General features: G+C 54.1%; 1 protein-coding gene across 1 annotated transcript; it reads left to right on the top strand.

Moving 5' to 3' along the window:
• Nucleotides 1–29,598: 29,598 nt before the first annotated feature.
• KHDRBS3 (KH RNA binding domain containing, signal transduction associated 3) lies at nucleotides 29,599–132,338 on the top strand. Its single transcript, XM_075550570.1, has 9 exons — nucleotides 29,599–29,686; nucleotides 73,163–73,281; nucleotides 85,252–85,368; nucleotides 89,824–89,970; nucleotides 91,384–91,523; nucleotides 97,295–97,493; nucleotides 115,563–115,645; nucleotides 130,599–130,657; nucleotides 132,247–132,338. Exons 1-9 carry the CDS (start codon nucleotides 29,599–29,601, stop codon nucleotides 132,336–132,338), a joined length of 1,044 nt encoding a protein of 347 aa, XP_075406685.1.
• The last annotated feature ends 8,969 nt before the right edge of the window (nucleotides 132,339–141,307 follow it).

The following is a 141,307-nucleotide window of genomic DNA, read 5'->3' as shown; positions in this document are numbered from 1 at the left end:
CCCTGAGCCTCCTTGAGGTCCCCAACCTTCCATGAGCAAGCAGGCGTTGTTGTTGGGTGCCATCGAGCCGGTTCCAGGCCCTAGTGATCCTATGCACAACGGAAACACTGCCCAGTCCTGTGCCATCCCCACAGTCATTCCCAGGCCTGGCACAGTTGTTGGAGCCACTGTGTCAATCCATCTCTTCCAGGGTCTTCCCCTTTTTGCTGCCCTTCCACGTCACCAAATACGACGTCCTTCTCCAGGGGCTGGTCTCTCCCGACAACACGGCCAAAGTATGTGAGAATGAAGTCTCCCCATCCTGGCCTCTAAGGAGCACTCTGGCCGTACTTCCTCTAAGACAGATCGGTTTGTCTCTTCGCCAGTCCGTGGTACTTTCCATGTTCTTTCTCAGCATCACAGTTCAACGCATTCATTCTTCCGTGGTCTGCCTGATTCAATGTCCGACTTTCACATGCATGTGGGGCCATGGAAAATGCCCTGGCTCGGGTCAGGCATATCTTAGTTCTCAAAGTAACAGCCTTGCTTTTCAATACTCCAAAAAGGCATTGTGCAGGTTTACCTGATGCCACACTTTTGATGCACATCTTCCTGAGCATTGATTGAGTGTCAAACAGTAGACGCCAAGAAGCATTCATTGGGGGCCTTCCATGAAATACTTGTTTTAGATGTGGCCCTGGAAGACAACAAACAAGGCAAAATCTCCCAGAGCATAAAACCGAGACCATTGAGGAAAATGCACAAGGTAACTCCTGCCAGACAACAAAATAAATCAAAGTTATATGAAGCACCAAGTTATAGGAACCTCTCTCTGCCAGGGCAAGGGTGCTTGGGTCTGGGCCCCCAGTGAGCATATGGAGCAAAGTCCTGTGCTCACCTGCACCAGTTTTAACCCTAGGATGTCCTTGAAGAGCCTCCTCTGAGGATGGTGTTGTCCTTCCATTAGCCTGGATCCCTGCATGACTATGTGGAGCAGAGTCCTCCGTTGACCTGTGCTGCACGGGTGAGAAACCAAGGTGCCTTGTGGGAGATTACCAAGATTATGGCTTCCTTGCCACAGCCTCCGGAGTGAACGACCCTTAGACTCTCAGAGTGATTCAAGTTACCCAGCAGCTCAGAAGGGATCGGGTCCCTGAACTCTGGTCCATGACATTTCCCCCTCTGGGGGGAAGTCATGTTCTGAATGTCCAGTGCCAGGACAGTCCCCGAGGGCCCACCTTCCTTCATCAGCATGATGGAATGTGCTGTTACCCAGTTAGACAGGCGGTCTTGTCTGGGATAGCCAGCCTGACGGACACTGCTGGGCCTCGCCGGCTGACCCAGTTTCCCTCCCGCTCCTGTGCCGAAGGGTTTTATGAGGGACTGTAACCACACAATCACCCGCCTCCTTTATGAGCCCGGACAGCTTCCCCCACCTTTTATGACAGCGACTGTCCTTGCTCGCCAAGGTTCTTTAACGACTGTGCGAGCCATTGCCTCGCTCTTGAGAAACTCGGGGATATCCCTCGGTGCTTCACATAACTTGTCACAATATTTTTAACAGCAATTCTTCTTGTGTTTTTCCGTGAGAGCCTCTCGCCAGCATCTCCTCTGACAATACTGTGAGGGGACGGAGTGCTGTGGCCGCGGGAAGCCGCCTGCCCGCAGCTTCTTCCCCAGGGTCACATCCACCACCAGCTTTCCCCTTTCCCTCCGACCGACGCCTGTCCTCAGTCTCTGACTTTAAAAACTGGAGGTTCAAATTTCAAAGTTGGGGCTTGTTTTTGTTTTTTTGGGGAGTGGGGAGTAGGATAAAGCAAGGATGGATCCAGACTGGGACTGCCTCTGAGGTTCGGAGCAGCCACGGTGAATGTCCCACCAAAGGCAGAGGTGGGTGCTCAAGTTCAGTTCCCACTCAGGTACTTCATACACACCCACCCCCTGTCGGTCGGTCGGCGGAAACTCCTGCTGCAAGGACCCCACCGTGTCACTTTTCAGGAGCCTCCCGATGAAGCCAGCTGGGCTGGTGGTCAGAAGCAGAGCCCCAGGTCGCTCTGAGTCTACGACCAACCCACGGGGTCCCCATGGGTCGCAGCAGTCCTAGTCACCACGGGCCGCAGGTGTGGTGCAGGACAGAGCAACTCTGTTCGGCCATGCGGGGATCACTGCGCCTGGGAGGCGGTGAACAGCGGCCCCTTGCATGGGCTTGTCTGCACAGCCCTCTGCGGAGAACATCACGTTTTGCTGACCTCCAATTCACATACCGTACAATTCAATTCAATAGTGCAGCCAGACTTCACCGCATCAACTTGAGAACATTTACTTCTTTCTTGTACTCATTGTTCTTAGCTGCCCACTCCCACACCCCCAACCTGCCCTGCTGTATCCCCAAGAAATCATCAGTCCAATTACTGTCTGTAGAGAGTCATCCATCTGGATTTCATATGCAGGAAAACATACCAAAGGAAAAAGTGGGGATAAAACCTAACGACAATAACAAAGTAAAACAGAAAAACCGCAACCGAAGCAAAGACAGAACAAATGAAAAACTAGAGTATATACCGTATATACTCGAGTATAAGCCAAGGCACCTGATTTTACCACAAAAACAAAACAAAACTGGGGGGGGCTTTTACAGCATAAAAAATGTGTTTAAAAATACTCTGCTTATACTCGAGTATATATGGTACTTTGAAATGGGTCAAAAGGGAGATCAAGCGATCAGGTGTTACGTTTTAACCTAATGGCATCTGCAGTAATCCACTTTCTAATGCATTCTGCATGATAACAAAGCTGTTCACATCCCTGGCCTCTGGTCAGAGGGAATTCACCTGAAGCTCAATCCACATGCTGTCTCCCCTTCACGTTGCATAGGATCCATTGTGATGTGGAGCCATCCTTGAGCAGAGTGGGTGGACACTATACTCTGTCAAGACAGCCTTTTAGATTCAGGACTGGCCCCACTGGGTGCCCTCCCCACTCCCACGTGCACCCCCATTTAATTCAGATGTCTTTGTCTTTTCTTTCTCCCTAAGACCCCAGGTTGAACTCTCTGGCAAGAGTTCCGTGTTTGTGTCTGAATCCAGGACAGCCTGCTCAGTGCCCAGCCCAGTGTGAGCAGTCAGTAATGGCTAAGGGCGGGTCAGCCTCCAGGGAGACGAGAGACCTCCTTTCCACCTCAGTGTGGAAGAGAGAGAAGAAACCAGAGTGCAGAGATGAGGGAGGCTGGGTAGGGGTGCCCACTGGCACAAAGAGAATGAAGTAGTGGGCTCAGCAGGTGACCGGGTAGGAGAATAGCATTGGCCCTCTGGTCCAAAGTGAGTGAAGAGCAAGAGGGAGTCTGGAAAGTTCTGCAGGGAGAAAGGTCCAAGCAGACAGACCACCAAGGCTGCAGGAGGAGCTCATGTGCTGGAGTAGGGTTTCCCAAAGCAGGTGGCACCACCCCTGGGGGGAGGGGGTTGCTGGGAGGACTGGTGTGTGTGTGTGTGTGTGTGTGTGTGTGTGTGTGTGCAGAAGCGGAGACATACACTTCCTCCTGGATGACGGGCTAGAGGACCAACATTATTCATTGCTGGGGGAGCTCCAAGACACGTTGTATGTTTCTGAAAAGGGAACGAGTCCTGTAGGTCGGATCTGTTTGGAACCCACATGCTCAGCACAGCAAGAAGGACAGTGCCGCCCGATTAGGTCGGCCCAGGGAACGGGAGCACAGGAGACAAGGCATGGGAGCTGGCCAGGAGGCCAGCATGAAACACCAGGGCTTCCAGTTCACCCCTTTGAGTCATGTTGGCCTCCTGTCCCTTGGTGCAGAATGGCACCCCACAGGGTTGACAGGGGCCGTTTCTTCACCAGATGTGTGTGTGTGTGTGTGTGTGTGTGTGTGTGTGTGTGTGTGTGTGTGATTGTCCTCCTCCTTCTTCACCGGACCAGCATCCCCTTCATCTGTCTTGCACTGTAATCAGACGCAACCTTGGTGGGATGAAAACGGAGGTCACACAGAGCAAACTGTCACTTTGCGTGCTCAGAAAGTGGCTCCTTTGTAACCGGGAAATGACAGCGCTTCTGTCCAGGGACTTTTCTGGAAAGGACAGGCTGCTTTGTCGGAATGGTGCTGATCTCAGCATTCTGGGGAGATGGCCCTGGCAGACTGCAGGCTGGCAGAAACTTGTGAGGGCCCTTGTGTTGGTAAAGGAGCCCTGCAGACCTAGTGGGCATTGAGACACTTTGGGCTGCAGTTGGCACTGCAAGATCAGCAGTTCAAAAGCACCCGCGGCTGTGGGGGAGAAAGGTGAGGCTTCTTGCACCGGTAAAGCGTGACGGTCTCAGGAACCCACAGGGGCAGTTCACCCTGTCCTAGAGGGTCGCGATGAGTCAGAGTTGACTGGATGGTAGGAGTTTGATTGAGTTTTCTCTTTGTAGGAACCTGCATTGATAATAGATGTCCACCATTCCTAGGCAGTGCTTTGTTCAGGCACCACCATCAGCCACCCTCAAAGTCAGAATGGTGTCCACTCTGCCTGATGGGATCAGATGTCTGGATTCTGGACTGAGGTGGTCTCACAGAGCCAAGTGGCGCTGGGACAGTCCTTCAGCCCAAGCCCTGTTGATTCTCTTGGGAAGTGAGCTGATGGTTTTAAGCAACTTGGTAGCCTTGCATGTAGAAGAGGGAGAGGCAGAGGAAGGCGCTTGGGCTTTGGGAATGCCCTAGTAGTAAGGAAGCAGAAATGAGGGCTCCAACGTTCAGCAGTGGTCCCCTGGCTCTGGGCCCGCAGAGGAAGCGCTGTGTTGCTGAGCAGAGTGTGAATGCTGGCGACGTGTGTGAGCTCAGAAACAAGGTTACGTGTCAATCGAAACGCCACGTGTGTCGTGTCTCAACATGTCATGTTATCAAAAAGCAAGCGCAGTGTTTCATTTTCTCGGTGTCGGCTTTAGCAGCTAACCATCTTCTTTGGCGTGGTGATTTCTGTTTTCACCCTCTTAGGTCTTCTGCGAGTAGGAAGGTTTTGTCTACAATCCTCATCATCACAGATACACGTTTGTTTGTTTTTTCTCTTACGAGCAGATGTATCGCTTCATTACATCTGATTGTTTATCATGAATAACAAGTCTTATCAAGCCTACTGACCCGAATTTGTGTCTCTATAGTGTTTACTTCTCACGCCCCTTAATAGGTGATGACTGAGCCCAGCATGGCCATTGTCACTGTCTGCAGACGAGTCTGTTTGGGATGAGTGAAAGGGAGGCTGCGGACTAGACTCTCCCATGGATGGGCGGGAAGGAATGTCAGTGGAGTGTTCTTTCACAGGGAGCCCTGGTGATGCTCTTGGGAATTGTTGGACTGCTAAGAGCAAGGTCAGTGGTTCAAGCCCACCAGAGGCCCAGCAGGAGAAAAACGAGGCTGTCTGCTCCCATGAAGATTTACAGTCTCAGAAACCCGATGAAACTAAACCCCAGACTGACTGACATGACTCAATGCTGACTCACGGCAACCCTAGTGGTCAGGGAAGAACTGGCCCTGTGGGTTTCTGAGGTTATCACTTTGTACAGGAATAGAAAGCCTCGTCTTCCCCCCAGAAACCTCATAAAACCTTCTAAACCTCTGGTTTAGAATCGACTCCATGGCAGAGGGTTTGTTGGGTTGCTGGTTTTGAACAACGCTGTCATTGTGCCTGCAGAGTAGAGAGAGTATTTTGTGGTCTAGCCTTGGGCAAGAGGGAAATTCTGCCTTCCCCTGGGCATATCATGGGTCCGATTTTACTTCTCCACAGACAGAGTAAAAGAAGGGTGAGCGAGATGAAAGTGAATGTGTGATGCTGACCGGACCATGAGGCTTAGTCTTGGGAGTAGCAAGGTGGGTTGGAAGAACCCTGGTGGTGTAGTGAGTTACACATTGGGCTGCTAACCACAAGGTCAGTAGCTCGAAACCACCTGCCACTCTGCCAGAGAACTAAGAGGCATTCTACTCTGATAAAGAGTTGCCTCTCAGAAACCCACAGGGACAGTTCTACCCACCTAACAGAGTTGCTGCGAGCCAGAACTGACTCATTTGTTTTAGTGGAGTCCCTGATGGCACAGCGTTTTAACCATTGGACTGCTAACCACAAGGTTAGTACTTCAAATCCACTAGCCACTCCATTGGGGAAAAGCTGAGGCTGTCTGCAGAAGCCTGTGTGGGTAAGGCCAGTCCCCACCACTAGTTACGGGTTCAGTAAGCGCAATTGTATGGTTAAGATATATAAAGATTATAATAAAGTCAGAGAGAGAATAACAGGAGAGTAACATAAAGAAGCCAGACACATTTCATAGTAGCATGCTCACCACAGCTCCTCTTAGTGGTACCGGGCAGGAGAGAAATGGAGAGAGAGAGATGTTTATTGGTAACCAAGGCTTATATCTATCTACTTAGGGGGCAAGATTACAGGTAACCACACATCACAGGAAGAGGCTGTACAGTAGTCATACAAGCAATAGGAGGGGGATATACGATGGGCATATGGGTAACAGGAAGGGGAGGAGCTGGGGGTATACATGTGACAAGAAGGGCGGACTCATGATGGCGGCCTAACCTTGGTCACCCTTAGGTGGGCTTGACCTCTCTGGGCTCTCCTTCAGGGAAACACTTTACTGCTATCCTTATCAGAAGGGAGAGGGCCCTACTTATTGTGGGATGAACAGTGGTTTCTGCTTGCTCTGGATGGCTGATAGCCCTTAGGGAGAATAACCCCTGACCTACTTCTGTTGATCTCCAAGTGAATAGTCATCTGCCACGTGTAGCGAGCAGCTAAGTTTGGCATCTACTGGGGGAGCCAACTTGAGAGAAATCGTTCTGTTTCCCACCGAAGCCCTGACCAGGGAGTTTCACTGTGTCCTGTAAGGTTGCTGTGAGTCAGACTTGCCTGGACACCCAGGGGGTTTGTGGGCTTAGGGCAGACCTAGCTTTCTCCTAGAGAAGCAGCCCTTCATCCCACTCTCTTTTTATCACCTGAACAAGAATCGGGCGTTCCAGTTCCTTAGGGTCCTCAGTCCTGTCTCACAGCTAAATGCTTATGATATCATGTTTCCGTATATCTGGGATAAAAGAACGAATGGGATATAGAAGAGACAGGAGGCCTCTCTTTGTAGGTCAACTCCTCCGAGGCTCAAATTCTAGCTTTTATCAGTTACAGTGTGACCTTGAAGGAGCCTCTAGGGCCTCTAGATTTCAGTTCCCTAGTGTCTACCTGGGCACCGGAGCTGCCTGCTGTCTTGTTGGATGGCCCTGGCTGGAGTCGCTGTGATGCTGGAAGCCCTCCCATGCGTGTTTCCAATCCCAGTAGGGTCCCCCTAATGGACAGTTTTCAGTGGCGCTTCCCCACTAAGACAGACTAGACGGCAAAGCCTGGCCACGGACCTGCTTTCAAAGGTTAGCTAAGGAAAACGCAGTGGAGCAGAACAGGCTCCTGTCAGACGGGGTGCTGAGAGGTGAACCCCATCCTCCCTGCTCTTTGCCCCCCCCCGGGGGGGGTCAGAAGGCATTCGGAATACAGGATGGTGATGACAGTGGTCCCCGTAAACCAGCATTCACGACGGCAGCACTGGGCTGGGAAACGGTTCACCTTGTTGTGTATGGGGTCGGTCTGCAGGAGTGGGGACCGTCTCCATGGCACCTAGCAACCACATCACCTCATCTCCCTTCCTGGACACTTTGCCCTCTTGCACTGGGATCAGTGTGTCCCTACACCTCACCAACGCTTAGTGAGTTGAAGTACCTTCGTGTCATGCCGAAGCCAAGGTGGCTGGCTGCATGGTGGCATGCCTTCCTCAATCTCCTTCTCTCCCCGTGGCCAGTGGTGTCAGGGCCGCTTTGATGTCTTCAGCTGACGCATGAGAGACCAGAAGCAGGCCAGCTCCCCACATGGAGGCCTTGGAGAGCCTTTCTAAACGGGCCCCTCCCTGCCAGGACGGGCAAGTACCACAGAGCGCGATGAGGCTGACCCCCGAGATGGCAGGGTGGGCCACGACTGCAGCGGAGCCCTCTCTGTGCAAAGAGACCCATCCTTACTTTCCGGGCTTGTCCTGAAGAATGGCTGGGCTGCGGCTCCCTCAGGCCAAGGGGGTGCCCAGTGTCTCACCTGTACTCAGTATTTGTCAGCCCCTGACCTGCGCCCACATCAAAGTTAAGTCCTGAGGACTGATGACCCAGTGGTCTGCCGGCCTCCCCTCTCAATTTCTGCCAGTCAGGATAGTCTAGAAAAGACTATTGCCAGAAAACAGAGACCAGGTTGGTGGAAAATATTGGTTTGTTCTGAAAGGAGCCATGGTGGCCTAGGGTCGACACTTTGGATTGCTAACCTCAAGGTCAGCAGTTCAGGACCACCAGCCTCTCTTTGGTAGGCTTTCTACTCCCTTGGAGAGTCACCGTCTCAGAAACCCACAGCAGCATTTCTGCCCTGTCCTATAGGGTTGCAATGAATCAGAATCCACTCAATGGGAGTGAGTTTTTTTAGATTTATTAAATGAAGGGGGAATCAAACTTGTTATAGAGCCAATAGGGGCGCATGCCAATGAGGGGGGCTGCAGCTTCATGGGAGGTCGATAGTCAGTGTCTTGGTTTCCCACAGGCAGTTTGGGAGTAAAAGGTTGGAGGCCTCCTTCGGATCTACATATAACCTCCTCCCTGGGGGACGGACAACAGAGAAGTGGGTGAAGGGAGACATCGGACAGTGTGAGATATGACAAAATAATAATAATTTATAAATTATCAAGGGTTTATGAGGGATGGAGGAGTGGGGAGGGAGGAGGGAAATGAGAAGCTGTTACTAGGGGCTCTAGCAGAGGGCAAATGTTTTGAGAATGATGATGGCAACAAATGTACAAATGTGCTTGACACAATAGATGTATGTATGGATTGTGATAAGAGTTGTACGAGCCCCCAGTAAAATGATTAAAAAAGAAAAAGGGGTTGGAGGCTATGTGGATGCCAAGACACAAAGCTGTGGTCCTTCCCACATCAGAGCTGTCCAGAGCTGAGCTCATACTCACGGAGGCCAGGTGGCAGGCCCGCCTGACAGTGGCTGTGAGCAGGGACAGCAAGGGCTCCCACTGGTCACTTGCTCTGACTCAGCAAAGGCCTCTGCTGCCACAGAGGGAGGCGGAGCTTTGCTGCAAGGGACGAACTCACCCTTTCTTCTCCTCTGGCCACTCAGGGCTGGACACTGAGTTCATTGCTCTCTTATCGCGAGCCTGCTGGCAGGTTGAGAGTGAGTTGATTCTGACTCAGGGGACCCTGTGTGTCAGAGTAGAATGGCATTCCAAAGGACTGTCAATGGACTTCCAATAGACCAGCAATGGACTATCAATGGAATACCAATGACTATTAATGGACTGTCAATGGACCATCAATAGATGATCAATAGATTATACATGGACTATCAATAGATTGTCAATGGGCTATCAATAGACTTTCAAAGCACTATCAATGGGCTAACAATGGCAGCTCTGTTGGAAGTTGATCACCAGACCTTTCTTTTGAGGACCTCTGGGTGGATTTTAACCTCTGATACTCAGTCAGCAGCCAAAATTGTTAACTGTAGAACCACTCAGGGACGCATTTAGGATGAAACAGCAGGGTAACTGAGGCCCATCCTGAGGCATGCGTTGTGATGTTGATGAAGTAGGAAATGTAGTATTTCCCCATGGAACACACACGCATTAACCACGTGCACATGCACATAGCACTCATAGCTCCCATAGGAAAGGAATGTGTGTGTGTGTGTGTGTGTGTGTGTGTGTGTCGGGGGCGGTGTTAGTTAATGTGCATGTCATTTGCATAAAACATGGCAACTGTCTGGTAAGCCTCTTCCAAAAAGCATGGTCCTCAGAAAAATGGAAGCGTTATCCCCCAAATAAATTAAACAGAGAAAGCCCCAAGGCCAGGCGCTTTCTCTCCCTCTCACAAGCAAGCAGGAAGTGCAGGCTAATAATGTTTTGTTTTGTTTTAACTTGAAACATCTGGAAATGAATCCGTTTCTTCTTTTTTTTTTATTTAACTCTCCAACCAGATCCACCTCTGCCCTGTTGGGACGTTTCCCCACTTCATGTCACAGTTGATAAACATGAAAAGATCGTTTCTCTCTTTCTCAGAGGCATTGCTTAGGAGCAAGGGGAGGCAAGGGCCTTACTGTGTGCCTCTGTGTCTGCAGGCTTCTCTCCCAGGCACAGAGGGGCTCACAGGGCAGGCAAGCCCCAGAGTGGAACAGGGATCAGACCCACCAGTCCAAGCTGGATGCCAGACCTCCTTCTCAGGTGGGGCCTGGGAGGAGGGTGGAGGTCAAAGGGACTGTTTGTGCCTGTGGAAATGTGTCCCAGTCTCTGGGGAGCCCCACGCTGCACCTTGTCCCACTGGCAGCCCATGGCAACCTCCTAAAAAACAAGATCACAGAGCCTGGATGGCTGCCCGCCGGATGGGGGCACATGGGCTCCGTGTGGCTGCAGGGGGGATCTAATTGCCGAGGCCTGCGAAGCTCTCCAGGCATCAGCAGCAGCGAGGTGTCAGGGCTGCAGGGAGCCCTGGTCTGATGCTTACCAGGCCCGTCTGGCCTCTGCAGAAGCCCGGCTTTCTTCCCCAGTATGAGAGTCCCAGAGAAGACCACATGAGGCCTGGGCAGGCTAGCTCTCAAAAAGGATGGCTTGCAAATGAGGTCAGCCCTGCTGTGGGTCTTTCCACCCAGCTGTGAAGGGCTCAGGGGCCTTTGAAGCCTGACACCTCTGTCTCCCAGAGGCCTGGAGGGGAGGCAACAGAGGTAGAAAGGTTGCAGAGGCAAAGTTGGACACTGAAACTCATTTGGTTAGTTTGGAAAAAGGGAAGGCGTGGAGGCTGAAGGAAAGTGGCCCTCTAGTTATTTAAAGAAGCCTTCTGGGAGGGTGAGCTTTTCCCATCTCAGGATTTCAGGGAGGTGGGGGGAAAGGACCTTGAAGTCAGCTGGTGAATCTCTCCAGAGGCCACCCACGTACATCACATTGCCCCAGCTCTCTCGGGACTCACCTGAACACAGATGAGACCACCCAAACACTGGAGGTCAAGATGGTGCTGATCACAGAGACCCCACGCATTTCAGAGTACAACTGAAGTCAATTGCTAGGTCTTTCCTGGGAGAGGCCTCTGGATGGTCTTGCCCTTCTCACCTTGGGGTGAGTAACCCAACACCAACAGCACCCAGCAGTGTCTCCACTGGGAGGAAGAGGCCTGCTAACACACTTACTGAATGGACTGAAATGTATGAGAAGGCGCACAATTACTAGTGATGGTACGTTTGGTTAATGTGTATGAACCCCCAAAGACCCACTGCCATCGAGTTGATTTCAACTCATAGTACCCCTATTGAACAGGGTAGAATGGCCCTTTTGGGTTTCCCAGACTGTAACTTTTTATAGAAGCCAACTGTGTTAGGCAGGGTTCTCTAGAGAAACAAACCAGGACACTTAGGATTTTATATACATATATATATATAGGTTTATACAGTGAGAAGGAATATAGCAGCAAACTAGTCCTCATAGCCCTACACAGAGCTCAATTTAACTCACTTTCATGGAACGGTTTATATACTGGAAGTCCTTCAACTCAAATGGGTACAACGTCAAGGAAGCAGACAGCAGACTCTTCCCTCAGGCAAGACAGGCAGAGCCTGCCCACAGGCAGCAGACAGCAGGTTCGGGTCCGCAACAGTCAGTAGCAGGAGAGCTTAGCAAAGCAGGCCCAGATGGGATATCCAACACAAGGGATGCACAGGAACAGGCTCACCAGCCTCAAGCTCAAGTGATGTACGCCCCAGCAGCGTGGGGAAGCACGTCTCAAAGAAGCCTCAAGCATTAGCGACATGATCCATGGGGTGGCTTGGCCCACAGGTAGTGTAGCTCACAGGTTGAGGCAGAGAATTAGCTGAAGCAGCTGCATACTGGTCTGATCACCAGGGAGCAAGAGAGATAAGAGATGCCGGCTCTCTTTATTTATCTCAGTTGCCTTCCAATCAAGATGCTGAGACCTGATCAAACTCCTCCCACATGTTCCTATTGACCCAGTTGGCACAATAATATTATCACACCAACCCAAAACAAATTCACTACCATCAAGTCCATTCGGGCTCATAGAACTGCCCTTTGGGGTTTCTGAGGCTGTAACTCTTAACAGAAGTAGGAATCTCTGTCTCTCTCCCAAGAAGTGGCTTGTGGTTTTGAACTGCCGACCTTGCAGGTGCAAGTCCAACACATAAGCCACTATGCAACGGTTCTTGTGACAAAAGACAGAATCCAGTGTCCTGCTTGCTTCAGATTGTCCCTGGGCCCAGGCTGCTGCTTGCTATGGCTGTGTGGAGCGGGTGACAGGAAGCTGCTGGAAATTACATTTTTCTTTCATTCTCTACCAGGGTATGAAAGTCAACGATCCCATAATCCAATTGCTGGGGACAATTCTGTTTGAAATAATTACTGATAAAATCAGAGGGAAAACCTCAGCAAATCTGAAAACAGGTTATGCAAGACCTGGTGCTCCAGCGGGCTGATACCCAATATCGCCTCGGTGCTGCAGAGAAGGCTGCGTGTTGAATCTGCATGCACAGTGGGTTGCAGGATTTGGATTAAAGCCAGAGCAAGTCAGGCCACCATCATTCATTGTACTTGCACCCAAACTTAGGATCTGACGCCTAAAGCATCTCACCTGCCTCCACATATAACCTCTTAGCATTTACCTATGTGGAACCGAGGCTGAAAAATCAATGTCAAACTCAATGGCCGTCGAGTTGAGTGTGACTCATACTTACCCTCTAAGACAGGGGAAAACATCCCCTGTGTGTTTCTGAAACTGTAACTCTTTTTCGGGAGTAGAAAGCCCCTTCTTTCTCCGAGGGGCTACTGGTGGTTTTGAACTGCTCACTTTGCGTTTAGTCCAACTTGTAACCACTGTGCCACCAGAATGACCGGGACATGTGTGTTATCTTTTGAACATCGCTCGCTGCCACTGTGTCGATTCTGATGCACAGACGCACAGTGACAGCCTACAGGACGGTACAATGGCGCTTGTGGGGTTCCAGAAGCAGAAAGCCTCATCTTTCTTGCAAAGAGCTGCTGGTGGTTTTGAACTTCTAGCTAGCAGCCTGATGTGTAGTCCACCATGCTACCAGGGCCCCTTCCTTCTACATGGAGTGGGTGAGAGTTTGGCTCCTGCCCAAGTTCACACGGTTAGGAAGGAGTCTAACCAAGGTAGTTTGCTTCCAAGCAGGCGTCCTCCCATCTGATTGAACGGCCTCTTGAGACGTAGCAAATGGTGACCCTCCTATACGGAGGGCCACACAACCCTTGCTTAGGTCAGTTTCTTTAGCTTTCTTCAGCGATGTGGGTGGGGAAAGGCATTACTGCCACAGTCCCCTTCATAGAGTAGTTAAAATAACTGACCATTCAGACAGGCGTGCATCTGCGAAGCTGTGCACCAAGAGAATGTTTAAGCCACACACAGCATGTTGTACAGGCAGCGACATCTCCACCCATGTGTGCATCCCACCAGCATATGCTGGGGCTGGGTTGCCTGTGGCCCAGTGTCTGCCAGGGGATTTGGAGACCTGTTGTGGGGTCCAGGCTAGGGGAGCCAGGGACATGACACCCCTCACTTCACACTTGCACTTCTGTGCTTCCCTCCCTGTGTCCCTCCGGCCAGCTGTGCCTTGGCTCTGGCAGACCCACTGTGGTTATTGTGGAATTCCAGGTCAACTTGATAAATAAGTGTGGGGGTGGAGTCTGGCTTGTCCAGTCATTTCGCCTTCTGGGGCTCAGTGTGTGTCCGTCTGTAGACTGGGAGGAACAGCAGTTTCCTTACAGGCTGGAGGACAGTTTGCCTAGCCGGGTGCCTGGCACTCGATGGTGGTGGTGGCGTCAGTTGTGATTGCGTTGTCTTCGGCTTACGATGGCCTCATGTGCGAAAGGACAGTGCCTGGTCCTGTGCCACCGCCTCAGTGGCTGGTATGGCTGCGTCCAGTGTCGTGATTATGGTAACCCAGCCCCCTGGGGGTCTCCCTTCTCTTCAGACACCCCTTCTTCTTCCCCAACGGTGCAGTCTTTCCCTCGCCATCCGTCTTTTCTGGTGACATGAACAAAGCAAGCTGACTGATGTCTCTCCTCTCTTTCCTCTAAGGGACGCTGTGCTTGCATCTCTTTGAAGGATCCTTTCGGTGGTCCCTGGTGTATTTGACGGTCTCTTCCAAGTCCAAAGGCATCGATTCTCCTCCTGCTTTCCTTTCTCATTATCCAACTTCCACACACACGTCAGGTGATTTAAAAGAACGCACTTTGGGCAAACACAGCTTAGTCGGCAGTCCATCCACCCGTCTGTCAGTTTGGCACACTGTGATGGCTTTTGTGTGGCGGTGATGCTGGAGGCTGTGTCACCGGTTCTTCAAATACCTGCAGGATCGCCTGTGGTGCACAGGTCTCAAAGGAGCTTCCGGAGAATGAAGAATGAGTAGGGAAGGTGGGCAACGCACTCCGGGACATCAGCCATGGAATGCCCCATGCACGGCACCAGGACACTCTCAGACAGACAGACGTTTCTGAATGAACGTGAGTTGCATCTGACGCATGAATGAAAGAACAGACAAATCCGGGCGTGAGCGACCTGTCTGTGAGCTGAGCATGCTGATTTAGTAGGAAAGGCCAGATCATGGGTCCTGCGTGCTTCTTCTTGGCACTTGGAGGCATCTGGAACACATGGGGAGCGGTGATGCCTCGTTTGGTCTGCAGCCCTCCCAGAGCTAGGATGCTGCTGCAGGACAGGGCACACACTCGTAAGAGGGTGGGCAGGGGTAGAGAGCGAGCTCCTGTCCTTCCTTGCTTGGTGACGAGCCAGGAAAACAAGGCAACAGTTGCTTCCTCTCTTAGTGACAGTAGCGGCCCACGAAGGTAGGATGCTGGAGAAAACAGTTTCAATCCCGCTCCGCATTTGTATCCAGGGGAGGCTGCAGCTGGACCAGTTTGTTACCAAGTAATGAGATGGATTAAATGATCTATTCAGGGATAACTGGTACTTCCTTGAGGGCTGGTGCGTGTGTGTGTGTGTGTGTGTGTGTGTGTGTGTGTGTGTCCTCTACAGCAGAAAACAGGGCTGGTAGAGTAGGTGCTAGACAGGACTAATGGAATCGATTCTTTTTGTATTTGTTCAGTTCACAACATGTGTCAGAGAACAATGCCTGGTCTTCAAAGTTGCAAACGAGATCTCAGCACCACCCGCCATGTGGCCCTGGTGTCAATACCATCCTTGGGGGCATTTATCAAGTGTCCAGAAGGCCTAGGACTTAGTGGTAACTCATTGGGTTGCTAACAGCAAGGTCAGCAGTTCAAAACCACCAGCCACTCTGAGCAGAACAATGACGTTTTCTACTCCTATAAGGAGTTACAGTCCTGGCAACTGACATGGGCAGCTCTAGCCTGTCCATCCTGTAGGATAGCTGTGAGTTCGAATTGCCCTGCTAACAGTGAGTTATCATGGGTCAGGGCCTGCAGGGAGTCTAGTTACAATCTTCCAAAACTCTGTGACGTGTTTGTACCCCCACTAGAGAGCGATGACAGTCTGATATCATATTCAGGGTGTCACAGCTACTCTCAGACAAACTTGGGACGTGAACCCCTGCCCGACTGGCTCTGGGCTCTTACCTTCAGCTGGAAAGAACCCACCCCTTCCGCTTGGATAAATATTTCCCCGCCAGCCAGCTGAGCACAACAGAACCAGGCAAGAGTCCCTCGACTCCCTGGACACCAGCCTGGGTAGAAGCCCCTTCAAGGAGCTCCTGGGTGGGACCATTTGGGAGAACCTGGGCTCATCTTTGTGCTGTCTAGAGGTGAGGAAGAGGAGGAGATCCTTTCTGTCTGCTTTTGGGGGGGGGCACGCCCCGGTATCATCCTGAGTCCTACAGGTGCTTGACTGGCTCCCAGTAGGATAAGGGAAGGGCAGAGGGCTTGAGTGGGAGTCTATGCGCATTTTAACCAGAAGCACTGAGCTGTATTGAGATATATTTTGTGTGGGAGGGGGAGAGGGAGGGAGAGAGTGAGACAGGAAGGAAGGGAAGGAGGTAAGAGAGAGGGAGGAAGGAGCAAGGAGGGAGATAGGAAAGAAGGCGTGGAAATAAGAATGTGACCCTCTTCCAGGTTCCAACTAAGACAAAACCTCAGACACAAAGCCGAAGAGCACCATGGGGAGAGCTCAGAAGAGACAGCGTTTGGGAGCCGGAGACCCAGTCCACGGAAACGAAAACTGTATTGTGAGCACTCTGGCTATTTGAAAAATTTCTTTGCTGAAAGTACCGTGGATGGGGGAAATGAGGTGCCGGGTGAATCATGGGAAAGCACTTTGAATTAGGAAAAAATAATAATAGTGCGTATCTCCTTTTAACAGATCTTTAAATATGATTTGTCCCTTTGCTTAATTAATTTAAGACTGGAGAGACCTTATCCTGTAAGGAGATTTTTTTCTTCATTGACACTACCACCAGATGAAATATAGATTCTTTTAGACTTTCAGAAAAGTGCATCCTGCATATAGATACTAATCATAAAGGTATTAAAATAAGCATGGATTGGCTTGGTTGGCTTTTTCCTTCCCCAAAATTCCACCCTCAAAGTGAAGTCCATTGTTTTGTGCCTTTATCTGTTAATAGGCAACTTCATTTCAGAGTGATATCATATGGGGGAAAAGAAAAGTTTTCAGATACTAAAAAAAAAAGAAAAATATGAACACTACTCTTTCAACACAATCTCCGTGGTCGGTTTTAATGAGTGGCGAGGTGATGGGATGAGAGAAAGGGAAACAATCCCGAGTACATCTATTGGCATGGCGTCAGCCCAGTGGGACCCTGGTGTCACAGGCAGAAGGGAGGTCTTTGGAAACAGCCTGCTCTTAAACCCGCTGTGCAAAGATGAGCCAGCGAAGCAGCAACACCGTGTGTCTTGGCCACAGGGATTGACAGAGAGTGGATGTGCTGGGAAGACAAGGCCAGGATTTAAACTCACTCCACCCTTTCCCTTTGGTCAGTTCTAGGCCTCTGTCACCCCGCCTGGACAGGACTCAGGACAACATGATAGCCGGGCACTCTCCTGACCGCTGGATTTAAGTGGTCTTAAGTCCACTCTTCTGTCCCTCCACAGTGCCGTGCCCATGGTCCTGGTGGTTGCTGTGGGTAAGCACTGGCTCTAACCCATCTGCTCTTCTGTGGGATTAAGATGAGGCTTCCTGCTCCCGTGGAGTGAAGTACATGTCGGGCTGTGAACCACAAGGCTTTCTGCCTGGGAAGCCCAGAGGGGCCGTTTGATGCTGCCCCGTGGGCTCTCTGTGGGTTTGAATCCACTCAAGGGCCGTGGGTTTCTTTCTTGTTTTTTCCATTTCCCCCACTGATGGGCAAATTCATTTGTTGATGATTTGTGTTTTCAGAAGAGAGGAAGGGGAGGAGGGCAGGGGACAAGAGAAGCCTCCGTCATCTCCCTTCTCTCCAGTGCTTGGAACATGTTCTCAGGGATTTGTCTGCAGAGTGGAAAAAATAATAACTTTATATTCTGATTGAAGTGGAACGAGACGCGGTATCCTGAGTTTCCGCAACACTGGTAAAAAGTCGCAACAAAACACAGGCACAACTTTTTTGGCTCATGTACATTTCAACTTTCTTTAAAAAGAATGTGGATTTAAAGCAAAAGTCATTGACTTTCTAGGCCTGATACATTACAAACTATTAAGTAATTGAGCACGCCTTTCTCACACACTTAGCTGCTGAAACCCTGGCACTTAAGCTAGCAGCTTAGGCACTCCCCCGCCGCCCCCCCGCCCCATGCTGAAACTGGTCACCCTTCCATACCCATTGACTTGTTTTCCTCTTTTATCCTTAAGACTGCCACTGCACAGATCAGCCCAGGGCACACTTGTTGGCTCTGAAACGGAGGCAGATGGCTTAACAAAGTCACATTAAGACCTGTGTTTTAATGTAGGAAGTGGGGAAAACTAGTCATGTGCTGGTGGCCACAACAGTGACTAGTGATTTCTTTGTCCAGCCCTGCCATCTGTACCGACCACCTGTGGCCTTGGAAGATGCCCTGGTGGCACTGTGGGTAATGTGTTGGGTGATGAATCTGCAAGATCAGAAGTTCAAATCCACCAGCCTTTCTGAGAGAGACTTTCCGCTCCTCTAAGGATGTACAGCCTTGGGCACACACGCGGGCGGTTCTCACCGGCCTAGAGCTCCGTAACTCCTGACCGACTCAGTGGCTGTGAGAGTGAGTACGGCCTTTAGCGTCCAGTTGAGGAGCTGTGTGAGGGAGGGAGAACTCCCCACGCTAAAAGGAAGCCCAGGTTTCCGGGGACCCTGTGGAGGGGCATGACATCATACTGGAGTTCCCAGGTGTGTATGTAAGAAAGCCAGGTGGATGAACGTGTGCTGGAGTGATGCGGGAAACAGAGAACGTGACCCTTGAGAATATAGGACAAATATAGAATATAGAAATATGGCTGGAGAGAGAGGGGGCAGGTAGGTAGATAGGCAGGTAGGTAGCTCTATCTATCTATCAAGATGAATAGTTATACAGGTGTCTTTGAGTCGACTCTGATAGCACTTCACTCCTAAGGAAATGCTGCCCCCCTGCCTCCGCCTCCTGATGACCAGTATGCCCGAGTCCACCATTGTGGCCACTATGTCCATATCTTTGACTTCATCAAACACGGAGTCTTCTTCTAGCGGTGGATCCCTCCTGGTGGTGTGTCCACAGCTGACAAGTTGGATGAGATTCCATTTCGATCCACTGGACTCTCATTGGCTGGTTTCCAGAAGCCGATCACGGGCCTTTCTTCCAAGTCCGTCTTCACCTGGACGCTCCCCTGAAGTCCGTGCGCCATCGGAGGCAGGATTGTGAAATGCCAGTGGCCCAAAGCTTCCGGCATCATAGCGGCACACGAGCTACCACCGGAAATACCTGGCACGTGGGTGGTAGCACGGAGGGTAAGGACCTGGGTGTGACAGGTCTTGTGAGTGGCAGGGGCCTAGACCCTGGTGCTGTTCCCACAGCCATCCAACTGCTCAGTTCTCACACCCGAGTGCCTGGCGTGTGCCAGATGCTGCCTGAGACCCTGCAGCAGAAACATGGGCCCTGCAAGTCTTCCTGCAGCTCAGAGTCTGGGGGCCTGGGACAAGCAGGTGGTCAATTTCAATAAGAGGGGCTGAGTGCTTTGACTTGGGAGAACTGGGATATCAGCCTGGGACTAGGAGGCTCTGAAATATGACGTGGAGAGGTCAGGGCCATAGACTGACACAGCTCCACTGATGATCAGTCATGCCGCCAGCTATGTCTTACCAAGCAACGCCAAGCTGAGTGTGAATACATACTGAAACAGGCTCCAGGAGCTCCTCTGAGACGGTGGAATCTTGATGGTGCAGGAGTAAAGCCTCAGCTGCTAACTGAGCGTTTGACAGTTCGAACCCACCAGCCGCTCCACAAGAGAAGGATGCAAGTCCATGCTTCCTTAAAGAGTAACCTGGGAGCCCCACGAAGTAGTTCCACCTGGCTTCAAACCGGTTCATTCAAGCTTGATCCTCTGCTGGTAATTTGCTTTTGTATCCCAGAGCTCCTGGCTTAAAATCTACACTTTCACAAGATGCCTAGATGATTCCAGTCTAAGTGCAAAGACACTGCTTCCAATCACAGAAGTCTTTATTTATTTTATTTTATTTTACAGTGTGACATTTTTATTTTTATTACATTTTATTAGGGGCTCATACAACTCTTATCACAATCTATACATATACATACATCAATTGTATAAAGTACATCCGTATATTCTTTGCCCTAATCATTTTCAAAGCATTTGCTCTCCACTTAAGCCCTTTGCATCAGGTCCTCTTTTTTTCCCCCTCCCTCCCCACTCCCCTCTCCCTCATGGGCCCTTGATAATTTATAGATTGTTATTTTGTTATATCTTGCCCTATTCGGAGTCTCCCTTCCCCCCCTTCTCTGCCGTCCATCTCCCAGGGAGAAGGTCACATGTGGATCCTTGTAATCAGTTCCCCCTTTCCAACCCACTCACCCTCCACTCTCCCAGCATCACCCCTCACACCCTTGGTCTTGAAGGTATCATCCATCCTGGGTTCCCTGTGCCTCCAGCTCCCATATGCACCAGTGTACAACCTCTGCCCTATCCAGTCCTGCAAAGTAGAATTCGGATCATGGTAGTTGGGGTGAGGAAGCATCCAGGATCTGGGGGAAAGCTGTGTTCTTCATCGGTACTACATCGCACACTGACTGACCCATCTCCTCTCCTAAACCCCTCTATGAGGGGATCTCCAGTGGCCGACAAATGTGCCTTGGGTCTCCACTCTGCACTCCCCCCTTCATTCACTATGATATATATATATGTGTGTGTGTGTATATATACTTTTTTTTGCATGATGCCTTATACCTGGTCCCTTTGGCACCTCCTGATCGCACAGGCTGGTGTGCTTCTTCCATGTGGGCTTTATTGCTTCTGAGCTAGATGGCTGGTTGTTCACCTTCAAGCCTTTAAGACCCCAGATGCTATCTCTTTTGATAGCTGGGCACCATCAGCTTTCTTCGCCACATTTGCTTATGCACCCGTTTGTCTTCGGCGATTGTATCATGGAGATGTGCAGCCAATGTTATGATTTTTTGTTCTTTGATGCCTGATAACTGATCCCTTCGGGACCACACGATCACCCAGGCTGGTGTGTTCTTCCATGTGGGCTTTGTTGCTTCTGAGCTAGATGGCTGCTTGTTTATCTTCAAGCCTTTAAGACCCCAGACACTATCTCTTTTGATAGCTGGGCACCATCAGCTTTCTTCACCACATTTACTTGTTCACCTGCTTTGGTCATAGAAGTCTTTATTATGAAACAAAAAGCATCCCCATGTGTGACTTTTGTTTCTTGACAGAGCCGACCTCTAGGCCTGTACCTGTCTGAAGAAACCATCTCCGTCTTCCTGGCCCCTTTCTTAAGAATTCCCCATGGATAACACCAAGTCAAAATGACAGTTTGGTATCCTAAAGGCCTGGCATCTGTTTGCTACCTAAAGACACCCTGGAGAAAGTGCATCTTTCCCAAGTGAAAACGAGATCTAGCACAAATGGTTTCCGGGATGCTGAGTTCTTCAAGATATGAGGGGACTTCAAAAGGCTCATCAGTAGATGGAATGAAAAGACAAAGGCATTTTTCTGGGAACCTGGTGGAGCCGCTGGTATGTTCCGAGAGATCACTGTGGGATGGCCACTCCAGGATCCCCAGAAAGAGGTGAGCACTAATTAGGAGTTGGAGCCTCTTATTTGGGCGTGGTGGGGGGATCGATAACAACCCCAGCCCGAGAGGAGGAAGTCCAGGCAGATAGGATGAGCTCGTTACCCTCAAGTCACATCTGACTCACGAGAGAAAGAACCAGCCCCCAAATCTGCAAACCAAGCCCCCGCTCACGGCCATCAAGTCGATTTTGACTCATAGCAATCCCAGAGTTTCCAAGACTCCACATCTGCATGGGAGCAGATTCCTTCATATCTCTCCACTGGAGGGGTTGGTGGGTTTGAACTGTGGACCCTGCGGTCAGCAGCCAGTGCTCAGTCAGCAGCATCACAGAGTTCTAAAAGCAAGACAGGACAGAGTTCTTTCTGAGCACATTCACACGCCGAGGGCTTGTTTAGCTCCCAGGCAGTGAACTAAGTTCTGCTGTCCCTCTGGCTACTGCTTGGGCGGAAACAAAGAGACCATCCTGGTAGGCATGCGATTGGAAGCTTCCTGAGACTCTTATGAATTGAATTGTGTGTCCCCACTCCCACAAATAGCACTGTGGGTTAGGCATTGGCCTACTAACTACAAGGTTACAATACAGCCTCCTGTGATTCTGCTTTCAATGGGTACCGGTGTACCCCTGTACCTAGACAAAACCCAGACATGTCTTGGACGGAAACGAGGGGCTCAGGTTTCTGTGCAGACTTGCCCTTTGCCCCAGGTAGGGAGCCACCACTCCTGGTTCCTCCCATTCACCCCATTTCCTGCTCAGGTGCCAAGATCCCCACAAGAGTCAGGGGAGAATTGCTTTCTCTGGACTCTGAGTGAGCCTGAGGAAGGGCGCTGTCCATGCTGCTGGTGCTGACTCAGAGCTCGCAGCGGGTCATTTCCACCTCGGTTATGGCTGAGGAAATGAAAACAGACCAGACCCGAATTTGTAAATCATAGATGTATTGGAGAGACAACTCACGATGTAATCTCCCTCCTAGAAAACAAAGGCTGTGTGGCCGCTGCTCGGCAACTCTTGTTCAGCAGAGTAAGAAACAACCGTGCCCGGCTCAGAGGCAGCCTCCAGCTACCAGCTGTGTTGCTCGCCACAGTCCTGGAAGGAATCCAGTGTCTCACAGCAGTCTTCCATGCCGGGGTTCCAACCTCTCCTTACCCAATTCCGTCGGTCATCCTGGAACACCCATCAGTTGGAAACTTGGGTCTCTTCCAGTGTCACTGTGTTGGCCGCCATTGGACCTGTTTGAAGCCCCTGTACCGATATCTGCCTGCATTTTCCCTCCAGTTTCTAGTTGCTGCCAAGCCTGGCTCATGGTGGCCACTTGTCTGTCAGAGGAGAACTGCGCTCCCTAGGGATTTCAAAAGCTGACACCCCACCCCACATCATCCCACCCCACTCCAACACACACAAGTATCACCAGGACTTCCTTCAAAGGAGCCTCTGGGTGGACTCCAACCTCCAACCTTCCCTTAAGCAGCTGTGGCCTCCAAGCAGTTCATTAGTGTGTTAGTCTGGGTACTTTAGAGTAACAAATAGTGTGTTAGTCTGGGTACTTTAGAGAAAGAGAAACTCATGTATAAGAGAGTTTTATATAAAGTTTAAGTGTGCATTAAGAAAACATCCCAACCCAGTGCTGCCCAAGCACACAAGTCCAACATTAACCCATATGTCCAACACCAATCCACAAAGTCCTCCTCCGTCTCACAAAACACACACTATGACACTGACTGCAGGAGGAAAGCTGAGCCAGTGAATGTGTAAGCATCTCAGTGCTAGAAGGGGTCTCCACATGGCTGCTCCAGCACCCAGGGCTGCATCGGGGTAGGTCCATGTGGCTTCTCCTTAGGGATGTCTTGCAGGAAGTGAACCTTGCCAGCTAAAGCAGGGAACTGGCTAATGCAGCTGCACCCTGGTCTGATCATCACAAAGCAAGAGACCCGAGAACTAGAAAGGTGAGGCTCGCTGAGCCATTTATCTCTCTGCCCTTCAATTAACCCCACATGTGTTTATCGGCCAGATTGGCACCATAAACTACTTACCTCAAATAGAGAGATACCCAGAGAGACATTGGTGGTTCATGAATGGAGTTCTCACAACAGGCACCCCGGAGTCCTTGGTTCAAACCCTGACCAACATACTTCTCACCGAGCTACTGCCATCTGTCAGTGGAGTTTGCTTGTCACAGAGATACTGTTTCAGCAGAACTTCCAATCTACAACAGAGTAGGAAGAAAGGCCTGAGCATCGACATCTGAAAACCAGCCAATGAAACCCTATGGTCTTGTCTAAAACCAATCAAGGAGATGGCCCAGAAGCCGGCAGCATTTTTTCCCCTATGCCCATTAGATTGTCACGTGTCCCGAGCTGACTTGACAGCAGCCAACAATAACAACAACAACAAAAAAAAACAACATCCATCCCTGTGCTGTCCCCCTGGAGCTGCTGCTTTGTAATGATGGTGCTGGGGAAGGGTGTGGAACAGACCATGCACTGCCAGGAGAATGAGCACACCTGTGTTGAAGGACAGAGACGCCTCTTATTTACATTGGACATGTTACCCTGAGAGGCCTGTCCCTGGAGGAGGACAGCATGCTTGGTGAAGTGCAGGGGCAGCGGAAAAGTGGAGGACCTTGACAAGATGGACACCCACATTGCCTGCCACATGGGGCTTCTGCAGGAGAACAATGCGAGGAAGGCACAGGACTGGGCAGTGCTGCCTTCTGCTGTCCACAAGGCTCACTATGAGTCAGGATCAGCCCAATGACACCACCAAACCCAGATGGGGCGAGATTGAGGAAGGCTGGTTACAGGAGCCCTGGACTCATAGTGGTTAAGCACAAGTTAGTTCAAACCACAAGGCAAAACTACCAGCCGCCGCACAGAGGAGCGACGAGGCTTTTGACACCCATGAAGTGAAGAATTCCTGCCCTGGAAACCTACCGGGCAGTTCTACTCAGTGCTGTAGGGCCATCATACATTGGCATTGACTCGGCGGTGGTGAGTTCTGGGTTTTGATTCCTTTCAGTGCTGTGTTGCCAAGAACCCAAAGCATGAAATCTGTAGAAATGCTGAGCAAAGTACACCTGGCTCTCCTTTGGGTTTTCGCTGGTAATTTGCCAACCGACTGCGCACAAACCTCAGACTTGACGTCCTCTTCCACCTGTGTTTACTCTGCTTATCTTTTCATGTGCTCACTGAAAACAAGCCGAGACCTCATGTGAGGCCCAGGCATGTTTGAGGGGACTTGGTAGCACCGTGGTTAAAGGCTTGCTGCTGACTGAGAGGTTGGCAGTTCAAATCCACAAGCCGCTCCGTAGGACAAAGATGAGGCTCCCTGTGGCTGTGAAGATGGCAGCCTGGGCCCTTCTCTCTTGTCCTAAGGGGTGGCTGTGGGTTGGAATGGATCACTGTGGGTTGGGTTAGGGTGGGTTTACTTTTGCAAACACTTCATGGCCTCCTCAGTAGCTGCTCTGACACTCAGGACATCTGTAGCCCCCCAAGTGCTTAGTTTCTCATCATTTCCCCCACCTCAGATGGGCACATTTTTATTGCAGGTGGTTGTGCAAATGGGAGTGGAATTGTTTTATCTGTGTCTCTGTGCACACCGACAAGAAACGCTGGGCTCTGAGGGGGCTCCGCTCGCTTTACTACCGTGGCAATAATGTTTTACATTTCAACGGTGCCTTTCAAATCAGAGCATCTTACAAAGCGCAGGACTTGGCGCATTGTTGCAATACAGGGAGTTCTCTGGTGGCCCGCCACGGGCTACCTGTGACTCCATAGCCTGAGAATCTGTTGGGGGGGCAGGGGGGGCATGGGGGTGCAAAACAACAAGGGAAGCCATAAAACACATTGTTGGCATGGTTCTGAAAGCCCAGAGCACTTTTCAGGACTTTTCCTGCAAATCTGTGTCGAAATCAGATCGCAGACAAAGAGGAGGCGGACAACCATGTGTGAAAGCCCTTTATTCCCCCGGGATAGAAACAGAGAAAGCCTGTGGGAGATGACCACGTCAGCAGGTGAGGGGAACCGGCCTGGGGTCTCCTCTCCCTCTCGGCGCCGAGTCCTCCATGCCCCCATGAATGTGTGTGTGTGTGGGGGGGGCACCCAGGCCCCTGGACATGCAAGCCCTCGCTCTTCTCCAAGGCTCTTTCTTAAAGGTTCATTTTGACGAAGAGGAGACACACTTACAGAAGAGAGCTGCCTCCCCTCCTCCGTTTCTTCCGTCCTCTTGGTTTCCCTTCCTCTAAGGTCCTGCTCCTTCTTCTTCCTCTCATCCATTCTCCTTCGCGGTCCTCATTACCACTGTCCTCTCCCTTTTTACTCTCTTACATCTCAGATGGGACTATCCCCCCTCATCTGCACTGGCAGCTCTTTGGGACAAAGACTGGGCTTTCTGCTCCAGTGAGCAGGTACAGTCTCAGAAACCCACAGGGGCTCGCTCTGAGTCAGCATTGACTCCATAGCAGTGAGCTTGTGTTTGTTTTTGTTTTTGGGGAAATAGGCGAACACCCAAATTGGTCCACCCCGTCCACATTTGGGGGATGCGCTTCCACATGCAACCACCAGGGGGCGGGCGCGCAATACAGCCTCTGGTTTTCTTCACTGTGGGAAGATCAGGAGTGGCTTCCCCTTGGGGACTTTTTGTATTTTTTAAAATAAAAAAAATATGTATCTGGTTGTTGTTGTGAGGGCGAATATATGCATCAAAACAGAAGCCAACTCTACAGTGCCTACAGGCACTGCTCAGTGACACAGACTGAGATTTTTTGTTTTTTTTTTTTTTTTAGCTCTAGGGCGTTCAGCTGCTAACCAACGCGGAGGTTTGGAAAGGAAGGTTGCTCCCTGGGAGAAGGGTGTGGCCGTGGGGAGCCCGGGAGGCAGTTCCACTAGGTGCTGGGGCGGGGGAGAGGGGCGGTCTGCGTTGCAATCAGCTTGATGGTGGTGGTGGGTTTGGTTTTAAGAAAATTTCAGGGGAGAGATTGGGTCTGGTTTCCTTTGCTGTTTTGTCTGAGGGCCTTCAGGGGATCGCTTGGGTCTGAGGATCTAATGGTGATCCTTGGGCAATTGTCCCTGGGGTTTATCCAGCCTCTGTGACTCCAGAAGTTCTGGATTCTATGAGAAGGGCGTTGGCTTTTTCTAACAGCCGAGTAGCAAGGAGAGAGCATGGACTTGCAGGCCAGATGGGAAGTCGGGAAGGACAGGCGTTTTTAGGTATGTGGGGGTAACCGCAGCCACACTGAGACAGGAGATGGTGCGTGTGGGGGTGTAAGTGTTTATTCCAGTCCTCCAGTCACCATCCCAGTGCGCGGGGACACTATTTCCAACCCTGGTCACCTACAGACGAGTGTCTGCGAATTGGCAGGTCTCAGAGGCTGAGTGTCTGTGAGATACACATTGGAGGTTGAGTGGCGTCTGTGCAGATCCAGGATCACAGGTGTTGCTGATCTTCGCGGGGCTCTGAGGGCGTGCAGACTCCAGTTCAGCCTGCTCTGAGTCGGTCCCAAGTCTGCCAGCAGCCCTCGCTGCTGCACCTACCAGATCTGGGGCCCTGTCTTCCGTGACTGACAGGACTGATTCCCAGGGAAGCTTGTGCCATCTTTTGGTGCTTGACTTACATGACAAATTCTTTGGAGCCAGGAGATGAGGAGAGATGGTTCCGGATGCATCCTGCGTCCGCGTCATGGGCTGATCCTGCTCCGAGTATAGAGAGGGTCCCCAGGTGGCTAAATCCGATGGGTGACCTGTGACCAGAAACCATGATAGTGCTGGCAGAGTGGTGAGGGGTTAGGACAGGCAGCTAGCTCCAGTGCGCTCGGCCCTGCGACATCCACGCAGGTCCCACAAAGTCCAGGTGGCCTCGCCCTGCACTCAGTCATGTCCAGCAGCCATCTCAAGGTCACAGAGCAGGTCAGCAGGATACCAGAGCTTGAAGGTGCCCCTGTAGCCTTTGGGCCAATTGATTCCAACGGCACTGCCCTTACCTTGTGAACAAAGGGATTCTTGGAATGTGAGCAGTAACCCCGGGCAGAGGGGACAGTTAAAACACACACACACACACACACACACACACTGCAGGCATCCTGCTCCTCTCCAGGGCAGGGGCACCGGTGACCTGCTGGTCTGGCAGGACCTGCACATGCCAAGGCTGCCCCATGGGTGCCTGGGTCTGGGGCTACTCTCTCCACTCCTGGACCGACCAGAGGGTCTCAGGAGAAAGGGGAGCCCGTACACAGGTGCAAACGACCCAGGCTGAAGCTGGTCCAATAAGGGGTCAGTGGGAAGTTGGCTTTAATCCAGGGTCCGGTCCCTTGGCCCCAAAGTGGTCTCTAGTCTAGCCTAGGGCTAGCAGGAGCTCTGGTGAGCTGCCGGTGGACAACTCACTCCCCCTGTCCTCCCTCCCCTTTCTCCTCTTTAAAGGCTCTGAGCTGGCTGGGAGGGAGCTGAGCTGGCTGGGAGGGAGGGCCCTCCGGAGGGCCCTCCCAGTGCTCTGCCAGGTGGCTGGGTGGGGACAATTTCCTAAGCAGCTCATGGGGACATTTGTCTCTGTCCTCCCCGGAGGACCCCGTGTAGGCACTCACTGAGCTGGGCACCTGACCCCTGGAAGACTCGGTGAGGAGGAGGATTCCAGGCGGAAAGATTCATACCTCTGCTGAGGGCTGCAGGCAGTCCAGCCCTCCTCCCCAGCTGCTGGGGGACAGCCCTGCCAACTGCTAGGATGGGGTGGGGTGGGGGTGAGGATGGCAGAGCAGTCACCAGTGTCACAGACTGCTACCTGGGAAGGTGGCGGGTGGGTGAGACATGCATACTGACTGTTCTGGGACCCCCCCACACTGCTCAGGACCTGGTGGTGAGAGAAGCAAAGATACTTAGCTAGCAGTTCATGAAGTGTGGATGTTCCTAAAGCCAGGAGCCTGCCACCACTGCTCATGGGCACCCAGCGGCTCTGGGCAGGACGGTCCTGGTGATCTGCCCCAGTGGGGCAGTGTGACTCTGTCACATGAGTGGCCAGGAGTCCAGGATCCATTGGTTTCTGTGTGGGTAGAGTCGCCCAATTCTACTGTAAGGAGCGGGTGTGGGTGTGTGCTCCTGGGGGCGGTGGAGCAGGGCCTGTCAGGAGGGCCAGTGAGCAGACAGAGCTGTGGCTGGTCATCTGGCTAACCCTCAACACATTTCTCATGTCCTCATTCAGCACCATGCCCGGGGGCAGTGGGACCCCCATCACAGCCCACCCCCACCACCTGCCCTGCCTGTGAGCAAGCTGCTCATGGTCCGATGGGGTGGGGAGGGTGTGCTGCTGATATCAGATTGTTGCATGGGCTATTGAAGGCCACCTTGCTAGGGGGTGCCAGGGCAAATGACCAGCTCCGTTTAAGTCCCAGAAGGCTGTGCTGGGAAGGTGGCATTGAGCAGGGACTCGGGTAAGAGTTGGAAGGCAGAACAAAGATGATAGTGGGATGGGGGTGGGGCGTGGAGAGAGGACTTGCCGTGGAAGGAGCAGACTCATCCACATCCAGGCATGAAGCTTCACAGGTGAACGGGACAAAACCTTGCTGCACAGGGAGGGGAGTGGGGACACAGGCGACTTGAAGGGCACCCTTTTAGGTCCCTGGCCTGGGAGCCCGGGGTTGACAGGTGATCTGAACCCATGAAGGCAGGGGGTGAAGAGGAGAGAGAGCAGGAGCCCCATCCCAAGGCGCACCCTGATCCAACCTGGGAACCAGGTGCAGCCCTGTGCTCCTAGACAGCCCACTGGATGACCTTGTCAGGCCACTTGAGCCCCTAGGCCCCAGTTTCCCGGTTGGTGCGACTTGATTGGAGAGGGGGCAGGGGCTGTGCATCTGGACACAGGCACAGAGAGGCGCTCTGGGCCCACACTCATGACCGGCCTTGGCTCTGCGTCCCCTGCCATCCAGCCTTGTCCCGTCCCACGGACGGACAGCCTCGCCCCGCGTTTAGGCGCCCCAGCGGCCTCGTCGTGTCCAGGCGCCCCCTCCTCCGCGTGCCCCGTCCTACCCGCGGCCGGGCCCCGCCCCCGCCCCCCTCCCGACCCCCTCCCAGGAGGCGGGGCCCGGCGCGGGCACTGCGCGCAGGCGCGAGCGGCGGGCGGCGCGGGCTGGAGCGCGGGCGGCACGGGCTGCTGTGCTCGGCGTGGCGCGGCTGCAGGTCGCCGGGCTCCTGTGGGTCGCCGCTGTCGCCCGCCCTCGGGAAGCCCGGGCCGTGTCCGGAGCGGGGCCGCTCAGGGAGCCTCCCGGCCCCGGAGCCGCCGCGCCGCCGGGTCCTCCGGGGGCGCGGGCCGGGCGGGGGCTGCGGGGCGGCGGCGGCGAGCATGGAGGAGAAGTACCTGCCGGAGCTGATGGCCGAGAAGGACTCGCTGGACCCCTCCTTCACGCACGCGCTGCGGCTGGTCAACCAGGGTGAGCGCGGCTGTTAACTGCCGCTCGCGGCCGTTGGGGCTCTGGGGGTCGAGGGTCGGGGCCAGGCAGGTGACCCGGGGCTTGGGAGCGAGACAGTGGCCCGGGCGGCTTCCAGACCCCGACCCCGACCCGGACCCCGACCCTGGAGCGAGCGCTTGGGTAGTGACCTCGGGGGGAACGTGCGACACTCTGGGGACCTCCAGGTGCGAGTTTGGGGGCCTGGGGCGGGGGCCCCCAGTCGTGGGGTTGCAGTCTCTGGAAGGAAATCTTCGGGGATGTGCGTGTGTGCGTGTGTGTGTGTGTGTGTGTGTGGAGGGGCGTGCTCTAGAGAAATTTCTGGGTGGGGGCAGCGGTACCAGGGGTTTCCTAGGGGAAGCGGGGGACTTGTCTCAGCTGGAGGGGAGAATGGGGGTTCAGAACTGGGTTGGGTAGAAGGGATTGCAAGAAGAGCTGGTGGAAGATCGGAGGTTAGCAGGGGACCAGATGAGGAAGACTTAGGAGGAAGCCAGCACCTGCCTGGGTCAGTTGGTGAAGTTTGGGGACCTTGGAGGAGGTTTGGGGTTAGACTCCAAGCACCCTTGGAGGACTGGGATCCAGCATGTGCACAGGGCAAGCACCAGGTTCATCTCCCAGCCCCCTCCCCAGTTCAGGCTGCAGTCTCTGCCCTGGCAGGGTGGTCTGCCCTCTGGAAAGTGGCAGCTTCTGCCACGCCCAAACTGGCTCTAGGAGGGCTCATGAAGGGGAAAGAGACTGGGACAGGAGCCCCCTTCTTGGCTTGTCTTGTCTTTGGGAAGCACAGGCTGGGTGGGTGGGTGACCCTCATTGACGCTGGCTTGGGGTTGGGAACGTCATTTCACCATCACTCCTGCTCAGGGCAGGGGAGCAGAGCTGGGACACAGGGACTGCTGGGTGGATGGAGACGCACTTACCCCGGGACTGTGTTGCCGGGGCTTGGTGTTGCTGGGCTTTCTGAGCGATCAGCCAGGATGGATGGTAAATGATGCTTCCTGGGAAGCTGGAGTTCGTCTGTATCTGGGAGCCCAGTCCAGACAAAGCTGGGCCAGCAGTCTGCATTTGCTCCAGTAGCTAGCTGGAACAGGATCCTGCCCCATCTGCCTGCCCCTGTGCTGTGACAGCCTGCGGTTCCCAGTGGAATCTGCCGGGCTGGTCCTAGGCTGGCGGGGCCTTTTATTGTTGGGAGTCAGCGTTGAGGCAGGCTTGTCCCGCATTTTGTTATCCGTGTTTCAAGACAGCACACACAGCCGTTTGCCTAGTGCAAGCAGCCCTTCTTGGGCAGCATGTGTGCTGAACACCTGGGGCAGCGGCTGCCAAGGCTCTGGACACCTCCAGGAACCGAAGCCTGGCGTTTCAGCTGTGCTTCTCTGGGCGTTATGCACAGTTTCCTCCTGTGCCAGTCTCAGGCGTCCTGTCCTGTTATTGTTTCGAGCCAAAGCACTGGGTGTGTGTCCGTGAGTTGGGGTGTGTGTGTGTGTGTGTGAGACGGGGACCGTTGCCCTGTGCTCTCCTGGCTTCTCTGTGTTGCATGTGTCTTTTGTTGCCTCCGGGCTGCTGCCACCCCTGGGGGAAACCCTCCTCCACACACTGGGCGTGACCCCTGGCTTTGGAGACGTGTGCGGACCCCAGCCCACTGTTGTTTACACAGCCGGGGGGAAGTTGTGTGGGACTCCATTGAGAACATAGTTTATAATGAGAGCGTTGCCACTTCTCTTATATCTGAAGTTGGGTCTTCCCCCACCCCACCCCCCCTTTCCCCTTTTTCTTTTCTGTGCCAGGTTGCTATAGTGTTGTGTTGCTAAGACATTCAGGAGTCTTTTGGCCTCTCAATTGATGCTGGTGCTCATGGCGTCCAGATATTTGAAATGGATCTTGGAGAAATGTTGCAACTCAGTTTTGTGTGTGTGTGTGTGTGTGTGTGTGTTGTGTTGTGTTCATGATCAACTTGATGACCTTGCTGTTCCGTCAACAGTGTGGGTCTAGTCAGAATGATGGCTTCTCAATGTGAGCAGGTTTGTGGAGGGCTAAAGAGGGCTACCGAGCTCTCTCTGGGATCCTGCTCCTTCACTGTACTTCAGATGGAACCCCCTCCCCCGTGGCTCACAGCAGAGAGGCAGATAGATAGGTAGGTAGATAGATATCTAGAAGGCATGCACAGCCCCATCACTTGAAATATTAATGCTGCTCTATCAGGTAGCTGTGACACAGGGTCTGAGTTAGAGCAACCAGGAGGGCGCTGAGGTTTGTGTCTGCTTCCCCTGGTCGTGGACTGAGGTTTGTGTCTGCTTCCCCTGGTCGTGGACTGAGGTTTGTGTCTGATTCCCCTGGTCGTGGACTGAGGTTTGTGTCTGCTTCCCCTGGTCGTGGACTGAGGTTTGTGTCTGCTTCACCTGGTCGTGGACTGAGGTTTGTGTCGGCTTCCCCTGGTCGTGGACCCCACGTAAACATCGCTGTTCGCATCTTGGCGCTCTGCTGCTAAGTGTGACTACTCCCCCCACGCCCCTTTTTGTCCCTTCCACATTGGAGGCTGCACTGGCCACAGCATTTTCCAGCACAGAGGGGTCAGCCTGGCCCCCTGGGCTGGAGTGCTGAGTGACAGGTGACAGAGCCACTTTGTGGTTGTCGTGTCCTGAGCCCAAGGATGCCTTCCTTCTGTTGACATGGCGTTTCCACGTTTACAGGGCACTTTCCGCCCGGGCCGGCTCCTTCATCCTCACACTTGCTTCCTTGCGCAGAGGAGGCAGGGATCTATGTCTCGGGGTGGTGGGGGGCTCTAGGGGAGGGGACAGAGACCTTGGTGTTACTAGCTTGTGTAAGATGGACACTTCATCACAGCCCCTCGACTGTTATTCTCTCTTCGTGCGTCTTCGGGAAGAGAAGGGGGGCTAGCGGAAAGCCCTGCAGAAATGAAGGCAACTGCTAGGGTTATTTGGGGTTGACATAACTGTTGGAGGGTGCACAGGGGGCTTCAGGGTGTCAGTGCTGGGGCCACCTGTCCCTTCGGAATCCAGTGTCCCTGTGATCAGGGCGTCCGACAGTTTTATAATCAGCAGTCACTTCTCCAACCACCCAGGCTGAGGGACTTGTGCCCCCAGTCATCTGTTGCTAAGGGCTTGTACTGGGATGCCAAGAAAGGGGGGGGGTCCCATGCTCCTCTGAGGAGGGACTGGAGCAAGTCCCCAGAATCATTCCAAGAGAATTCCAAGTTTCCATGAACTTCTGGAAACCTCACCGATGTTGACTCTTAGGCTTCCGAAGGCTCCTGTTTCACACAGTTGCTGACTTTGATTTTTATTTTTAAATGCTTTCAGGACTGCTGCTCCCACCCCATCCCATCCCACTCCAGCTCAGAGCAGCCCTGCCCACAGGCTAGAGCTGTTGTCCCCCATCCCCACTCCCCTGCTGTCCTGTGTCATCTTTCTCCTGCAGAGGCTACTCCCGAAGTGCTTTAACCTCTGCATGACCAGAGCCCTGTCTCCAATCCCCAGCGGCCCCTGATATCAAAATGTTTGTTTCTTTACTAAAAGTAAATTTGCCACACCTGGGCGGGCTTAAACCCCAAACCCAACCCACTGCCCAGTCCACCCTGACTCACAGGGACCCTCCCTGCAGGGCAGGGCGGAGTTGCTGCCCAGGGAAAGTTTCCCCGGCCATCTGTCAGTCTTTCGGGGACTGTACAGCCTCGTCCCTCTTCCATAGAGAGCCGGGTGGGTTTGTCTACAGCCCACCCTCTAGCCCACTGCCCCAGCGAGGAGCTTGGTGCTTTGGGTGGGCACCGTGTATGTGGTGTCAAAGGGCATTGCCTGCTCTCTCCGGCCGCCTCCAGCCTCTGTGGGGTTAACTGACCGGGCAGGGCCTTGCCCAGGGGCTTAGTTGGAGGAGGGAGTCCTCCAGTGGCCGGCTTTCTGACTTGCTAGGTGGGGACATGCTGACTCCTAAGAAAACCACCTCCCGAAACGTCGTTGTTGGCGTTGCCGTTTAATCCACTCTCGCAGGCCTCTGCTCTGGCTGGCTTTCCATCTAAGCCCCGTCACCATTGAACAAGGCTGCATAACCCTGCAGTTTTAATCACCTTCTAGAGTGTATGGTTGGCGGCCCAGGGCACTGCCATGTGGCATCAAGTTTCTATCGGTTACGGGAGGACACGGAGCACAGATGCCAGACTGAAGTGGTCTAGCTTGGCGAAGCTTTCTGTCGGCCTTTGCTCTTTCCCGTAGCCCTTTCTCAAGCATCAGGCCCTGGGGGTGGGGGTGGGGGTGGGGGCAGGGGTAGCTGGGGACCACCACTGGGCTTCCCAGTTGTCCACAAAACCTACCGGCTTAGCGTTCATGGGGGTGGGGGTGGCAAAGAGGTTTGGGGAGATACTCCTGACTTGCTGGAAGCTTCTCAGATCTGTCAGGTGAAGGTGAGAGAGGGAGAGGGAGGGGCTGGGAAGACCCCTGGGGGCCGAGGTCTGCTGGTGGACGCCTGCATGTGCTTCGCTCTGAATGGTCAGCCTGGGGTTTCCTCGTTTCGCTGCCTGTCCTGCTTGTTTGGCTCACGGTGTTCCATGGACCGTCTCTGCCGTTTCTGTCCCTCCCGGGGGGTGTGGGTGCCCCCCAGTTGCGAGGTTGTGCCTGGCTGTGTGTGTTACTCTTGGACATCAGTAGCGAGCTTGCTGGGACCCTCTTGTGCCAAGCGCGTGTGACCCCAGAGGTGGGGAGGGCATGTGCGGGCCAGCTCCTGAGACGTGCTGGTGGTCCTGGGAGGACGTGGGTAGCGGTTTCTGGGTGCCTTGCCCACGAGACTCTTAGGGATCATTATCCTTCTGGAATGCTCGGTGGCCAGGTAGGCAATATTCCCCAGAGTCAGCCTGTGAGCCTGTGTGAGACACTTCTGGGTGCCGAAAGCCCCGGGGCTGCAGTGGTTAAGTGTTGGTGTCTGCCATCCCGGAGGTCTCCAGTTGGAACCCAAGCTGCTCTGGGTGAGAAGCCTGAGGCTGTGCCCTGCTGTCCAGATGGAGCTCTCTAGCCCACAGAGGCAGTTCCGTGCTGCCCTCAGGCTCGCCCTGAGTGGGAATTGGCCCGTGGGCAGTGGGCTGGGGCCTCTGGGCCAGGTCAGGCCTGTGAGTCCTCCCTGGGGCATCTCAGGGACACAGAGGCACAGAGGGTGATCATAGCCAGGCCACTGCGGTGACTGGTGCCCACAGTGACAGGCAGGACTGGAGCTGGCTCTGGTCCAGCCTGCCTGGCTGCACTGGACCTCGGGTGGAGGCTGAGCGGCAGCTAATGGCAGGAGGGGGTGACACCGCCAGCCACCCTGTGCCCGCTGGGCTGTTCTGCCTTTCCCCTGAGCTGGGATGGAGAGATGAGGTCTGAGTAGTACCTTTTGAAGGAGCCCTGGTGGTGTAGTGGTTACCCATTGGGCTGGAATCCTCAAGGTTGGCAGTTCGAAACCGTGAGAAGGTCTGAGGGGGAAGGACAGGGCTTTCTACTCCCATCAACAGTCAAGGTCTCAGGAACCCACAGGGGGTCTCTGTGAGTCAGCACTGGCTCAGTGGGTGTGAGTTTGCTTTGTTGATGAACCCTTCTAATGTCTGCCTCTCCCCTGTGTCCCCCACATCCTCCGAGTGGGTGCTGGTCACTGTTGGCGGCTGGGCAGTGGGTGATTTCCGACACCATGTCCGATGGATCAGTGTTGCCTGGCCCTGTGCCAGCTGCATGGTGGGTTAGGGTCCCTGCTGTCAGGTCTCCCCCGCAGCACTTAGCTGCCTGATGGTGTACACTGGGTGTTTGTGGGTGGCTACCAAGGCTGTGAGGTATCTAGGAGCAGCGATTGCCGCCTGTGCATCTCTCACTGGGAGCTGCGGGTGGGAAGGACCGACTGCCCCGTGCTCCTTCGGGGTGGATGAGCAGCAGGAGGGGGTGGTGGTTCTGTCGATCAGCTGCCATTGGATCTGTTGGAATCCCGTGTATGTTTACGTCCCTTCTGTGAGGATGTGCTCAGCTAATGCTGCCTCCTGCCACCAGCCTTGCTGCCGGAGACAACTCTGGAGGCTTCCTGGCACTAAGGGGGCGGGGGTTCCCCATGCTGCGCCACAGTGCCAGGGGCTTGAAGGAAACCCGAAACCCAAGCAGTGAGTCCCCACAAGACACTGCATGCCTAGGGCAGACCCTCTGCCACAGGGTCAAGTCCCACCTGCAGAGTTTCCAAGGCTATGAATCTTTAGGGAAGCAGAGGCCTCCTCTCTCACACTGGGAGTGGCTGGTGGGTTGGAACCACTGGCCTTTGAGTTTTTGAGTTAGCTTTCCCCCCCTGCCCCCCCCCCCGTGCTTTAACCACCCGGTGCCACTAGGGCCCCTCTGTCCCCTCTGTCAGAGGGGATGCCTGCTGCTTTCATTTGGCGGAAGTCTTCCCTGACAGGCTTTTGGGGGAGGCTGGGCGCCAAGGCCGCAGAGGGCAGAAGGTGCAGTCTCCTGGCCGTGGGGGTGCAGACAGGAGTTGCTGGTGGGGTGGTGGTGATGGTGGTGGTGGGGAGGCCGTCTTTCCTGTCTCCTTAATGGTGCCCTCCCATGGTCCCAGAGAGGACAGGCCACTTCAGGAGAAAGTCAGGGAGTTCGGTCCTCTGTCCTCGCAGAAGCTCTGCCTGAAGGACACCCATGAGGGGCCCAGTGGGAGGCTGAAGGGTGGTTTAACCCTCTGTACAGGGACAGGGGGTGGCGGGTGAAGCCAAGCATCTGATGGGTGTTTCTAAGTTCTCTCTCCTCTGGGGACCAGCTCCCATCTCCACCAGTGGGGGGGAGGGGATCTAAGATGGTGTTTCCCAGACCCTGTGGTGGAGTTCGGCCTTGTGCAGGGGTGTGTGTTTGGGGACACAGTGGCCCTGTCTGGGTGCCTTGCCCGGGCTGCAGGCTCAGGGGCAGCCCTTCTTGTCCTTCGTCCCTCAACATGTGGGGTGGGGGCTGGGAGCGCCCTGCTGCTGCCCCTCCCTGCCCAGCTCCAGGGTGCCCCAGCACACTTGTAGTAGCCCCAGCTGGGGACCAGTCTCTGCACACAGCTCTGCAGTCTGGGAGGCCAGGTGTGGGGTGGGGTCCTTCTGAGGTGGGTGCGAGCCATTGATCTAACCATGACCAGCGTCCGCATGGATAACACCGTGAATGGCGTGCTAGTGTGGAAGCTTGTGTGACTTGTTGGGGGAGGAGCTTATGTGACCTGCTGGGGAAGGGGCTGGCGTGGGAGGAGAAACCCTCTTACTCAGAACCAGTCCAGGTGACCTGTTTGGTTTCTTGGTGCCTCAGTTTCACCATCTGTGAAAATGGGCCTCCTACCCCCTGCAGGTATGCTCCAGGTGCAGATGGGCTGAGACAGCAGTGTGTGGGCCTGGCCTGGCCTGACTCTGTGGACACAGACTCTGAGATAAGGATCTGAGGTGCCCATGGACCCCTGCGGGTGGGCCTCCTCCATCAGGAGCAGGCTTGGTGGGAGCAGTGCCTGGGGGCACTCAGGACAGGGCACCTGGTGCTGACATGGACAGATGGCGGTCCACAATCAGATACCTCCCTCCACCACCCAACGTCAGCCGGGCCGGGGGATGCGAGTGCAGCGTCTCCCAACCACAAGCCTGGAAGCTCCGATTTCCATCATCCTTATTTCCATAATTTTTCACCAATCAGCCCCTGCTGCTATTTTAAGGACTATGAAAGGTGTTGCTAACATGTTATCGGTATTCTCCTTGGCCTGATAAAGGACACGATTGTGTGAGAGCGCGCGCACTCTTCCTGGTCTCTGCACAGACATGTAGCTAGATGCACCGGTCTTAGCCTTCAGGTCCCTGGTTCCCTCCCTGGGACTCTCCTGCAGAAATGACCAGGGAGCCTGGAGCAGCAGAGAGGGGCAGCTGTCAGCCGCCTGCACTCTGATGCTTGGCCGCTAGATGGCGCGTGGTGTAGCTCCCTGGTCTGCTTCCACCACTGGCCACTGCTTTGCACCTCCACCTTCACCTCCATGGTCCACCTCCAGGTCCTGTATTCCTCCTGGTAAAGAAGCTCTGGTTTGGGTTTCCCTGCATTGGTGTGATTGCTTCCCATTTCTGCGGACTGAAGAGGCAGCCTCTCCCACTAGTCCATTTCTGCAGGAAAGCACCCTTCGGTCTTGTAGCCCCTGTTCCCTTCTGGAAGTCGGGTGGAGAAAGGGGGGCAGGCACTGCTGGGGCCAGCCAGGGGCTCTTTTGACAAGCCATCCTCACACCTCCTCCGTGGGAGAATCCCGGCCTGGCTTGAGGGCTGGAGATGATGCTTGCTCAAGGTCCTGCAGCCGCCCTCAGCATAGGGAGTGAAGATTCCCGAGCTGGAAACGTTTTTGGAGGAAGGTGTTCAGAGGGAGCTGACTTTTGGCTCCAGGGCACTGTAATGGGCTGGACTCCTGGGGGAGAATAAGTTGTTTGCTTGGTGTTTGTAGGAAAGATCTTTTGTTTTGTACAAGGCTGAGTGGGGATAGGGACAGCAGCCTGGCTGGTCCAGGGGCGTGTTTTCCTACCGTCTCTTGTCCTGGGAGTGGATAGAGGTCCTTGAAGGGCACTTGGTACAAGACCTGCAGAGTTTTGGCCGCATCCATGACTGCATACCCAAACCCAGGCACACACACACCAGGAAAACCTGGAACCCACTGCCATCGAGTGAGCGGATGCTGAGTCATAGCTGTAGCATGCTCCCTTGCGGAGCCCTGGGACCATGCAGAGTGGTGACACGCTCTGCTGCTAAGCCCATAGGGCGGCAGTTCGAATCCACCTGTGGCGCCTTGGGGCAAGAGGCTGGTGATCTGCTTTGTGTGACGATGTCCACCCTGCAGAAACCGCGGGGCAGCTGTCCTCTGTCCCGAGTCGCCTGCTGTGAGTGGGAATGGGCTGAGGACACAGAGCAGATACACTCATGTGGACGGACGCTCTGCGGGCAGCGGCGCCACGTTGGTGACCGAGCGCCTTGGCCTTGTTCCAACCGTCCGTCTGATCATGTCAGTGCCGCTTGGTCCGTTTGGAGATGATGAGGTTGAGGAGGATACGATCACCACTGAACTGCCAACTTACCGTTTTCTCTTGTCATTAATCCGCACCTCTGTGAGGAGATAGTTTGAACCTTTTCTGACTCCCAGGCAAACAAATCAATCCCCAACCTGCTACCGTCTGCCCAGTGGACCTTTAGTCCCAGTGACCCTCCCTGCAGGGGGTTCCCTAGGCGACAATTCTTTGCGGGAGCAGACGGCCTCAACGTTCTCATGAGGAGGGCCTTGTGGAGTTGAACCACCAACCTTGCTGTTAGCAGACCAGGGCTAAATGGTGTCAGGATTCCCCCCTAAATGCTTGCTTTGCTATCTCTTCCCTGCGTGTATTTCAAGGGAAACCCCAGCAGGAGTGGCCGCCAGGTGACCGGGAAAGCTGAGCTGCAGGTATTCCACTGTCCTCGGACAGAGCTCCTGACCTCGTCAATACAGTGACGCCCTGAAAGCTCCTCTCAGATTCCAGTGCCTGCTAATCCTTCTGCCTGAAGCACTCATGACTATGATGGCTGTCAGGGGCCCTGGTGGCACTCTGGGTTAAGCACTGGGCTGCTAACTAACCACAAGGCCGACGGTTGGAAACCAGGAGCAGCTCTTCAGGAGAAGGATGAGGCTTTTTACTCCCATGAGCTACAGACTCAGAAACCCACAGGGGCAGTTCTTTCCTGTGCTATGGGCTCTCTGACTTGATGGCAGTGAGTGTTGGTTGTCCAGGGCCTTGGTGGCACTGAGGGTTAGGCATTGGGCTTCAAACCACTAAGTCAGAAGTCAGGGGAAAGAGGAAGCTGTCTGTGCCCGTAAACACCCACAGTCCGAGAAACCCACAGGAGCAGATCCACCCTGTCCTGCAGGGTCCCTGTGAGTCGGGATGGTGTCGTTGATTGTGGGATTCGGTTTGTGGTTTGGACTGATGGTTTTGGCGTGAGATTTTCTGTCTGGGTCATTCCATCTCTGTCCGGAGTGCTACTGAGCGGATAGTTTCCGTCCTTCTTTGCCTCCTTCCTGTCCTGTCTGCCTAGATACATTCATGGAGCCCGGTGGCTTAGTAGTTAAGTGTCGGGCTGCGATCCACATGGTCGGCAGTTTGAAACCACCACCACTCCTCGGGAGAGAGGGCTTTCTACTCCCTTCAACAGTAACAGTCTTGGAAACTCACTGAGGCGGTTCTACCCTGTCCTAAAGAGTTGCTAGGGGCTAGCATCAACTCGATGGCAGTGGACTTGGATTGTTGGTTAATTCAGTTCAGGGGCCCCATCATTCTTTGCTGTCATCATGCGGCTTGATTCGGAATTGGCCGTACTTTGCTTGAGTGCTCCTCCCAGCAACCATGGGGTGACTGTGCCAAGAGTCAAAGCAGCCCCACATCCAGCAGCTCTGCCCTTGGACTTTCCATTGTGAACTTAGTGAAGGTTTACCGATAACATCAGCAGGTCCACCTTCAACAATTCCCGCACACTCTGTGTCCTCTCCTTCCCTGCTCCCTGCACCCCCCAGGGCACGGTCCCACAGTCCGCCTACCCCTGAACCTTGGGACGTGCTGCTGTCCTGACCTCAGATGGAGCGTGGCCTGAAGGTGGGCACAATCCACTGGTGTGATTGTTCCCGCGGCCAGTTCTGGCCCCTCTGTTGTTGGGCTGAAAATTGAGCCGGGGTAGGGGTGGGGTGGGGTTGGGGGACTGAGTCCAGTTCTAGGCCTGAGGGGGACCGAGGGCCATAGTCTGGGGTATCAGCCTGTATGAAGAGTTGAGCCCAATCTCTTGGAGCCATTGCTTTGGACAGTCTGCTCACTCTGTCTCCGTGACGGTGCGGTCATTCGCAGGACCTTCCAGGCACTGCCCACGATGCTGTGGCATGTCAACACCACCTTTATGTGTGTCTGGAGGGATGCTATAACCTTCCCGTGCCACAGGCTCGCTGCTGCTGGTCTGCTGGACTCTGGCCGTCCAGAGGGGTCTTGCTGGGCTGCAGCCATGGGGTCTGCAGGTATTCCTTCCTGAGACTGCTGCGCCCCACTTCTAGCGACTTCTAGAGGATGCCTGCGCTCCCTGCCTCGGGCTCCTTTCTTCCATCTTCAAACAATTGATCCTTCTCTTGGGGCAGCACTGTGACCCCCATCTCCGCTCGCTCACTCCCACATCCATATTTCAAGGACTCCGTGAGCCAATTAGGGTGGGTCTGGTGATACTCTGGGTTAAGCAGGCATCAGGAGGCTAAGCTCTAGGCGAGCCTGCTTCTGCAAGCCTTTGTGAGACAGCGGGCACATGCGGGTATGAGCTCTAGGCTACCAGATCAGGGCCTCGAAGGAACCTTGTGCCCTTGGCCCAAGGCCCTTCTGTCAGTTGGATGTGCCCTTTTCTACTATGCGGGGCTTTTCCTGTGGGTGTGCGTGTGGGGCAGGGAGAGCACATTGGTATGGGTGCGTAGGAAGTGCTTGGGAGTTTGGGGAGGTTTGCTATGAAGTGAACTCATGATCTCATTGTGTGGCCAAGTCTTGGTGATAGCAAACACCAGATGGGTCCTGGGACGGGCTGTTGACTGTGGGGTCTTGGCCATATGACACCAGCCCAATGCACTTAACCCCCAGGTTCCCACACTTGGCTGATCATGGGGATCACCAGGGGATCTGGGGAAAGAGCAGCCCCTTGGGCTTTCTCCATGGAGAGTGATCCATTAAGTTACAGATGGAGACCTGGGGATCACTGGAGCCTATAGGGGTGATCCCAAGGATCAACCTCTTTGGGAACCTAGGGCTTAGCTGATCTGTAAGTGTGGTAACACCACCTGGTCCACAGAGCGACCCCCAGGTTTTTATGTTGTGAGCGTTGGGGTAGGGAATGAGATGCATTTGAAAGGTTTCAGTAGTGCCTGGCACCATGGCATGCTCCCAAACCAAAACTGAAACCCCTTGCCCACGGATCGATTCTGACCCATAGAGACCCTGCAGGGCAGGACAGAGCCGCTCACCCTTGTGGTTCCTGAGGCTGGAGCCCACCCACCCCTCCACCTGCTGCTGGCCTTTTGTTTAGCCCATGGTGCTAATAGGGCTCCTTTTGGGTGGCCAGCCAGCATGGATGTTGTTGTCCCTCCTCCCAGGAGTGCCTGGAAGTGGGCTCTGTGTGCTAACTAGAGCCTCGGCCCAGATGGCTGAGTGGGTGAACATACTCTGGGCCTGAGGTCCTAGCTTTTGCTTTGTTTTGCATCTTCCCACCCAGAGCCTTTTGACGCACTCCTTCCCCTTCTGGGGTTTCCCCTTAGCAGGACTTGTGGACAGGCCTGGTCTGCGGGCTTCTTTTTACTGCAGGATGGTATCCTCTTCCCATGGTGGCAAAGGGGTGGGGGTGGGGTGAGCTGCTTGCATCCTTGGTGCTGGTTTCCTTTCCTGTGACTCCTGAGGCTCCGTGTTCGGACCTGTCGGAAACCGCCTCCCATCACACTAGGGATGGCAGGGCTGCAGCGGGCCCAGAGCCTCAGGCGCGCGGCCGTCTGTGCTCCTGCTGTGGTTGCAGCTGCCCACACTGGCTGCCTGGCCAGCGTTGTCATGGCAGTGGGGGTACACGGGTGGGTGAGCACTTCCTGGACTGCAGCCTCTTTGAAGCTAGTGTGGGTCTGTGGGGCGAGGTGGTAGAGAGCAGAGGAAAGCAGTTCAGACCGAAGCCGCACGATTCTCTCCCTCTCCCAGCACCTCCTGTGCAGGTGTCCTGTCTTGGGGCCTCCCTTACCCCTTCTTGCTGAGCCCTCTCCAGCAGAGCCTGAGACATACCTGTTCCTGGGCCAGCCTGGCTGCTGGGACCTACACTCCATTCCTGGGCCAAGACAGGCCAGTCCTGCATGTGTGTGGCTGTTCGTGCCATTGAGCCAGTCCTTACGCATCAAGACCAGGCACACCCTACTGGACCATGCTGCTGGACATTCCTGCGCCGTGCCCACCATCTTGCTGCGCTTGATTGAGCCCACTCCTGCAGCTGCCCACACACTCCGGACATGGTCCTCAGGGGGACCAAGCTCCTTGAGAAGGACATGCTGCTGGTCTCTCCTCATGACCATAGCCAAAGGACGTGGGACACAGCCTCTTCCTCCTCCTTGCAGTTCTGGGAAGCAGCCTGTCTGCACTTCTTCCCTCACAGAGGAGTGTGTGCTTCTGGCCGCTCCTGGCACACTCATATTCCTCACCAGCACCGGCCGCAGCCCGGCTATTCCTCCGGGATCTCTAGTTGAAGGTTGGGTTATGAGGGGAAAAGTGGAATGACCACTATTTGGGGGGCAGTGCTGCTGGTGATCCCGGGTTTGGACCACTGTCCCCTCACCCCTTCCACTTCCTAGCTGTCTGATCCTCAGGGAAAGCAAGGGCCAAGGACCCCTCAAGCTTCGCTGGCTGTGGACACTAAATACGCTGACACATGTAAATAGTCACTATCTCGGTGGCATAGGGGTTACATGTTAGGCTGCTAGCCACAAGGTCAGCAGTTCAAAACCACAAGCCACTCTGAGAGAGAAAGATGAGGCTTTCCGCTGCCTAAAGAGTTACAGTCTCAGAAATACGCAGGAGCAGTTCGATCCTGTCCTTTAGGGTTGCTGAGTGTTGGAATCCTGAACTGCCACAGTGAACGTCTTGGGTGGACAATTGCTGGCGGAGTGATGTCTTCGGGAGGAAGCACTTATGTGGAAAGCTGTGTTTTCCTCCAGGGTGGTGGCTAGAGGATTTGGGGGAAATCCCAAGAGACACGGAAACTGGTGACAATCGCTTTTACGCACACCGTGCACTGGGTGGCTGTGCAGTACAAGCTCTCTTTAAAGTGTTGAAAAGCAAGGGTCTTCTGTGGAGCACTGCCGTGCACCTGACCCAAGCGCTGTAACCTTCCTGTGCCACAGGCTCGCTGCTGCTGGTCTGCTGGACTCTGGCCATCCAGAGGGGTCTTGCTGGGCTGCAGCCATGGGGTCTGGAGGGCTGAGTACCTTCCTGAGACTGCTGCACCCCACTTCTAGCGACTTCTAGAGGATGCCTGCGCTCCCTGCCTCGGGCTCCTTTCTTCCATCTTCAAACAATTGATCCTTCTCTTGGGGCAGCACTGTGACCCCCATCTCCGCTCGCTCACTCCCACATCCATATTTCAAGGACTCCGTGAGCCAATTAGAGTGGGCTCTGGTGATACTCTGGGTTAAGCAGGCATCAGGAGGCTAAGCTCTAGGCGAGTCTGCTTCTGCAAGCCTTTGTGTGACACCGGGCACATGCAGGCATGAGCTCTAGGCTACCAGATCAGGGCCTCGAAGGGACCTGGTGCCGTTGGCCCAAGGCCCTTCTGTCAGTTGGTTGTGCCCTTTTCTACTATGCGGGAGTGGAGATGGGGGTCACACTACTGTCCCAAGAGAAGGATCAATTGTTTGAAGATGGAAGAAAGGAGCCCGAGGCAGGGGCAAGGTGGGCATGGATCAGGAAGACCGAAGAGGAAACTGCTCATTTGAACTGTGAGATTGGCGATGGCCATTGAAAGTACTGTGGGCGCCAAGAAGAAACAAACCCATCTTGGAAGTACAGCCAGGATTATTCCCACGTCCTGTGGACACGTTGTCAGAGAGACCAGTTCCTGGAGAAGGACATCCTGTGTGGTGAAGTGGAGGGGTGGCAAAAGAGAAGAGGCCCCTCGCCGAGGTGGCCCGACAGAGTGGCTGCGACAGCGGGCTCCACCGTGAGGGCAGTTGTGAGGGTGGCCCAGGACCGGGCAGCGTTTCCTTTAGGTTTGCCATGAGTGGGAGCTGAGTGGGCAGCGTCTCACAGCCACAACGTGCTGTGTTCGAGCTTTGGGGCCCCTGTGGGGGCAGAGTAGCAGTTCCCTGGAGGGGTGTCGGGTCTGTGACCTTTACAGGATCCAGTCTCTGGTGTTTTCTCCCCAGGGAGCTGCTGCTGGGTGGCTCTGAGCCATCAACTTTCTGCTTAAGTGCTGTGCCACCAGGACTTCCGTGCACTAGGTCGGGGTGCCCGGCACTTTCCGTGGCAGAGGTACCGTTCAAGCCAGCCTGCTTTCCTTCTGAAGAGGGATCGGGCACTGCCTGCACAGAATGTGCCCCTGCAAGTGGACCAGGTGGATGGTCTCAGGGTGGGACTGGAGACAGCAGAGGGCCACCTGCACCTTCATGGACATGGACACAGTATGGGCCCAGAGTGGGAAGGGGAAGCACCACTTGAAATAGGGCTGTCCAGGAAGAAATTATAATTCAAGAAGATAGAAGACTGGAGAGCTCAGGATTCTTGTCAGAAGCCTCTCAAAAGGGGGCAGCTTGTTTGAAACACAAGTTTGGCCCGCAGTGCTGGGGAAAGGGGAGGTCAAGGTGAGGCAGGTGGCCAGTGGCTTGGGTATACTCTCCCTTCACCTTGTACTGTAGGCTCACTACCGACTCCCATGTAAGGAACCACCTTGAATTTCTAGTCGTTTAGAGCAAAGTGCTGCTAATTCCCGGTCTGGTGGGCCACCTGGACCCAGCGGGTTTCTTGCTTGAGGCCTCTCCTGTGGTGGTCATCCGGTAGTGGATGGCACTGCAGCCCTCTGAAACCTGGCGGGGCTGAGCACCCAGAGTGGCTCTTGGGCAAGGCTGGTGTGGAGGCTGCTGTCTGGATGGAGCTCAGCCGCAGGATCTGTCAATCAAGGGCCAATCCAACCCATAGCCTTGTGGCAGGGAGAAGGCCAAGGGCAGGCTTCCCAAGGGAGCATTCCAGCAGGCTTGCTGGGAAGCTGATGGTGCTGTGACCTCGGTGTGGGTGTTCTGGAGTGCCTCCTTGCCACATTCCAGTGGTTGAAACCTTCCCCCGAAGGAGCCCAGCTTCTGAGATGTGAGCTCACCTTGGGAGGTGCAGCCAGGGAGTCAAGCATCCTCTGGGAGCTGGGGTGCTTCGGGAGGGAGGGAGAGGGCCGATGGCCTGTGACCCTGGCAGCCACTTGGTCTTCAGGGGCTTCTGGCTCCCAGGAGAGGGCTCTGCCAAGGGCAGGGCTGGGGGCCTGGCATTGGCAGCTGGGCTTGGTGCTGTGAGGGGTATCTCACTTCTCGGCCTTGGGCTTACCACGTGCCTGCTGTTCTAATCCAGGCGTGACCTTAGACACTTCCATAAGCTCCCCTCATCTTCTAGGAGGGGAGCATGGGGCCAGGCAGTGCAGGGGGAGGGTCCTTTTCCTGGTGAAACAGCTGTAAGGAAGCAGTGAGACCGCTCCATGGAGAGGCAGGGGTGGGGGGATGGGGAGCGTGTTTGCTGCTGCCAACTGGCTAGTCCAGGGGTGGGGGGTGGGGAGCAGGGCTTTAGTGACTGGGCAGGGTCCTGGATGGAGACAGATGAGAGGGAATCCTGCAGCGAGGCTGAGTGAAGACAGTTTGGGTTCCTGGTGGTGACTCTTGCAGGCAGCTCTGTAAGTCCCACCAGGTCTGGACCTGTTGCTTTGAGCTGATGGGTGGTGGGGTGGGCAGGAGGGTGCTGTCTGCAACAGGGCTGGGCTCCAGGACCCTCTCTTCCTGCCTGTTGGGTGTGGTTAGGGGGTGGGGGAAGGGCGAGTGGTGTTCTGGACCCCGGAAGCTCCCCTCTGCCTGTGTGGATCTGTGGGGTAGCGTGCTCCAAGGCGCTAGAAGCAGGATAGTGCAGAGCCAGGCACAAGTCCCCTCTTATTGGCATCCTCAGCCTACTCCTCAGGACACGGCAATGCTCTTGAGACACGGAGCCCTCCCTGCTGCCCAGGATGGGCCTCTGGAAGAGACCTTTAGTGCCCTCCCCAACATGACCGGGTTGGAGGAGCCCTGGGACACAGTGGTTATGTCTTGGAGTGCTGACCACACAGCCTGCAGTTCAGAACCACCAGCCGCTTTCTCGTCCGGTGAAGACTGAGTCGCTAGGATTCAGCTTTGGCTGGATGGCAGGGAGGGGCATGGTAGCCGCTTGCTCAGTGGGTCGGGCAGCTGGGATGCACACCGGGCTTGAGCGCACACAGGCACGGGGAGGTGGGCGGAGGCGAGTTTCTCTGCCTGACCTGGAGGCTGGCCATTGTTCTTGCTATAGCCAGATGCCTCTAGCCCCTGACCCCCTTCCCCCTCTGTTCTGACCTGGGAGGAGGTTCAGGTGGGTAGAGAGCCAAGGAAAGGTGACAGGACTGAGGCTGGGTGCTGATGATTTCGGCCCTTTGGAGTAGAATGGAGCGCCCTCAAACGCCCTTCCATCCGCCGCCCTTTCCGAGTGCCTGCCTTCCACAAAGCTAGCTTGAGTGGTGCTGGCCTCATGGGGCATGCTGGTCTCCGACCGCTCTGCCCCGGATCCACCTCTCGCCCAGGCTTAGCTGTGAGGGCCTTCGGAGACTGTTGGGAATGGCCACATCAGAAATGGCCCATCAGCCAGCTTAGGCGAGATTTTCTGAAAAGCAGGCTCCCATCAATCACCATGTGACCCCGGCAAACCCCCTGCTGCCGGTCGGCCTTGCCTTTTCAGTGCTGCTAAGAATGGCTGTGTGAAGGCTTTCGGGCTCATAAATATTTACTTTGTACATGAATTCTACCTTATTATTACCTACCCCCCTTCATTTCCTAGGGCTGTCAGCAAATGGGTAAATGATCATAATTTTCAAGTAGTGTTTGCAGGCTAGTTGTTTGTTTCCTGTTATTTATTTTCTGGAATATAATAACCACACATGCCACAGAGTGGGTGGTCGTGAGTAACAGAAACTCACTGTCTCCACAGAGCTAGAGGCTGGAGTGTGGATTCTGGGCTGGATGCGCTTTCCCGGGAGCTTGGTGGTGTAGTGCATTTGCTCTTGGGGCTGCTAACCTAGCAGTTCGAACCCAGCGGTGTCTCCATCAGAGAGAGTGGAGACTGTCCACTCCTTAGAGCTTGGCAGCCTCGGAACCCCTGTGGGGCCGTGCTGGCCTGCCCTGCAGGGTCAAAGGTGAACACTGCTGGAGTTGGGGTGGGGCGGGGGGCAGGTCCATCCGCAGCGATATGAGCACTCAGAGGACACCCCACACCTGAAAGCCTGGGCTGTGGGGGCCCAGGAGGGGCTGCCAGAGACACAGCTGGGATGATAGCAGGTGATGTCTGCGCAAATGGGACAGTGGGTGACGAGGTGGTCAGGACCAACCAAAGCAGCACGATTCACCCTGAGCGTGTGCGGGACTGACACTCACTTCCTTCCCAATGTTTGCCCTGAGCCCACCACTGAACATAGTAGGCCATCTTTATGCTCTGAACTCAATTAACCCAGAGTCCATGGTAACACCCCCTTCCCCCCGCCCCTCACCGGCCAAAAGAAAATTCACAGGCATAGAGTCAATTCTGACTCATGGTGACCCTATAGAACGGGAGAACTGCCCCTGTGGGTTTCTGAGACTACGTTTTTATGGGAGCCGCTCCCACAGAGTGGCTTGTGCTTTTGAACTTCTGACCACTCAGTTAGCAGACTGGCATGCAAGCACGGCGGGGCCAGGGCTCCCTAGTCCATGGGAAGGAGATGGCGTGTTCGCCATGGTTACCAAGAGGGGAGTCTAGCCAGTGACCCTCGGCCATGGCCGAGCGGTCGGTGCTGGGCATTCGGTTTGTACCGTTCCGTCCCACTTCTCAGCCACTTCTCAGGGTTCTTGGGTCACTCGAGTTGTTTGGGGTGATGATGGCACGGGGACAGCCCTGTCCTTTCACGCATGGCACACGCGTAAATGCTATTCCTCTGTAAAAGCCACTGTTACGGCTGGAGTCTTCATGTGCTGGCTAATGTGAGGCTTGTGAGTGGCTCTCCATATGGGAAGTGCATGGCTTTGTGCTGCTCACAATGTCAAGGTTCTATTTGTGTCTGCCTTCCATCCCTGTCCCTGCGGGATCAAAGAGGAAGGTCTGGTGGTCCAGCCAGGACTGCTAACTGCCAGGTCGGAGGGTCACGCCTTCTGGCTGGCCTCTGCATGGAGGATGAGGCCCTCTGGCTCCCATGAGGGCGTGCGCCAGTGAAACCCTATCTAGGCAAGGTTGAGGTGAGTCCGAAACCCTCCACAGAATCCACTCTGTGGCGGGGGTGTTGTCAGTAAGCACTGGTTCCCAACTAATCTTAATCCAACATGTTTCCCCCAGGCCGTCCCTGAAGCAGCTTTTCTCCTCTCAGCGGTAGCAAATCACTCCTTACAACCAGTTAACCAAGATGACCATTAAACAGTGTGGCCCAACCCACACCCTCCGCTAAGGTCATCCTCCTGTAGGACTCGCTCCATCAGCTAGTGTGTCACGCCCTCCAAAATGACTGTGGCCACAGGCATATGAAAGCCAGAATTATACTATATCCCATCAGGGATGATGGCTGGGAGGGTCTGCACACCACCACCTGCTCACGGAGCTGGGTGCGGGTGGGGGGTGCCCACAGCATGGGTCTGAAGGGCAGGTTGAGGTTGACTGACATCAGCTGTTTTGTACATCTGCAGTCTCAGGATGCTCAGGGTGTTTTGGACGTGCATATGTGTACTTCCTGTGTGAAACCAAGATAATAATAATAATAAAATAAACAGTAAAGAGTAAAATCTAGCCTTAAGCCGTGGCTTGAAAATTACTATCATTCTTCTTTACCTCGGCCGTTCACAAGCCAAGAACTCCACTGGCTCTGCGGAGCTGGGCCAGACACAGGCGGGAGCCCACAGAACTGGGCAGGGAGACTGGCGCCTGGAGGGTGATGTGATGGCCACAGGGCCGGCCGACGGGTGGCCAACAGCAGGGCAGTTCCGTCTGGACCCCAGGAGGTCGAAGAAGGGGTAAGGGCGACCCACTGGAGCGGCATCCTCTAGGATGTGCGCAAGTGTCCGCTTGGGACCCCTTCTGCTGTCCTGGGGAGGAGGGGCTGCTTGTTGGGGCCCGTGGGTGGGAGGGTGAGCGATGAAGAGGACTGTCGAGGACACACCCACTGTGTCAAGCACATTTATACATACGTTGCCATCATCTTTTTCAAAACATTGTCTTTCTACTTGAGCCCTGGGTATCAGTTCATTTTTTCCCTCCTTCCCCGCACCACGTCATACCTGGAGCCCAGGGGGCGGGGGGAGGCGGGGAGAGCAGATGAGCATATCTGGGGGAAGCCTTATGTGTGGACGCAATGCACCTTCCACCAAATGGCCTTTTCTCTCCGTGGGACTGTTAAGAAGGTCCTCGGACACTGATCAGATTCCCCCGTGAGTAACTGTGGGCAGGATTCCCTGCCATGCCAGCCTGCTGCTCGTCAAGTGTGCCCCTGAGAAGGAGGGGGTAGGACCCAGGAGTGGAGCAGGTCCTCTGGTCCGGGCATCTGGCTCACCCCTGCCACCGTGCAAGTCGTACACTGTAAGACAGTCTCACACTTAGGTGAGTTTCGGTGGGCTGCTGCAGCCTTTCCGAGATCCCAGCTGTGTGCTGGAATGTGCTCAGGGGAGGAGCCGGGGGCATAGAGCGGACTAGCATTTTGGAAGAGCGGGACATTAGGGACTCTCTGTCTCCTGGGGACTACTTGGGCATGAAGGCTTACAGAAGAGCTGAGTACCCCACTGTTGGTGTCACCTCGCTGTGGTGACTTTGGATGAGGTCTGCATCCGGCAGGGCAGTTCTCACCCTTGTTGAACCCTTGCTGGGTGGAGGAGACTGCTTCTCAGATCTGGCCACTTACAAGGGTGTGCTCCCAAAGGGCAGAAGTAATTGTAACAAGTCTGTAACTGGAGCACAAAGAACGTAACAGACAAACAGGTGTTCATCAGAACGATACAAAGAGACAAAGAAGGCAGATGTTTGGTGGCGGCTTCTGCTGCAGGGCTGGTTTTTGAGGGAGCGCCAGGCAGCGGCCTCTTCCCAGAGGCAGTTAGTTTGTTTCCTGCCAGAGTGCTCGGCATGGTAGGGAAGGGGAGGGGTTCTCAGTGCACCCCTGTTCCCAGAAGAGGTTGCTTGATCTCAGTCGTGGAACTAACTCCTGGAAAAAGCTGAACAGGGACTTGGCTTCAGTGGTGGCTTCGCACTCTTGGATACCGTCCCGAGTGCTGGGCTATCGCTGTGCGTACGACAGGGCCTTGTCCCGGAGACACTGGTTCAGTGGCCACTAAGCACCGGCCTTTGCCACAGGAGACAGGCATATCCTCGGGAACCGCTTGGACAGTTCTGCCTGTCGAACTCTAGGGTCACCGTGAGTGGGTCGGCTCAGCTGCAGTGTCTGTGGTTCCAGACGGTCGTGGTGAGGCTACGTGTCCTGTTGTACGCGAGGACGTTAGGAAGCTGAGGGAAATAACCGACCCAGGATTGGTTATCCTGGTTGACCCTTGGACTACGCATGTCTCAGCAAAGAACCCGGTGTCATGCCAAGGCCCGAAGCATGGGCCTTCATGGGCCTTCTGGCTAGTCTGGGATAGGTACCTGCTTCTTCCACCTGGCAGGCCCAAGAGGGGAGGCACGCAGGCCCACTAGGATCTCCTCACATCCGTCTGCTCCCCTCAGAGTTCTAGCCAAACACCAGTCCGCACTGAAAGGTGCTTAGGAACCGTTTGTCTGGTCTCCAGTTAGTCAGGGATGCTTCCCATCTCCTTCCTCCTTAAAGGACAGCCGCTGCGGCTGATGGCTGAGCGCACACACCGCCCTGGCTGCATCCCAAGGCTCCTTGCCCTCACCCCGCAAGCTTTCCTGACTTCACTTTGGGCCTCTGGACAGGTCTGGGTGTGACCCACGGGCAGGCGGAGAGGTTGGCGACTTGGCTCTCAGACGGTTAAAATCTGTACACAGTTTTCATGTGGCCTTTATCTAAAAGTTTTACCTCAGCATGTTCTGTGATTTATGAAAATCACTCACCGACTAATCAAATGTACCTATTGAATGAGAAACTTAAGAGATACCAAAGCATGCCTAAGACATCTAAAAGCATCCAAAGGAAATACAAATGAATTCAACGGATTTGAGCTCGCGTGAGATGAGAGGAAATGGAGCATGCAATCTTCAGTTCCAACCCGTCTGCCGTAAAGGGTTTAACTATTTCCACTTCTCCAAGAGAGCAGCTCGTTTATGCTGTTTCTCTCTGTCGTGTTAAATAACAGTAATAACTGGAGCTTAAGAGAGTTTTGGTTTCCGTTTTCATGGCATGGCTATCCTATGTCAAATTTCTCTTTCCCAAGTGCCCGATTCTCAGCCTCTGAGCACGTTCTCTGGGCACAGTGATCTGCCACCCCAAGGAGATGCTCTGAGGTCCCTTTGTTTTGGTTTTTAACTTTTTTATTCGGGGCTTGCACAATTCCCATCACTAGCCATCCATCCATCCATTGTGTCAAGCGCGTATGTACACCATTGCCATCATCACTCCCAAAACATTTGCCCTCCACCTGAGCCCTTGATATTGGCTGCTCGTTTTCCCCCTCCCTCCCCACTCCCCCCTACCTCATGAACCCTTCATCATTCATAAATTGTTATTATTTTGTCATATGTTACACTGTCCGACGTCTCCCCCCGCCCTCTTCTCTGCTGTCCATCCCCAGGGGGGAGGCTATACGTAGATTCTTTTAATCAGTTCCCCCTTTCTACCCCACATTCCCTCCACCCTCCAGACATTGCCACTCTCACCACGGGTCCTGAAGAGATCATCTGTCCTGGGTTCCCTGTGTTTCCAGTTGCTCTCTGTACCAATGCACATCCTCTGGTCTAGCCAGATTTGTAAGATAGAATTGGGATCATGATATTGGGGAGGCGGGGGGAGGAAGCATTTAAGAACTAGAAAAAAGTTATATGTTTCATCATTGCTACCCTGCACCCTGACTGGCTCATCTCAACCCTTCAGTAAGGGGGTATCCGGTTGGCTACCGATGGGCTTTGAGTCTCCACTCTGCACTCAACTACATTTACAGTGATATGATTTTTTGTTCCTTGATGCTTGATACCTGATCCCTTCGACAGCTTGTGGTCACGCAGGCTGGTGTGTTTCTTCCATGTGGGCTTTGTTACTTCTGAACTAGATGGCCACTTGTTTATCTTTGAGCCTCCAAGACCCCAGACGCTATATCTTTAGATAGCTGGGCACCATCAGCTTTCCCTTAGTTTTGCGGGCTGCGGCTGTGGCCTTGGGCTCAGCCTGTTGTTGTTAGCTGACATCCTTTCTGTTTCAGACAACAGAAGGAACACCGCCCGCCCACCTGCCCGGCGCCATCCTCACCATTGTTACGTGAGAGCCAGTTGTAGCCATGGCATCCAACCGTCTCATCAAGGGCTGCCTTCTTTTTTGCCAGCCAAATAATATGCCCTCCTCCAGGGACTCGTCTCCCGATCCCTTGTGCAGAGCTCGTGCGATGAAGACCCCGCCCCAAGCTTGATTTGAAGGAGCTGCCTGACCCCCAGAGACGGACATGCTGTGCTGGCGGCAGCCCGTGCTGCTGCCCGTCGCCCTAGGTCACAGGCTTCAGTTTGTCTGCAGTGGTCCTCACCCGGAGTCCAACGATCACACGCGTACGAGCTGATTGAAAAGGCGCACCTTAGTTCTCAGGCAACACCCCTGCACCTGCCCTTCAGCACCCCAACAAGAAAAGGTCTTGTGCAGCAGGCTCACCCAGTGCAGTGCTCTGCTTTCCTGACCGCCCGCCATTTCTGTGACCCGTGCAGTGGGGACAAGTCGGGTGCATCCTTGATGCCTGGCTCTTTTCTCTCTTGCGTGGAGGTTTTGGGACTCCCACAGGTGTTTCAAGGCCTCTGGCTGTCCTGTCTCGCTCGCACGTTCTTCTTCTGCTGGCTCAGCGGCACTCATTATTTGCTCCACATAACCGAATAAATGAATACAGAAAAGGTATCCAGCCCCGGCACACACCTTTCCTGATTTTAAACCACACACAATTTCCTTTCCAAGCCAGACTCCCTGCCATTGAGTCAATGCTGACCCAAAGGGACCCTGTGGGACAGGGCAGAACTGCCCCTATGCCTTTCTAGACCGTAAGTCTTCTTTTTTTAAATCATTTTTGGGGGCTCTTACACAATGTATGTATCACAATGCATACATGTATCCATTGTGTCAAGTTCATTTGTACGTTTGTTGCTGTCATCCTCCTCAAAACATTTGCTTTCTACTTGAGCCCTTGGTATCAGCTCCTCATTTCCCCCCTCCCTCCCCACTCCTTCCTCCCTTCTCCCTCCTCCCTCATGAACCCTTGATAATTTACAGATTTTTATTTTGTCGTATCTCACACCGTCTGATGTTTCCCCTTACCTACTTTTCTGTTATCCGTCCCCCAGGGAGGAGGTCACATGTAGTTCCTTGTAATCGGTTCCTCCTTTCCACCCCAGCCTCCCTACACCCTCCCAATATTGCCACTCTCACCACTGGTCCCGAAGGAATCATCCGCCCTGGATTCCCTGTGTTTGCAGTTCCTATCTGTACCAGTGTACAATCCTCTGGTCTAGCCAGATTTGTAAGGTAGAATTGGGATCATGATAGCGGGTGGTGGAGGAAGCATTTAGGAACTAGAGGAAAGTTGTATGTTTCATCGGTGCTACATTGTACCCTGTCTGGCTCCTCTCCTCCCCACGACCCTTCTGTAAGGGGCTGCTTAGACTTTATTTCTTTACCGGAGTGGAATGACTCGTTTTGTTCCCTCTGCTAGGCTAGTGCTGTCAAACTTGTGGCCGTGGGGTCTTCAGTCTAACAAGGTCACCAGGGCTTCTGCGGGGATGTGACTCTGAGGGCTTAGGTGTGCCTGACCCAGCCATGATGCTGCCGATTGCCTCATGCATGGGACATGTGGACATTGAATCCGGAAGACCAAAGATGCACCTATGCCTTTGGATTGTGGTGCTGGCGAAGGAGGCTGGCAGTGCCCTGGGCGGCCAGAAGAACCCACAAGTGCAGCCAGACTGCTCCTTCCAGGCCAGGATGGTGAGACTTCATCTCTAGTGATTTGGACACTCTGTTGGGAGTCACCAGTCCCTGGAGAAGGACACCGTGCTTGGTAAAGTGGAGGGTCAGCGAATTGGAGGAAGGCTCCAGACGAGATGGATCGACCCGGGACTGCCACAGTGGGCTCTCACAGGGGGCCAATGGCAAGGACGGCCCAGGGCCGGGCAGTGTGTGGTTGTGCTGTTGGGCATGGAAACGGTGGCAGAGAGCCGCAGCCTCCTCTTGTTTTGATGTCGCTCTTGCCTCTTGGTCTGTGTTCAGGTTCCGCACGAGCACAAGAAGTTGCCTGGAATTCCCTCTCTTCTCCGCGTGGCCCGTAGCATGTTCTGCTGTACACAGTCGAATGCCTTTGCGTAGTCAGAGACATACAGCTGAACACTTACCTGGCAGTATTCTTTGCTCTCAGCCAAGACCCTCTACATCAGCAGTGAATCCCTCATGCCATGCCCTCTTGCTAATTCTGGGGCACTCTACCTACCTGTTGACATGTCCTGCAGTAGCTATATTTGAATTAACGTGAACGGTATCTCCCTTGCATGGGCTTTCCGTGGTATAGTTGAATAGTTTCCACTTTCTCTTGGGTCAGTGATTTGATCTCACAAGCTCCACCAGGGCAGAAACCTGTGGTCGTCTGATGGCAGACACCTTACAGCCGTCGATTCAGACAGCCCAAGAGTCTGCCCTGGTGGGCTGCCTCCAGTTGGAATGGACTCCACAGCAGCGGATCGGACCGTAGTACATGCATAATACGTTCATGGCCAGGAAGCTCAGCTGCGCCTCCATGAGCAAGGCTCCTGCTGCCCTCCCTATGTGGACAGGATGGATGGATGGATGACTTTCTGCCTCCTGAGGCTGATTGCCATGTGTCCCCGTCCCCCCTCCCACCACGGGCCCCTCTTGGCTCTTGGTCTGGCCAGCCTGTACTCAGTAACTTCATATGTGGTCCTACCCTCTGGAGGGACCACCCCCATAAAGGCCAAAGTACTTTCTGTACCTCATGCTGTTTCTCCTTTAAGTTTCATCCTTCATCTGCACTTTTCTCCTGGACCGTGAAATGTGTATTTTTGATTGTGAGTACCCACGTTTCATCTTTACTGAAGTACGTGCTTCAAGTTGGCTAGCCTTCAGTCACATAACCACCATTATTGGAGCAGCGCCCGGCTCCCCCTCGCAGCCTGCCACGGGCTTCCTTTACCCCTGGGGTGTGTGGCCCTGCCTCGGGTCTGCCCTGTGTTGGCCGCTCGCCCGGGAGTGTAAATCTGTCTGAGTCTCGAGGACCCAAAAGGAAGCAGTGGGACCTTGGCTCACAGAGCTGCACTTCCAAGTGCTGAGAAGCCGCCCTCGGCGGTTGGCCACTGCAGACCTGGCCCTTTCCGCTCCTCACAGCGCTTTCTGTCTGGCAGCTCCTGGCTAGGTGGTTTGGGCTGCCTTATAGGCCACCCTTGCCGTAGGTGTAGGAGCCCTGGTCCAGTAGCGGCTAGGGTGTGCTCCATGACCCTCGTGGTCGGCAGTTTGAAACCACGAGCAGTTCCTTGGGAGAAAGACTGTGCTTTCTACTCCCGCAAAGAGTTAGAGTTTTGGAAAACCACAAGGGTCCCTAGGAGTCAGCACTGACTCAGTGGCAGGGAGAGAAGAGAGAGGCTTGCCTGGCTCTCAGGGCTGCAGGATCTGAGCTGACCGGCGGGCTAGGTGGCAGGTGCTGTTGATTGTGATGTTCCATGAATCCAACTGGGGTCAGCAGGTAAGACTGAATGCTGCTGACTCAGGCCAGAGATACAGGCAATACAGTGGCAGCAGGCCTCTGGCCAAGGGGAGATGGCGATGAGCTCGAAGCAGGATCCAGAGCCAGAAAAAAGGCAAAGTATCTTTGCCAGAGCAGCCCATATATCATGGAGGCAGACCACACCCCCGCCCCCGAGCAAACTCCCTCTCAGCTGATTGGAGAGCTCATTGTGGAGGTGTGACATTATGTCAGTTGTCACCAGAGGATGACGGTGAAACCAGAGACTCATGGGCACCCAGCCTTGGCTCACCAGCACGCTGGTCAAGGGGACTTTGAGAACTCGGACTGGGTTTTCTTTGTTTGCTCTCCAGTGTCCCATGGCAAGGAAGCGCCCCTCTGTTCTTTAAACCCACGTTTTTAATCCTCCAGGGCTCGCTGAGTTCCAGCCCCTCCTTCGCATTCCATGGTGTCACCGTGTGGACTCTTCCTGAATGTAGCTGGGACGCAGACCGCCGTGCTGGTCTGAAGGCCGTAGGTTGCTGTGTTCTGACGAGTCAGAAGCAGACGCGGGTGGCAAAATAGCCCCGCCACACATTCACGTACCATTTCCCTCTAGCCACTTAACTGTAGCTGCCTCGTATGCCCAGAGTCGGCCTTCCTTTGCTCCCAGGCCCGAGACCCTGGCGCTTCAGGGACTTGGCTGGTGGCAGCGAGCGTCCGTGTGTCACACCTCCAAGGCCGTTTCTTTGTCAGCGGTATAATTACCAGTATGATGTGTACATCTCCTGCCTTCTGGTATTCACAACCCAGTTTGTAAACTTAATTAGTTCTTGGAATAGCAAATGTTCTGACGATGACAAACACTTTCCCTCTGAATGAGGCGTGTTGAGTGGTTATGTATTCATAGAAATCTACTCGATGAAACTCAGAGTGGAGTGCTGAGAGGGTCTTCTCAAGGCAGCCCTCACCTGCCGTCAGTCGCGTATTCCCAGACCGCGCTGTCTTTCTGTGCTTTCCACGGGGGAAATCAGAAATCTCGCTCAGATAATTCAGCCTCCAGGAACGTTCATTATGATCTCGCCGTACAGCGAGGAGCTATGCTAACAGCGTTACATAGATTCCAGTTTGCCAAGATGATGTCTGTCATTAAAATTCAAGCCCGGGCCGAGGTGGCGGGGTGGGTGGGGGCTGGACATACAGGCCCTGAAGTAATCCTCCAGTGACCCCCGCTCTCGGTTCTTGAAGACGTGCTCAGAGTCAAGGAAGCACGGAAGAGGCACCCTTTGGCCCCTCCACAGTTTGGTATCCCAGCCTGGTGCCCTCCCAGGAAAGCCGGCCTGGTCCTCTCTGTAGACAGGTGTTTCCCAAAGTAGCGGGAGAGACTGCCTCCTAGGGGCACTGGAACGATCTGGGGTGGGGGTGGGACATCAAAGCAGGTCCTTACACTTTGTCCTGGATGATGGGCTAGATGTTTCTTGGGCACCGAGTCACTTTTTTAAAATGTTTTTGAGAGGAGGGAAATAGGTCAAATAAGTTTAGTTGTTTTAGAGCTAACTACCATTCACCACCCACATTTAGATTATTTCACTTTCTAGACAGTGCTGAGCCAGAAGGGCCAAATTAGAACTGATAGGATCCGATGAGTCTAGTGACTCCTAATTTTCAGAACCAGAGCTGGGTGTTTGGGCCTGGATTTCTCTCCGTCTTTACAGGCAAAGGAAGGAGTCTAGTGAGGGTGAGTGACAGCCCAAGGCTTTGTTTTTTTCTTTTAGTGTTTTGAATTTGGTCTTGGCTTTGGCTTTCTGGTGTGCCGTGTGCTTCCTACCATCGACTGTATTGACTGTGGTCAGTCAGGACACTCAAACTTCCCACCCCCACCCCCTACCCCCAGACTGTGTTGCCCCTCTGGGCCCAGCAGGCTACCTGACACAGTAGATGAACCGTCCACACAGCCTGGAGGTCCCCACCTGCTTTCATGTCTACCTCCAGGCCTTTACCACGGCGGCACCTCAGTCAAGGGTCTTTGAACAGTGAAGACTTAATGTAAGGGAGTATTGGTTAGGACGGTGCTGGTGACACGGGGGACATGGTGACACAGAAAAAGTAACTGTACTACAACTTGATGCTCCATTTGGGACTTGAAGAACAAAACGAGAGCACTGGTGGGAACAGTCTCTATGATGTTCCTCTAGAGTGTGGAAGAGCATCTCCCCCCACCACACACACACACACACACACACACACACACACACCACCCCCCTCCCCCCCTGAAGAACAAAACGAGAGCACTGGTGGGAGCGGTCTCTATGATGCTCCTCTAGAGTGTGGAAGGGCATCTCCCCTGTTGGGGAGCCCTGGCCGAGTGGAGGAAACTGATCCAGGAGCATTGTGGGGGAAGAAAAAGCAAAGCCCACGCCTCAGGGTGCAGAGGAGTGGGCCTGGTCCAGTGCCGCCAGCAGCAGGAAGCAAGGTGGGATGTGGCAGGGCCCCTAACTCTCCTAGCTCCCCCTGCTGTGAGGGAGAGCTGGCACTGCCTGGCGTGGGCAGGTTCGGAGCTGAGGGACGTCGTTGGAGGGCTGGCATCGGTGGTCTGTTTGAGGAAATGGAAGATGAGTGACGTGCCTTTGGTTCATTCAAACTCTGGGTTTTAAAGTTCATCAAGCCCTCCTGTGCCTTTAGCCTGAAGAACAGCCTCTCCATTTCCTCAACAAATGACCACGTGGTACATTCGCATCTCAGGACCAGATCCTGGAGATAGGACGCCCCGAACAGCCCAGCTGAATGCGCCTGAGGGCCAGTCAGAGACTAGTAGATGGTAAAGAGGGGTGTGGATCTCAGAGGAGGGAGGAACCCCTGAGCCCAGTCTGAGGATTGGGTGTTTGTTCTCTCCAACACCCCCGGCAGCTGGCGCGGGGCGGGCGTGGCAGGCGCTCCCTGGCAATGAGGTGCCCAGGCCTTCCTAAGGAAGCTCCCTTGGTGCTGGAGCTGGCTGTGCGGCCTCTTCACTGTTCTCCCGCCCCCCTGCTCCCCTCCAGCCGGAGCCACCCACTGCCTTTCTCCAGGATCAAGCCAACCCACATTGCCTATGACAAGTGCTAACCTCTTGGTCTGCCCGTGGCTCGCCCACCTGCACTGGTCACGCTTCATTGAGGGTAAGCATTCTTGGCTCTTTCAGTTGGTACTTTCCCAGGCAGGGTTGTTTGGTTTCCTTTTGATTTGGGAGACATTTTTCTTTCTTCTCATAATTGTGTCAGCCCCCCCCCCCCCACCGCCAAGCAGCCTTTTAAAAAGCCCCCCCCCCAAATACCTGACACACCCTGCCCTCTAGGAAACCATTCTCCAACTGTCTATCTGATTATGGATCGGGGGCTCTCATGACAGCTCTGGAGGGCACCTTGGTGGCACAGTGGGTTAAGCATTGGGCTGGCTTCAAGGTCCACCGCTCTAATGCACAACTGCTCCCCGAGAGCAAGACGAGGCTTTCTGCCCTTGTGAAGAGCTACTGTCTCAGCCCACCTGGGCAGCTCCGCTCTGCCCCTCAGCATAGGTGATTATGAATCTGAGTAGGCTCGCCAGCAGTGAGGTTGGGTGTGTGTGTGATTCTTTAAATTTTATTTTATTGGGAGCTCTTACAGCTCTTATCACAATCCATAAATATATCCATTGTGTCAAACACATCTGTACATACGTTGTCATCATCTTTTCGAAAACATTTTCTTTCTACTTGAGTTCCTGGCATCAGTTCCTCATTTCCTCCCTCTCCCTTCCCCATGTCCCCTTCATAATTCATAAATTATGCTTTTTGATTTTTTTTTCACATCTTACACCGACCCTGTTTTTTGAAGGATCCCTAGGGATGCCCAGGCTGAGTGCTCAGCTGCTCACTGCAGCATGGTCTGCAGTTCAGATCCACCAGCTTCCCCTGAGAGAAAGATGTGGTCACCTGCCTTCCTACAGACCCCCACCCTGGGAGCCTCCAGGCAACCAGCCCTGCCTGCTATGTCCTGGCGTGGGTGGAGGGGAGGTAGTTAGGGGCGCACCTGTGAGGCCGATTCCAGGGAGCACAGCCTTGGATTCCTGGAGGGGTCTCCCTGCCCTCACCTTCGTTTTGCACTCACCTCTACTGTGCCTCCCACAGGATGGCACCTGGCATATTCAGGAAGGCAGAGGTCGGCTTACAGTGGGTCAAGCGTTGAGCTGCTCACCGCAAGGTCAGCAGTTTGAATCCACCACCTGCTTCATGGGAGAAAGTGGGGGCTTTCTAGTCCTGTGAAAGTTTAAAGCCTCGTAAACTCCCAGGGAGGCAGTTATACTCTGTCCTTATAAGTTATAGGGTCACCCTGGGTTGAAATCGACTTGTTAGCACGGGGGCTTTTTCTTCTTTTTAGTCAAAGGAGAGCTAACTGCGTTTTCACCCTCTGATTCTGCACCAAACATTTACGTGTGCAGCCGGATCCACGCGATAGGGTGCTGTAAGTCACAGCAAGTCTGTGCAGGTCGTGCTAAGGTTCGCCAGTCAGTCAGCTGCCAGCAGTCGGTAAGGGACCCTGCTGGGGCGCATACCAGCTTGGCTCGCTTCCGCTTGCTGGGCTGATGTACCGGTGAGAAGAAATCTGGGCTGCCCTCTGGCCCGAGTCTGGCAATGTGTGTTGATTGTTTTTATAGGTCCCGGATGAGGGCAACGTGCACTTTGGTGTAAAAACCAGTGATCGAGGCTATAGGGATCCATTGTATTTATCTCACTTGACGGCCTCCCTTCCCGAGAGGCCCCCCGCCCCACCTGGGGGGTTGGAGGGCGGGGACCCCCTCTGGAGAGGGAGCATCTGCCTCATGAGCAGTGGGGGCAGTGTGACCAGAGAGTCCGCCTCGGCGCCACCCTGGCCTTGCGGGGACAGCAGTGGTCCTGACTTGGAGTCACTGAGTCTGTGTGCTGCCCTGCCCTGGTCCCCACCCTTAGAGCCCGTGAAGATGGATGGACAGAGGCACATTGACTTCTTCACCTGCCCCTTACCTTTGGATGGGCAGGGAATCTGAGAAGTCGAACACAGGCTTCCTTGGCACCTGCGTCTCACTGCGTCGCTAGGCATGGCTCGTACCTGTTGGCGGTTCCCAGCTGCCTGGGGGAGCCTGGTGAATGAGCACAGGATGGCGTGCCTGTGTGAGCATCCTGCGCGTTCTGCACAGACCGAGCTGCCTTTCACGTGTCTTTGCTTGTCCTGTTGGTCTTGTGCTTTGCTGTGGTACATCTCCCGTGGTCTGGGGGTGGCCTTCAGCAGCAGCAGGGAGATGCGTCCGCATCAGGGACCTGGGTGCTCTCCTTGATCAGGGCGCTCATTTATCCCGGGAACCCTTTTAACACAGAGGGACCCTGAGTCCGCATCACCATCCGAGTATCGGCCTTACTATAGCTGGAGCCTTTCTCCCCACCCCCACCTCCACCCCACTCTTCTTGCCTTGCTTCTAGCTCAGGGGCTGTCTGAAACTGACCTACAAATGTGTGGACCTCACATGGCCATGTCCTGCTTGGTGACCAGCCTGTCACATCCATGAAGCCTGTATTATTGTACACCCAGCCAAGAGAAAATACTAATTTGAAGCCTGATTAGATAGGAAAGTGACGGAGAGCAAAACGCTGGTATTCTGAGGTAGTTATGGAATATCATTAGCCCAGTCATATTTCTATCTCAAAGTGTGATCGTGCCAGCGGGATAAATGAGAAAGACTTTGGATCTTCACACAAAGGAAATGGGTTTTATAATGAGCACGGCCTGCACAGAACTAATCTCTCGCTTGGATCATTACTTCACCTAATCATAACGCCTTCTTTAATTCAAATCCTTGCAGGGTTCTAATTGGTGACCTCCGGAGCCTGATAATTGTTTAAGATAGCTGGTCTTTCGCAGTACACCTAATGGTGTTTGCAATTAAAAGTGAGGCGTGGGGTTAACCCCTGGGTGTTGCTCTCACGGCAATGTAACTTTCCTTTCCCTTTTCCATCTATAAGAGTTAGGCCCACCCTTCCCTTCCAGCACCGTGCACTGGCACCAGGATCGAAGTGACTTAACCCAGTGCCCTGGTTTCTTCACTCAGTCTGTGTGTGGCTGCTTGTCTATGGGCAGACCAAGGAGGTGCTGTGATTCAGCTCCAGGTCATCGCAGTAGACAGACAGACAGACAGACAGACACACACACACACACACACGCAGTTATACTTTGAGCTGCTAGCCACAGGCAGTGGTTCAACCCACCGGCTGCTGTGTGGTGGGCGGATGAGGCTGTGTCTGCCCCAGTAAGGATGCACAGTCCCAGAGACCGGAAGGGGCTGTTGTCCTCAGTCAGAATTGGCTGGGCAGCCGCTGGTTTGCTGACGCTAAACTGTCCTCCCTTACATGCGCGGTCAGTGGCATGATGGTAACGTTTGAAACGTGACTCGAGGGACCAACATGGGACATGGGGACACTCCGTGAGCACAATGGCCCCATAGACTTGCCTGACACTGGGCTGTCATCAGCCTTCAATCTAAAGAAGATGCAGTTTCTTCAACTTGCAGTGAAGCCACACACTCTAAAAATAGCTATGCCTGCATTTAAATGGAGAGATACACCCTGGGTTGTAGTAAAAATGCAGGCATTTGGACCATCCAAGTGCTTGGCATTTCACGGGTGTGTGTGTGTGTGTGTGTGTGTGTGTGTGTGAGAGAGAGAGAGAGAGAGCAAGAGAGAGAGAGACATATCGCCTCATCTCCTTTCCTGTTGTCCAAGCCCATCTTCCTGGTGATGAGATGAGGTAGAATGTGAGTTTGAGTTGTGTTTTGCAACCAGGTGCAGGAGATACTTACTTCAGCACTGTGCCCGACTTCTAAATGAAGTCGGGGCAGCACAGGCGATGCTTAGCCTGGATGATTTGCCAATGTGCGCTCGGGGGACGAGGGCCCCAGACCCTGAGCCCCAGCCCTGGGTTGTCTTCACCAGGGCGCATCCAGACCCTTTGCTACTCCTTCATGCGCTCCTGCGTGTTCACAGCAATGGCCTCAACCCTGGGCGATGGGTGACTGCAGCCTGCTCCCTCTCCCCCTACCATCCCCTTAGGTCCTGGGAGCTAGGATTGATTTTGTTTGTCTGCTGCTCTGCAGGCTTTGGTTGGTCTTGAAGTCATTACTGGTACCTGGAGGGGTGGAACCAAACCTTCTGAAGGTCAAAAGGTTCTGGGGTCAAAGCTTAGCCCTAGTTCCCACCCAACACGGAGAAGTTCTGAGGAATGCCCCCTCCCCAGCATATAATGCATCCATACAGGCAGTGTTGGGAACACAGACAGAGTGAACACCACCCTTAGGGCACTAACATGGGGGGAGAGGGGGGCTGGGTGGTTTGCCATAACCCTTTGGCTGGTTACTTTATTTGCCTAAAAATACAAGATCCAGAGTCTAATTACTGTTAGCCACATCTGTATTGTTTAGAAAGTGCCTGGTGTCTTTGGCAGTTAATCTGTGGAAACTGAGAATGGGTAGAATAAGTGCCCAGATCCAGGACCTGACCCTTTGGGAAGGCCTGCTCCATCTTTCTCCCTGTGTGGTGGGTCCATTTCCACTTGGATGAGGCATTCCATTGCCAGGTCTTATCTTTCTCCTCCTTTCCTGCCAGGATGCTTTATAGTATATGAGACTACACACATTTAAGGCAAAATTAAAATTGCTAGGGTGCTGGAAGCATTTTTTAATGGTATTAATAGTAATCCTGAAGAGCCCTGGTGCCACAATGGGGTACTTTTCAGACTACTAACCTCAAGGTTAGTAGTTCAACTCCCCCAGCCCCTGAGACATAGACAGAAGAGACACACAGGCAGTTGTGCCCTGTCCTTCACGTTACCAGGAGTCGGAACCCACTCAATGGCTGTGGGAATTGTAATTCTGAGCAGCATTTGGGATTTTTTTTCCTTTCAATACTTGGATTTTGGTCTCTAGAATACTTTTGCACCTAAAGTCTCCTTGAAATCCTCCCTGCAGTCCATGGCAGGTACCAAGGTTTGGGTTTAACTGGGGCCAGGATATCCTGAATCTTAATGACCTGTGAGACCAGGGGTAGACCTCTGAGCATCTCTGAGGAGTAGATTCCTGGAAGAGAGTCATTCAGTAAATCCAGGCTGCTGCTATGATTGTTACACCTTTTTATTGTCCATGGAGAGTAGAATTAATCAATCCCTCTCTGTCTCTGTCTTTCCCTCCCTCCATCCCTCTTTCCCTCCCTCTCCCATCTTTCCTCACTCCCTTGCTGCTTAGAGGTCAGGATGTCCTTTCCTTGTACCTATGGTTTCATCACAAGTATTGTATGTTTATTTAAGTCTAATTTGTGTACAAATAAAGAGCCCTGCTGGCACCCTGGTTTAAGTGCAGAGCTGTAAACAGAAGGGCAGCAGGTTCAAACCCACCAGCCACTCTGCAGGAGAAAGCTGAGGCAGTCGGCTTGTATCAAGATGACTGCCCTGGAAGCCCTGGGGGCCCTTCTGCACATCCTGGGGGGTCTCTATGAGACCAGATTCCACAGCAGAAGGGTGTGTGTGTATGTGTGTGTATTGAACATTGTTTCTAAGAACAGTCTGCACTCAGGCAAAGCTAGGAACCATGATCAGGAATATCGAGAGTATTCACCATTGCCTAGCCCTGCCCTCCCTGGGCGGCGTGTTCATGTGCAAGTGTGAGGGGCTCGCCTGGCCTCCCTGGACGGTGTGTTCATGTGCACATGTGAGGGGCTGGCCTTCCTTGTCGGCATGTTCATGTGCACGTGTGAGGGGCTGGTCTGCCCTCCCTGGGCGGCGTGTTCATGTGCACGTGTGAGGGGCTGGCCTGCCCTCCCTGGGCGGCGTGTTCATGTGCAAGTGTGAGGGGCTGGCCTGCCCTCCCTGGATGGCGTGTTCATGTGCACGTGTGAGGGGCTGGCCTGCCCTCCCTGGACGGCGTGTTCATGTGCACGTGTGAGGGGCTGACCTGCCCTCCATGGACGGCGTGTTCATGTGCACGTGTGAGGGGCTGGCCTGCCCTCCCTGTCCAAGGATGTCCTTGCTGTGCTGAGTCCTCTCTTCCTGTTTACGGAACGTTATTTGCCAGATCACGGGCTGCATGGGTCCATCTCGTTTAGATCGGCTGCATTGTGTGCGACTCTGGCTTCCATGTAATAGGCATTCCGTTAGGTGTGATTGTGCAAATAAAGTAATTCCTTCGTGAAAACATTGGTTATGTTGGAGCTGAAAAAAAGAATTGAGACCGGCAGGCACTGTAACGTGTCAATAATTTGTCAGGCAGAATTTGCAATGACTTCAGACAGCATTTATGTATATACCTTTTGAGGTCCATTTGAATCCTCTAACGGGGCTGCTGCCTTATTTTCAAATAGCCTTTGAAGGTGGAGCCACCTGGGCATTATCACTCGCTACCGGGGAGCTGCTCATGTGAGCCCAGAGGCAGGCACAAGTCTCCTTTTCCTAAGTTTGCACCCAAGTTCCGGGCCCGGGAAGGGCCTCAGCTGTCTGCCTGCATAGGTAGTCAGGCTGGGGCTTCCCCCCGCCCTCCCCCTGCCCTTACTCTAGTTGCAGTTTTCTGTGTTTGGATTAAAACTCCAAAAAAAAAAAAATAGAACTCTCATTGTCTCTGACTCCGTGCTGACTCATAGCGACCCCCTGCGGATTTCCAAGGCTGTAGTTCCCTGTTTATGAGAGCAGAAAGCCCAGTCTGTGTCCGGGGAGCAGCTGGGGTCTCAGACTGCAGCCCCTGGGTAGCCACTGTGCCGGTGGGGCCCTCGTTAAAGAAGGAGTAGGCCAGCTTCTCGGGGAGCACCTTTTGGCAAGAACTAGTGGCGCTCCAAAACTCAGCCGATTGTCCCGGCGGATGGCGCGAGGGCATTCCTTTGTCCCCTCCTCAATTTGTTTCATGCAAGTGATGGGACGCTGCGTCAGTCAGTCCGCCACAGGCAGCCCTGGGAGCTGCTGATCCCCTGAGGGCTGTGGTTTGAACCCACTGGCCGCTCCGAGGGAGAAAGACCGGCGGTCTGCTTCCGTGGCGGGCTGTGTCTGTTGGGTGACTGGGCCCGTGTCCACGCTGCATGCCACGGTGGCAGCGCTGCCCGCTCCTGCACCAGCCTCCAGGGTGAGTGCGTCTCGCGGAGGGGCTTGCGCGCGCTGTGGGCCCTGCGCTTTGCCGAGCACAAAGGCCCTCCTCCAGGGCCTGGTCCCTCCTGAGAACGTGTTCAGAGTTGGTGAGCGAACGTTGAACCCCCTGCCTTCTAAGGAGAGCACCCTGCCTGCCCTCTGTCCAAGCCAGATCTGTCCGTTCGTCTGGCAGAACTGTCAGTGTTCTCTCTGCAACACCGTGACTCAATGCATCGGTTCTTCCGCTGCCTCTCTGAGTCCATGTCTGGCTTTGGCCAACTGATGAGGCAGCGAAGATGCCCGGGCTCCGGTCTGGTGCACCTTAGTTTTCAAAGGGACCGCTTTGCTTTGTAACACTTTTAAGAGGTCTGTTGCAGCAGGGCTGTACACTTAGATACAATGTTTACTTTCCTGGCTGCTGCTTCCACGGCCCTCCATTGTAGATGTAAGTGAAAGGATGGAAACCCGGATGTCTTTTATTGTGATGATGCTGCGTCTTAGCGGTCCAGCTGCAGGGGAGCAGGGGTGTTTCTTTGGTGTGTGTGTGTGGGGTGTATGCAAACGGTACTGTAGCTTAAGTTGCCGAATCTTCCCTTTTCCCCTAGCTATCTCTGGTCACCTCAGGGGGCCTGTTTCTGTGTATGGGATTGGGTTTGCAAGGAAAGAGAATTTTGCTCCTTGTTAGCCAACTCAGACACCTGCAATTCCCCTTCTTGCTCTCTAGCTCTGGCGGAGGCTTCCACACAGGCTTGAAGGAGGGTGATGAGAGCACTCTTGTCTGCTTCCCCGTTGGCAAGGGGGTGCTTTCCGTTTCCCTCCGGCTGGAGGACTGGTGGCCCTTCCTTTGGTAGAGATGCCTTTCCTCTGTTGGGGAATTTCCCTTTTACTCCTGTTTTGTGAGTGTTTGTAATTAGGAATGGGTGTTGGATTATCCCACATGCCTTTGTGTGTCTGTGTGTGGCAAGAACAGGTAAGATCGTGCTATTGTTTTGCTGTTTTCTGTTTATGTGAGGGGTTACACGATTGTTTTCCTAACGGGAAGGAAGCCTACTTTTATTTTCTAGTGCTGCCCGGCTTGTTCCTGGCTTAGGAGTCCAGGTGTGCACATTTCATGAAGAGAATGGAAGAGTTGGCCTTTTCTTTCCCGTGCTCTTCAACAGTTAGAGTAGAATTGGCGTGGGCTTTTCGCTGGCTCTTTGGTGGGATTCACTAGTGAAGCCAAATGGGCGTGGTCAATTGTGGATTGGGTGTTATTAATGACCGAATTGATGTCCTGTTTTATTGTGGGTCTACTTTAGTGTGTGCTAGTATGTGTGGGTTGTTTTATGTCTATTGATGTTTTTGTTTGTAAGGCGTGTCTCCTGGAGACAGCTTGTTAACAGACCCTTTTTCATTTTCCGTCAGTTCCTACCTAGACTGGTGGGTGCAGTTAGCACGTTAGGTTCGGTGTAGTTACTGCTAAGTAGGACAGTGTTGCTTTCATTTCGCTGCATGCGTGCGTGTGTGCGTGCGTGCGTGTGTGTGCGCGTGTGCGTGCGTGCGCGTGTGTGCGTGCGTGTGTGCGTGTGCGTGCGTGAGTGTGTGCGTGTGTGTGTGCGCGCGTGTGTGTGCGTGCGTGTGTGCGTGTGTGTTGCGGCACTGGTTTCTGTAGTCGCATCGTTCGTGCCGAGCTCACCATGTTGTTTGCTGGCTTCCCTCTCATTTTTATCATCGCCGTTACTATAGGGTTTACTGACTCTTTCCCGAACTCTTCCCTTTCAATTCCACGACGTTTGTGCACGTTGATTGAGATTGCCCATCGTGTGTGACTTTTTCCTGACATTCAAACAGATGGTTCCGTCTTGACATCTACGTGGTATCTTCTGTATTTGAACGTTCTCTAACGACACTGTTTCTCCTGTTTACTTGTTAACGTTTCTACCTCTGGCTCCCTGCTTTCAGCAAGGAAGGTCTGTTTCACTTTTATATCCCGATGGGCTTCTGGGCTGTGGTGTCGTGTGGGTTAATTTCAGGTTGTTGTTGCCTGTTGTTGGTTCTCTGTCGAAAGAAGTGCCCTCACTATGTTTTATATTGTTGGTCTGGCTTATGCAATTTCCTCACTCGCTCTCTGCCTGGAAATGACTTAATTCCCCCCACAGTTGAGGACAGTCTTGCTGGGAAAGTGGCTGTTGGTGGTGGTGTTTGTTTGTTGTCCCATTGCTTTCTAACCTGCGTGGCTTCTGCTGAGAAATTAGAACGGAATTCCTGCATTTTCTTCAGTGCTGCCCTCAGGATTCCTTCCTTGCCTGTTTTTGAAACGTTTTTATTAGGATATGTCTTGGGGTCTTTCAGGTGTGTGTCATCTGGGATTCATTCAGCTTCTTGAAGGCAGACCTCCTTGTTTTTCATGACGTTAGGGGAGTTTTTTCCAATGACTCTTGGCAATTTCTCTGTTTTTTCATGTTTCTTCCTGTTTTGAAATTCCGGTCACATGTAAGTTACTCTTCATGGGAGTGCCCGCATCGATCTTAGGTTTTCCTGAGGTGTTGAAAGATTGTTTTCCCGACAGATGAGGATTGGGCGATTGGTCTCCGGACTCACTATTTGGTCTTCCACAGACTTGTGCTGCTTCTTGGCTGTCTCAGTGCATTATCTACTTTTGAAATTTTATTATTAACCTTGTGAATTTGTGTGCTGCTTTTATGTCGTGTCTGATTTTTTCATTTATTTTGTCAGCCTGTTCTTGTAGTGATGTCCTGCACTCACTTAGCGCCTTTCCCTGTGCTCCGTTTGCTTTTGTTGCTCTTCCTCACTTCAGTGAAGGGATCCAAGTTCTGTCTTTTCAGGCAGGTCCAATGCCTCTTCTTCTGGAGAAGGGTCGTCTAGGTCTGTACGTTGGCATCTAGGGTGAGCCACCCTGCCCTGTCTGAAGTGATCAGATGCATTGTGGTGGGGCTGTATTTGTATTTTAGTTGCTGACCGCATGTTGATCAGACCTCAGCCTGGCACTGCCGACCTGTCCCCTGGTGGGTGTGCTAGACAAGGGGAGCGTGCACAGAGCTCTGCCTGCTGTTTTGTGGCTCAGGTGAGGGCAGGTTTGCAGCTGTCTGTTGCTGAACAGCTACAGTGGCTATGGCTGCCGGAGGCACAGCTGTACCTGGGCTGTGTGGGCAAGCTCGTTGTCTTCCATTGCGTATGACAAGAAAAACAATAACGGAGAATGAAAACAAACATCAGCCCAAATCAGAAAATTAAAAAAAAATAATAATAAAACACCCACTGGGAAAAGCTGACAAACAGCATCAAGAAAAAAGAAAAATAATTTATTAACTGAAAAGGAAAACACAACCCAACGTAGAAAGGAGTAGAGAGGGGAAAGCCAGTAGCAAAGATCGAGGCCGGGAAGGGGGATAAAATAGTAGTCAAGGGGGGATGCTAGGAGGAAGGAAAAGGGGGAGCGTTGGAGGGAAGAGGGGGACAAAGGGAAGCAGAGAAGAGCAGGATAAGAGGGCTGGAAAGGACAGTACAGCAAGGTACGGGGAAATGTGGGTAGGTCGGGTGACTTGGTCTCCCAGAAGCCCCTTTGCCTGGCCATTCCCCATTCCTGCCCTTTGAGGACACCGGGGAATGTTCATTTCTGGCGTCGACTTAGCAGATTAGAAAATCCTCTCCCACATCTCAGGGCACCAGCCCCTCTCCTGCAGCAGTCTGTGTGTTGTCGCTGGGCATGTCAGACCCTCTGGTTCCTAAATCCAGCACATCGAGTGCCTTGGGTCTGGGTGGATGCCATTCTCCGTCCCCTCTACCCCAGCAGCCGCCACAGTCAGTGCACCACTGACTGAACATGTTACTGGACAAAAAATATTAAAATAAAGTATTGTGCGTGTCTGTGGCGTCGAGCGAAACAGATCATCCAGGTGGAGCCCCTCTTCACACTGTCATTAAAAGATCAGAGCCCCTGAAAGCCCAACGCAGTGCCTCCCAGTCGGTGCCGCCTTCCAGCGCCCTGTAGGACAGAGGAGACTGTGTGAGTCCACGCCGGGAAAAGATGCCTCGTCGTTCTGCCTCAGAGCGGCTGGGGGCTTCCAGCGCTGGCCTGGCGAACTCACGGTGCCTCTTCTGCTGACACGTCAGATACAAGCATGCCCATCTCCGTCTAGGTTTCTCTTTTGCCGTGTCTCGCTTTTTACAAAAGAAATCCCATAAAACTGAAATTCAAACGTGACTTGATTTTTAAACAGGCAACCCTGCCCATGACTCAGAACTGGACAATGAAACCCCCGCTGCTGCCCCTCCAGCCCCCCCGGGCCAGATGCAGACCTGCTGCTGCCCCTCCAGCCCCCCCCCCCCGGGCCAGATGCAGACCCGCTGCTGCCCCTCCAGCCCCCCCCCCCCCCGGGCCAGATGCAGACCCGCACCAGGGAGGGCTCCGGTGCCCTGGGACACCTTGTTCCCCTCTCCCTCTGTCTCTGGGTGTGCATGCTATTGGTTTTTGCTGTTTGTTTTTACTTGTTGGGTGACGTCTCACAGAGCCGATTTGTTCTCCAGTCTACAGGCTGTACTCACTGTGTTTCATGACATCAGTTGCTTCCATTCACTGGCTTAACCTTCTTCCCATTCCCTCCTTTGGGCCCCCCTTTGCAATCACCCATCTTTCCTGCCCCTACTTGCCTCCTGGGCACTGTTGTCGGGGACACTGCCCTCGCGGTCTCTCCTTGCTGGCGGTACCCGGCAGTCAGTGCCTTTCCTCACGAGTGCTGATCACTCACTTGGCACATCTGCCTCTGGTTGGGCTACAAGGTCAGCCCGGGAGGGACCTGCGGTTCAGTTCCGGGATGGAATGGGCTCTAAAGACCACCGTCTTGGACTTTGCTTCTTCGGCTCCCTCAGTTTCCACACTGTGTGCAGGCGTCCTAAAGAGTGGGTCTGGTGATGAGCCTTCCAGAATTCCCCATGCTGTTCGCTGCCAGAGCAGAGTGTGCGCCCACGTTTTCAAAAGTGTGGCATGGCATTCCATTTTAGGGTGCATGCTGACTTGCTCTGCCGGTCTCCTCTGAGGAGCGCCTAGGGGTTCCCGGTGCCGCGTCGTCAAAGATGGTGGGCAGCACGATTGTTAATGATACTTTGCATCCGTCTGTGCATATTGGTAGAATAAATCTCAAAATGAAATCCCTGGGATAAAGGAAAAGTATACCAATTAAGGATATTTGCTTCTGTGAGATCATTTCAGTAGTTTCAATGAAAATTGACACCATGGAAGTTGTCATGTGGCAAATGTCATTCATACAGCTTCAAAGGTGTCGTGGCTCTTTGATCACAGGTCTCAGTGTATGGAGCAGGTGGGTACAGGTAGATGGCCTTGGTTTACCAAGGTCTTCCTTGGCCCAGGGCAAACAATGAACCAGATGACCAGATGGATCCCACAGCAGACAATGATTGCTGAATCCAGGATTCTGGGCTGGCAGCATTTTGGTGCCCATGGTTTGAGGACATGGGAGTTCAGTCTTCTATTTGATTTTAAGCCTTAACCATACATCTGCCTGTTACTGCTGAGCTGGGAGGATAACATTGGTGCACTAAGCACTGTGTACTAAATGTAATCTAGGGATTAGTGAAAATCAACACACCCCTCCGCCCCCTGGGTATTTGACCTTGAAAATGGGGCTCGATATCCTCTAGTGAGCCAAGCGGGTTTGTCCATCCTGCTGATAGCAAATGCACCCTCCCACCACCAGAGAAGACCCAAGGCAGCAGCACGGGGTTGGAATCCAAACCTCCAGCTTAGGGCCCGGCGTAGTGAGTGTCAGATGCTGGCGCCTTGGTTGCGCAGGGCATCTTGTTCCATCCCCCGCTGTACTGCCCTGCCATGCATATTTTGTTGCCACATTTCTTAGAGACCTCTTTACTCTCCACGTTCTTCTGTTGATTCATCGCGCCCTCCTCAGCTGTTGCTACTTTTGCCGCCTTCTGCAAGCTCGCGTCTCTGTCACCCAGCGGATGCATCCTTGAGGACTCCTGCTGGCTGGGCAGGTTTCATGTTGGGCTGCAGGCCACTAGCCAGCCCTTGGAACCCACTGGGCACCCCCACACATGGGCGAAAGATGAGGCTCTGCACTCTCGTCAAGAGTTAAGAGTCTCAGGAACCCACCGGGACAGTTTCTCGCTGTGAGTCGGAATCGACTGGAGGGCAGTGCATGTTTGCTGCTGCTGCGGCTAGTTTTATTGGAGGCATCTGTGGCTTTCTGTTGACTCTCGTATTGGACAGTCACTCGTGGGCTCTGTGTACACCTGCACAGCCGACGCCCAGTGCGGTGTGTGCAAGACCCGGAGCATGCCCGTACAGCACCCTCGCTTGGGTAGATGTTCACTGAATGGAAGGAGGCACAGATTTTACCAAAGATCAATTCCTGTTCTGGTGGAGGACACACTGCCTTCTTTTGCTCCCCACCTAAGGGCCTCAGGAGCCCTGGTGGTGGCCCTGCCACCTGTGGTCTTCTGTTAGGCATTGACTTGCTACACACAAGGTCTGAGGTTCAAACCCATCAGCCGCTCCATGGAAGGAAGTCGAGGCTGCCCGCTCTGTAAGGCTGGCTGCTTTGGAAACCCAATGGAGGGTGCGATCACAGCCATAGCCGGTGTCTGGGTTTGATGTCACTCATTCTACAGCCCCTGCCCCTGCCGGCAGCACTGGTCACCCACTTCACGTCTCTCTTTTTTCCCTCCACAGAAATAGAAAAATTTCAGAAAGGAGAAAGCAAGGAAGACGAAAAGTATATTGACGTGGTGATTAATAAGAACATGAAGCTGGGACAGAAAGTGTTAATCCCTGTCAAGCAGTTCCCCAAGGTAAGCCGAGAGGACTGTCCTTGCTGCGGGTGCCTCAGACCGCATCACCAGGGGACGCATGTGTCATTTATATTGTTGGATGTTTTCCGGAGCGGTTTTCCCTGAGCACCAACCGCCCCCTCCCTCCCTCAGAGTTAATTACAAACGAGTGTGTTTCATTTTTACGCAGAGAGCAGGGTACATGTGTTAAGACCTTTTTTTGGCCAGTCTTAGAGCCTGCCCCTCCCCCTTGCCCCCTCCCCACTACTGTTCTGAGTGCACTGTGCTAAACGTGATTGGTGGGGGCAAGCAATTTGGGGGGCGCGTTGCGGGATGGAGAACACAGGAGCGGTGTTTTGATCATCGCCTTAAATCTGAGCAGAGGAGCCCGGCCTTCTGCCTCCAGTCCTCCTCTGTAAAAGGAAGCGGGGTGGTTAAAAGGATTAAGGAAGGGTATGGATCTCCACACTCTGCACCAGGTGTGAAGCCACAGGACTACTAGAGTACCTCCTCTCGTTTGAACGCCAGTCTCACCCCCAACCTCCTTCTCCTCCCTCTCTTGCCAATGTCCATATGCATCGTTCAGGTGTACGTTGCACGCACACACTGTCTGTGTACGGTTAGCTTTTTAAGATCTGTTCTGTACATGTCCATGATGCTAACATACACGGTTGGCTTATCCACCCTCTGGGGCTGATTCCAGTTTGGCTTTTGTGGTTTTATTTTAATTAAACTGCTGTGACTTTGCCCCAGTCTGCTAGTGGCCCTGTGTGCTTCCTTGCTGGGGGATACAAGCCTAGGATTACGTTGGCGGCAGCTTTCCTGGTGGGAGACGTTGCTTGGCCCTCTGCTACGTCTCCACGGGCCGGGCGTGCAGGAGTGGCTTCTGTCTGTCTCCAGCAATTCCTGGGGCTGTCTGTCTCTCTAACTGTGGCCATGCTAATGAGGTTCCGGGTCTTGCTGTCAGGATCAGCGTTTCCCTGATGGCTCATCATTCCGTGTACTCTCTCCTGTACTTATTGCCCGTTGGTGTTATCTTCTCTTCCGAAGCGCCTGCTGAGAGCTCCTGCCCATTTCTAAACAGACCGGGTGCCTTCTCCACGTTGAGCTGTAGGAAGGAGCTGCTCAGATTTCCTGGGTGTCTTGTTAGCGCTTCTGTGGGCGTGAGGCCCACCCTCCCCCAAGCTCTGAGCATGCCCATTGTCACAAAATCTCATCGATCAAGTGCTGTTGCTTTCTGTGAACTGAGTCGAACTCTGCCGGTCTCGGGGAACGTGGAGCCTTTCATGTTGCTACAGTCAGGTGCCGTCGCATCTGCCCTGACTGGGGGGGGTGGTGTGTGTGTGTGTGTGTGTGTGTGTGTGTGTGTGTGTTGCGGGAGTGGGGGTCGCCCTGTGCAGAACAGAGCTCAACAATTGCCAGACCTGCACCACTCTCCAGACCCCAGCGTGAGCCCATCTTGTTGAGGACTGGCCTTCAGCTTTCCTTAGCAAGCATGACTAGTGTCCGTCGCCAGGACCTGGTCCTTGTGGGCGACTGGTGTGCCGAGACGAGCAGCATTTGGGCTGTCCTGCCTCCTGGACAAATCTGCTTATTCTTCTGGCCACAGGTGATACTCTCTTCCAGCACCGTAACCCAAAGGCACCAGGGGATTCCCGGGCTTTCGTGCCCATTGCCCAGCTCTAAGAGGCATGAAAATCTGGTGGCCTGCGTCCAGGTACCGCAGATCTCAAAGCGGCATCTCTGCTCTTCCGCATCTGTGCAGCAGGCCGCCCTGTGAGCCGTACTGTCCTGGATTCTGCTACCGCAGTCTCCACGAGCATTGTTTGTGGAGCCAAGCAAAGTGAAATTCCAGGCAACTTCCCTTTTTTTTCTCCAAGGTGATGGGATTTTTAATCCTGATTTCTAATCCACGCTGAAGGTGGTATCCTTTGACCTTCATCAGTGAGAGGGTTAAGCCCTCTTTGCTCTGAGCGTGCCAGGTAAGGAAGGTCACGTGCATTTCCCTGGTTGTTAGGCAGTCTCCCTCCAGCCCTGATGCTGTGGTCTTTGCCTCTCAGACTATGTTCCCGTCATACAGATTGGATAGACGTTTTCTTAAAGATGCAACTCTGACACATAGCTTTCCTGACTGTACGCCGGGCGGAGTCCCCTTGTTCTGTTCAGACCAATAGTCTGTAGGAGATGTGGTCCAACCACACCAAACTCATTGTCATGGAGTCGATGCTGACTCATCCCCTGTGGGTCTCTGAGACTGTAACTGTTGACAGGAGTAGAAAGACAGTTTTTCTGCCTCGGGACTGCTGGTGGTTTTGAACTGCCAACCATGCAGATTTCAGCCCAATGAGTAACCATTCCACTACCGTCTCCTTCCCATCAGGGCTCCTTTCAAGAGGGTTTAGTGGTTAGATGATTTTATGTCAACTAGACACTTGTGGCTAGGGCTGGAGCCAAGCCTCTCAATCAGTTCACAGCCTGATGCTGTGCCCTTGGCAGTGCGGTCTTCTCGTAAAGAGGAACCTGGGGACCTCCCTTTCTCTCCCCCTCCAATTTCCAGTTTGCGGGTCACCCTGAGAATGGCCAGAGCCTTGCCATGTTCCCACTGACCGTGGATCCACAGGATTCTGTGCCCACCAGCGTGCCGTCTTCCTACGTTCATCATCACAGCTTGTGGCTGCGTGAATCTGAAGAGGGTCCTTGGGACTAGTATTGGACTTAGGGACTCGAGTTGGATTAGGCTGGGATGCTTTTCTTGGTGTAAAGCTCTTTCTTATAGTTAGATGAGTGTGGCTGGATTATCTATTTTGCTTTGTCATTCCTGTTAGTTTGCTTTCGAGTGTTTTCCTATGCATGGAATCCAGGGTAGGTAAGTCTGTAGAGACAGCACCGATTAATGGTCCCTTGCGGGTGTGACGGGAGGTTGGGGGAAAATTGGGAGCTAACAACAATGAGTACAAGAATGATGAAAATGTTCTAAAACTGATTGTGGTGGTAATTGTACAATTCTTCTTGATGTGAGGAACTATTGATAGGTAATTTACATGCCAATAAAATAGTTGGGGAAAAACCCAAAAGTTGGTGAAATAAATTGAATGAAAAAATGATGGAATTTTTTTCATAAACTTTTGGGCTCCCCCCTCCCTATATATTCCTGAGCACATTGATAGCAAAGACCCCAGAGCCCCTCTCAGCGTTTGGTGGGATTGTGGGCTTCTCGGGTTTGGCCTGCATTGATGATGGTCACGCGAGCCGAGCTCTTTGCCTGTGGAATCACCTGGGCTTGTCTCCTGGACATTGTCACTGTTAGGTCATAGAAGCGCTGCATCCTGGTACTGTCTTCTGCAGAATGCTGGTGTTATCGTTTCCACAGCCGCATGACTTGTTTGGACTTACACTGTGAACTTGGTCGGCGGGACAGGCGTCCAGACTGCAGCTCAAGTGCATTTCCCTGGTTGTTAGGCAGTCTCCCTCCAGCCCTGATGCTGTGGTCTTTTGCCTCTCAGACTATGTTCCCGTCACTCGGCAGGAAGGTTGGCGGATTTCACAGGGAGCAGTTGGGGCCCCTCTCCCGCGAGCTCTGGTTCACTCTTTTCTGGGGCTCTCACTCGCCCTTCAGCATTTTCTTTGTTGGCCACCAAAACTTGGCCCCTCCAGATGAAATGAGAAAAAGTCATAAGTTCACCCCAGGCCAATCCCTTCTTCCCTGTCTTGCTGCCTCACTTTGCATCCACCTGCTTGTACTTCCTCTCCAGTGACAGCCCCTCAAGGTTGATAGGTTTTGTGCAGCCTTTATAAGAGTTGTCTATTGTGTTAGGCAGGGTTCTCTAGAGAAATGGGACCAGGACACTTAGGATTATATATCTAGAGAGGTTTATATCATGAGAAGGAGTGTAACAGCTAATTAGTCCACACAGCAGTATACAAGGTTCAGTTCAACTCACTTCTGTGGAACAGTTAACTTACATGGGCTGCCGGGTCCAAGGTCAAGGAAGCAGACAACAGAGTCCTCCCTGGGGCAAGGCAAGCAGTCTGTCCACAGACAGCAAGCAGCAGGGTGGGTCACCAATAGTCACTAGCTCAGGAGCTTAGCGAAGCAGCCCCTGATAGGGGAGGGGGTGTGGAACGCATGCCGTGCGGGGCGACAGGGTCCACCAGCCTCGAGCTCAGGCGATGTGCGCACAAGCAGCGTGGCGAAGCAGGTCTGAAGGAGCCTCGCGCTCTAGTGGCACGGTCCACAGGCTGGCCTGGCCCACAGGTGGTGTAGTCCACAGGTGGAGGCAGAGGAGGAGCTACAGCAGCAGTATGCTCCAATCACCAGAGAGCAAGAGACGTGGCCAGGCCTTGCAGAGACATTTATCTCTTTGCCCTCCTATCAAATTTCGACCTGATTAAGCCCACATGTTCCTATTGGCCAAGATGGCACAATCAACCTAATGTTCACGTCTATGGATGGCCTCTCTGTCAGGCCCACATGTACTCAGCCAGGCCTGCTGAATGGGGGATCCTATCCGTGTCTCCCCCACCCCTACCCCTGCCCCTACCCAGAACTGGACCGAGGCAGGAGAGGGTTCTTTGTTAGGAGTTATATAGCGAGGTTAGCTAGGAGGGTCACATTGAGTAACCCACTGTCCCTGCAGGGGTCTTTTCCATCGTGCAGAACAGTTGCACGAGCATTTACATGAACATCAGGTAGATTTTAAAATCCCATCGCAAACTACTGTGTTAGAAGTTATATTGTGCTACATCTGCTGTACAGTAGACGGTACAGTAGGTGTGTAAAGAATAGAGAAAGGGTATTGAGGTGAGATCAAAGAAGACTTCAGAATTGAGCAGAAACACCCCCACACCCACACCCACACCCACCCCCACACCCACACCCACCCCCACACCCACACCCACCCCCACACCCACACCCACACCCACCCCCACCCCCACACCCACACCCACACCCACACCCACACACTCTTCACACACTTCTCAAGATTATTATCCAGCACACAATGAAATGTCTTAAAATGTGGCGGGACCGGGTACTGCGTGACATGCAGCAGGAAGAGAAGGTGACTGCGTGCGGGTCCACAGTGCCCAGGGAGTGGCCGGAGGGCGGCGAGCGGGCACTGAGCTGGAGGGATAGGCTGTGCCATCGCTCTCCTTCTCTGTAAAGCAGGCTCGCTGACACTGGAAGTGCACTCATATTGTGAGAATGCGTGCCGTGAGCAAACAGAGAACGCTCAGTCCTCGGCACGTTGCGCTCTAAATTAAAGCCCACTGCCTGGCCCGGGTGCCTGGCGCCCAGCTGGAGCTATCTGTCTGCTTCTCCTACCCTGGCCCTGGTCCTCCGTCCCTTCTCCGCTCCCTCCACACTTCCTCGGGGAGGCGAAGGCCTCTTCAGACGAGGCGGAGGGTGATGGACCTTGGCCGATTTGGGCGGTGATACTCCCCGTCTGCTCCAGCCCCGCAGGCGATGTGGTCTCCAGCTTCCCCCACTCTCCACTGGGAGAACTCGGGTGGGTGGGACCACTGTGTCTGCAGAGAACACGTGTCACACCTGTGAGGACCCTCCTGAACACGGCCCCTGGGGACTTGCCACACAGATGCTGGCCCACCCAGGTCAGCAGATGCACAGGCCCTGCTCCTCCCTGTGGGTGCCTGCCTCTCACAGGTGTTGGGGGATCCTCGAGAGGCCAGTGTCCCCCCTCGTCTGCCATGTGGGTGTGATGTCTTCCCAGCTCTCCAAGTCTGAGGGGAAACCAGCACTCCTCACTTCTCGTGCGAGGTATTTGGGAGAAATGTACAGAGGCCTGTGACCAAACCCAATCTCCCAAACTCACTGCCCTTGGGTGGACTCCAAACACGAAGCTGCCCAGCATAGGGTTTCGGGAAGGCTGGGAATCTTTATAGAAGCAGACAGCCTCATCTTTCTTCTGCAAAGTGGCTGGCGGGTTTGAACATCTGGCCGTGTGATTGGCAGTCCAGTGCACAACGCACAGCACCATCAGGGGAAGCCCAGAGGGCTAAACTCTAAAGCCAGGAGAGCAGCAAAGGCTTGAGGGCTGTGTTGAGTTAGAAGTCAATCAGACGTCCCTGTGTTAGACTAATCAACTCTTTGATGAGCTCCCAATTAGGGGAAGCCTTTTAATGGAGACAGTGACATGATCTTCAGGTGTAGTTGTTTATGAAATGACAGTGTCACTGTAATTGGTCCCCAAGGAATAGTGCCATGTCACAAATAGAGTCCCGATCAATTAAGGGTAGTTCAGAAAGGCGCTGGGCTTACCGGGGCAGAGTGCAGTTGCTGCAGCTGAGACGTTAGGGGCTGGACCTCCGGTGTACTTATTGCAGGATGGCTTCCCAGTTTTGTACTCAGTCGGGGCTTTCCAGTGTCCGACGCTGACTTTTGCCATCATGTCTGCAGTGCCGGAATTGCTATGTGATGCTGCTGGGCTGGGGAAAACCCTCTTCCATGTGTTCTATGGTCAGATTAAGTTACTAATAAAAACAAAAGGGAAAGTGTGACACGATGCTGCTCTCCTGCAGATACAGTTATTTTTTTTAATCTTTTTATTGGGGCTCATAAGGCTCTTATCACAATCTGTGCATACATCAATTGAGCAAAGCACCCTTATACATTCGTTGCACTCGTCACTCTCATAATTCACCTTCCACTTGGGTTCCTGGAATCAGCTCAGTTTCCCTTTTTTCCCCCCATCCCTCTCCCTCCCCGATCCCACCCCTGGTCCCTTGATAGTTTATAAATAATTATTATATCTTATCTTACACTCCCCGGCGTCTCCCTTCCCCCGCCTCCCCCTTGACCATCTCTCAGAGAGGAGGTTAGACATAGATCTGCGAGATCGGTTCTCCCTTTCTACATGCCCTTCCCTCCTGGTGTCGCCATTCCCACCGCTGGTGTTGAGGGGTTCCTCTGTCCTAGATTCCCTGTGCCTCCAGATCCCCACTGCACCGCTGTACATCCTCTGGTATAACCAGGTCCGCAAGGCAAGGTAGAATTGGGGTCATGATGATTGGGAGGGGAGGAAGCGTTCAGGAACTAGAGGAAGGTTTTGAGTTTCATTGTTGCTACACTGAACCCTGAGTGGCCCATCTCCTCACTACCCCTCTGGAAGGGGTGTCTAGCTGTCTACAGGTGAGCATTGGGTCCCCATCATGCACTCCCCCTCTTTCACGGTGATGTGATTCTCACCACCACCCCACCTTTGTTGTTGGAGACCTGGTCTCCTCTGTCCTTCATGGTCACCTATGTTGGTGTGCTGCTTCCGTGTGGGCTCGGTTGCTTCTGGGCTAGATGGCCGCTTGTTTGCTTTCAAGCCTTTAAGTCCCCAGACGCTATATCTCTCAGTAGCTGGGCACCATCAGCCTTCTTCACCACACTTGCTTATGCACACTTTCGTCTTCAGCAATTATGTGAGGAAGGTGATCACACAATGATTGTTTTTGTTCCTTTGTATCTGCTACATGGTCCATTCAACACCTTGTATTCGCTTAGGCCGTGTGCTTCTTCTCTGTGGGCTTTGTTGCTTCTGAGCTAGATGGCCGCTTATTTGCCTTCAAGCCTTTAAGACCCCAGACGCTATATCTTTTTTTGATAGCCGGGCACCATCAGCTTTCTTCACCACATTTGCTTACACACACGGCTGTCTTCAGTGATCATGTCGGGAAGATTGGTATCCTGCAATGGCTGTTTAGCAGGTCGAGGTGCTATTGGGGGATTATGCATGAGGAGGCCCAATGTCCATCTGTTACCCTACTACTGAACCTATAAAACTACGAAGGTTTGTATTCTAATGAATTCAGAAACCTGGAAGACATGGATAAATATTTAGAAAAACAATCTATCCCTAGATTATCTGAGGCAGAGATCAAGAACCTCAACAAACCCATAGCGAAGGAAGAAATAGAGAGTGTCATCAAAAACCTACCAAGGAAAAAGGCCCCAGGGCCAGATGGCTACACAGCAGAATTTTACCAAACATTCAGGGAAGAGCTGACACCGATCCTCCACAAAGTATTCCATAACATAGAAAAGAACGGCAAGCTTCCAAACTCATTTTACGAAGCCAGCATTACTTTGATACCCAAACAGGGAAAAGACCCCACAGGTGTGGAGAATTATAGACCAATATCTCTAATGAACATAGATGCAAAAATCCTTAACAAAATATTGGCCAATAGAATACAAAGGAACATCAAACATATCATTCACCACGACCAAGTAGGATTCATCCCAGCGATGCAGGGATGGTTTAACATCCGAAAATCCATCAATATCATACACCACATCGAGAAGAAAAAGGATAAAAACCATATGATAATATCCATAGATGCAGAAAAAGCATTTGACAACATCCAGCATCCATTCCTAATCAAAACACTCATGAAGATAGGATTGGAAGGTAAGTTCCTCAAGCTCATACAAGCTATCTATGAAAGACCAACAGCCAACATCATAGTCAATGGAGAAAAGACAAGAACAATACCACTGAAAAAGGGTACAAGACAAGGATGCCCCCTGTCCCCTCTTCTATTCAATATCGTTTTGGAGGTTCTGGCTAACAACATAAGACAGCGGAAGGACATCAAAGGGATCCAGTTGGGAGAGGAGGAGGTGAAACTATCGTTATTTGCAGATGACATGATCCTATACATTGAAGACCCCCAAAACTCCACAGTTGGAGTTTTAGCAATAGAGGAATACGGAAGAGTAGCAGGATACAAGATCAATAAACAGAAGTCGGTAGGGTTTCTAAACATATCGGACAGGGCCATGGAAGAGGTGATTAAGAGGGATGTACCCTTCACAGTAGCCAAGTACAGTTATTAAATGCACAAGCAAGTCCCCGTCTAGGCAAGGAAAGACTTGGTTCCAAAGGATTGCGGCAGGGCGGTGTGATGGGAGGAGAGGAGAGGTTGGCAAGGGCTCTCAGGGGGGCCGCTGTCAAGGCAAATAGAATCCAGTGTGGGGCAGTGAGAGGAACAACGCCGGGTGGGAGGGGGGGGGAGAGGCGGCTGGTGGGGCCCTAGCCAGAGGGGGATGTTTCCGCAGAGGCAGCCTGTTCTGACTCACTGTGACCGTGTAGGACAAGCAGGGTTGCCCTGAGGGTCTCTGAGCCTATCAACCTTTACTGGAGCTGCAAATAAATGGGGGGCGGTAACCCTTCAGGAGGTCAGGGAAAACAGGATCTATCCTGAGCTTCTCTGGCCAGCAGCAGCTTCCGGAAAAGGACACTGAGTACTCAGTAGTGTCTTTATTGGGTGGAAGTGATGAGGAGGAGGCCGGGTTGGATCTTGAATGAGAAACAGCCAAGACCCTCAGCGTGTCCCTCCCTCTGGTCTGCTCCCGGGTGCTGGTGGGCTCAGATCTAGGCCTGGTGTCTCATTTCTCAACATCTCTCCCCCTCTCCCCTCTGAGGGTACGTGTGCTCCAAAGAGGGGCTCTCCATGCTCCCGCAGCCAGATGGGAATTCCTCTCCAGGGAGATTCCGGCTCCAGAGACGTGGATGGCAGACCCCAATTTAGGAGGAGATCCTGACGGAAAAAGTGTGGGTCACCATATTTTTTAGAGTGGAGCTCATCAATGGCTGAACTCAGGTGGGAGCGAGGCGTCTGCTGAGAATTATCAGTCACCCGAGGCAAGTCCACGGTGTCGAGAGCGCCCCACTCACCCGACATCCAGGGAGAAGGGACGGCATCTGGGAGAAGCAGATCTGACCAGCTGCAAGGCCAAGGGTGGCCACTGCGGCCATTCAAGCAAACAGAAAACCTGAGAAAGGCGATTTCTGTAAAGCGTGAGAAAGTGCGCCTAGGAACGATAGTTGGATCGCGGGAAAGAAAGGAAGAAGAGCTGCCTAGGGGTTGTACTTCAAGCGGGAGGCAACGAGCACTGGTTCAGAGTCGCTCACCTCCCACCCCACCCCCTTTCCTAGTGGGCGCATTTGTTCCAAAGAAAACCTGCTGAAATGTTCTGGGGCGAGCGGATGGCTGCAGGCAAGTTGCCCCAGCCACACAGCAGTCATGGTCTCCTCCAGAGAAAGAAGGTTCAGTCAGACTGTGTCCAGGGGCTCCGTCTGCTGGGTCCTTTCATTTCCAGGCAGAGCGGTCCTGCGGTAGGTGGTAGGTTATGCAGGTGGTTTTCAGCGAGGCTAAGGGGTCATCTTGATGTTTTCTCCAGGAATGCGATCATGGAGGCTTCTATGACAGGAGGATTTTCTTGGTTTCAGTTTTATAATTGAATCTCTGCTGGGAACGTTGCACTGAGGGATTTTTTTTTCTCTCTCTTGCTCTGTCTTTGGGAATATTCTCCCCTTCGTCTTTGTTGTTCTTTGAGGGTATCAAGGGCTGTCGTGTGCCTGAGAATTTCCCGGGGAAACCTCACCCCATTCGCACTCCAGACCTGGCCTTGCCCTGCAGGCGCCTTTGTGTCCCCAGACTCTAGGAACATCTCAAGGTGGCATAACGTGGGCCTCCAGGGGAAGCCAAAACCGCCAGCCTGACATGATATACATGGGATTGCACAGAATGCAGGGGGGGATGCGGGGGCTAGAGAGATGGAGACACCACCTTCAGAAGTATCGAGTTCTATTGAAAAGCAATAGCTTCCCGTTTTGATATTTTGTTTACCGGAGGTTTTTAGGATCGTTCAGCCATGCCCTTTGACCATCCCTCACATAAACGTGGCCAGCAGTTCAAACCAAGCAGAGCAGCAGTCTGCGGGCGAGTGGGTCTCTCCGCGCCCACGCTTGCTGTGCCAGGGCCAGCAGACTTTGGGGTGGGTTTTAACTGTGAGGGAGGTCAGCCCTGCTCCCTAACCCCTGCGCCGTTCCACAGCCAGCAGCATTCGAGTTTTGGTGGAAAAACCAGCCACTCCTGTGACCCAAGTGGGCAGGGATATATATATATAATGTCAAGCATCTTGATTCCTGAACTTACTGCCTGCATATATTGCAGGGAATGTTGAGTGTCATGGGCGTGGTTAAAGAAAGACAGGGACACTTTTCTCGTAAAGATGCCGAAACCACGTCCGTGGTGCCGGTCAGGGAAGAGAGCTGGTCGTCACAGGCAATGGAAGACACTTGCCTCAGAGAACCAGCCCTGGTAACTGATGGTTGGTGTCTTTGGGATCAAGGATTGTTTATGATTTACCTTTATTGTCATAAGGTGCTGAAAAGTTGTGCAGAATTCCGAATAATTCTCTTTGAAGACGTGGTTACCAAGTGCCCCTTTTTTAAAAAAAATTTGAGAATGTGGTTACTGACAGGTCATGTGTTTTCTTGACTGCTGGCTCCTTGAGCAATGATTGTGGATCGAAGCAAGACACAATCCCTGACAGGGGGCCTTGGCTCCTCCCCTGGTCAAGATGTTGCCCGTGGGTCCAGTTGTGAAGGCCTGGGCTTTCTTTACCACTAGCTCTGTGCGGACTGACCATTTAGTCCCCAGAACAGCCCGATGCAGACCAGTCCCAGAATCGGCCCCACTTTTTAGGTGAGTACAGGAGGCAGTTGCCCTGGGCCACACACTTGAGACGGGCAGATCCAGCTTGTCAACCTCGGCTGGCTCGGTGGTCGGCTGCACCCTCCAGCCATTGCCACTCGGCTTGTTTACAGGCAACGCCTGCTATCTGAGTTGAATAGGTGACCCCCGTTCCCATAGTTCATAACCTGGGGGAGATGGATGGGTTTTGTCATTCAGACCTGCAAGGCAGGTTCCCTCATGGGCCGAAGACCTGGGGTGAGCACCGGCCAGGGAGTCAAAGTCGGGAACTTGGAAGCTAGTGCCAGGGCACGTCAGGGATTCTGCCTAGGAACCCCCCTGCATTCACGGTCCTAGAGTGAAATAGGTCACCCTGCTTGGAAGTGGCTGTTCCGCTTGTGTGAGACGGCACAGTGCGCCGGCCGCCCCGGCTCGGGCGGCGTTTGCTGACATGAATGCTAACAAGTGTGGTGTCTCTGTCTTCTCGTGTGTTTTTTTTCCCAGTTTAACTTTGTGGGGAAACTCTTGGGGCCACGCGGCAATTCCCTGAAGCGCTTACAGGAAGAAACGTTGACAAAAATGTCTATCCTTGGAAAAGGTTCCATGCGGGACAAGGCGAAGGTAAGACTCTCCCACGTGGTGTGAGTGGTGCGTGAACGTGAAGAGTTTGTGAAACTGAGCAGTGAGCAGCCAGTTTCTGAGCAGCAGCGCTATTAGCTTAAGCCTGCTTCTGTCACCGGGCCGCAGTCACTGGGAAACCAAACCTGCGAGCTTCTCCTTCTGAGTCTTGAACATTTGGGGTAGCAGTCAAGGGGCCATGTAGAGAAGCAAAGATTGCCCACAGCACCCCCCCACCCCCCAAAAAAAATCACTGTTAGCCCTTAGAGTAGTTTTTTGTGGTCTTTTCTGACCAAAAGCATTTATTTCGTAGCATTGGAGTTGTAATGTTACCAAATAGATGCTTTTATCACCCCCCTTCATTTGATTTTACACGCCTTTTATCAGAGTGCTAAGATGGGCTCAGGGGGGTTGCTTGGTTGCTATTCCACTGGCTGCCTGGGCTTTGACAAGGCCCTAACTTGTAAGCCGCTTCCTTGATCACTGGCTCAAGTCGGCACCTTTTGAAAGGAACCCCCGCGGACTTGTTCTATCTATAAAGCTGCAAAGCAGTAGGTCTCTTGCTGCCAAGACACACCTCACCTCCTCGTCCTGGGGGTCACTTACTTGAAAGTACTGCATCACTGCCCCTGCCTGAAAGTCCTGAGACAGAGTCCAGCCCGCCCACAAAGAAGGCCACGTACGGCCCGGCTGTCAAGATAGACATAGTCCCCAACTGTCCACTGAGCAGCGAGGGAGGCAGACGCCCCCGCGCGAGGCATCCGACCTGCACTGCGTCACGGGACTGTGAGAAATGAGGGAAAACGCAGAACATTTCCTCGCTTTACACGTGGGAAAGCCAGCCCTATTCAGGAACCTGAGTATGTACCCCAGGTGAGCGCACAGGGAGACCAGGCTATGGTGTGAAGGAGACCTGCACATGCACGCACCCACCCCTACCACGGGGACAGCCCTGGTGGTGATGTGGTTACGCATTTGGACTGCGATCCCCGTGGTCGGCAGTTTGAAGCCACCAGCAGCTCCTTGGGATAAAGACTGGGCTTCCTACTCCTACGAATGGTTACAGTCTCAGAAACCTATGGGGGTCGCTTGTGAGTCAGTGTGGACCCACAGTGAAGGGAGGCTGCTTAAGGAAAATACAGAATCTCGGGCCGCCCATGTGCCGCCCAGCATTGCACTGCACAGCTGGGTCAGTGGATCCTGTGTGTGTGTGCGCGTGTGCGTGTGCATGCAACATGCTTGTGCCCTGGCCTCCTGTGTCCTAAAGGTCGGAGAGCGGGACCCACAGGAGGAAGGCAAGGTGAGAAGCCTCGCTGCTTAGGGCTGCGACTCATGGGCACGTGGGTTGGTTCCAAACAGAACTGAAGTTGGTGGAGGGCTGGTGACACATCTTCCCAGTCGTGCCCTCCTTCAGAAGCTGCCAGGAAAAGGTCTCATCCAAATGGGGACCTCCCAGGATTCCATCCCGTGGGCCAGTTCACTGCAAAGCAGGGAGGTCTGCCCAGAAGATTAAGCAAACTGGGGAGTGGTATTTTAGGGGGGGCGGGAGGGGACTCCAAAAGAACTTGCCTTGACAGGTTTTTCCAACAGGGACAGGATGATCACAGGCTTGGAGCGGGAGGCTTAGCATGTGCGGAAGTTTTCAAGAAAATCGAAAAGTGCCTTGGTGACAAATGGACCAGGAATGTTTCCCCGATACTGTTGTCCCCTGCTTGTTCCCCTGGGGAAGCAGGGCCATCCTACAAGACTTTTCTTGGGAAAAGAACACCACCGTTTGATTCCCCGGAGGGGTGCCCAGATGGGGACTGGGGCACCGTGTACTCTGAAGGGGCCAGAATTCTCAGAGGGGGTGGAGAGACGAGGAGACGGAAACGCCTCCTTCAGGGGGGCTGTAGGTCTAGATGGGGGCGGGCCTGTCAAGAAACAGCAGCTTGGCATTTGAATATGTTTTCATAACGGTTTCTATGACCCTGTAGCCAAGTGAGAGGGCCTCCAAAAGTGTGGGAAAAGGGAATTCAGAGGTAACGGGATTTTTCCATGGACTCTCTGAAGACACCCCCCACCATGCTTTTCAGCTGAGAAAGGATGCTATTGTCCTGTAGGATACCCCTCCCCCGCCCCTGCATCTGATCAAGGCCTTCATGAAGTTTTCAGGAAGCCCCTGTAGCCTCCTGGGAGAGCAAGGCTAGCACTGGGGCTCCCGTGGAGCAGTGGGAACCGCAGGTGGCCTCCATTGCCCTGCAAAGTCCCCTGCCTCTCAGTGGCCCCCCCAGTGAGAGCGTTCCCAGACAGCCGTGCAGCAGAAGATCCTCAGAGCAAGCGACCCCTCAGCCAGGTATCGGCAGGGCCTTACTCCCCACGGCGTCAGGGGACCCCACCTGTCAGCTTATCATCAGGGCTAGGAGGAGGGTCTTCCCCATGACGTCATGTCAGGGTCCTGGTGCCTGCCGTGAAGTGGAGTGTAACCGCTGCCCCGTGGCAAGGATCACGTTCTTGAGGTCACATGACACCCTGTGGTATGAGTCCTCAGCCACCAGATCCGATTGTCTGAGGGGCATTAGCTTGGGGCCCATCATTCTTACGGGTGGGCCATGCCTCGCCCATTTTCTGGTGCGCTTGATTCTTCATCCTTGACCACACAGGCCATTCCTAGCAGGTTTATTATGGGCCCACAGGTCAGCGAGTCAGTGTGGGCCTGCTGTAAGGGGGGCCAGCCACTCATGGTCCATCCAGACGCCTGAGAACTGGAGAAGCAAGCCAGAGTTGTGGGTTGTATCCGTTGATCCAAAAGCCCCACTCTGCTCCTGGTCCGTCAGTTTTTCCATCAGAAGGACTTCACCGACGTGACGGGCTGTTAATTCAAGGAACCAGTTTGCACCGTCAGTAGACCTGTCTGCCATACCGTAGTCTCAGCCTTCAGACCCAGACAGCCAGTTCCAGTCCCCTCCCTGACAGACACGGGTCCAATTCTCTTGGCTAAGCAGAGAGGGATTAAATTTGTGAAAGTGGCCACTTGTCCAGTCGTTACCAGGGTCAGGTCCTTGGTTAAATCTGACGTCTTCCAGAACAGATCTGTATAGCAGACTCGGATCGCTACTGCTCTTGCCCCGAGGAGGATCTCCCACTGTGGGCTTTAGGGACATAGTCCTAGCTCCGTCCCTGGGATCCAGAAGTGGCGCCCAGGTCTGCTCCGGTGGGAGCCTCTCTGCACTGTCCAGATGGACAGTGGCTGAACACAGATGACCATCCCGTGCATGGTAACCTCACCCCACTTCAAGTGAACATGCAGCCTCCACTGCTGCATGCCTGCTCCAGGTCTGGCTGCCAGTGTCCCCTCTCCTTGCAGTGGTGGTCCCAGTGCAGGTTTCAGGAAATACAGGAGGTCATTCCCCTGCTGAGTGGAGGATGCATGGCAAAAGCAGTTGACATCAATGGAAATGCCTCCATTAAAGTATCAGTCCCTGAAAAACGTTGCAGGTGCACCTCCCCTTTAGTTTCATCCACCCTTTCTGTAAAGGGGAGACCTTTTTTTCTCCAAAAGTGCTGGGAGCTTAGGGGATGCAGCTTTTAGATTGAACATCGTTCCAGGGATCCTCTATGTAAATTAAGGAGCTCACGTGGTGCTGTGGCTTTTGCATTGAGCTGCTAGCAGCAAGGTCAGTGGTTTGAATCCACCAGCCACCCCCAGGGAGCAAGGTGAGGCAGATGCTGCCATAAAGATTTGAAGTCTGGGGACTCAAAGGGGTCTTTCTGCTTCACCCCCAGTAGTCACCATGAGTTTGAGATCTGCTTGATTTGGTCTCTCTCAAGTGCCTTTCACACTCCCCCCCCCCCACCCGCCGACCCGACACCCCCCAGGGGGGCAAAGCAGAAAAGGGACACTTGAGAAATGGGGCTAGGGGAGGGTGTGTGTGTGTTTAGGTTCAGCACCCTGGGCAGCTCAGTGTGTAGACAGTGCTGGAGTGAGCTCTGGGATTTGGCCCTGTGGCACACAAGCAGGCCCCCGGGGCGGCAGCAGCTGAAGGCAGTTGAGCAGGGGGCAGGGGAAGTCCAAGAAACTAGGATTGGGCAGCAGGCTGATGGCCTGCCTCCCCACAGGCTGGGGTCCCGTTTAAGACTGGAGCAGTGGGTAGCCTTTGGGATGGCCCGACCTCATGCCCGCACATTGGACTCTGACTCACTGTGGCCCTGCAGGGTCTGGCGTTTGCAGGCTGTATGTTTTTAGGGATGCAGACCGCCACACCTTTCTTGTGCAGCATGGACCGTTTGGTTCACGGCAGCGAGCACTCAGCCGTTGTGTCCCCAGGCTCCTTGGATGGCGGGTCGGGTGCCTGTTTTGGGGACCCTCGTGCTTCTGTTTGGGGTCGGGCGGGTCTTCCGTGATGCCAGCATGTCCCCGTGGTCCTGCTCTTCCTTTGTTCTCGTAATGATGTGATTTTTAACGTGATTCCTCTTCAGGAGGAGGAGTTGCGCAAAAGTGGAGAAGCCAAGTACTTCCACCTCAACGACGACCTGCACGTGCTCATTGAAGTGTTCGCCCCGCCGGCAGAGGCATATGCCCGCATGGGGCATGCGCTGGAAGAGATCAAGAAGTTCCTCATCCCCGTTAGTATGACTTCCCTCCATTTTCAAGCCGGGTTTCCAAGGCCTCCCTTGTAGTTGAGTCTCTGTAAGTGTTGCTCGTTCAGTGGAACTTGCTTGACGCTTAGCCTGCGGGAGGCCCTCGGGAGCAGGATCGAAGCCGACCTGAGTCCTCTCTGGTCAGTTCTTCTTTACATAATAACCAGGCCCAGACTGTCTAGCCAAGGTAAGAGCTTCTCCTCAGGTTTACACGGCTCCTAAGTTGTAGAACTCAGTCACCGTGCCTCTTGAGCTTTGCTGGTTCCCTGCTGGTGGGAAATTAGGTTTAAAACCTCCCCGCCCCATGACTCCTCCGCCTGAGCGCTTCCCCCAGTTCCCGGGCCATGCAACGGTTGGGGACCCCGAAGCACGCTGTTCCCCTGCCCGCGGTGCCCTCTGCCCCGCTTCCCTGAATCGAGCGCACACTCATCCTTGTGAGTCAGGGCGCAGGAGCCCTGGTGGAGATTTGGACTGGGCATGCTCAGTCTGTGAGGACAACTTCCTGGGACCACATTTCCAGAGTACCAAGGCTGCTCATACCAGCTGCTCAGGTTTTCCTCCGACGAGTTTCTAAATAACATTGTCCTGCGAAGCCCTAATGTCCTCCTGAAGTCCGTCTTTCTCCTGGTGAAGCGAGAGCCGGATTCTGCTCACAGCCGGCACGTCCTGTGAAGGGCAGGCGCTTCATGGGCACACAGGGTCCTTCCTGATAGTGCAGACCTGAGCCCCGCTTCTGTTTTGTTCAGCGGGTCGCACTTGTATGCTTACCACATGCCTTCTTCATGACGATTCACTGGGGCTTGGCTGGTGAGAGGACTCCGTTTCCAACATACAACACAGAGCCCTTGAGTCTTGGTGAATGAAGGTGGGAGCAAGTTAGAGGACCCGCTGCCTGCCAGGCGCTGTGCGAGGAGCAGGCTCCCAGGTCAGGTTCTCAGCTCCGGGGACACGGCCGCGCCCCTGTGTGTGCTGCCCCTCCGCCCGACCCAGCTTCCTCCACGGGGCAGTTCTCCACTTAGCCCTGTCTGTCTCCCAGCTACCAGCTACTGCGCTGGAGCTGACCGGCTGCTGGACCGAGTGGTAAACAACGATTTCCACATATTGGTTACATGGCATTTGGATGTTGTTTCAAGCGTTTTGCTTAGGACGTCTGTCCTGGGAAAGGCGCTGCAGACGATGCTTGGAAGCATTAACTTGGGGAATATTATTTTTTTTCCTCTCCTCGCCAGTCTATAGCGCCTGTCGGCAACATTTTCCTTTTGATGAACTCAAGCTGTGACTCGTGACTTGGTCTGCCTGCCCACCCTTTCACTCTTAGCCCACTGGCGTGGATTTTACCCGGCTGCTGCCCCCTCTCCCCAGCAGGTGAGCCACAGTGCGGCCTCTTGTCTCCTGCAGGACTACAATGATGAAATCAGACAAGCCCAGCTCCAGGAATTAACCTACTTGAACGGAGGCTCAGAAAGCGCAGACGTCCCCGTGGTCCGGGGGAAGCCCCCTCTGCGGACCAGAGGGGTGCCCACCCCGGCAGTGACCAGGTAGGTCTGACTGATGGCCTTTGGTGGTTTTTGGTCGGCTTGCTGTAACCGCACTTGGAGCTTTTTTTAACCATGCCCCATGGTAGGGCGGGGGTGGGGGATCGTGTTGAATGGACAGCTTTCTGGGATTAGGTGTTACCTGAACCCCACTCTGGCTGCTGACCACAGAGGAGTGATCTTGTCCAATCTGATGGCTTTCTCTTCCATGGGGAAGCACTGGCTGGCCCGCACTGGAGATCAGGGCCTGGCCTGGCGTCTGTCTGGTTCACTTCCCGCTGCTGGGTCAGGGATTCCAAGCTAGGTGGTGGGCGTGGGCTAGGTGCCTTGGGTGTGCTGTTGGTCTCCTTGCCCTCAGTGATGATGGTGTCTGCCAACTGCGGGGCTGGGACCCGGCACACAGGAGGTGTACTTCTGTCCTCTGGATTGTGGGCTGCTTTTCATGGGGCGGAGGGGATATGTTATTATGAAAATTATAAATCTGATAAGGTTTTCCCAAAGGATGTTGGCCGAAAGTTACTTGGGATTCATTATTATTCCCCAAATGAATCAGTTTGGAGGAAGTCATACCAAAGCATTGCTTAAACAGATGCCTAGAAGGGCTTTCAGGCTGAATATCACAGGAGATTATGTAACACAATGGCTTTCATCTGGACCTCCAAACTCACTCATTAAAAGAGAAGTTTTGCATAGTGCTTTCTTATTGGGTGGATGCCTCCGACTCGTAGCGACCCCGCAAGACTGGGTGTGACTGCCCCTCACCCCCCAGATTTCCGACACTGTCGCTCTTTACCAGAGTCGAACACCACGTGTTTTGTTTTTTTCCCACGGAGCGGCTGGTGGATTTGAACTGGTGATCTTGTGGCTAGTGGTGGAAGCACTGTGTAGTCCACTGTAATCCATTTCCCTTCCGGCTGTTGATCTTGGAGGGACGTCCGCATCCCGTTGGGCTGTTTAGCCGTCGCCCTGAGCGTCCATCTGCATGCAGAAGGGCTTGGTGATCTTCTCCCCGCCTTAGGAGCAGCAGTGAATCAGGGAGGGAACAAGCTGCCCTCAGAAGGCCAGGTTAGCGCCTGCTTTGCTAATTGGGTGCCCTGGGGAAACACAGCAGGGGCTGCACCTTGGGTACCTGCAGCTGTAATGACAGGGTCTCGGCACCCAGCGTCCCCGGCCCCCAGCTCTGTTAGAGGTCCTCGCCCTGATGCAACAGCAGCTAGGGGATTGCTCCCTGCTCCCTCTGGGGCCCCACTCCTCTGACAGCCCTGCCTCCTGCCTCACCAGACACCTGGGAGGCAGCCTCCCGGGGCGGGCATGGCGCTGGCAGCTTCTGTGCTGCGCATCGCTGGGGGGCCCTCGGGCGCGCACAGTTTCTAGCACTTTCCTGAGTGGGCACATCGCGAAGCGGTGTTCCTAGTGGTCAGAGCCTGAGTGGCAGGTGTAGGGTGGATGGAGGTGGTGTCGCTGTGGGGTGGTGGCCGCCCTGGGAGGGTCTGGGCTTCCCATCACGGCGCCAGGGCCCTCCTGTGGGCAGGCACGTGCCCTTGTTTTGCGTACCGTAAGATTGTCAGTGCAGCGCCTGCGTTTGTTCTCGGCTGGGGCAGCGACCGCTCCGGGTACTTCATGCTGGACAGAAGCAGTCCTCAGTCCCTGCAGCCTCTTCCTCTCTGGCCACTTAACCAGCATGCGGCCTTTGCCCTCGCTGCCTCGAGGAAGCCCAACCACTTTGTACAAGAAGCCTGGCGCCCACCACCACAAAAGCGTGTGGAAAGATAGTGGAAATCTGCCACGCAGCATAAATAACCCGAGATGGTAGAGCGAGGCCCCCTGCCCCCTGGGGGATAAGAGATCCATTTCACACAAAAGCAGGGAACGGCAGTTTGTCTGTAACTGGCCTGAGGGCCTGGATTGTGAGCCCCGGGTTACAGAGGGCTGTGGACGGTGGTAAAGTCCCAGATCCATCTGCAGGGTCCACACCTGGGTTCAGCCACCTGCGAATCCCCTCGCGGGACGACGGGAAGAGCCTTGCGGTCGGACAGCATTGCCGTCGAGCCCTTTATGGTCGATGTAGCTGGCTTGACGTGTCGTATCCCATCATGTACTCTTCCTTGGGGCCCACTCACTGGTGGTTTCGTTGGGAGTACCGTGGGCGCAGCCTGTGCTCCGGGGAGCCGGGCCCCTCTGAGGCATGGAGCACCTTGCGAAGTCCGTGACCGCAGAGGGAGTTAGGTGGCAAGCTACCACCCTATCATTGGAGCTCCCTTGAGACCCACTCTAAATTGGTTCTAGCCTTTAATATTTTCTACTTTTCAATTGAGATTTCTCTGTTGCTCATTTTTTTTGGTTATGAAATCCAGGATAGATACATCTGGGGGTTTGTCCGGAGGAGGGGTTGGGGGGCTAGGGGGAGCTGGTCACAGGAGGACCAGAAGGAAATGCTCTAAAATTGATCGTGGTGTTGATCGTACAGCTCTTTCTGCTACGATTGGGCGATTTGACTGTAAGCATTGTCGATGACGGGCCATTAACACCGTGTGCGGTTTTTGTGGCTGTCGGTGTTTTAAGTTGAGGCGAAAGCTAAGATAGACGTGTCAGGCGGTTGATTGATAAGAATAGGAAGCTCTTTCTCTGGTGCAGGGCAGGCCCAAGACTTGCCTGGAACAGGTCGGTGTTTGGAGATGGGTCAGCTGTGGCTGCCGTAGTTCTGGCTGCTGCTCGTGGCTGCCATGTCAGCTCTGTCAGTGACCCTGCGCACAGCGGAAGGAAGCCCTGCCTGCGCCTGTGCCGTCCTCACCAGCATTGCCATGCTGAGCCAGGGAGAGGCATCTTGGGGCATTACTGCTCTCCGATGGGCGTGCTCAGCCCTTCACCCACCCACCCACCCAGCCTCTGAACCTTGCTGGGGTCGGAAGGACCCGTGCTCTCCACAGCTTCTCCTCTGGCTGAGCTTGTCATTCGAGAGCGGGTCAGAGATCAGAAGGGAGACGTGGAGAGCTCTAGCTGCACACACAGTGACAGCCAAAGGGCCATTTCAGGAGAAGGACCCGATTTTCTACCCCTACCAGCAGTGAGGGTGTGGGAAACCCCCAGGGGGTCACTGAGAGCCTGCAAGGATGGATTCGGTGGCAGCGAGCCCATGTTCATGTTGCCGTGATACTTTGGCAAGCCAGTTCGAGTCTTAGTCCTCAGCCACCTGACCAGCCATCAGCCTCCACTTCTGGCTGGGCCCAAGGGAGTAGATGTGCAGGCAGGCATTGAGAGGCGATCCGGGCTGGGGATGGCACCGCCAGAGACCCTGAGCCCCGCCCATGGCCAAGAGCGCTTTGTTTCTGGTCCAGCCACCCGACTTTGGCCTAGAATAGCAGATGCCCGGAGTGCCATGGCAGGTTTATGGGTGCTGCCGCCATCAGAAAGATGCTGCCCATTCCTTGCGTCATCACAGGCTGATTTTGTTCCCGTGACTGCTGCTAATTTTGCGTCTCTGAGACACCTGGATCCAGGTGAATGATGGAGAGACTGTTGTATCCCCGAAGTGTGCAGAGTTTTCTCAGACTCGATGGTCGCCCAGTGACCATCGGGCATAGCACTTAGAGAGGTCGTCAACATGGAAGTGGTGGGTCTGCTCACCAAGGGATTTGTGGGCAGGAGCAGACTCGCTAGCCTCCTCCTATGAAACAGTCACTGAGCAGTACGTTGTACACCGGCAGCAGCGACTGGATGTTTTGATGTGTAAGTAACTCCGACAGGCACCCCCTGAAACAAAACAAAACTAAAGCGACCGCTCTGCCATGACCCGCCAAACCCCCTTCCTCAGATGTTATTGCCCCACAGAAAACGGGCACCGCGGGAGGCGGATGCACGCCAACAACACGTGCAGGAAAGCAAGTCCAGCTCAGATGCTGACTGCTTGAAACGGGGTGACTGGTCTTCAGGTAGTCCTGACACATTCCTCAGGCGCTCCTGCCTGCGTGAAAGGTTTCCATAGACAACATCTTGAGGAAGATGACTGACTACGGCCATTCAGCTCCCCGCAGATTTTTGATGGCAGGGACCCCCGTCTTTCTTCCTCAGCCTTCTGTCACCAGCACATCTGGAAGGCACTTCGTTGCGAGTAGGAGGAAGGGAAACGTCTGGTAAATTAATACAGGATACTCCAGTCCATCCGTGCCCCTGCTGAGAGGTAGCCCTCTGTTCCCTTATTTGGCGCCTGGCCGCTGTCTCGGAAGGTGCTGTGCAGCCCTGCTTCCACGTGGGTCGTCCACTCCCAGGGACAGTGCGCCTGCCTGCCTGCCGTGTGGGGCTGCCCGCCGGCTTTCAGCGCGGCAGCCCCATCCTCCCAGGGAGCAGCACATGGGGCCGCGCCACCGCCCAGCCGCTCCAGTGGGGATTGAGCGCTTCATTGCTGCGCCACCCAGCCCGGAGAAAGACTTGTAGGCCACGTGGCTGGTCTTGGGGTGTGTTTCCCTAGGATGATAGCAAAGGGAGGGCTTCAGCCTTTGGAGTCCTTTGATCTGCACTGGGAGGTCAGCGGTAAAAGTGAGGGCACTGCTCGGACCTGGCGTGTGTGCCCTGTCGAGATGCCCCTGCCGGAGTGTTGTCAGAATCGCCTGGCTCATGGGATCCCTCAGACTCGTGGGATTCCCCTGCCGGCGTGGGTGGTACCCGGCCACAGGCCTCAGGCCGCTGATATTGCTGGCCTTTGGGGTTGTTGTTGTTTACGGAGGACAGGCCGTTTTTGGTGGGCAGTGGACCTCCCCTCCCTGGCCCCTCTGGCAGGAAGTCTCGTGTTTGGTGTTAAAAAAAATACCCCACCTGAGTGGACACCACTTCCGAGAGGAGCTGCACTGATTTAACTGGACACTGGCGAGAGGGGGACGGGTTCACAAAACCTGGAGCCCTGGAAGGAAGGAAAAGACGATGGGATTTCTCCGCAGGCTATTTGAAGCCCTCTCATGCTTTACACTGCCCTTGGGGTCCTCGGGGAGTGCATGTCTTCTTTCTTTCTGTGGGAGTGTGGCCCATGTGTTGAGCTCTGGCCCCACCACCTAGATCATTGGTGGGTGCTGGGGCTCTGGAAGGATCCGGGGAGATGCCAGTGCAGGTGCCTACATTTTCTCCTGGATTGTGGATGAGAGTACAGGCGCTGTGGCTGGGTGGCTGCTGGGAACCTTGTCATCTGCAAAGGCGCAGTCGGCCAAGTGAGTTGGAGAGCATGTTCTCCGGTGGGTTTGAATTGCTCTGAGCGCGTATTGCCTTGCCTCTCCCTCACCGCCATCGAGTCGACGCCGACTCAGAGGACAGGGTGGAACGGCCCCGAGGGTTTTGCAAGACTGTAACTGCTTATGGTAGCGGAAAACTTCATCTTCATCCTGCGGAGTAGTTGGTGGTTTCAGACTGGTGTCCTTGTGGTTAGCAGCCCAGTCCGTGGCCCACTGAGCCACCCTCCTTACAGAAGGACGTGAGGATTGGCTGTGATCCAGGCATCAGCCTTGGTTACCTCGGCCGCCTCGGACAAGCTGCAGGCTGAAGCTGAGGCTGGAGGCCCTCTGCTGCCTCAGTGTGTGTTGATGACGGACGGGCTGCCCCGGTGACTGCTTGCCTGGTGGCAGACCTGTTCCTCGCTGGCTTTAGATTCAGTTTTGCATGTGCACCCGGGGAGGGCCTCCTTCATGTGCGGTACAGGAGCGTGGGGCTCGGACCCTCGATTTGGCAATACAAGTGAAAGGTGGCGTGTGTGTGGATGGGCGGGATCTTGCTAACTGAGCCTTGTGTTGCAGGGGAAGAGGGAGTGTCACAGCCCGGCCTGCTGCCGTTGGTGGACCCCGAGGCACGCCGACCCCCCGGGGTGGCGCCCTGTCTTCCCGAGGGCCAGTGAGCAGAGGAAGGGGGCTGCTGACCCCCCGAGCCAGAGGAGCGCCCCCGACCGGGTACCGACCTCCGCCACCACCCCCAGCACAAGAGACCTACGGAGAATACGTAAGTGAGAGCCTCAGCCGGCCAGCCACGGTACTTAGTGGGGTCGCTTCGCACCTTGGCCTGGCATGCCCTTGGGGGCCCTCACGAAAGTCCACCATCAGTTGGTTTGAGTTCATGGAACATCCGCCTGTAGCCCAGTGTGTACCGCGCTGAGTGCTACCTGGTGCTAGAGGGCTGACAGGAGGAGGGTCCCTCTTTCCTCCGGCAGGTAAAGAGAGGTGTAGCTCCCAGAGGACTTGCACCCTGTGCTCCTTCCTGCCAGCCCCCCCCCCCCGGGCAGGCCCCTTGGAACAATCCTCTCAGTGGAGACATCACCCACCCCCACCCGCACCCCCAGGCTTACCCAACAGCCTTCCCTGGTCCACACAGGTATTCCCTGTGCAGCTTATAGTAGACATTCTTTTCCGTGAACAAGACAAAAGTTCCTTATTTTTCAGTTGATGCACATCAGTTCGTTTTTCAATGTACTACTGGGTAGTTCTTTGACACCGTTCATAGACTTCCTGAACCTTAGAGAAGGGAGATACAGCCCAGATAATTGGAGAGAATGTGTTTTCCTGCACAAGCACACAGCCCCTGTGGGGTCCACAGTGTAATAGCCAGCAGCCTGCTATGGCTGTCCTGTAGCGGCAGTGAGGTCCCAAGCACAGTCTGAACTGTGAGCGGGTGGGTGGTGGGGCGGGGCAGCCCTAAAGGCACATGGGTGGTGGCCTCAGGCCTCCTTGTCCCCAGGCGCCTTTGCATGGCATGAGCCTCCCTCTGCAGCTTCAGGAAGGCTTCAGTGGCCCCGCCAGCATCACCCGCAGCCTCTAGTTAACAAGGGACCGCTGTGTCTTGTGCAGGCTGAGCTATGAGCGTTGTTCCCTGAAGGGACCTGGCCCTGTCATGCTCCAGGCCCTGCTCAGGTGCCTCCTCTGCCGCAGATGGTGGGCCCTTGGAGGGGCAGGGAGGGATGAAGCCTGCCAAGAGGGGCTGCTGGGAGCTCTGGGAATTCTGTATCTTGCCGTGCAGACCCCCATCTGTCTCTCTGAGACGGGAAAGCAAGCTCTCAGCAGGGTGGGCAGAGGGGTCCTCACCAGAATGCCCCTGTCCCGAGGCCAGTTCTCTCTCCCCACCCCTTCCCGCACAGAGCTGCTGCCCAGGTGCGCACGACCACACCTGCCATCTTCACCGCAGCGTGGCCGTTTCATCCACTTCACACAGCCGTACACCCTAAAGTGCTGTGCTCTTTAGTATGTTTCCATCGTGGCGTGGGGCACCGTGAAAAGAATCTGTGCCCCGCGTACTTCCCTCCATCCGCGGTAGCGTGTGTGCAGGAATCATGACAGAAGTCCCGGGAAGGCTCTTCCTCTGACCCTCACCTCCTGTCACCTCTTTCCACACTCAGCCTGGAAGCTCCAGTGGCAGTTTCCTCGGGTGGGTAGAACGCTCCTCTGTGAATATAGCTCCTGGCTTCTCCGGCTCCGGCCTGCCTGCACTCACTCACTGGCTCTCTGGTCTTCAGGGTTCCGAGTCTGTCAGGGGCTCACAGAGCACCCTCCCTCAGTCTCCCGGCACAGAGGGAGCTTCCTTCCACAAAGCAAACCTCGGTTCTCCTCCTTTTGTCTGCTTGCCTGTCTGCTGTCAGAATCCTGGCAGGCGCCCTCGCCGTCCTCTCAGCACTTGGCCTGCGTGTCCTGCTCCCGACCCAGCCCTGCTCGGCCTACCTCTTCCCCGGCGGATCCTGCTGTGTCCATCCAGAGGGTCTCAGACAGGTGGGGTACATGCCATGCAGCGCATCCCAGTTGGTTCCCAGGGCACTGTACACCCACCGGTGTGGTTCATTGTTCTGGTAGCAAGTGGGAACGTTGGAATGGACCTGCTTGGAGCAGCCAGCACAGTGCAGTTCATTGAACTGAGTTACTTGTAAGTCAGGTGTTCAACTCTGCCGGGGTGCAGCTCATCCCATCCTGGCATTTCCTCCCCGACCCCCACTGCTTTTATATTCCCAGAACCTAGTCTAGGGTGGGACACGTGATCGTTCTCTGAGGAGTGTTTGCTGGACGAGCGAGTGAGCATCCAGAACACTGCCTTGAAAAGATTGCCATTCTCGGAGAGGCTGTGAATGTGTGTTTGTGGTGGGTGCGTGTATGTGTGTGCGCACGTGTAGTTCTTTTTTTTTTTTAGTTTTGTCCTGCCCGGCAGTTTATGGGTAATAAACGGGGTGATTAGCGGAACGCTGTGCGATCCTTATTTGACTTGTCGGATGAAGCAGTGTGCCTCAAACGGAGTCGTGAAGGGGCTGTCTGCTCAGGTTAAGGTTTGGGCGGCTTGACTCTGCCCCTGCGTAGGGTCGCTGGGGCTCTGAATGGATGCTGTAGCAGTGGAGAGCATGGGGGGCTGTTCTGAGCCTCGGGTCTCCCCGCGGGAGCCCCCACGGATGTCTCCGCCTCATTATGGCGGCCGTCCAGTGGAAGAAGTACGGGAGTAGGCATTTGGAAAGGCCACCTTCCTTAAGCCTCCCTTGTCTTCCAGTGTTGGCTGGCCCTCACAGGTTACACGGGGAGCAGCCGAGGCCCTATTACCCCCCTCAATGACAGGGCGGCATCCTGTGGGTTCTCCCCAGGGACCTTTGAGTGAGACTTTGCTCTCCTGGATGGACTCCCTGCAAGGCCGCCCAGGCCCATCTCCAGACAGGGGCAACCCTCAAGCGTCCATGTGCCCCTTCAGGAGACAGGAGGCAAGTCCAGGGTTCCAGTAAGGAACCCCAGTGATACTGAGGGTACGCTCTCGGCTGCCAGCTGTGGGGTCAGCGGTTCAGACCCGCGGAGAGAGAGAGGGGTAGGAGTCTGCCTCCAGGCAGAAGAGGGCAGCCCTGGAGAGGCAAGGTGGGGCTGTCCTTCTCAGTGGCCGTGCCCGCTCCCCTAGACAGCTACAGTCCTGGGAACTCGGGGGGCCATTCAACCCTGTCCTGCAGGCTCGCTGTCCTGTCGTGAGTGTGTCTTATTAGTATGTTTGTAATCACGAGCACTCAGCAGTTCAGGAAAAGGAGAAGAGCGAGGCACCAGCATTTGCTAACTGAGATGACTCGGTCACCTTACTGGGTAGAAGTCGGCAGAGACCAGCAAGGACCTCTGTGTGCTCTTGCCCTTTGTCCTGAATCCGTGGCCAGCAGGGTGGGCGGCAGGGCCAGCATCAAAGGTGGAGGCGGGGAAACGTGGAAATCAAGATCTGCTAGGGAGAGAGTTTAAAAACAAACAGCAGCAGAATCACATTGATTGGCAAGACAAAAATAGCATCTCCTTATGCAAGAGTTTCGGGGCGTTTAGCTCCGAGGAAGATGACGCAGAAATGTGCTCCTTACAGATGCGTTCGAGCCTCGGTGGTAATAAAAGTCGTCTTCATATTGAACTGGTTTGCTGGTATCTGACCAACGCAATTTACTTTCCCTTTGAAGTGTCATTTCGCATGATTGTCTGAGGGAGGCTATTATTTCCTGATAAAAAGGAAGGAAAACCTGGAGTTGCTTATTAAAAAAACAGGGGGGGGGTGGGGGGGATGTGAAGCATCAGGAGAAACTCCTGTTCCTTCGAATCCCGTCATGCTGTACCTTCAGTCTTCTCTTGAGAAAGCACACATTCTGACCCTTAGCCTGGTCAGTGTTCTCGATGTGCGCAGAGCGCCTTCACAGCGTCCCGCTCGATGTTTAAGCTGGAAGGAGTCAACGAGAGGGACAGAGCACCTCATTCTTAGCTGAGTGGTGCTGTGTGCCCACTTATGAGTGGGTGCCATTTGTCCACGTGCCTTAGCCTTAGCCCATGGCCTGTCCTGCCAGGACGAGCCTACTGACACTGGACGGGGCTGTCTCCAGGTGAGTGAGTGAAGATGCTGGGCCATCTGAAATGTCATCGGGCTGCCGACTGTTGGTCTTCATTGTCAGAAAAGACCAGCCCCCTCATCCCCCACCTCCCCACACACTCCCTGCCTGTGCATGCATACGTGAGAGCAAGAGAGAGAGAGAAGCGTTCATGAGTGAATCCATTTGATTGAGAAGACTGTCCCTGAGAGAGACACCCACATGCGCGCACACCCCGTGAATACGCTTGACTAGGTCGCTCCCACCAGGTCCTCTGTCAGCGAGTCTGTGTCTTGGAGGATGGTCTCCCAGGAAGTGAGGTGCTCCATCTCCTGCAGCTTTCCCCCCAGGTGTGTCCCCCACCGTTTGGAGGTAACCTGGGAGCTTCCGCTCCACTTTCAGCTTTGAGAAGTTGGACCACATTGCAGTAGCTCCTCATCCCGTTTTTGAGAACAAGGGGTTCGTTCCTCTGTTCCAAAGTGATGCCGATTCATTATTTATGTCCAAACAATTCAATAACTGGCACATTCATTGGGGGGCACAGCTTACACTCAGTGAGAGCACGCTAATAACTCAGACTGTTGGTGTAATTACAGCAGATGCACGCTCATGCTCCCGGCAGAGCCCACCTTACATCTGCATGTCTAAGTTGTTAGCTGGCTTTGGCAGATTGCTCTGTGGTGTGCGCGCGCGCACACACACACACACACACACACACTCACGAGAGAACTGCCTCTTGGACCCGGAACCGGAGGCTACGGTCTCTCTCAGAACGCTTTCACCCCCTCCTGCCCGTCACTTCTCCTGTCAGTAAACACTGCCCCTCTGAACTCTCCCCACTCTGTTCTGTTGTCATCTTACTATTGCTTTAGGATACAATAGAGACCCCAGTCTCAAATGTACGGAGAGCTGCCATTCAGTCTCCAAAGAGGCGAAGACGGCATGGAGACACGGGCCCCTCATCCGCACCAGGGAGACCATTATTAGCACCACCCCAAAACAGCGCAATCCGCTGAGGACTCAGCAGTTGGATTGTGGGTTTGCACTGCCATCGCTGCCTGCTGGAGACAGGTGCTGAGAGGGCAGGCTCTCGTGCACTGTGACCATCTTCTCCCAGTGCCCTGTGGGCATTGCTGGTGCCAGTTGCCCCATTCTTGCCCAGACTCCTGGTTTCCATGAATGGCGGGTGCCAGCCCATGCCTAGCCCACACTGCTTCTCTCACCATTCTCCTACCCGCCCTCCAAGCACTCCCCCCATCCTCCCAGATCCTCTTCCCATGTAGTGTTTCCTCCCTCCGCTCCTCCGCATGGCCCCTTCCTCAGCGCCGATGCTCATCGCCACGAGGGAACCCCCCCGGGCTGACTCACATCCTCCGGGGATACCCTCAGAACCTTTCACGTGTGTGGGCAGTAGTTTGTTTCACGGATGTTTGCTTTCGTGTGTGACTTTCCACTGACATCGACTCAAAATCCTGTTCATTCTCTTTTCCTCGAGCCCCGTGATGGCTGGGTGGGTTGTGTATGCGTCAGGCTGCTCGCTCTGAGGCTGGTACTTTGAAACCACCAGCTGCTCTTGAGCAGAAAGATGAGGCTATTTTATGCCTGTAAAGAGTTAGAGTTTGGGACACGCACAGGAGCAGTGCGACTCTGCCCCATAGGGAGGGTCACCGTGAGGTCTTTGTGTTTTGGAAGGCACAGTAGTGACTGACTACTGACTTGATGGATGGACAGAGACAGGCCTATAGCAGCACCTTGGTTGCCTTCTCGCCTAAGCCCCCTCCCTTCCCTCAAAGGATGCCCTCTCCAGGCCCTTTGTGGTTGGTGAACTTTCTAGCAGGCAGAATACAACAGTGCCGTCGTCCCCAATGACAGAGGGAGAAAGAGCCCGCCTGGGATTCCAGAAGGTGTCAGTTTCCTCAGGATAAAGGCCAGACTTGATCTGCACACACAGTGCGCCTCGGCTGCCCTCTCCCACCTGACCTTCCTCCTTAGTGAGGTCCCCAGTCTCACCTGTCACCTCCCATCCCAGCTCCAGCAGTTGGCAGCTTCTTAATCTGACTGGGACCTTGAGCACTGCTGCCCCTGCACTACACAACACGGGTTCTCTCCTAGGGCCCCCGCCTCATTTGTCCTTGCCCACTCTGTGCTCCAGAGAGGAGGGGTGGCCAGGAAGGTGATGGGCTCCCAAGGCCCTCCTGCCTGTAGCCAAGCAGTCACACGCCTTGTATCCCTTAAGCCCTTCAGCAGAGAACACCTCCCTCCCTCTTTACTTAATCTCCTTTGTCCTCAGAAGACGGGGTCCATTTAGGATGGGGACTAATGTCTCTTTATCATTTTTTAATTTTAAAAAATTGCTTACCTAACGTCTGTTACAAGACTGGGTCCTTTGGAGATGATCCACTTGGGGGGTGGGGTGGGGATGACTCTGACTTAGGGGGTGGGTACCAGCACTCTCTCCAGGGGCACTTTTGAGTGACAGTACTTTTGAGCTGCCCAGTCAAAAGGAAGGGAGCTTCATGGGCAAAGGAAACAAACTTAGCAAGTGAGTTCATAAGAGAATGCTACTCTGAGAGGTAGCGTGCTCAGTCTGACCCGCCTACCCGCTTCTAGTCTGTGTCACCATTGATTAGCTACTGAGATCTGGCGCAAGCCACCTCAACTCTCTGGTCCTGGCTTATCTGCACAGTGGGCACGAGAGTGTCTTCGCCCCCACCGGTCAGCTGGCCGACACACTAGTGTCCAACTTGAGACTTATTTGGATCAAGTGTCGATCCCCCAGATGTACTTGACTTATGCTGTCACCGCAAGGAGGGTTTTAATACTAAGAAATGGCATTGAAAATAAGGTAGAAGATGTGATATTGAAAAGCAAGGCAGAGAATAAAGCAATGCAGGCACCTTAGCATGGGTGGAGACTAAGGGAAAGTTGAGCGGCTGGGTATGTTTTGAATTCTTAACCAGTTTGGAGAAAAGAATTTGTGTTTTTTGAGTGAGCTTCTTTTATATTTTTCTTTCCAAATGTCTACCTGCTGCCTTCGTGCCACTGAAGGTGCCCAAACATCAGGAATTGTAATTATTCGCCAACTCGTGAAATCACGTGCTGTGCGGTCCACGTGTTTCCTTTCGTGTCCTGTCATTGTTCTGTGCTTTTGGGGGCCGTGCCGGTGGCTTCACCACCTCGGGACACCAATGTGGGAGAGTGTTCCAGAGGACGCTCCCGGAGGCCGGCCGGCCAAAGGCATCAGCCAGGACTCGCAGGGCTCTTGATTGTCCAGCAGTGAGGGGTGTAGTGAACAGGGGCCTCACAGCCCCTGCCCCGTCCCCAGTGCTGAGCTCCTGTTTGCTGTGGGGAGGCGAGGGACCTCTGTGGCCCACGTGTGGCCTGGGAGCATGTTTGTGAGCTGCGGGGAGCTGTCACATGGCCATGCAGTAGTGACATCCAGCACGTCCAACTCTGGAAGTCACTGAGGCCACCACCCCACCTCCAACCCAGGCGGAGCACAAGGCAAGTGGTCTTGACGCAGATACTGCAGCCGTGGCAAAGCCTGTGAGAGCCGCACCTCTGGTGGGCGATGGGGGCGTCTGGGCTCTCTGCCTTTGAGCGCCGCCACTTCCCTTCTGTGCCCTAAATCTAAGCTCTTAAGGTCTCTGATGACTAGCAACATCCACGGAGTTTCAGGGAAAACCATGTAACGCTCTCTCCTCACTTACCGCAGGGCTGCTCACTGCGAGGTCCACGGTTCAGAGCCACCAGTCGCTGCACGGGAGGAAGACAAGGCTCTCTGCTCCTGTAAGGAGTTGTATACAGTCTGGGAAACTCACGGGGCGGTGGGGGCAGTTCTACCCTGTCCTGAGAGTCAGCATCAACTCCATGGCAGTGAGTTTGTTTAGTCCCCCCCCCCCTTACCAAATTAAGTTCCAAAGACCATGTTAGGGGGTGAGTGCGGGGTGAGGGAATCAGCACCGTATAACAATGAAAGATGACCGCACTGGACCCCAAGATGCAGCATGAACACAGTGCGGCATACCTGTCACATGTCATTACAAACCCTTCCCGGCACATCACTGCGTCGTAACTGCTGAGAACTGTGGCCCGTAACCAGGGGCCATCCTCGGGGCATGCCTCGTTTCTCCCCCTCGGCATCCCTTACTGCCAGTCGGCTGGGGCCAGTGCAGACAGTAGTAGGAACACAGAGTCCTTCCGAGTAGATGTCTTCCTAGTATTTCTTGCTAGACAGTGTGTCGTGTCGGAGAAGGGGGTGACCGATCGAGTGAGTAGTGGGTGGGTGCTGGTTTTACTGAAGCATTTCCCTCAGTAAAGTCACGCTCCTCAGGCCTCGCTGTTGTGAGAAAGCTGCACCCCACATGAAGCTGGCACCCCGGCACGAGGTGTGGCGATCTTAGCAGAGATGGGGTGTGAGTGGCCACGGGTTTCCCCACTGCAGTGAATAGCGGCATGGTTTTGTGACAGGTAACTAATAATCCCAACTGCTTCCCATCCATTAGCTTGTTTTCCACAGTGAGAAATTTAATTAAACCCGAGTACAGATTATGAAAAGGTTATTTATGAAAACACATTTAAAATATGAATTGAAAGGCCCAGGGACACCTTTTTATTTTGGAGGAAAGGGTGAAGCTCTGTACTTCCTTCTTCAGGTTTCTCTCACCCGAAGCAAGGGTAACCGCGGTTTGCAATTTGCGCGAAATACCTGCCAGCCACCTCACGGGCCCATCCTTTTCTTCAATTGCTTTGATGATTGACCTATTTTAGAAATGTAAAACTTTGGACAATAATTCAGAATTTTAAAGTGATAACTGTGGAGGATGTGTTTTGGTTTTGTCTTTTGTGAGCCCCGCTCTACCCGTCATCCATCCATCCATCCATCCATCCACCCACACACCATTTACAAAATGAACAGGGGGGGAAAAAACATGTTCTGTTCAGGGTGTAGCTCTGGGTGCAGTTAACTGACCATGTCAGTGCGCTTTGGAAAGGCCACTTGGGTGTCCTAGTGAGGCCACTTGGCGCACATCCAAGTTAGGGGAGCCAGCAGTGCTTCGGACTGCACTCCGCTCCCTGTGACCAGTGTGCAGGGTCCTGAGGTGGCAGGAGCACTGGAAACCCACCTCATCGGTGCTTGGGCATAAACGGATTTCCCAGCAGAACCCGCCACCTTGGCCGTACTGTGCCTGCAGCGTTCCCGCCCTCGCCCCCCAGTAGACACTCTGGGTCCAGGAAGGGTCACAGCTGCCACCCCTTCTGTGACCACCTGTGTGTTGCAGGTTGTTGCTCTCTCTCTCTCACTGGGGACCAGGTCCTTCTCAGAGTCCTGACCTTAGAGTGATGTGATCACTCCTTGTCTTAACCATTCCTTGTAGTATTTGAGTTCTCGATGGCGAGTGTTCACTGGACTGGATCCGGGGTGTGTGTGTAAATATATATATATCTCCCGATTACCATGGACTTAGGTGCAGAGTATGAAGACTAACTGCTGGATGGACTGTGGAGAGGACAGGGATGCGAGATGGAAGGGGGACCCCTTGGCACACAGAGGAGCCTTGCTGCAAGGGTGTTCTGTGAACAGGGACTACGGAGTTTGAAGGCACAGCCACAGGGGCAGGTGTGAGTACTTCCAGGACAGCCAAAGAGTTTGGATCAGCGGTTCTCAACCTGTGGGTCACGACCCCTTTGGGGGTCGAATGACCCTTTCACAGGGGCTGCCCGATTCATCACAGTAGCAAAATGACAGTGATGAAGTAGCAACGAACATAATGTTATGGTTGGGGGGGGTCACCACCACACGAGGAACTGTGTGAAAGGAACAGCATTCGGGAGGTTGGGGACTGCTGGTTCGGGTGGTGTTGAGGTCATGTCCATGCTGTTTGTTTTTGTCTTTATGCTTTTCCTTTTATTCTGTCTGTTTACAGGTAGGGGGGGTGTTGCTCTGCTTTGGAAACTGCCAGGTCTCTGGAAAGAAACGTCAGGGCTGGGGTGATGCTGGTGTCTGGGACGGAGTGGAGCAGCCTCGCGGGGTTTCCTTGGCGCTGTGTGCTAGGGTTGTCCACGGCCAGGTTAGGGCTGGCCTTTTGCTCGGCGGAGAGGCGTGTCTGTATGGCACTGCCTGGGCCCCGACGAAGGCCAGAGCCGTTTAAAGTGGGAGGCAGCTTAACATGAAACCTGGTCATCCCGATTGGTCCTCACAGGGCGGCGGCGGCCTCAGGCCTTCCCCACAAGGCAGGCTCTCGAAGCCAGTGGGCCAGAGGGGTTCAGAGAGAAGCCAGGCCAGGTGGCTGGGTCCCATTGCTGGGTGGCCTGAGTGAGACCAGCTCCTCGACTCTTTCTTGGCTGAGCTCCCAAACTGTAGAGGAAGCAGCAGTCCTGGCCGGGTGGACTAGCTTCGAAGTGGACATGAATCTGCGTAGGGAAAGGGCCCCTGTGCCTCAGGAGTGGGAGGCGGCTGTTCTCCTTGTGGGAGTCAGCGATCTAACTCACTTCTGGCCCCCGTTCAGGCAGACTCTAGCTAACGGTGCTGCCAGGCATGACCAGGGAAAGTAACACTCGGTACTGTTCACCGTCTCCAAGGCGGAGTGGGAAGGGCAATTTCAAGGTGGGCTGGGACGAGCTACCGGCAGACACGCCGCTGTGTGGGTATGGGATCTGCCCCAGGGCCCCTGCCTCCCAAGCAGCCCAGTCTTGCATCAAAGATGCAGGCAAGAACAGCATCAGTGTGGGGAGGTCAACCTAGTCAGCAGGCCCCCAGTGGCCCAGAGCGTCAGGGCCCCGGCACTCAGAGCCGGAAGTGCACTGCTCGGGTGCTGTGACTTCACTGTTGAGCAAATGGTGTACAATTTCCACCATTCAGAGAAAGACTGTAGTCTGTGATTACTAGCCCTCGCCTTGTCTTTTTCTCCTTCGCTGAGACATATGAGGGGTTCCCCCTCCAGAAGAATTGCCCCCCCCCAAAGCTATCTATTAAAAAAACTTTTAACAGAGCAACCTTATCACCACCAAAGCGCTCTCTATTTCACTTAATTAATTTGTCAACCTGTGATTCCATTCTGGGAAACATTTTTCATACTCATCTGTTTGGATGGCTGACAGCACCTCCCTCGTTTTTCCCCCTACCTCTTCTATGTCTTCAAATCACTGGCCTTTCATGTCCCTCTGAGGTCACACAGAGCGAGATCATGTGAGTAAGTTGTGTATGGCCAGAGAGGCATGCTGGTTTGGTTTTACGAAAAGCTTGCACACCGGGATGGCTGCGTGAGCAGGGGCATTGTCGTGGTGGCAAAACCAGTCCCCTGTCTGCCACAGATCAGGCCTTCGTTGATGCACACTGTTACATGATCTTTTCAGAGCCTCTAAGTAGAAAGCTTGCTTAACAGTCTGACCCGGTGCAGTGAACTCCAAAGGCACTCACTACAAGTCAACATTTTCTGACCGTTTGGGAAGTTGACAGACATCCAGAACGAGGTTTGTCATTGATTGATAGTTCACCTCTTTTGAAACAAGAAAACAACTTGCACACATGAGTTTTTCCCACAGCGCTGTTCTTGTGAGCTGTGTTTAACATAACAACACGTTTTGCTGCATTTTTCCCAAGCGGAATCAACATTTCACAGCTGCATGCTGTTCTCTGAAATTGGCCATCACACACCAAAAACGAGGTCCGAGTGAAACTGCTTTCACGCAAAAGTTCACCGTGACCAGAGAGAGCCTTCCCAGGGGACGCCCCTGGGCGCACTGACTCAAGAGCGAGGTGCGTGGTGTTCATCTGAAAATGCATCCGATGCAAGCGCTGCCAGGTGGAGATTTTTCTGGGGGGGGGTGCGGTACCCCTGGTAACTCAGTTGTTTGCCCAGAGGTGGATGTGACCGCGCTGAGTGCTGCTCAGAGCAAGGTTTCTATGCTGAGGTTAACACGTTCTTGCATTTTTAATAGGTCTTTGGGAATGGCAGGCACTGTGCGGTGGGAGTGCGGCGATGCAGTCGCACGCCTCTCACTGGAAACGTGGGCTCAGGGTGGAAGCAGTGTTCTCAAAGGCGCCATATTTTCCAGAGTCCCTATGAGCAGGCCTGGGCTCGGTGGCAGTGAGGTTTTACTTTTGAGTACTTCTTAAGCCTTTTTCCTTTCTTCCTCCAGGCTCCAATGTTATGCTTCACTTTGCTTGTGACCGAAACAGAATTAAATAGGCTGTGCTGTTAGCCTTGTCCTTGCACATCTCCTCTTTCCAAAGTAGATGTTTTATTTGGCCATATCAGCTGGTGGCTCCCAGCCCCCCCTCGAAGCCCCTGCTCCCTCTCTCCCTCTGGCGTCCTCCAGAGTCCACGTCCCCAGCTCTGCTCCCACACCGTGTTGGCACTCGGCCTGCTCTGGGAGTGTGACTCCTTAGAGAAGCCTGGCCTTGAAGGAGGCAACAGCGTGGATTCACGTGCGCACCTTCCATGCATGGCTGCTCGCGGCTGTTAATAACGCTGCTCTGGCGTTCCAGACCCCACTGGCCTCTCTGTTTGTCTTCCCGCGGTAGCTGGCGTGTGGCTCTGGTGCTGGGTGCTCATCCCTGGTGTCTCAGACACCAGCAGGGTCACCCCAAGCTTCAGCGAGCGTCCACACTGAGCACACACTATGAAGAAGGAGCAGGCTGTCCACGTCTGTGGGAGTAGCCACTGAGAACCTTTGGAAGAGCAGGGCATTTTCAGAGACTGACAACCTCCCTGACAGCAGCAGAGCATTGTACAGAGGCTGCGGCCAGCCAGGGGCTCAGACGGGGACGGCGCAGGAGCTGGTGGGGCTCCTTCTGTTCCCGGGTTTGCATGACATAGAATTGACGGGACAGCACCTCACAACAGAAACAACTTTGAGAAATGGAATAATAGGCCGTTCTGAAAGGCATCCCTACCCCCACCCCCCAGGCCCCGGCCATTTATAACCCGCTGTACCGGCAGGGCTCCTTCTAGTTTGGAATCTCGAAGACCAGCCCTCCATATCTGTGTGCGTGCAATCAGCCAACCACGGTTGAGAGTATGCAGCACATCAAGAATACTCAGTGGTATAGGGAATGAGTGGTCAGAGTTACCCCTCAGAGGCTGAGAGGAAGCATGCACACTGTGTACGGTGTCTTCTAGATGTGACTTAAAGTATATGGGAGAGATGCATGCTGTCTACGTTGCTGGGTGGCCTTGCGCATCCGGGTATTTGGGTACCTGTAGCAGACTCAGGAACCGATGGCCCGGGGATGCTGAGGGGCAACGCGAGCAGCAGTCCCGGCACTGTGCCTTGGTCAGTGTGTTCTTTATCTTGTGGGCACCGGGGCAGAAGAGGGGGCATGGACCCTTGAAAGTGGGTTGCAGCTGGGGTGGGCAAGTCCTGCTTGCACAGGGAGGCGGGTTCTAGCTGGGAAGCCAGGGCCACTCGGAAGATAATATCCTGTAGAGGAGAGATGCCTTCTCTTCGGGGCTGGGGGCTGGGAGGAACTGGAGGCAGGTGTAGGAGAGAAAAGATTAAGAAGGACCTATTGCTCAGTGGGGGTGGTCATGGGATGGCGAACCAGGGGGCACTGAAGTGTGGCCCAGATGGAGGCACCCACCGTTTAATTAGCACTGTGCCCCCTCCCTCACGGAGAGCTGTGAGGTCAGCAGTTCGCCACCAGCCAGGGTGCCACAGGAGAAAGGCGGGGCTTTCTACTCCTGCAAACAGTTAGGGGCTCAGAAAACCCAGGGCCGGCTTTGTCCCGTCCTCCAGGGTGGCTACGCTACGGGCAGCTCCGCAGCCCCTTCAGCCATTGAAGGAGCACTCACCTCCTCCCCGAGGAAGCTCCGGAGTCGGCTTCAGTGCGTCCATGTCGTGCACTCGACCGGGCCCGTGGGGGTGGGGGTGGGGGGGGCGCCCTAGGAGAGAGAAAGGTCTGAGCTCACCAGCCCTCCGTGGGAGCAGGCCTCGCAGGCTGCTTCTGTTATGATGGCAGCTTTGGAATCAGAGTTGGGTTTGGGGGACCAGGGCAGGGGGGTAGCGGGGAGACCCTGCCCTTGAGAAACAATAGAAGTTGGACTTGTCCCCAGGGCAGGGCTCGCTCACTCCCCTTGGGCCACCGGCAGCTCGGGACATGAATCGACTTGCAGTGAAGACTCCCCAGAGCGTGGTGGAGCTTCCAGGGGCCGTTCCCTGTCAGTCATCTGAGGCGCGTGCACAGCCTCCCGTGGTGTCGGCCACAGCGGTTCCTCGGTGTCCAATGAAGGAGTGAACAGGCCGCTTGGTGCTCGTACTGGGTGAGGTGAGGCTTCCCCACAGTCTAGGAAGTGGAGCACCTACGTGCGTGTCGCATCGACAGACTGTCGGCGTCAAACAGCGTATGGAAGACACTGACTGGGGGGCTGATAGTTAAGCAGGATGGGACGCCTCCCTGAGCTTCAGCTTGAGGAAGCAAAGTCTCGGGGTGGGGCAGAGAGCGCAGGCACAGGGACGTGCAGACCGATGGCAAGTGACTTAGGAGGCGCGGCATCCCTCAGAGCCATGTGCTGGAACAGGGCCGACGGGGCCACGTCACGAAGGAGACATTCGCAGGGAACAGCATGTGGGGATGTGATGAGGCGCTGCAGAAAGACCAGTTTCCAGCGTGAAGAAACCTCTCGGCATTCCTGAGTAACGCCAGCAGCCAGTAGGAATCACCCCTTCCTGGGTCCTGGCAAGTTTGAAAGAGCTTGCATAGAGTCTGCGTGAAAGTAGTTGATTGAATGGAATGACCGTTTAACATCTCAGCTATACTAGATTTTGTGATTCAACTCAATTACATGGTTACTGGAAGCAAATAATGGGTAAATATTGCTACTCCAGCAAAATCTACACAGGCATGTAAGAAAGAGTGTCTGACTATCACGAGGTGCCGAAGGGGTCAGGTATCAAGCATCATCAGAGCAAAAACTCATATTATTGTGAATAAGGGGGAGTGTGGGGTGGAGACCCAAAGCCCATCTGTAGGCAACTGGACATTCTCTTACAGAAGGGTCGCGGGGAGTAGATGAACCAGTCAGGGTTGCAGTGTGGCAACAATGAAGCATACAACTTAACTCCAGTTCCTAAATGCTACCTCCACCCCTCCTCCCCCCTATCATGATCCCAATTCTACCTTACAAATCTGCCTAAACCAGGGGATGGACACTGGTACAGATAGGAACTGAAAACACAGGAAATCCAGGGCGGATGATCCCTTCAGGCCCAGTGGTGATACCTGGAGGGGGTGGGGTGAAAAGGGGGAACCAATGACAAGGATCTACATATAACCTCCTCCCTGGGGGACGGACAGCATAAAAGTGGGTGAAGGGAGATGTCGGACAGTGCAAGATAAGACAAAATATAAATTAGGGTTCATGAGGGAGGAGGAGCGGGGAGGAGGGGGGGAATGAGAAGCTGATGCCAGGGGCTTAGGTGGAGAGCAAATGTTTTGAGAATGATGAGGATGACAACCCCAGAGCCCCGCATCAGCAAGGCTGACTCAGCAGCCTGGATGGGCCCAGTGGGCTGTCCCACAGGGTTTCCACGGCCTTCTTCCCTACAGAGCACCTGGTGGGCACAGATCACCAGCCTTTCTGGTGGCGGCCTGCGACACCCACTGGACTTCTTAGAAGACCAGAGCGTAAGGGAAGTAAGGCCAGCTGCTAGGTCAACCAGCTGCTGGGATCCCGGTAGAATCAGAGGCTCTAATCCCGCTGTAGTCAGAGGCTGTAGTCCTACAGAATCAGACTGTAATCCCGCTGTAGTCAGAGGCTGTAGTCCTACAGAATCAGACTGTAATCCCGCTGTAGTCAGAGGCTGTAGTCCTACCAGAATCAGAGGCTGTAATCCCGCTGTAGTCAGAGGCTGTAACCCCACGATGGGACCCCCCTCATTCGCCTCATTGTCATCATTTCTCTGGGTCCTTTCTGGTTGGCCTTTCTCCTGCCTTGTGCTCTGCCAATGGGCCTCAATGCCTACCTTGCCTTAAAAATAGCAGGCGACCAACAAGCTTTCCTCTACTCCCTGCCCGGAGATGAGGCCCTGATATTATGTGGTCGCCTGCTCTTCCGAGACTGGCATCTCCATGCTTCCTTTGTGTTTCTCAGTGCTGTCCACTCACTAGAAGACAAAAGACCACCCCAGCCGAATTCTCCTGTGCAGTCAGCGTGGCGAAAAGCTCATTAGAAATGCGGATTTACTCTACAAATCTTCAGTGTAAACATATAGAATCTGTCATTTAATGACCCCAACAGTAAGAAAATCAAAATAAATGAACTACTTTGAAAGTATCTGACAGAATGTTTGAATGAAAGCAATGATGTATCTGTAGGGCTAAGTAAAACACTGTGGTTAGTATTTTACCTTTGAATTATTGAAGATAATTCCCATTTTTATCACTTTGCTTCTCTGAATAAATACAAAATTCAAACACATCACTTGAGGAAACTATTTTCGTGATTATTATTATTTTTATGGGCAGTCTGTTTTTTCTCCAGGATTTTTAAGTCTTACCGTTTAGAATAGTTTGAGTTTCTAGATGAAAATGTGCAGAAAACACACAAACACAGACACACACACACAGAGTTTCTCTAGGTATTTACACCTTGCGTTCCCGTGGCTTCCTTGTGAGACTTGAACCATGATGAAGATGAGCTCTTTTCCTTGATCAGTCTGGAACTTTTGAAAGTTTGACAACGATGTGTTCCAGGTGTGGATCTCTTACTGAGAATCCCTTGAGCTTTGTGAATGTATCGATTCACATCTGGCATCAGTGTTTTGGGAAGGTGTTAGCCAATATTCCATCTAGTGTCTTTCTTCCCCTGTCTCATTCCCTCTCCTCTCCTCCAGGAATCTCCTGTGCCAGTAGAATCTTGATGGTGTCCCACAAGTCTCCAGGGCGCCTCACTTTTATTCTGTCTTTTTCTACTTCTTAGACTGGATAATCTCTATTGATCTGTCTCCCTCCAGGTTCATTTGTGCTTGCTCCTGCCTGATCATAGCTACTGTTCAGCCCCCCCCCCCCCCCCCGGGAAATTTCAATTCCTATAGTTGTATTATTCGATTCCATACTTTGTATGGTTTTCCTTTGCAACTTCTATTTTATTATGATTTTTCTCTTCTTAGCATGATGTCATCCTTCCATTTAGTTCTGTGGACATGCTTTTACTTTGTTAGCTCTTTAAATCTATTGAAAGAGCTGATTTCACATCTTCCCCATCAAAAGATCCAATGGAAACTGTTTTAATTGCTTTCTTCCTTCTCCTCCTCTTCCTCCTCCTCCTCTTCTGCTGTTCCTTTTTAATGTTATGAGTGGCCATCGAAGTTTCTATAAAGTGAGATTTGTGATCAGCCGAATTCCTAGCAGCAGCCCATCCCCCAGTCTTCGTCAGAGAACGCGTGCATGTGTTGGGATGCACCTCCCGCCCTCAGTTGGCAGTGTACAGCTTGCCATAGCCCTCGCCTGCGGCTGGGGTGGGTCAGCCTCCGTGCCAGCAGGCACGTGGACGTCTCAGTCTTTGGCAGGTCTTGCCTGGGCAGGCTTTCATCGCTCCACGGGTGCTTAGTGTCTTCTGGATCTTGGTAATAGGTCACAGCTTTTCTGGGCCCTGCAGACATTTCACTCTCCCACTTCTCGACAAACAAACAAGCAAACAGGTTTTTTGATAAGCCTGATGTTAATCCAGTTTCTACCCGCTACCTCAAGCAGCTGGGAATGTAAGTTGCTGCCTCTGTTTTTGCCCACTAGCTCTCCACAAAAAGGCTTTCCCCACCAGGCCAGCCCCAAGTCACCTCAGGGAGAGACGGTTTTCTGGGAATGGTGTTTTGTTTGGTACCCCCACCCTGACCCCCCCCTCCGCGGTTTCCACCGGCCTGCCGATGGCATGTCGCTGGTGTTGGAGGCTCTTCTGGAGAGAGGGTGGTGGATGGGGACAGGCAGGTAAGTGAAAACAGCACGAAACTCTCTGCGTCTACCCAGACCTGCCGTCTTTCCCACGATGAACGCTCCCGGGACCGCTGTAAACCTTGGCTTCCTTGTAGAATGGGGGGGGTGGGGGTGGGGGGGGGTGGGGGTTGCTCCGGCAGGTTTTTGAGGCTTTGCTTGTTGGCACTTGTCCCTTTTGTGAGATGCCCGCCCGGTCTTTTCCTTGCACTGTGATTAGTTGTGTAGCTAAGTGACTGAAAGCCCAGGGTGTTCAGGCTGTCCAGAACCTTCCCTGATGTTTGCACCTCTGTTGGCCTTTTAGGACTACGACGACGGCTATGGTACAGCTTACGATGAGCAGGGTTATGACTCCTATGAGAGCAGCTATAGCGCCCCAGCCCAGAGGTAAGCCTGCTTCACTGCTCTCCGCCTGCGCGTCGCTGGGGGTGGGGGCGGGGCGGGGGTGGGAGTGTGATAAAGAGAAGCCAATTTGGGCAACGTGGCGTTTTTGGCGTGGTTGGTTTGTTTTAATTTGAAAGATGTCGCCTGTCTCATTGTCTTGGGTGGAAAACAAACAATAGGGAACAAAGATAACCCACCGCCCTTGAGTCACTTATGCACGGCGGGAATGACCACCCTCTGCATTGGCATTGCCCAGGCTCAGTCTCTTGTCCCTGGAGTGGCCTGTGGTTCAAACTGCTAACCATTCCGTCAGCGGCTGAGTGCTCAAACACAGGGCCAACAGGACGTGGGGTAAAGAAAAGCAAAAAAACTCCCTGAAAACTAACAGACAGAACAGAAAACCTCACTGATGGCGGTTCGATTCTGACTCACAGCCATCTCGTAGGACAGGGTAAAAGGGCCCTGCGGGTTTCCAAGAGGAACTCTCCTGCGCGTGGAGCAGTGGGCGGTCTCAGACTGCTGGCCTTGCGGTTAGACCCTAGCACATTGCCACGGTGCCGCCAGGGTTCTGAATAAACACTGGTTAGAAGCCAACCAGAGCCGGCATCCGTTTGAGCAGCGGGCTGGGGGTTGTTGGAAACAGGGGCACCCCTGCTTAGAGACTGCCATCAGGTCTAGAAACCCACGAGAAAACTTCTGGCTCTCTCTTTTACAGGCCCTGACAACAGCGATCTGGGGTAGGCTGGAGGGATTTTGCCTTTAGGAATCAGCTCATCGCAGGCTTTGTATTCTTTGCCCTCGTCAGCGTAGATACAGGGTGTGAGTGTGTGTACTGGAGTACATGCAATGCTAGTGATCAGTCCTCGAGCCCGATTGCTTGAGCACGCCTGTAGATTCCAGCGGGCGGGCTGCCTCAGGCCCGGGAACCCTTGTGAGCAAGGCACTGGTCTCCCCTCATGGTGGAAGGGAGGCCGAGGCCCAGGCTGGCCCTCCTGTGTGCTCCTAGGGCCCCAGTCTCTTTAATTCTGCCCCGCATCCACTGTTGTAGTCGCGTGTTTGATCCCGCGTGCAGGACAACGCGACTGCCTTCACTGTATGTACAGTTTATGAGCAGTGTCACAAAGCAATGATACAGCTACATCTGAGGGGTTAAACAAAATGATAGGGCCACACATCTGACCTCCAGCTCCTGCCACAAGGCACAGAGGTCAAGCACACCTCCGCTCTCCCTCCTTTTCATCCCACTTCTGACACCAGTCAGAGGTCTCCCACACGCTCTCTACTTTCTGCCAGCCGCACACCACCCTCAGGCAAAGCTCAGGATCATAGGGTTTCCAAGGGAAGGCAGCAGGTTATAATTTTATAATTCAGGTGTCTTCTCTGCCACAACCACAGGCAGGCCTCTCTCTGGCAGGCCCTCGATCCCTTGGCCTGGCCACTGCCCTGCTCATGCAGTGTTACAAAGTTCTTTTAAAGCTGCTCATATCAGCACCATGTATCGATGTAGGAGCCAAGGCATGGCTTTTCAGTGAAGCACATGAGCAGTGCACGGTAATTATCCCAACACTTTGTATCCGTGGTATCTGACGTGAAGAGCAATTGCCCTGCTGGGTGCTGTGAGAGATAGCTGGGGGCAATGGCTCTGCCCAGGGAGAGAGAGACTCCAGACTCCGCTGCCCTTCTTGCTTGGAGTTCACCGCAGATTGTGTAGGGTATTTAACTCTTTCATGGCTGGTCTCGTTTCCTCCACGTGACGGCAAGCAAGAATATGTCTTTCGCCTGAGAGAACCTGCGACTCAGACCAGTATGTGTCTAATCCCCAGTGTAGGGCCAGACCCAGGAAGCGAGTGCTCTTTGCAGCGTAAGCTGTGGGAAGGCCGCCGAAGGCCTCTCCTCGGGTCATTGATTGATTATTGAATGTCGACTGGGTGCCCAGCACTATGTTTGAAGCCAGGAGTGCAAAGATTAAGACAGTGACCCTGCCCTTGGAAAGCTCACAGACTAGAAGGAGAGAGAGAGAAATATTTCAGTGCAGCGAGCCTGCTAATTGTGAGAAGTCTGCAAGGGGGGAAATTACTGTTTCCACAAGAACAAAGCGTACGACTCAAAGGGACCCTATAGGCGCAGTGTCTACCCCACCTCGGGGTTCCCAAGACTGCAGTTCATCTTTCTCCCACGGAGCAGCTGGTGGATTTGAACTACCGACCTTTGGGTTAGCAGTGTGTGATGCCCGCGCCCATGGGTGGGCTCCTTATTCCCAGGGAAAACACTACAGAGGTGGCCGGGGACGTTGGGGACGCTTTAGTAAGGACGTCACTTTTAGCTCTGACTTGAAGTTTAAGTAGGAGTCAGCAGGTGGGCAGAGCTTAGGACCTTTCACACAGCAGGTCGCCAGACTGGGGAATGTGGGTCCCTGTGTTTCTCTAGAGAGTTTGGAGAGCTCTCAGGTGCGTGACACCCAGGAGCGGTGAGACAGGAAGGGAGGGAGGCAATCCCCTGCCCCAGGTGAGCCTTGGGACTGTGGGAAGCAGCCTGGAGCCACCAAAGAGGGGCGTGTGAAGGAGCGGCAAGGCCATACCTGAATGTAGAAAAATGATGAACCTGGGGGAGGGGTGGAGTAAGCGCCTGGTGGGCCATCCAAACACACCCTTTAAGCTGGAGGGGGCTGGGGCAGCTGGAGCACCACCTCCAGTCTGCCCAAGGACCTCCCCAGTGCTGCCCCGCCTCACCTGAGGCCACAGAAAGAAGCTTGCACGGGGGGAGGGGGGGGCAGTTAGGGAGTCGACTCTGTGTTACTGCGTGCACTCCTTGCCTGTGCCCCTTGGAAGGGAATAGGGAGGGTGGCTCAGACCACGCAGCTTACAGGGCCGGGCCGGAGCTCATCGTGAGGGTCAGCAGCGGCCTCCCCTCGGCAGCTCTCAGGCTGACCAGGCCGCCGCCCAAGGACACGTGAGGTGTTTGCTGAGGGAGTGGGTTCTAAAACGTGGTCTGGGAATTGGGAATGTGGTAGACACCAGTTCGTGGTGGTAGACTTGGTCTCAAGCCGGAGCGACCCCGAGGGACAAAGTGGAACTGCACCCCATCGAGTGTTCTGGGCTGTCACGCTGTGAAAGAAGCAGAGATGGCCAGGCCTTCCTCCCACAGACCCGCTGGCTGTGTAGCCAGGCACGTGACCAGGCGTCGCCAGGGAAGGAAAGAACCAAACTCCTGGCAGTGAGTCGCATCAGACCCAGTGGGTGGAGTAGTGGGTCGCTAACCTCACAGTCAGCAGTTCTGACCCATGAGCAGGCGCCCATGGGAGAAAGGAGGCATTCTGCTCCGGTGAAGAGCTAGTCTTGGAGACTCCCAGGGCAGTGCCACCCCGTCCCATAGAATCGCCAGTTTCCAAACCATTATGTTATCAGGGACTGTGTCATCCCCATAAGATTCAGCTATCGAGTTGTCAGTTATTTCCAATGATTTTTGTCATTCGGGTGGATTCAGAAAGTGTGTGTGTGTGTGTGTGTGTGTGTGTGTGTGTGTGTGTCTGTTGGGAACATACAGAAAAATGTGGCCATCCGTGCACTTCGAGTGGACTCCTTTTCTGAATCACTCCTTTCTCAGCGTCTGTCCCTCGCCCCCTGAAGGCTCGCACTAATCTTCCGGCTGACGCCAGGTCTGGCCGACCTTCTGGACTGGCTCGCTGTTTAGCTCTAAGAAGCCTTCTGGGGAGGAGCAGGGGTTAAGGAGAAAGGGCCGATGTTCATAGCACCCCAGACAATGGTGACCGCGCTTCCCAACATGGAAGCTTCATCCAGCCTTGAGGAGGCCCTCCACAGGCCCCGTCTGTCTCCACTCTCGGCCTCCCCTCCAGTGTCCCTGAACTCTAGGAGCCTGCCCATGCCCTCCCGTAGACTGAGCAGGGCACAGGGGCCTTTGGTGTCCCCACTGCCATCTGCCAATGCCCCTTTTGTCATGGCTTTGATTTCAGGTGCTGGCACAAATTCATTTGTGTTTCAGGATGTAGTGCTCTTTGTGGTCCTCTCGATTCTGTAGGAATTACGCTTCCATCTACACGGGCCCTTCCATCTTATTAGGCTCTCAGACCTCCGACGGCGTGAGGATGGTGTAGAGGCCACATACTAATGAGCAGGCGAAGCTCCGGAAGGAACCTTACAGCCCCAGTCCCAGACCCTTTCGTGCGACAGCCCCCAGCCCCAGTGCTCCTGGGGTGAGCACAACCCTCATCCTGCCCTAATCAGAGGGGATGTTTGTCTTGATTTCAACACTGGGTTCTACAACAGTAATGTCACCCTCCACGAATTCCCAGTTAAATCGGGAGGTCATTGCCCGGCGATGGCTGTGGCTGAGGATGCCAGCCGAGTTCTGCCGAGCTGCTCTGGAATGGCTGTCGGACACTCACGCAGTAGCCAGGGAGTGCCGGGAGAGGGCAAACCGGGCTGCCCTCGAGGCAGCCACTGGCAAGAGGGGTGGTTGGGCACTTGGCAGTGCCAATAGAGATGAGCTGGTGGTACAAACTGGTGGGACGAGTCATCTCCCAAGTCATTCCAAATCACACAGAAGACCTGAGAGACGCCCACCCCCCCCACCCCCACACACATAGAGGTGGTCCACACACAGCCTGGCGTGATCAACACACAGCCTGTCCAGAGTGTAAGTTCCGGAATGGGGAAGACAGCAGCACGCTCTGGAAGGAAGCTGTGAGGTGGTAGTGGTCATGGTGGTGTCAGTGATAAGCTATGGTGGTGATGGACGTGTTGGTGCTGGCTGTGGTGGTGGTGGTGTGGTCACGATGGGCTACACCGGTGGTGGTGGGTCCTTGATGATGGTGGAGGTGGGTGTGAGGCTGGCGTTGGCTATTTCCCCCTTTGACTTTTATCATAAAAGCCAAACTGTTCCTTGGGTTTCTCTTCGTGAAGTAAAAACCCGTGTCTGTGGGGAGTCAGGAGGAGAAGGGGGCGCTGCTTAACCAGGGCGTTCTCTTCCCACCCCCCACCCTCACCCCCTGCCTGGGAGTGAAGACAGGGAGCAGCCTGGGTGCCCGAAGAGGGCAGAGCGGGAGCCGCAGCGGCTGCTGTGGTGTGTGCACCTCAGACCTCATGAACGTCTCGCACTCCTAACTGTGGCCAAACTAGCTTCCTTAGACTCTGCAGAGAGGAGAGGTTTCTTCCCGCCCAGCTTTTCAGATCTCTTGTGCTACCCTGCGCATGTGGTGAGAGCACTGGGACTGGGGCTGCTCCATCCCCCCACTGATTTCTGCAGGGGCCTCCCTAGTGCCCACAGTATAAAACTAAAACAGAAACCTTGTTTAGCCAGCTCCACATGTTTACGGAGCAGCAAGCTGCCGACCCAGTTATCTGTGACGGACATAGGAGCCGCGCTTGGCAGGATTGGGATCTCCCCAGTATCCACGCAGCACAGCGTGCGAACGCTTGTGTGTGTGTGTGTTTCTTTCTTGGGCCCCGTGCTGCCCCAGAGGTGCCGACATGCACACAGAAAGGTGGGTCAGAGAAGTGTACACCGAGGGGCCCAGGCCACCTGCGCCCTGAGCTGCCCGCAGCCCCAGAAACCTGTGTGAGCAAACAGGTCAGTGTCACTCTGCAGAATGAGTTTGCTGGATGTCTTCATTTCCGCCCCACATCGTTGGCGGTGGCTCCGTCTGTGTGTGAGATCCTGGTGAACTCTCTGAAGAAGTGGGTGTGGCCCCAAAGTGAGCTGAGCCAGAGAGCCTCAGCAAAGTGCAACTGCACCCCAGAGGGTGTGTGCACGCCGTCTGGTTCCTTCGCTTCCTCTCCGGGTGCTGTAAGGCCCTGGACTGATGTTCTGCTGCACTCTGCGGTGTAAACTCGACCCTGAAGAACCTATTTCACTGTGTCTTCTAAGTTTGCTCTGCATCTCTGTGAAAACACTGAAAAAGACAGGAGAAGTTGCGGTGGTCCCTTTCCTGCGGAGCCTAGCACCCACCGCGCTTGGCATCTGGCTCAGTTCTTGTTTGCCTTTGAGGAGCCTGATTGCCCAGAGGGCTCCACGGTGGGGCCCTAGTGCTTCCATGCTGAAGCACTCAGCCGCTGGCTGACTGAGACGTCACTGCCAGTTACTGTGGGAGGGGACTGACCAGCGATCTGCTCCCATGAAGATGACTGCCTGGGATCTCCCTATGGGCAGCTGCGCTCGTCACGTGGGACAGCTGGGGGAGGGGCGGGGAAGGGGAGGCTGCACCTAGCACTCTGAATGTGTTTGCAAAGGGCAGAGAGAGAGATGGAGGGAGTGTAGCAGGCTGAGCGTGACACTGCCATCGGGCCTGCCTGGGCCCGTGACTGCTGGCAGAGCCGTCACACTCGCTGCCATCCAGTCCGCCCCGACGCTCAGCGCCCAGCTAGGACAGGGTGGAACGTCCCCTTTGGGTGCCCGAGCCTGGACTCTTTGACAGAAGCTCAAAGCTTCCTGGTAGATGTGGACTGCCGGGATGGTTATCGGCAGGTTGGAAAACACTTCAGAACATCTCTTTTGGAAAATACGGCCGGTTGTGTAATTAAGAGAGAGCCTTTTAAGCATCAGAAAACCTATCTTCTGAAAGGTACTGCTTTTGTTAGAAGAGGGTTACCTGTTTGGGACTGGTCAAAGCAGTTAACAGTTTGGTTTCGATTAATAGATTGATGGACCATTCCTGGAGTCACAAGGAGCCCTGGTGATGTAGTGGCTACCTGTTGGGCTGCTAACTGAACGGTCAGCAGTTGACACCACTGTGAGGCTGGATGGGAGGACCGTGGGCTTTCCACTCCTGTGAAGAGTTAAGCCTCAGACGCTCACAGGGCAGTTCTACCCTGTCCCGTAGGGTCACTGAGTCGGCGTGGACTTGATGTCTGTGAGTTTTTGTTTGGTTTTTTGGGGGAGTACCAGTTAATTCTACTAAACCTGATGCCTGGACAGTGTTGGGGATAATTGGAGGTTTTTCATTGGGAAATTCCTTAGAATTAAGTGAATAATATATAGAGGGCAACTTTTTTTCCCCTTGAGTCTTTCAAGAGAACAAACTTGGAAGGAATTGAGTGTCTGTTGAGTATTGATCAACTCTGCATTTCTCTGAAGTCATTCCGTTCTCCTGAGAACGTCTGTGAGCCCCCCCCCCCAGCCCCCCCCACCCCCCCGAGGAGATGATTCAGGCTGACTGCAGCCCGGCAGGGCAGACCAGAACTGGCCCAGAGGGCTCCCGGGGCTGGAATCTTCAGGAGAGCAGACAGCCCCACCCCTTGCTCCTGCCAAGCAGCTGGGGAGCCCAAACCCCCAACCTTTCTTTAAGAGACACCAAGTGCTTAGCCCACTGCACCGCTGGAACTGCCCTCAAGAAACCTGCTAGCCCTGTGTGTGATACATGAGGAGCCTGACACACGCTGACCCGTGGCCCTTGGCCCCTCCATGGCTGCCTCCTCCTCCATGCTGCCCCGGACCCAGCCCTTATGCCCTGTCTGGTCTGGTTTTCCTGTGGACCATGGTGGCAGTGAGTAAGAAAAGCCTTTCCCTCCACCCAGACAGAGTGCCGGCTCGTGCCCGCGCCTCGAGGGCCCTCCGTGCGTAGTCCAGTCCCCACGGTGTAAGGGCGCACGCGATCTGGGCAGGGTATGCCGGGGTGATGCATCCACCATCACTGTCGGTCCCCTCTGTCATGTTTTCAGGAGTGCATGAGATTTGTCACCGAGGAATTGTAGAATCACCGTAGTATGTGGAGACGGAGCCAGCAGGGAGATGGACTACATCATTTGGATTTAGCGCTGCCAGCTGCTTAATGGCGTCGAGAAGGCTAGCTGGGTCCTGTGATCAACCATTCAGAGTGGGGACAGATGCTGTGGGGAGCGGACAGACCTGAGACAGTGGTTCCCTCCTGAATGAACCCTGTGTGACAAGAGTATGAGAAAGAGGGCGGGGCTTCCACCCGCCCCCACCTGCCCGTTTACATGGCTCCTTCTGCAAGCGCACCTCCCTGCCTGGGAGCCCAGCTCGGAGCTCTCCACACCTTATCTGAGCTGCCTCCCTACTGGGCTGCACTCCACAGCCCCGAGGCTCCGAGCTCAGCCGCTGGTTGCCCTAAATAAAGCTCCTTCTTCGAAGAGGCTCGTGCTCAGGGTTGGCCTTCTCTGTGGTAAGCTGATGGCTTCAGAGGACGCTCTGAGGTTTAGGATTTGAAGTCGATGCCAGCGAACCGCTTTGGAGCTATCTCCAGCCTCCATGGCTCCAGAAACTGCAGTTCAGGAGGATCAGAGCCCCCTCCGGGAGGGAGACAGGGCTTCCTCCTGCTGTTAGGAGCTACAGTCTTGGGCCTCTCAGGGCCGCAGACATGATATGGCAGCGGGAAGGGCACGGGCTGGTGTGGCAGATGATACGGCCGGGGATCATGGACAGAATGTAGGATCCAGACGCAGCGGTCTCTTTGGGCTAGTTTCCACACACGGCCCGTTTATACTGAGAGTAGACCACACCCTCGACGCAGCCTCCTTTGGTCTCCGTGGCATCCAGGCCGTGACCAGATGGGGCGGTCTGGTCTGGTCTCCCCACAGCAGTGCGGCTGCTTCACAGAAGATCCCATCACAGCGCTGACTGCACGGTGTGAGAGCCCTTCGTGGGAGAATCCTGGCCCAGCCACGTTGACATAAAGCCTGATCATCCAGCAATAGGTGTCAGGGCTCTTTGGATAAATGACCTCGCCTTTGGGCTGGGGCGGACATTTGCGATATGGGCGCGGAGCATCCTGTAGCCCCAGAGTTGAGGTCGCCGAACAGAACCAACAACAGCGGCAGCCAATGGCTCTAGTCAGGCAAACCAGCGGGAGGAAGGGGGACAGGAAGCCTGAGCCCAGAGCTCGGAAGGCCATGGAGTGGGAGTGTGCTGGCCAGGCCTTCAGTAAAGCTCATGGGCACCGAGAGTAGCCAAGCAGGAGGGTGGCCGGGGCAGCTGGAGAAACCCCAGTGGAGTGCCAATGGATCCAGGCAATGTTGTGATGGGTGGGACCAGGCTCCTCGGGAGTTTTGCGGGGGGGCCTCTCAGCCCCTACTGCCAGTTCCGTCCAGCTCTTGATTTCATTTTCCTTCTGGAATCTGATGGAAGCCTGCTGGGCGCTCGCCCACCCCCACAGGGGGGAACGCTTTTCCTGTCAGTGCTTTGTACTACAGCCAAAGTCATAATAATAAAAATAAAATTTCAGTCCATGCTGCGATGACATGCCCTCATATGCCCATCCCCTGAGCCTGCCTTGGTCACCGCAGCTTCATACTGAAGCGCGTCTCTGATCCATGTTTCTGTGCTTCCTCGGTGTGCCACCGCGGCGTCCTGCGGTGCCCAGCTTAGTACCCGAGGCAGGCCGGGGCCTCGTCGGTCAACACAGGGCATCAGCCGTGAGAGGGAGGCTTCCACCCCACCTGGGGAGTTTCAAACAGTGGTGGGCATTCTTGCCTCGGCTCTTGAACGTCGAGTTTAGCGCCGCCGTCGGCCCACTGGGCTCCTGTTCTTTTTGTTCTGCCTGGTTGGCAGTCGAGCCCGTGACATGTGATAGGCGAACCCTTGTGCCCAGAATCCTTCCAGGAACAATTGGAAACCATTTGCTAGCCAACATGGTCCCACGAGGATGCTGGGCTGTCCGTCCCAAGTCACAGAGGACCTCCTGCCAGCCTCGAACCTTCCACGCCCACAGACAGTGCAGAGGGCTGTGAAATCCAGAGGGCAAATGCGTCTCTGGAAACACACACACACATATACACACACACCCCACCAAAGACATCTCGGTGCAGCAGACAGGAGGACCGGCCCTGAAACCCAAACCACGATCAGCCAACAGCCTGTGCTCAACTACTGCCAGAGGGCACCTCAGTGCTGATGGGTCAGGGAGCCAGCGCCAGAGCCCAGCAAGCCCGCCCCTGTGCTCAGAGTGGACCCAGGGGTTGGACTCGGCTCATCAGAAATAGAAATCCACGTCAGCAGGCTGACCACGCTGTCCTTGGCCCCAGCCTTGACCCGGATGTGGTTGGTGGCACTCAGCCTCAACATCCTTCCCAGTGTTTTCCTCGCCCTTCCCCCCTCATGTCTCTCTTCACCCCACCCCCTCTATAATATGGCACTGCCCATTCTACTTAGCACGTCTTTTCGTTCATCAGCTTGCTCTTCCTCACCCCCCCCCCCCGTCCGCCTTCTGTGGGGTCCTCCTGGGCTGTTTCCACACTTCACGCAGAGATGTACACCCAGACTCAAACCCACTGCCGGCAAGTGGATTCCAACCCCCACGGCTCTGTATAGAGCGTCCTGTAAAGACTGTAGGTCTCTACTCGGGCAGACAGCCGCATCTTCCTCCCACAGAGCGGTCACTGGCCAGGCCCGCCCCGCCTCGATCTCGGCCTGCTGAGCACTCCACTCTGGAGTCCAGCCTTCCTACTGACCTCTCTGGAGACGGGCATGCCTCTGTGTTGTTGAGCCTCTGAGGGGAACCGAAGGGGGGAGAGAAGGGATTCTGGGCACTTCCCGAGAGAGCGCATTTGCCGTTCACTGTTAAATAGGGACTTCCTAGCAGGAGTCCTTCTTGGACAGAAACCTTTGGCAGTGGCATCGTTCCTGCAAGATGGTGAAGACAGATGATCCTGGAGGATCCCGGAAGGTGGTGCCTGGCCTTGGGGGGTCCATCCCGTGCCTTTGACTCGAGGCACCTAACGGTCCTTCCCTCGTGGGGCCCGGCCTGGGGGTGGTTCACATAGTGGGGAGAAGAGGGGCAGGCACCAGCGCATTGCAGAGCTTTCTCTGTGCTGGCGTGGCGGTTTCGCCTGAAGTGAAGGTTTCGTGACGGTCATTCCAGCAGCAGCATTCTGAATAGTCTCCCAGACTCTGCTGCAAAATCTCTTCAGGCTCATGGTGCCCATATAGGACTGCTCCACGGGAGTTCCCCAGGCTGTCATCTCCCCGGAGCAGATCGCCTCATCTTCCTCCCTTGAAGCAGCCAGTGGGTTCGAACTGCTGACCCCTTGATTAGGCATACAGTGCTTAACCCCAGCACCACCAGAAATCCTTAAAAATAACCGGAAACCTAAACCCACAGCCAGCTGTGGATTCTCCCACTGATGCCGACCGATGGGCAGGCCAGTGCGGAGCATTGGCGGGAACTGGATTCATCCTCATCACTCATTTGCACCGTCAGGCTTGGCAGCAGTTGCGACCTCACCCCATGCGCACTCACAAAGCCGGCCGCTCCGTCCACGCATTCCTCCTCGCAGCATCTTTAGGAACCTCCTTTGCGGGCTCAGGTATTTCTAGAAGCTACGGCTCCCAAAGATGGAGCTGGCCGCCCAAGACTCCATGGCTGCTAAGTTGGAAGAACGGGATTCGACCTCACGAAAGCTGTCGTCTCAGCTCGGAGTGGTTAGCCGCTCTCCTGTGTGTGCTGTCTCCCTCAGACCGCAAGGAAGCAGGTCACACACACTGTGCTCTTCCCACCACCCCATAGCCTGTTAAGTGTGCAACAGCATGATCAGAAATGTAAAATACTCTGAGAACGCCTGACTGAGACACAGAGACACACGTGGGCACGTGCTATTGGGAAAATGGGGCCGAGAGACTTGATCCAAACAGGATTGCCATGAATGCTTTGTTTGCTTTAAAAAGTGGCATGTCTGAAACACAGCAAAACAAGCCAGCATTGAATGTGGAGGTATATGTCTGCATATGAGTGTGCACACACATCTATTTATCTGTGCAAAAGGGCTTCACATTTGCATGGGAGATTCCATTATCTTTTCATCTCAATTTTTATTTTGGAGTCAGGAAAACCCAGTGCTCTTCGTGTCATTAGCATTTCAGGCTGGGTTCTCGAGAAAAGCAAAACCAGTGATGCTTATGTAGGTGTATAAAATGAGGAGATTCTCTCCAGGAAACTGGCGCACAGAGCTGTAGGTGCTGGAAAGTTCAATCTGGTTCTGGTCCACAGGTTCAATGCTAAGCTGGAAGCTCTTCCTCAGCCACACAGCTGCTGGAGCCAACGGATCAAGCAGCAAGGAGACAGAGCTGGAAACCCACAGGCATGAGTGGGTGGGCGGATGTCCGAAGATTCAGGTCTGTGGCTGGCACGGTAGAACGAATCCACAATCAGCAGACTTAGAGCTCTCAGGTTCCACAGGCAACATGGCAGGCCATTGACAGCTCCCTGGGTCACCAGTCAGCATGGCAGGTTCAAGAAGCAGAGATCAGTGGGATCCAGACCACCAAGGAGTGAGCTGGTTTCCCTAAAGTGTCAACTTCCATTAAGATGAGGCCACATCCCTGAGGAAGTTGTATAAGGACTTGAGCAGGTTAAGGAGCCAGCACTACACTCTGTTTCTCCCAGGACTGCATGGCTGCTCACAGAAGGTGGTTTACGGATGGAGTTTATTACATTACCATAGATCACATGATGGGAGACTCCTGGCCCACCCAAGTTGATGTAAAAAAAAACCTAACCATCCCCATGTTTATTTTGCTTGCTTGCTTATTTTAAGCGGGAGTAAGGTGATACTTCAATGCAGTTTTGATTTGCATTTTCTAATGAATAATGCTAAAAGAAGAGATTTTAAGCACTTACTGATGAATATCCAAGAGGAACCCTTCGTGTGGATTACCACGCAGTGTAAAGGAGAGAGCAGGAGCATTGCGGCCCTTGGATTTCTGGTGCCAGCAGAGAATATTGAAAGCACCTGGGAGTGCCGGAGGAACAAGCAAACCTGTTGTGGAAGAATGGCAAGCAGAACCATCCTGAGAAGCAAAGACGTGGGACTCATTATCAGGAAAGACAAGCCCCGGAGAAGGGCGCCATGCTTGGCAAAGCAGATGGTCAGTCAGAAGAGGAAGCCCGCCCTCCAGGAGATGGCGGACCCAGGGGCTGCAGGGGGGTGCAGCGGGTTCACGTGACATCTGTGAAGGTGGCGCAGGAGCCGGGGGTGTTTCCTTCTGTCGGGCGCAGGGTTGCTGGGTCGGGTCTGACTGGAGGGCAGTCAGAACAGCCCTGTGGGCTGGGAGAATAGCTCTTGTAGCTCCCTGTCCACAAGATGGACCGCAGGTTTAAACCCTCAGCGTTACCGCGAAGGAAGAGGCAGCCCAGCCGAGAAGGGAGCGCACCCCAGGGCCCCAGACACACCTCATGACACCCCCAGGTCTGGTCCATGCCTGCCCACTTGGGGGTAGGTACTTAACCTCCTGGGGCTGCCTTTTTCCTTTATCTAAGGGGATTAGACTCCCGTCCACGTCACAGACGTAGGAGCTCAAGGATGCTTCAGCGACGATGCCAAGCTGCCTTCCCTGCCTCAGCTAGCTGTGCTGTCACTGACCGGAGGTGACTCTGCCGTCTGACCCCCACCCTCCTTTCTTTCTCCTCTTCCTCCTCCTCCCTCTCTGCCTCCTCAGGCCCTGACAGAGCAGCCCCCTCCTCCTCGTGCCTCCTAGGGAGCTCCCTGTGAGCAGGGCCCGCGCTGCACTTCGCTTCTCCGCCCCCTGCGCCGTCCTGCACACACCTGCCCCTCCACAAACCTTTCCCTAAAGCCTGAGTGCCGCTCGCTGCTTGATTTGGCCGAGTCTCTTCACCACTCCGAAGGTTCTCGGTGCCCTCGGCACTCAGAGCTGGAGGTGAGGGTTGGGAGGCTGCTTCCTGTCGTCCTATGTCCGTTAACGCCCTGCTGCCTTGCCTGGGCAGGGGGTTTTCAGCGGTCCTGGGGTAACCCATTCGGCCGATGCTTTTAACACATGGCCTGGGCCCTCCTGTCTGGGGCTGCATGCGTCTCGCCATGAAGAGGCCATCCGATCCATTGCCTGCAGAGCTGACGTGCTCAGTCCCCCGGGAGGAGATGGACAGTGGACAGAACCAATGAGGCCTTTTGTGTGAGAGAGACAGAAACGAACAGGACGAGGCTCACGAGGGTTGTCTGGCAGAAGAACGGCTAAGTTGGCCCGAGGGCCCGGAGTGTGTGTGTGTGTGTGTGTGTGTGTGTCTTTGGGGGGACTTAGTCCCACATGACAGTTTGGCTCTTGACCCTGCTGGGGTGGGACATGGGCGGGGACCTGGTGCCCTCCAGTTCTGGGGGCTGTCTGGTGCCCTACCTTGAAAGGGGGACTGAGCAATCCCAGGAGAGCTAGGAGGCCTTGGCCCCTCCCCCTGACCACAGAGCTGGAGCGTGGAGAGGGCTGGAGGTCAGGGGAGAAGCCTCAGTGTCCCCTCTTCCTCTACAGGGGGAGGGGCTTCTTCTCCTGAAGGTGCCGGCTACGGGATTGTCTTGCCTATTGGAACTGCTAGAAGTTCTGTCCCCAAAGGAAGAGGTAGTTGACTCTCTCTTCTGCTCCGCCGTATGTTGGGCTGTTAGTTTATCCTTGGGAAATAGGACGTGTCTATGGTTAATAGACATTTGAGGTTCTCGGAATGAAATGCCGAGAAAGCAATTCGGCTGGAACTGACAGGGCTGAGCTCGGGTCTCAGCTGCTCGCCCGTCTCGGCTCGGTGACAGCCGTGCAGTAAATCATCAGAACCGGTGGAATGATAGCAAATGTCAGCATCAGGTTTTCACTTGTCACCGCTCGGATGGCCTTATCGCCAAACTATTGCCAGGCAAAATTATGCTACCTTGTATCCTCCGGTTTGTTGGAGAACGTCTTTGCCCTCTGTTCTATTTATTTTATTTGATTTATTTTTAACATGCTGGGCTGTGCCCGACAGCTTCCCAGACGGGTCCAGACTACGGCTTGTGGTGCTGCGGCACAGCCCGGTTCTCAAGGAGGCCAAGCTGGGCTCAAAAGTGGTTGGTGGGCTTGGTCCTGCGGGCCACATGGCACGGCAGGGAGGGCACTGGCGTGTCTCGGTGCATGCGTGCCACCCGTGGGTTTCAGAGCCCCTCGGCGTTTGTCCTAACGCTGTATCATCTTTTCTGTGTGTGTGTGTGTTGTTGCGGTTGTTTTGTCTTGGACACAGCGGTACTGATTACTACGATTACGGGCACGGACTCAGCGAGGAGACCTACGATCCCTACGGTGAGTGGAGTGACGGCCACAGGAAGACCCCCAGCTCCTCAGCGGAAGGAGATTGCCACAAAGCCACGCTGCTGGCCCTGAGCTGTGAGCCCTGAGCCAGCCGTGTCCTAGCTGCGCCCCGGGCTCCCTCACCATGGACATGTGATGTTTCAGGACTGCGGGAGGCTCTGGGGAAGCCACATGGATCAGATCCTGGAGGTAGATGTCCTGTGGGGACTGGTGGCCGCTAGAGGAGCCCACCAGCCTGGAGGCACTGTCAGCCGGGGCCTCGGCAAGCTGTTGCCTTCGCGTTCTCACAGTCAAGGGGAGCGGAGCCGTGAGGGCCTCGCTCCAAAGCAGCTCCCTGACCCTCACGTTGATGTTTTCCTTCATCCCCTGCACACCTACATCGGGGCTGTTTAGCGGAGGAGACATAAGCCCCTGTGCCTGGTCAGAGGACTAGCTGGGTGACAGCTCATCTGGTTGGCTCCCAGGGAGCGGTGGAGGAGCCAGGGATCCTGCCAGAGGCTCAGCACAGAAAGGATGACACACTTACTTAAAAGGCGCCATGGAAGGAGCGCCTCATGGCAGGGAGCTTCTCTGCTTCCGTGTCCAGTGGAACTGAAGGGCCACTTCCTAGCATGCCTGCCTTTGGCAGTGCATTTTGTCTGTTGTATCACCTGCCCAAAGCCACGCTGACTGACCACACTGGGCTGCTCTCCCTCTCTCTCTTTCCCTTCCCATTGTTGTTCAGTGGTAGCCAACACTTAAAAGAACATGGGTTTATGAATGCTGTCTGCTGAAATCGATGCAGGTTAACTCGGGGAGTGACGTCGATTGCATGTTTGCATCCAGAGAAAGAGGTCATTTTAAGCGTTTCTTCCCTTCACTGCTTTTTAAATTGGTCTCTGTGGGCGCATGGCTTTGAAATTGCTGCCAGTTGCAGCAGAGCTGGTAACTGTGTGTTGCCAGGGTCTTGCAGGTAAACTCCGGGGGTGGGGCAGACGGTGTTCTAGGGTGGGGACAGGAGTTTGATTTCAGGAGCTGGAGATGTGAGTGTGGTCTGGCCTTCCGTGCCATTGGCCTGTCAAGCCCAGACTTGTGCTGACCCAGCTCCACTTCCACGTTGTCTTTCCATGAACGGGCCATGAGTTGGGGTGAGGATGCCCTACTCCTCCTGGCTGCCCAGCCCCTCAGTACCCTCCCAGTGCTCTCTTCTGGGCCTTCACAGCTTCTTGGTCTCCCCCTCCTCATTGTCCACCCTCGGTCGCCTTCGCCAGCCCTTGCCTCTGCTGCTTCCCGTCCATGTGTTTAGCCTGCTGGCTTCCCAGGAGTCTGCTCCATGGGTCAGCGAGAGCAGGCCCAAGGCCTGGCCCAGAGGAACGGTCACCACCGAACTCCGAAGAGGGTGTGGACGGGTGTTGCCAGTGCAGCTACCATTTTCCAGGGCGGGTGGGAGTATTTTAAGCAAATCCCCTCGTGCGGTGGGGGTTTGGTTTTGCATTTCACCGCACGGGGACATGCCGTCTAACCAGGAGCTGAGTTGGACCTCAGGCTAAGGGAGACTCGTCCGGCGCAGGATCTCACTGTGGCCCCTCTCGTCGTTGTAGGGCAAGAGGAGTGGCCGGACGCCAGACACAAGGCTCCTTCATCGAGGACCACGAAGGGGGCCTTCCGAGAGCAGCCATACGGCAGATACTGACTGTACGGGCTTGTGAGATAGCCAGTCTCCTCCAGCCATGTATCCTATTCAAAGTAATTGTTTTCTATGAGCAACCCTTTTTAATAAGATGCGAGTGGATGAAACTTAAAAACTACTTTGCTGAACCGTCAACTGGGCAGAAAAGGGGGGGAAAGGACATGTAAAAATGTTGTTATTTCTAGTCTGTATATGAAAAATAGGTCATCAAAAGTACAAAAATAACTTTGATTAACTAGTGTTAAAACCAACCACAAATAGGTTGACTAAATATGTTAATCCGTTCTTTTAACATAAGCCTCACCTTTCCTGGTAAAGGCTCCCACAGGACTGAGCTCTTTTATCGTTCAGCCCTATGCTAGTCGTTGGACGTTTTTTGGCTTTGTTTTGTTTTTTTTTTGCTTTGTTTCCGTTTTTTTAATTTTTCCTCTCGCCAACATGCGTAAAAAGGGAAGCCAACTACAAGTGCAAATAATGTGATATTCTTTTGTAACTCCAGTCTTGAAATGTTCTGTAGTGTTAAGCAAAGCGACCTCTTGCTTGATACTAAATAAACTTTTGAAAGAAATCACTTGTGTGTGAGCTAACAGTTTCATGTTTTTCTTATTTAAAAAGGCCTTTATAAATAGCTGTAAACAGGGCAGAGCAACCATTTAACAACGCTGTCAAAAAACAAAAAGAAAGAAAGAAAGAAAAAAGGGTCACACTAAACCTTGTACAGCCTATTGTTTTCTAAAAAAACTGGTCTAAAAATTAAATGTGCCGTCCTGTACTCACCTCACCGTAGAAGTAGATGCCGGTTAAAGACGCCAAATGGAATCCGCTGCTGCGCAGGGTGGCGAGTTAAGATTCCGCCGCCAAGCCCCCTCCATCCCGTTTAAAACAAAGCAAAACGGTCTTAAAATAACGACTGGATTTTCTGCAAAAACAAAAAACACCAAAAAAAATCCACCTGTGGTCCATTTTCACCTTGTCGAGCGTTTTTCCACTAGTGCCACTTTGGAATTTTTATGAGGATTTTGGTACCTAGTGAACCTCCTCGCTCCGTGCTGGACGCCATGAGCACAGAGCTGTCAAAGACACTCTGAGGCCGGCCCTCTCACTCGCCAGGCGGAGGACGTTGTAACCCTAAAAACGGTCTTCATTTTCAAAGGTAAATAAAGCAAATAAGACTTTAATCTCACTTAATTTATTCTTAATATCACTAATAAAAACCAGGGCGCGCGCTGACCACGGAGAAACCAGAGTTTTCCTTCTCATTTGGCCGCTAGAGAGAGGGATTTTTGACGCGCACCTAAATTCTCATTTTAAAAAGCTTAATTTGCTTCTGTAACTTAAAAAAGGCCTTAGTTTAGACAGTTTAATTGGGGCCACTTCTTCCCTGTTAAACAGACGTAAAACCTCATAATTAGCTGTTGGTAATACGTTATCTGGTGATAAATGTCAGTAATTGAGGGCACTTCTTAAAATGGACAGCTATCTGATGTTACAGTTACCCTTTAATCATGTGGCTTGATTTCTCTTTGTAACTGTAGCCTGTGTGAAATGTGGCTTTTTCTTTGTTTCCTTTTCTGTATTTCCCGGAGGCTGTCTTCTCTGAGTAAACGGGTCTTTTCTCTCACTAGGCAACGTCAGCCATCTTGGAATGTCAAAGGAACGGGTACCCACCCGAGCAAACCAAGGTAAGCCTGGCCCCTTTGTGCCAACCACCCTGCCCGGGGGGCTCTGGGTGGTGAGGGGGCTCCCATGCTTCTCTAAGACAGCCTGGGCGTCTCCCAGGATGGTCCCCAGCTGCCAGCCCCTGTGATCGAGGCCAATTAGCTGGCCCTCTGCCCCCTTGTCCCCGCCCCCCAATCACGGAATGCCCAGTGTGGACACCAGTCCGATGCCACCAGCTGGCCTCAGAGGGACGGGCCCTGAAGTAGACGGTTTGCTTCTGCGAAACTGGAGCGGGTTTAGGCAGTGACATGAAAGAAAAAACATTTTCCAGATTGCTTAGGAAAATGACGTGTGGCCCAGGTTGCATCCTGTAAGAACCCTCCGGGCCTTCTCTCTCCATTGGGCTGCTAACTGCAAGGCCGGCAGTGTGAAACCACCAGGCGCTCCTCGGAAGGCAGAGCAGGCTGCCTGCTCCCGTAAAGAGTTACCAGGCTAGAAAACCCGCAGGGACCACTTGACCCTGTCTTAGAGGGTCGCTGTGAGTCGGCATCGACTCCATGACAGTGAGCTGTGAGAAGACAGGTGGACAAATCCCAAGCCAAGCCCACTGCCATCAAGTGGAGGGTCTCCAAGGCTGGAAATCTTAGCAGGACAGCAGCCTCACCTTGCTCCGCGGAGTAGGCTACTGTTTACCTGACAGCACCCCCAGGCCTCCGAGAATGTCAGGTTTCTGGATGCTTTTCTTGAGCTGTTGCTTCCCAGTTGGGGAAGAACTCACAGGGCAGAAGCACGAGGAGCGGGGCACGTACGAGAGCTAAGTTTTGCTAGTGGGCCCTCACAGACAGGAAGGGGCCACCGGGGGAAGGTGCAGAGAGGCAGGTGGTTATAGAGCACCGATCCTTCGTGCCCCTCCTCCCACCCCTCTCGGAGGGCCTGCTCTGGGTAGGCGGGCACTTTGTGCAGATGCTCCGCTGTTGCGGGTACCTTGAGATGGAAGTGGTTCCTACCCCGCCCGGTCTTCCGAACCCCTCTAGCGCATGCCTGTTCTCATGGAAACCGCCCTTGCCTTAAGGCTGGTCTCTGGGCCTCTGCTTTGCTGGTCCTTGCTGATTAGTGGGTCTTTAAGGGACCACCCCACTTCCCCTAAGCTTCCAGTTTAACAGACAGGCAGGCAGAAAATATGCATCATCTAGTTACTGGATTTGAGACAGCTTCAAGGCGCTGCAGGAGATTTTTCATTATCTTTTCATTCCATTTCTCCACGAGTCCTCTGAAGGCCCCTCACTTGTATATTCCCCCCTATGTCTATGTGTATGATTTCTCTTCTTCATATACAAAAACTACCATTCTCCCCGCCCCTAAATTCTCCAAGAAGTGAGGAGTTTGAATTTTGTGTATTTTTCTGCACGCCAGGGCTGTGTGAAACAAATTACAGGCAGCCCCTTATTTAGGACCCCCGCACACTTGCCCTTGAATGCGATGTGCATTTGTCCTCACGTTGAAATGCCTGAACCAGCCCTGAGTGGCAGCGGTTTCCCTGTCACCGTCACCGTCCCTGGCTGCGCGGGGAGCGCTTGAAGCACTGCACCACACCCACGGCCTTGGAGTCCACTCCGGCCCCTGCCACCCACCCGAGGGTGTCTGGGCCCGGGAACCTTAACGGTAGCAGACAGCCTCATCTTTCTCCTGGACGTCTGAACGGCCAGCTTTGCGGGTGTTGAGCAGCTGAATGCCTAACCCACATCACCTGCAGGGCTCCTTACTTGCGTGGCGGCGTAGTGGCTGTGTGTCAGGCTGCCAACCGCTTGCCGGCAGTTCAAAACCAAGGAGCGCTGCACTGGCGAATGATGTGGCTTCCTGCTCCCTGTAGAGCATCGCAGTCTCACAAACCCACCGTGGGCTGTCCTGCAGCTTCACCCCGTCCTGTCCGTTTGCTTGGAGTCTGCTTCGACTTGAGGTTGATTGATTGGAGGGCGGGAGCTGGGAGGGGGCGTGTAGTTAGGACTAAATAAGAACCAAATGTAAAAACCTCAGCCGGCTTACAATTCTGACAAAAACAAGCGGAGGGACAGAGCCCAAGAACGCGCCTGCCTTCCTTTTGAAAGGGTAAATATGCAAGGTGTTTGTACATTATTTCCTAACTGAACGGACTCTAAGGGGCTGGGAAGGAAGGTTCCGTTCATGTGACCTCATTCTCAGAGGCTGATTTTTATCTCCAAAGATCGGTGTCACTGCCACCTAGTCTATTCCGACTCAACTGAACCCTTAGGACACACAGTAGAACTGCCCCTGTTGGTTTCTGAGACTCTCAACCTTTACAGGCATAAAAGCTTCATTTGTTCTCTTGTGGAGTGCTTGGTGGATTTGAACTGCAGCCTGACAGGTGACCCACTGAGCCACTAGGGCTCTCTTTGCTTGGTCCCTGACCACCTAGGGATGAGCTCCTTCTGCGTGTGTTTGTATTTGAAGCCACCTGCTGCCCCGCCTTCCTCAGTCCAAGGACTGTGGTCCTTCACTCTGGTGTGGTTGTCGTCGTGGGAACTGGGTGCGATCATGTGCGCATGCCCCGTTCTGTGCTGCTGTCTGGTGCTCCTGAGTAGTTCAAACTAGCCTGTGACTGTCACACTGCCCACAGGCCCGAGTTCATCCTCTCGGTTTTTCTGCCCCCTTTCCTGCGGAGAAAGGGAGTGGAGAGGCGTTGACTGTCCACAGAACGTCAGCTCTGTGTCCTGTCGTTCCAAGGAATGAATGCCCCCGAGGCGTTGGCATGCTCCTCAAAGATGCTCCCAAGGTGGCACCGTGACTAATTACCCAGCAGCCAACCACACGGTCGGCAGTCCCAACCCACCAGCCCCTCTGCGGGAGGAGGACAGGCCGTCTGCTTCCGTCAAGGTGGCAGGCAGCCTTGGTGGAAACCCTTCAAGGCAGTTCTAGCCTGTCCTCTGGTATTCCGGCTTGGGTTTTCCCAGGGTGGAATTCACTCGCTTTCTCATTTGGCAAATGTGTCCTGAGCGCCAGGTCCGTACCATATACCGCCATGGGGTAGGGGGAGCGGCACCAGGAATGCAAAGACCCTTGAGACACAGGCCCTCCTGCTCAATGGGGTCCAGAGACAAAACTGGTCTCTGGGGGCCCATCCCCCATTGTCCACAGAAACCACAGCTCCCCGTGAAGACGGCCACAGCCCCTCTACCTGCTGGAGTGGCATGGGTGCCTTACGTGTTAGCTCACTATCTCAGGATGGGCATCCAATGACTTAAGCGTTGGTGCCAAGTTGCCATGATGACCACGTGTCCTGTATCTGGTCCTGTGCTTACCGCTCTCCAACTGTCAGAGTGGCCATTCCCACCTAACAAAGGATGACGGCACGTGGGTATCCGGCAGTGCCAAGTTCACACAACTTGTTAAAGCGGTGGAGCGGAGATTTTAACCGTCTACTGAGTCCACCCAGGGTGTTTGAACACGGCCACGTTGTTCCGCCGCCACTTCCCCATACCCGCAGCAGTGCCGGCCCTTCATTGGACTAAAGGCTAAACCCTGTGCTGCTCTGTTGCCCTCGGAGCGGCATGCAACACTGAGCAATGGCTAGACGCTATCCTTGGCAACACCCGGCCCGCCTCCCTGCCTCTGCCTATCCCTTCTACCCCAGATTCCTTCTTAGAGATGCCTGAGTCTTTGTTCAGGTTGTCAGCCATCTCCAGCGTATCTTTCTTCCAAATCAAACCAGTTCTCGATGATCGCCCAGCTCCTCGTGGCTTCAGTGGGTTCTGCTGCAGACTGTCGGTCTACGGGGATCAGAGATCTCCCTGCCCTCGAAGCTGCCTCCGGGGCCGGTGGGCAAGAGGAGCCTCCTTGTGCCGCTGTGACAGACACACGAGGGGGTTTGGAGGCAGGTGGTTAGAGGCAGGGAAGCTGCCTGTGGAGCTGTCTTGAAGGGCCAGCAGGAGGCAAGCTCGGTGCCAGGGTATGCCCGGGAGCGGCCACACGCCAGCCCTTGATCAGCCCTGTGGCCTGGGACATGCTACTTAGGTGGCCTCCCAGCACTGCAGTGAAAAATCTCACAAGTGACTAGAGAGGATAAATATTAGGGGCCTTTGGCAGGCTGAGATGGCACCCTACATGCTAGAGAGGCAGGGAGAGGCTAGACCCCAGGGGGCACCATGTAGATAGCTGGGAGCCCCTCGAGAAGAACGTGCCTGGGCCTGGGGATGGAGGGAGGGAGCATAGTGCTGGCCACTCTGCCCGGCATCCCAGGTTGGGACGTTGACTTCAAATTGAAGACGGCAGAGCAGTGCCATGTACGGTCTTGTTGTGGTTTTGCCGGCAAGAGATTCCAACTCATGGTGACCCTGGGGAGGCCAAGGAGAACTGCCCCATAGCATTTTCCGGGCTGTCACCGACCTCCAGGTCTTGTCTGCCACACCATGGAGCGCCCACACACCCTCCCTGGACCACCGGGGTTCCTCTCAACTGTGCGAAGCGCATCAAAGCAAATGCTCTGGTTTCTTAGTTAATAAAAAGGAGCTTTTTAAAAAAGAAAGAAGTTCTCTTCCATGTTGAGAATGTGTCCACTGTGCAGGGTTGAGATAGTAGACTTCCCCGGGCCCGGGGAGGGAGCCTGTCGGAAACCCCACCCATGAGCGAAGCCACGGATGGGATTCTCTCCACCACTGCTACCACCAGGTCCTTTGCCCTGCACTGATCCCTGCTTCCTCACTGCAAATTCCCCGCCGCCCGCCCCCCAGCATGCCCACCCAGCAGAGTGCCCAAGAATGGGTCCCTGGTGTGGTTTTCAATCTGGGTCTTCCTCTTTGTTTCAGGAACCTCCCTGTCCTCCACAGCTGACTCACCAATGTGCCTCGTCAGGAACTTGAACGTCCCCCACGTGTTTGTGGGTTTGTTGCTTTTTTACATTTGAAGTACACAGCTTTGTGTTCCGTGGAGTGTTTTCTCCCGGGACGCCTGTTACAGAGAAACAGGAAGCCAGAAGAAGTGGGAGAGAGTCTTGCTCCCTTGTCTCTGGGCAGACAGCACCGATCAAGAGCGATGTGTGTCCTCCTCAATAAAGGTGTCGTTTGATTCTCTCTGCCCCTCCCCTGAGCATGGCAAAGCCAGTCCGGATGCTGCACCCACCCCACGAGCAAGACGCGGGCCTGGCCGGCTGCTGCGGCTCCCTGCCAGATGCCCAGATGGGGAGACGAGATGGCGGGGGATGGTCGCCCTCCCTGTTACTGACCAGCAGACCAATAGAGCTGAGCGAGCTCACATGATCGCGCCAGGCCAAACCCGATGTCACACAGCGGGCTCATTGTCAAGGCTGCAGAGGGGAGCTGACAGCCTCGGCCCCTACTTGCTAGGCTGTCCCCTGAAGTCTGTGAGGGGTCATGGAGGTCACAGCCCCCATGGACAGTGTGCTTCTGCTCCATGGTCTGCAGGCACCTGGTGATGGTAGTTCAGCATGCCCTGAGGGCGTGTTCAGCTCCTGTGAGAAGCTTTCAGGAACATTCCTGGGCATTGTTAAATCTGCCCAACCTCAAAGACACATCAGTTCCCCAAGGCTCACACCACCTCTAGAGGGTCGTGCTAGCTGCAGCATCACGTCTGGATTGTTAGCTTTCTCTTACCTGGGATGCATCCTGAAAGCCCCTTTCTCTGCCACTGCAGTTTATTCCTCAAGTTTTGTTAGCAGCACTTGCCCCAGGAGACCCTGTGGGCCCCAGAGGGAGCCGCGCCACCGTGCAGGAGAGGAGGGGTGCTAGGACCCAACTAGGTAGACTCGGGAAGGTGGGGGCCCAACTCTGTGCAAACGGGCTTTAGACATCAGCTAGATAATTCCACGTGGAAGCAAGCACGTGTCGCCAACACAGATGGTAACCCATGTGGATTGAAACTCCCAGGGGTCTCCTGCTGCCCCCTTGGCCTCACCCTTCAAGCCTTACCTTGGGCCTCCTCGTGTCGGTGCCTGCACCCATATTTCAAGGAACCCACAGTCCCTGAGCTCCTCTGTGCTGGGCCCTGGAGGAGGGGCAGAGCGCAACGGGAGGGAGTCTGCTGAGGGCTTCACAGATGGAATGAATGGGTCATGAGAATGCCCAATGGGCTTGTTGAAGCCCGTCTATTTCAGCAGAAGGAGAAGAGCCACCCACAGCACGCACTGACATGAAGGAACCTGCACTGTTAGCAGAAGCCCGGGGATGGGAAGGCTGGCCAGGTGTCATCTGAGCAGCAGAGGAAAATGAGGGCATTTTAACAACATGGAGTGACAGGAATCGGAATTGACTCGATGGTAGTGAGTTTGTAAAGAAGGGACGACGCGCTGGTAATCATGTGCAAGTGCAAAGGTGCCACCAAGGTGGTGGCATGTTCCAGGTGCTGGAGAAAGCCTGGTCTGGGTGAGAGAGTAGAGGCAGGAACCAGGGGCAAAGGAGAATGATGAAATCGGAGGGGACTGGGGCCAGAGCACCTAAGCCGACCTTTGTGGTTTGATTGAAGTAATGAATGCAGGAGGAGGGGTGTTAAGCACAGGAGAGCAGTGCTGACTGCATCGGGATCATTGGTCGCCATATTGACAGGAGACCATCCGGGGCACAATGGTATTGGAAGGATGTGGCTATGATCCAATTGAGAGCGAGGTTGTATGCTCCAGGAAGGCAGCCGTGGGAATTGGCTGGGCTGAAGATGTCCTGGGGTTGTCAAGCCACTGGGACTCGGTGCCCAGATTGGATGTGAGGTGCAGGAAAGGAAGTCAGGTGATGCAAGGTGTGTTAGTCTGGGTACATTAGAGAAACAAATCCACAGAAACTCAGATGTATGTTTTCTATAAAGGGTAAGTGCACATCAACAACACATCACAACCCAGTGCTACGCAAGTCCAACACTAACTCGTATGTCTGACACCAATCTGCAGTCCTTCCATCTCACAAAACACTATGACGCCGACTGCAGGAGGAAAGACGAATCAGCGTGTAAGCATCTCAGCGCTGCCAGGGGTCTCAACATGGCTGCTCCAGCATCCAGGGCTGCACCGGGGTAGGTCCATGTAGCTTCTTAGGGATGTCTTGCAGAAAATGAGCCTTGCCAGCTGAAGCAGGGAACTGGCTAAGGCAGCTGCACCCTGGTCCGACCACCACAAAGCAAGAGACGTGAGAAATAGAAAGGCAAGGCTCAGTGAGCCATTTATCCCTCCACCTTTCAAGTAACCCCACGTGTATATCAGCCAGGTTGGCGCAGTAAACTGTCTCATGGGTTTGGGTCTAGCACCATTGGAAAGGCAGAATGCCCATTTTCAAAGTCAGAAAGATGGTAGGAGGAGC

The sequence above is a fragment of the Tenrec ecaudatus genome, chromosome 5 (genome assembly GCF_050624435.1).
Source record: "Tenrec ecaudatus isolate mTenEca1 chromosome 5, mTenEca1.hap1, whole genome shotgun sequence".
Lineage (NCBI taxonomy): Eukaryota > Metazoa > Chordata > Mammalia > Afrosoricida > Tenrecidae > Tenrec > Tenrec ecaudatus.
The sequence above is the reverse complement of the archived record's forward strand: the minus strand, read 5'-3'. Positions and strand labels throughout refer to the sequence as shown.

Bases quoted from the DNA above. Each gene is read 5' to 3' on its own strand.
- KHDRBS3 (XM_075550570.1), top strand. From the start codon at position 29,599: ATGGAGGAGAAGTACCTGCCGGAGCTGATGGCCGAGAAGGACTCGCTG. The intron at 85,369-89,823 runs GTAAGACTCTCC...ATTCCTCTTCAG, and splicing joins CCATGCGGGACAAGGCGAAG to GAGGAGGAGTTGCGCAAAAG. The intron at 89,971-91,383 runs GTTAGTATGACT...TGTCTCCTGCAG, and splicing joins TCAAGAAGTTCCTCATCCCC to GACTACAATGATGAAATCAG.